Raw genomic sequence first — 144,179 nt, forward strand, 5'->3', positions numbered from 1 at the left:
GTGAAACCTGCTTTGCTAAGAATGCCCTCAATTTAAATGATACGGGTCCAAGCATACAATGAGTTTGTTTCCCCAAAGTTTTATGGCCCTTTGGCTATCTGACCCTGACTCAGAATAAGCCCTCATAGTTCTTTGAATGTTATCTATTATTTGATCATTACTGCTTGATAATGATTGATGGGCTTTATGTATATGCCCTGTATTCCAATGCAAACTACACCCTGTAAGAGCCCATTGAGGAACAGGCTCGAGGCCCTTCTCCTTTAGAGATCTGCCATCTTTCCTCCCCAAGCAGATCGTATCTTGCTAGACTTATTCTCATCTGTGGCAAATGGTGGGAAGGTTCTGTGGGCAGCTCCCCCTCACAGCCTCTATGGTCGTGAACTTCCTCTGGCACCACTTTGACTTCTCCTGCAGATGTGTTTACCTCCCCTTGCTCCCCACAACAATCTGGTACCAGAGGGCTGGCAGTGCTCCTGGAGAGAGTTCCTGTCCACTCCAGAGGTTATGTCCTCTCTGCGGCAGTGCCCTGGAGTGTGTGAGTGGGTCTATGAATGCTACAGCTTCCTGGGGAAGCAAGCAGGCTTATGTTCCCTGATTGATTATGCCTGTTAATGTATGATTCCCTTTGCTTCCTTCCTTTTTAAATAACTAGCTAACTACCTATGGTAACAATGCCACCAAACCACACTGTCTCTTGGTTGATAGAATTCTCATCTCCTTGGGTTTTGAAGCTGGAAATCGATAGGCTGTTCTTGATTGATTGCTCTCTCTTCTTCACCCACATGGAAAGATGGTTTATTGATACCACCTCCCAAATGACACTGGAATTTTCACCTTTCTCTCTCCCCACTGCCATAATCTTTTTGGCCTTTCCTGATATCTTATATGAACTACTGCAATAGCCTCCTAACAGGCTTTTAATCTGCCCCCCAACTGACCCCACTGAAGAGCAGTTTTAGTTTAAAATCCAAACCTGAAAAGGTACAACCCATCCAGAGGAGGAGATTTAGGCCATATGTATCAAGAGCCTTAATAATGTCTGTATCCTTTCGATCAGTAATTTTTCTTCAATGACTCTACCTTCAAAAAAATCGCTTATAGAGTATAGAAAAGACTAAGTGCACAAAGATGGTCAGGACAGTGTTATTGATGTTGCATATTCCTACCCTACAACTTTTTTAAAAAAACTCCACTGTGGAATAAATTATTTAATTCAAGTTAATTTTGTCCCAGCTGGTGTGGCTCAGTGGATTGAGAGCCAGCCTGTAAACCGAAAGGTTGCCAGTTCAATTCCCTGTCAGGGCACATGCCCAGGTTGCAGGCTTGGTCCCCTGTTGGGGGAGTGCAAGAGGCAACCAATTGATTGATATTTCTTTTTACATATCAATGTTCCCTCCCTTCCCCTATCTCTAAAAATAAATACATAAAAATCTTTTAAATCAAGTTAATTTCAACTCCAAACGAACAGGAAATTCTACTTCAGGCTGTCCATGGAGGGCCTTGGAAGACCCTGCAGTTTTGGGTCATCCCTGGTCACTGCCAAGGCCTCCAGTGTCTCAGTTTATGATTCCCTCAGTTCCAATAGCCCACTAGCTTACATGTCACCCTCCGGACATATGTCTCTTCGGTGAGGCTGGGAACCCCTCACCATTTCTTTCTGAGGTCTGGCCACTTCCCAGGGTGGGAGTGGGGCTGTCAGGTGGCAGAGCACAGGTCCCAGGTCCAGGGGTTGAAGGAGCCCGGAGCCCTCCCCCAGCCTGAGGACATCTTCCAGCCTTCGGACAACCACCTCTGCCTGTTCAGCTTTCCCTAAGGCCACTTACATTCTCCTCTGCACTGAATCGCCTCAGGGAGGTAGACTTTTGAAAACAAAGCCAGGAAGGAAAAGTGTTTTGCAGGCATCTTCCTTCTTTAGCTTGCCACACACCTCCTTCCACGAAAGTAAACAAGAGCCTGCTATCTGCCTGAGGAGGAGGAGAGAGGAAATATGGGGGAAATCTTACATTAGTATGACAAAAGATTATCCTACACTGAGAAGCTCAATGATCAAGCAATGTCATAAAAACTGAATGTTAGACATGAAATCTGTGGGCAGCACACAGATGCAGACAGGGTCTGGACATCATACCGTCTGCAAAACCTATTTATTCCACCTGTTGATGCTAGATGCAAATTTCTGAAGTTCTGGGAAAAATGGCTGAAAGAGTGAATATTATTATAGCCACTGCCCTTGTTTTTTTTTTTCAGCCTTACAATCCCTTCCATGTCTATAGAAATCTCCTTCCTTTCTGTAGAGAAACTGAGGGTCCTTGTGACTTCGATCAAATTTAGCTTCCAATCCTAGTTCTACAAATCGTACCTCTCTGTGTACAGAGTGGGCAAAAATAGGTTTACATTTGTTCATATGGAAAAGTATAATAATCCAATAATTAATAAGTAATAATACAGGAATAAACCCTGTTTCATGCTCTCATGACAGTAAACCTATTGTGGCCCACCCTGTATATATACCCCTTAGAAACCTAGCCTCCTGAGAGTCAGCAACCCCCAAGGCAGCAGAAGACATTAGCCTGCACCTGACTAATAGTCACATGCCCTTGACCTCTGACAGACAAATAATAACATCTTGACCTAAGTTATGTTTTAGCTCCTGAGCCCTAAGGTGAAATGACCCTCGGGGATACTTTACCATGACACCAGATAGACCTAAACAGAGGGACAGAGGAACAGACCTCAGAGCTGTCCTCAAGACCTGACTTATTACCCTTACCTTACCTCTGACCAGTCAGCTCCCAGCATGACCCCAAACTCCTAACCCAAGGCGTTTTGTGATTTTTGCCCTGTATGATCTGTAATGTACACACCATTGGGGAACTTGGGCTTTTGAGCAATAGCTTCCCCTTTCTCCTGGATGGCACCTTCCATCAATAAAATAGCCAATATTTCTCCACTGCAATTCTCCATTTTTAGTTTCACTTTGCTAGCACCAGGCAGACAAACCCTTTTCATTCAATAACAGTAGCTTTAGATATCTGGTCTATGTGACCAACTATCTTGTCTTCATCTCCAGCCCTGACTTCTGAATGTCAGCTCCAGGCCTCCAGGTGACCACAAATCAGCACCACCTGGACATCTCGCTCTCATTCTGTGTCCCAAATCAACTTCATTGTCTTTACCCCAGCCAGCTTCCTCTGTGCGTGTCTTGTTTTCTTATTTCTCCCTCTACACCAGCAACCTTCAACCAGTATGCTGCAAGAATTTTTAAAACATACAACACCTATTTCAATAGTCAGGGGCACTGACCTCTTTTCCATGTCAAATTTAAAAATGACAACAGCTAAGACAATAATAGCCATCTGGTGTGAATGAATCAAAATTTTACTTACTTTCTGTCAGACAGGCAAAAAATATACTTTCTGGTGTGCCACAGAAGTTTAGTAATTAGTTTATGTGTGCCATAAGATGAAAAAGGTTGAAAATTGCTGTTCTACACTGTCCCCTTCTACAAGCCTAGAATGCCTGTGGAAGTCCCCAGGCTAGAAGCTTTTTCTTTTCTTTTTTCTTTTTTTGCACAAGTTGTTCTGTTTGCTACCACGTCAGCGGCAAATAAATGGACTGGAGTTCATCTGAAGGCATCCAAGCTCGTGGCCAATCTAGACCTTCTGAAGTAGCTTGGAGAGAAAGCACTGGCCAGCAAGAACACCCTCTTTTAAATAGTGACCATCTCTCTGGGGGCTTTAAAGAGACACACAGAGAGCGGGTTGATCCAGGCAGGAGTAAAAGTAGAGCTGGAGATCAGTAGTAATAACTGCCATAATGAGCACTGAAGAATTTTAATTAGTCACCGGAAACTCTCTGTGGATGTTATTCTCTCCTACAGCAGGTGAGCTTCCCTGACGGGGCCGGGGTGCGAGTAGAGTAGAAAGTACTCTAGGAGGTGTTTTCTCTCTTCTCTCTCCTTCTTCTCTTCCTACATTCTTTTTTTCCCTCCCATTCTCTTTCTTATCTTTTCCCTCCTCTTCCTCCTCCTCTTCCTTTCTCTTCTCTCTCTCTTCTTATTTTTTGTTGGGGGGGTGCCTCCCCAGCACCTAAATAACCTCCCTATTTGAGAGGGATTCTCTGCTGAATGAGCCCCGGCAGAAGCCAGGGCCACAGTTTCCACTACAGAAGCTCAGTCAGGTACTTCCTGTCCCTGCATCCTGGAAGCTGGAACATGGGCATATGATGATCCCGCCACTGAATCAGACACTCAGGGTCAGTGGAGAAATAATTTACTGCAGCGTCAAATATCAGCAGTGGCAGCTTTTAGTATGCAGCAGCCATGGTACCAACAGCAGTGTGCAGGCCCAACTATCCCTATGGAGAGAAAAACAGCAAGTCTACAGAAACAGGGAAAGACTACAAGGATACACCCTTTCCTTAGTGAACTAGTTATCTATTGCTGTGAAACAGATTACTCCATGCCATAGTAGCTTAAAGGAACAAATATTTACCATGCCACAGTTTCTGTGGTTCAGGATGCCACGCACCGGTCAGTGGGTGCCTGTGGCTCAGGGTCTCTCACCAGGCCACAATCAAGGTATCGAAGGGGTTGCACATGAAGGTTGGTCTTGGGAAAGCTCTCCTTCTCAGCTCACTCCAGTGGTTGTTCGCAGGACTCAGCCCCTTACAGGCTGTAGGACTGAAGGTCTCAATTCCATACTGGCTATTAGCCTGAGGCCTAACTCAGCTCCTTGTCAATGGGCATCTTCTCCACAGGCCAGTTCACAAAATTGCAACCACCTTCCATCTGAGCCCGTGAGGGAGAATGCCCGAGATGAAAGTCACAGTCTTTTGGTCATTTAATCACAGAAGTGACATTTCATCATCTCTGCTATGTCCTATTTGCTAGAATTCAGTCACTAAATCTAGCTCACACTCAAGGAAAGGGACTACACAGCGTGTAAATTCCGGGAAGGAAGGGCAGGATTCAATAAGGACCATCTCAGACTGTGCCAACCATAGATCCATTGATTGATAACATTTTACCTTATTTAATTTGCTCTAATCCCCTTTACATAGATATGGATATATATATATAGAGAGAGAGAGAGAGAGAGAGATCTGTATACAGTACCTATCTATTTGTATACATACTTTTTTTTGGTTAAACCACCAAAAACAAGTTACAGACATCAAGAAATTTCAACTCTAATTACCTCCTAAGAATATTCATCTCTTAAGAATAATGACATTTTCCTACACAACCACAATGTTATTGCACTATTTAACAATAGTGCTGTGATATTATCTAGTATCAGCCCAAACTCAACTTTCCCCAGTTATTCCAAAAATATCTTTTGTAGCTCTTTTTCATTTTTTGCTCCAGTATCCCACATTATTTTTGGTTGTTTTATCTATTTAGTCTCTTTTAATCTAGAGCAATTCTTCCCAATACTATCTTTTTCTGTTTGTTTTTTTTTTTTAATACCACGAACTTTTTTGGAGAGTCCAGGCCAATTGCTTTGTAGAATGCCTCATATTCTGGAGATGATTATTTCCTTATGGTTTTACCTTGTCTCCATATCCACTGTATTTCCCATACACAGGAATTTAGGTTAAATATTTTCGGAAAGAATATTGCAATGGGGGCACTAATCCCATTACTAGCGACATTTGATCACTTGGTTATTGTGGTAACTGTTCAATTTTTCCTTTATAAATGCATAACCTTCCTCTCATAGTTAGTATGCAATCCATGGGGCAATCCTTGGAGTCTGTGTGAAATCCTGCTCCCCAGCGACCCCTCTCTCAGCACTTTTAGCATCCATTAATAATCCATGACTCAGTTCATTGTTACACTGGGGGCTGCAAGTGGTGCCTGTCTCATCTGTCATTCCTTCTATATTTATTACTCTGTGAAGATCAACTTTTCCTTGTCCCCCCCCTTTTTCTTATGTTTTGTTTGTTTGACAATGATGATGATGCCCTTTTTAAAAAAATTATTACATTAAAATCAATTAATATTATTCACTGGACATGCAAATTGTCCCAAATTTGGCTAGTGAGAAACTTGCAAGCTGACTTCTGTATCCATTAAGAAAAAAAAAAGCTTTATTAAGAAATAATTCATCTACTATACAATTCACCTATTTACAGTATACAATTCCTGGTTTTTAGTTTATTCAGAGTTGTGCAACTTTAGGACATTTTATCACCCCAAAAAGAAAGCTGTTGTCCATTCCTCAATGGTCACTTCCCATTAGCCCCAGATGCCTCAGCCCTAAACAATTATTCTACTCCCTTTCTACACTTGCCTATTGTGGACATGTCATGTTAATTGACTCATATAATGTGGTCTTTTGCAAATGACTTCTTACCCTTACTTAGCATTATGTTTTCAAGGTTCATCCATGTTATGAAGTATGCATCAGTTCATTTTTACTTTTATTGCCAGGTAACATTCTATCTTATGACTATACCACATTTTATTTATCCATTCATCAGTTGATAAAATTTGTTTCTAATCTTTTGCTATTATGAATAATGCTGCTATAAACACTTATGTACAAGTGTTTGCATGAATATTTGAAATTGCTGCGCCATATGGCACTCTACATTTAACCTTTTATACAGACAACTAAACTGTTTTTCAAAGTGACTGCACCATATATTCTGCACCACAGCTGCTAGACTGTTTTTCAAAGTGACTGCACCACACATTCCTACAGCAAAGTATGAGGATTCCAATTTCTCCACATCGTCACCAACACTTGTTATTACCTGTCTTTTTTTATTAAAAATAGCTTAACAGAGGTGAACTAATATCTCATTGTTGTCTTGATTTGCATTTCCATTAGGCTAATGATATTGAGTGCATTTCTTTCCCCAGATACCTTTGGTACTTTCAAAATTTCATGTCTTATTTTCTTGTGTTATAGCTTTGTTTTGTTGTTTTTCTGCTTTGGTGACTCTGATGATGCATATGTTGGCTGTTCTTTATCTTCTGTATCTCTCACTTTCTGATATTTTCTTTCCTATTTGTTTCGTGATTGTTTAAAATTTTTTTTCCAATGTCTCTTATTGAATTCTTAGCCTAACCCATTTTCCCGTGAATACCACGTAATTTAGTTTTCATATCTTAAGATTATTTTTTTCTTCTATTTCCTTACTAAATTCAGTGAATCCTCATTTTACAGCTTTCGGTTTTGTGTCCATTTCTATTTTGAGCTTTTAAATATCTGATTTTTTAGATTCTTTACAGCTGCCATTGCTTGCTAAGGGATGTTTAATTCATGTTAAGAGTGCTGTGTTACAGTTTTTCTCTGCTTTTTGGTTGTATTTCATTAGCAAAAAATGGTTTAATTATTTTGTTATCACAGTTGCTTTATATGGATGTCAGTTGCTGTTTTCTGTTTATTTCAAAAAGTCTTGAATCTTCCTGAATCAAAAATAACAAATGTTTCTACTGAGGGTAGGTGTCCTTAGTAGGATGCCTAATAGGGCAGGTCAAGGCTGGAGTAAGATGTTGGGAGGAAGGGAGGGAGGGAGGGAGGAAGATTTCTTAGGAAGGAAATCTCTGAGGGGGGAAATGGAAATAGTAGAAGATATTAGTGTGAGCATTTTAAAACAAATTACTGGGAGAAACATGACACATTTAATGGAAAAAATAAGCATAAATACAATGAAATCTGTGAAAACATCATTAGCTTCAGAAAAACAAAAAGTTGTAAGAGAAAGGAAACAACCATATTATAGAACTTGGTTCAGCTGTAAACAGTATTCACAAAGTCATAATGACTTTTATTTAAATTATGAAAATTGTGATATAGCAAACATAAGGTAGAGAGAAAATGGGAATGGGGCTATAACAGTGCTAAATCCTTATCTAACATAATACAAGTCAACAGATCAGGTCTCTGATTCATAAATCAATAAATATTATTTTTAAATATAAAATAACAGAAAAAAGCTAAAACATTGAAAGAAAAACCCTCCAATAAAGGACACTAAGAGGATTAAATGGACAGGAGAATCCTTTGAGTTGTGAGTCTTTTAGTACTACATGATTTTTTATAAAAGGATATGTTGATATATCAGTTGAACAACATTTAAAAATGTAATTTTTGAAAAACTAGTTCAAATGCCATCAGGGAAACAGTACTCTGAGAGTCTGTAGTATTGTCCTGGTGTTCACTCTAAACCAAGGACCAATTTCTTGCACAGCAGAATGCAGATGTCAGTGAACCAGCTGGCGAAAGTGGGTGTGGCACCTCTCAAAGTATACCTGATGATTCTTCTTCAGAATGCATGCTTCCCTTTTCCTCGCATCGGCTGGTTAGGCACTTTAGTGCAGCACTTTCACCAGAGCCTGTAATAGTGGTTCCCACTGACTGACAACTGAGATGGACCGGGTCTTCTAATGCCACTGGAGGTTACGGTGTTGGCTGGTGACTGGTCCTGACTATTAAGTGAATAGTGGAGTATGACTAAAACCCAGGAGGTCTCCTAGGGCACCTTCCCATTCCTGTGACACATACACAAATTAATGAAAAGGTACTAAGCTACATACTGACAGGCCCAAGACAGACACCTCAAGAATGAAGGTTTTGTTTAACCCCACCAGGTAAAGAATCCTGGCCAGCTTAAAGGTAAGTGGAACCCGGAATGGGTAGTGGAGAAAGGAAATCATAAATGCCAATGCAGATTCATTACTAGTTGCAAAAATGAGAATTGTAGCTTCTACTGGTATTTCCTTTCTTGCTGTGTCAATACAGTTTTTAGTGATTGCCCTTTTCTTTAATTTCCCTTCCTTTTATGACTCTAAAGTCTATCAGCGAGGGCTAACTTTAAAATTTAGTCCACACTTTATAACTTTGAGATAGAATGATGATGAAACTTAGAGGTACAATGCATCATCACCTACAGATTTGGACTTGGGACCAGATAAAAAATAACGGATGGAACTTTGAGCTGTCCTCTTTTGCGGGGCGAGGGCATGAGAGCATTTTTATTTAAAAATGAGAGCATGACCCTTTTCCCACCTCAGCCAGATGGTAGTTTTCCTGTGCTCCAGGATTCCGCTGAGCAGTAAGAGCTAGAGTTGTGTCATTAGGCTCCTAAACACTGCTGGAAAAAGCGGAGAGGAAGAGGATGTTGTAGGCCGGGATGTGCATCATGGCCTCCCACAGGCTGATTCCCACTTCCCCTTGGGCGCCATACCTCCATCACTGACTTTTCCATCAGACCCGGCAGCTCAGAAAGTGACTACGTAGCTCCCGGCTCACTTACCCACACACCTCCTATCCTTTCCGAGCCTGCCTAAGTCCCACCTTCTCTCAGAAACTGACCCCAACCCCCAGGCCGGAGACCTCGCCCTCGTCCACAGCGCAGGCCTCGAGGCACCTGTTCAGATATCCATCACACTCCGGGTTGTTTTGAAGAGAATGTAAACAAACGCATTAAGACTGCGGGACCGCCTTCCTGGCAGTGTCGCAAAACGAATGAATGAAGGCACAACTCACGGCGCAACCTACACGCTGGGAAAGAGGTCCCGAGATAGCTACCCGCTGCGCCAGACAACGCGCCCTCGCACGACCCCGCGGCACAAGAAAAAAACGGACTGGTGTCGCGACCGCGGAAGGCGAGGGAGCGGGGAGATTCCGAAAAAAGGTCCTTCTCTCATACGCCCAGACGGCACAAAAGGTGGGCCTTTCTTGCAGGAGCGGGTCGTGCATTGGTCAATCCTCTAGACTAAGGGCTGGGATTGGCTGCGGATCTCAAAAGACGCCCTCCGCGCGGAGGCGAGACCCGTACGAAGGGCGTGGCCGGCGCTCGGTCCCGCCCCGAAGTTTTGGGCTCCGACTGGAGGGTCGCGGTTTGCACCTGTACCCGTGCTTCGGGGCCGGTGTTTGCGGCTGTTGGGGCCGCGGGCCCGGTTTGGGCGTCCGAAACGTTCGAGGCGCGGTAGGTAGTGGCCGTGTGGGGGGTCGGAAGTTTCGCGTCTCTGGAGGCGGTGGCCCAGACATTCCCCGCCCGCGCAACCCTGCCCCCTGAGCTCTGCAGTCTCTCTGGGTCTGTGAGGCCGGGCCGGGCAGGGCGGGAGGCCCGCCGAGCTTTGCGTCCCCTACCTGAGTGTTGGGGCGCCCCATGCCTTCGCCTCCATTTTGCAGATGGATCGGCGGGTGAGGAACGCGGCCGGGCGGTGGGACGCGGAGGCGAAAGGCCGGGATTACGGCGAGGCGTGGCCACGCATCCTCGCGGCCGCGCCTCTGGTGGGCTTCTGTGTCGGGGGAACTCACTTTTAGGCCCTCGCCTATTTACCGTGCTCTCACGCCGGGACCCAGATGCCCCTGGAATAAGGGAGTCCGACCCCAGCTAACGCACAGATCCTCTCTCACTACTTCGGGGGCATTCCCAGTGGAAAGGTGGACCCGAAGGATGCTTTCTTTTTGCCTTGAATGCAAGCTGTTCAGGGCTGCCAAGGGGAAAACGCAAGATACCCCACTCATGCCCAGAAAGGTCACCCTTTCCAATTGTCATCACTAGAAGAGCTCTAAGCAGCCCAGGAGGCACATGTCCAAAACCTATTTCAGGTCCTTAATAATTACTAGGTTGAGTTCGGTGTATTGTTTGTAATAAAAAGGAGCGGAATCCTGCCAGAGCACGTTGGCCCTCACTGGGAATTCATTGGACAATGGGGGGAGGTGGGCCGGAGGTAGCTAGCTTTCATAAATATCCTAGCAGTTCCAAGATTTAAGATATAAAGAATGTTGTTCAAATGCATGACAAAGTGTGTCCAGTCAAGAAATGAAGGTTCTAAGGCTTGGTTAAAAAAAGTAGAGGCCACCAGTTGAATCAACCAGTCCTGGGCCACTCACTGCAGAAAGGAGTGAAGAACTCAGTTTCACCTCTTTGGAGAAGCTTTTTAAAGGTCTTCCCCCTCCCCACAAATAATAATCACTTCTTTCTTTAGGCTGCCTTCTGTTGCTGTATTGTGGTTTCCCCAGCCCCTAGCACAATGCTGGGAAGTCAGTGACTGAAGGAAGGCTAAAGAAAACAAAACAGTAGCAGCATAGCCAAAAAGTTCACAGAACAAAATGTTGATTCTTTTTTTTTTTTTAAGATTTATTTACTTTTAGACAGAGGGGAAGGGAGGGAGAGAGAGAGAAACATAATCAATGTGTGACAGCAGGCCCCCAGCTGAAGACCCAGCTGGCAATTCCCAGGCATGTGCTCTACTGGGAATTGAACCACTGACCCTTTGGTTCACAGGCCAGCGCTCAATCCACTGAGCCACACCAGCCAAGGCAAACTTAATTCTTTTAACTTGTTGGGCCAATTATTCTTACAGGGTAGGGAGTCCGTTGAGCTCTGATTTCAAGTCAAATCAGATTTCTGTTCTTCCATGTTGCTAACTCTAGACAAGTAATTAAACTTCCCTATGCCTCCGTTTCCTCATCTGTAAAACAGGAGTTACAATAGTACATACTACTCCGTGGGTTTTGAGGATTGAATAAAATATTGACATAAAGTGCCTAGCATAGCTGTTAGCCGTTGTTAGGATAAAAGTAAACAGATACTCGAACAGATTCACTAATACTAAATATCTGTATGTGCTTGACCCTTCAGGATCTGTCTGTACTTGGTCCTATGTGTTTTCTTGATTTTTAAAAAATCCCTTAACCAGAGATGTCTAATCTGCAGCCCACAGGCCCAGGATGGCTAAGAATGTGGCCCAACACAAAACCATAAATTTACTTAAAACCTTTTTTTTTTTTTTTTGCTCATCAGTTTTTGTTAGTGTTTGTGTATTTAATGTGTGGCCCAAAGCAACTCTTCTTCCACTATGGCCCAGTGACACCAAAAGGTTAGACACCCTGGCTTAAACCTTTTCAGAGCCCACCCCATCCCCCCTCAGTAAAAGTACATGCAGGCATACCTCGTTTTATTGTGCTTTACAGATGTTGTGTTTTGTACAAATTGAAGGCAGGACCCTTCAAGCAAAAAGATTACAACTCGCTTTATTGACATCCTCATTTTTTTGCTATCACCTGAAACTGAACCTGCAGTATCTCCAAGGTATGCCTCTATTCCATAGAAAATAAGCTCTTCACGCTTTTAGTCTCACTACCCACTAGAGACTGATGAAGCACCAAATAACATTTAGCAAATATAGTAGTATTGGATACACTCAAAATGTGGTCTCTTAAAATGAGCAGAGGAGTAAATCAAATGGGACCTGGTGTGGCTGACAAAGATTTTAGGATAGTTGGCTCAGCCAGAAAGAGGCAGAACTTGAGGAGGTGGGCCTGGAGTGGCTTCTTTCCTTACAACAAATCTGGTCTCCTGAAGAAAACCGGTTCCTGTCTTTGAAGTTGTTCATGAACATTGTGAAAAGTGGAAGAAGTCTTCCAGTTGGTTTCAGACCTATTTGCCAGACCTAGAGGTGGCAGATATAACCCCTAGGCCTAGGGGATATTGCCTCACTTCCAGGTTTTCCTGTACCACTTTCTGGTTGCAGGAAACAGGCTGTTATACTTCCTTCCAGGTGTAGGTCCCCTTTGCACATCAATTCCTCTTAAATATAGAGTTTCGAAAACAAAACTCCTCTTCACTTGTAACTGTTACAGGAGAATTCTAATCTGTGATTCTGCTTTTACCGTAGTCACAAAGAATCTTGAATTCTTTCTAGGGAATGCTGTTGTTTCTAGGGACTCCCATCCAGCCTGGTGGTATTCTGTAATGAGCCATTAAAATCCTGCCACAAGATGTGAGCTTTTTCTAGTGCCCTGTTGGAAAGGTTTTAAGGACAGGATACATTTCCTCCTGTCTGGTGGATGTAAGTCAGATAGGCACTCAGTGAATGCATGTAAAGCCATTATAGTTCTGCTTCACAGGGCTTATGAATCTGGTAGTTCTAGAACATTGTGCTTACCAGTCATCTGGAGATCTTGCTGAAGTGCAGGCTCTGATTCCAAGGCTATGGGGTAGGGCCTGATAATCTGTATTTCCAGCAAGCTCTACAGTGATGTAGAAGCTGCTGGTCTGTGGACCACACTTTGAGTAGAAAGGGACTAACATAAGTATCTGCATTTGCTTTTTTAAGTTTTTTTTTATTTTATTGATTTGAGAGATAGAGAGAGACGTTGATTTGTTTCACCCACTTGTGCATTGGTTGATTTTTGTATGTGCCCTGACGGGGGACTAAACCCTTAACCTGAGTGCATCAGAACCAGTGCTCTAAGCAATTGAGGTATATGGCCAGCTTTTTAGAAGTACTAACAAACAGGTATTATTTCCTTGTGGTATTGGGATAAAGTCTTGAATTTAGTAGCTTTTTTTCCTCTGTTATTCTGTTTTTAACATGTCTTCTGTTTTGTTCCAAAAAATAATTTGAGGAATCTTTCCAGGATCCTTTCTGTGTAACAAGATTTTTAATAAGAGCAACTGAGGCAGATAGGGTGAATGAAAAGAGGTTCGGGCTAAGGTCAGTACAAAGAAAGAGTGCCTTTTTGCCCCATAGATTTTGCTTGGGTGGTACTGCATATCTGGCCCTGAGCTTCCTAGCAACCAAAGCAAAGAGGAAAAAAATTTTTTTATCAGTTTTACCAATAACTATAAAGTAAAAACCAACTGGCTGCTCAGTGAAACGGCTCTTTCTCTTACTGAAACTAGAGAATTCTTGTCCCGTGAGTTCTCTAAGAGGTTTTGGTACCTGAGTGACATTCTTCGTGGCATTTCTTTAGAGAATCAGTAAGTTTCTTATTCTTCGTATGTATAGCCTGAAGGGCTCACAGCGAACTATCAGTACAGTAAAGCAGTGGCCTGTGGAACTGGTCCAGGGCCAGCTTCCTGAGACAGGAGGAACAGTTTTTGTTCCAGGGGAGCTGTTTTTCTGCTTTGCTCTTTGGTGGGAATGGAGGGTACAGTTAACTGACATGTTCATTCCTCATCATCCTTGTTCTTTAACTGCTGAGGAGGCTTCAAGAGCTTAGGGTTGAAGAGAGGGGTGGCTAGGAGCTCAGTCCTAAATTCCTTGTAGATGTGGCCGTTGCATTTCTTTAAATGCCACCCAAAGACCTCGGGACAAGTTGGAAGGATGGCCCTGCCCTGAGGCTGTCTGGTGGTCCCAGTCAGTCAGCCAGCTGGTGAGAGAGGGAGGGAGGGGGAAGGAAGGGAACGGCAGCCTGGCAACAGCCTTCCCACCGCATCTGTCTGGAGGGGCCCAGTGGCTCCTCCTAGGGCCTTGGAGGACCCTTCCTTTGACTCTGAGCAAAAGATAGAGAAGCAGCGATAGGGGAAACAAAAGGGGAGGTGGTGCTGGAGGATCCAAACCTCCAGCCACAGCATGGCTGGCATCCACCCGCCTCTGAGGCGGGCCTGGGCCTCTTGTGACTGCCCCTTTTGTTGGCTTCCGCCACATGTGTCTGTACCCCCTTTCATGCTGCCTCCCACATGAAGATGGGTTTCCACCTTTAAGCTCCATTCTCCCGTCAGTCTAGTTCCCTCAGAGCCTTCCAGCAACCTACAGTGCTGGTTTCTACCCCATCCCCTCCCACTTTCCTTGTGGGCAGTTTCATGTTCTTAGAGAAAGAGCAACACTGAGAGCCTCTTTGTCTGGTTGTCTGGTCACATTCTGCCACTGTGTGTGCATGGCATTTGCCACTTATACCTGTGGCCTTCTATAAAAACAACAAGGAGTGTCAGGGCTTTGGCCCCTGAACTGGTAGGGCTTGCTGTGTTGAGCACAGCTCCCTCTGGCTGTACAGGCGGCTGAAAGTGTACATGGGTGCAGAGACGGACCCTTCCCAGACAAAGTTGGTATAAATCAGATTGTTCAAAGTGAGCTCATGATTTCAGGAATCCTGGGCAAGTCCTGTTTTGATATGAGGATTACTTTCTAGCTGATAATTTGTATATTTGAATGGTTTAGTGAAGAGAGGAACATCACCCTTCCCCCATCAATTCCCAGCCCTCCTCTCCATCTGGGACAGGAGCAAGTGGGAGGAAGCCCTGGCAGCTGTGACAGGACGGCAAGAGGGTGGTGCAGCAGATACCAGGGAGGGTCAGGTGTCCAGGCTTATGGAGTTAGTGTTACCACAGGCGTGATGTGTGAGCATATTTTTTTCTGTAGGGCAGGAGTAAGCCAAGCAAGTATGCATCACTCCTAATTATATCTGGTAGGTCATTCGGCTTCTGCAAGTCCTGGAAACTAGTGGAGAATTTTAAGTGCAGTGGTCCCTAGAATATCCTGAAGCTTATGTGGCTTGTCTCTTTGTTTGACCAAGGAGAGGGCACATACGGTGTGTGCAGACCTTTCTCAGGTGGGAAGGTCAATTCATTGTTCATTGTGCTGTGAGGCCTCCAGTCATTCAGTCAGACTTACTGGTGCTTCCCTAGTAGGAGGCCAGCTGAGGCCTCTGCCTACCATGGAGCTGCTAGCCCCTGGGAACACTGTAAGATGCGTGATCTGAGAGCAGGGAAGCTCCGTGCAGCATAGTAGGTTGTTTGAAGCTACTAACCTGGGACAGTGTTGGTCCAGCCCAGCAAGTCATTTTCATCATTCTGAGCGGACCATTTGGTGATTTGAAAAGGAGTAAATGGTCTCTCATTGGAAAGGTGCAGGCAGAATCTCACACCTCTTCCGTCATTCCCAGGTGGTCAGAAAGAATGATGTATAAAATCTAGAATCTGGAAATGAGGGCTGGATCTCATGTTGTATTAAGATGTCTACCTGGCAAGTGAAGACAGGGTTGAGCCCTGGAAATCTAAAACCTGCACATTTTCTAGGCTACCGTTTTCTTCAACCATGAACATGATTGATGGTTTAAAAAAAAATTTTTAAAGATTTCATTTATTTTTAGAGAGGGAAGGGAGGGAGATAGAAAGAGAGAGAGAAACATCAATGTGCGGTTGCTGGGGGTCATGGCCTGCAACCCAGGCATGTACCCTGACTAGGAATCGAACCTGGGACACTTTGGTTCGCAGCCCGTGCTCAATCCACTGAGCTATGCCAGCCAGGGCTAAAAATATTTTTTTAAACATGTTTATTGATTTTGCCCTGGCTGGTGTGGCTGAGTGGATTGAGTGCCAGCCCATGAACCCAAGGGTCACTGGTTCGATTCCCAGTCAGGGCACATGCCTAAGTTGTAGGCCAGGTCCCAGAGTGGGGGCAACCAAGAGGCAACCACACATTGATGTTTCTTTCCTACTTGCTCCCTCCTTTTCCCTCTCTCTAAAAATATATAAATAAAATCTTAAAAAAAAACATGTTTATTGATTTGGAGAGAGAGAAGGAGAGAAAAACATTGATGTGAGAGAGAAACATCAATGGGTTGCTTTTCATACATGCTCCTGCTGGGGATTGAACCCGAAACCTAGGTATGTGCTCCAACTGGGAATTGAACCCCCAACCTTTTGATGAATGGGATTATGCTCCAACCAACTGAGCCACACCAGCCAGGGCCAACGTGATTGATGTTTTAAAAATGGTCTGTCTTCAGCAGTCATTACTTTAAGGAGTTCTCTCTGATTGTCTCTACCCTAGTTGACTTCTCCCTTTTCTTTATATTCTGTAGCATCTTGTACACAATTTACAATGAACTCTCATGGACTTCTTTTCTATTTTATTATTATTTTTTCACATATATCTGTCTTAGTTCTCATAATACACTTGTATAGCACAGCCCTGACTGGTGTGGCTCAGTGGGTTGGGTGTCAGAGGTCACCAGTTAGATTCCCAGTTAGGGCACATGCCCGGGTTACAGGCCAGGTTCCTGGTTGGGGACTTGTGAGAGGCAACTGATGGATGTTTCTCTCCCTCTCCGCCTGCATTCCCTTCTCCCTGAAAATAAAATTGTTTTTTAAAAAAATCTTGTATAGCGCAGACTAAAAAATAGGATTTGTTAGGCAGATAAGCAAGATTATGAGGGACTGCTTGTCCAGACAGAGAAAATAACCAGATATAGCCTGTCTTTTCAGGAGTACTATTTTCATCAAAGTCACTGGATTTCATACCTTCTCACCCTAGTTGCTAAAGGGCCTTTGGCAAAGCTGTTAACCTAGTTCAGGTATACTTGAAAGTTACGCAGTGGTGTCTCCTAAATAGCTTATAATTCTACTTCACTACCCCTCCAGGGATAAATGGATACCTTCTATTTTGAATAATGAAATCTAAAAAAGACATTAAAAATACCTTATCAAAACAAAGACAGAGATCATTTGTCGTACCATCTCTTGCCCCAACTTCATCTTCATCCAGCCCCATCTCAGGACCGCAGCCTTCAGTGGGAAGAGGAGTGGAGGAATGAACAGGGGACTGGCTGCCACCCTCAGGGCCCAGGGCCAGCCAGTGAGAGAGTTTAGGAACGGAGGAAGGAGTAGAAACTAGGGGCTACAGACTAAGTTCAGCCGTCACCCTGATTTTTCCCGTTTGTGGGGTCAGCTTATCCCCAAAGTCATGAAAACACAATTTGCCTGTGAGTGTTTTCATATGCAGTATCTTAAGTAGCCACAAGGTGAGGACGTAGCTCCATGAAAGTCTCTACAGGACTTGGTCACCCATCTCTGTCCCTGTGCTAGTCTCTTCCCTCTTCTCCTTTGTGTACCTCTGTTTTGTAACTTGTTCCCTAATTGGTTCATAAAGAGCTTAGATTCTGGAGTCACACTGTTCTAGATTGGAATCTCTCTGAGCCTTTGTTTCTCCCTCTGTGGAATGAGGATAAAGCCTGTTTCCCTTGGGAAACCGGCAGCATCTACCAGAAGTACGTGTGCAGGTACCCTTCCTGGCTGTTTGCACTGTGGGTGTGCTAGCATGCATGCAAATGGTCTGTGCGCGTGGTGATTCATCACAGCGTTGTATATAATAGCAAAAGATTGGAAATAACCCAAATATCTCCTGGTAAGGGACAGGTAAAATAAACAAGAGAGCAGTATTACAGTGGAGTACAGTACTGGGCTGTAATACAAAGAAAGGAAGCTCTTTTTGTATTGTTAAGGAACGATCACCAAGATATTTTGTTTAAAAAGAAAAAGCAAAGGTTCTAAACAGCATGTCCTATAAAGTTTGCTTTTTTTTAAAAAAAATCCTTACCTGAGGACACACTTACTGATTTTAGAGAGAGAGGGAGGAGGAGGGAAACATTTCATCATTTGCCTCTTGTGTGTGCCCCAACCAGGGACTGAACCTGCAACCTAGGCACGTGCCCTGACTGGGAATCAAACCTGTGACCTTTCAGTTTATGGGACAATGCTCCAACCAACCAGGCCACACTGGCCAGGGCTAGTTTGCTATTTTTATGTAAAAAGGGAGAAAGATGAAATAGATTTTTGTGTTCGTCTGCATATGTACCCGGAGATGAGTGACACAAAATTAATGAGACTGTTTACTTGTTTTTGTGGAATTATCTAGTAGTCAATATTTTGCTCGGTTTATGTAAAAAAAAAAAGGGCTACTTTTCCTCCCTCTGTTAGACTTCGTTTCTTGAAACTTGTTACACTGATTCTGACACACGCACGGCCCCCGTGATAGCGATGGCAGTAGCTGACGCTGTGCCAGGCACTGTCATGGTGCCTTGCGTGCACTAGTTCGTTTTAGGGAACAACAGGGACAAGGGCGGGGGGATACTTGATCTGCAGTACATTTCATATTTGAGTCCTAAATTGAAATTGTCCCCAAAAAGTATGTTTTTCCCGTTAGTTTCTGCCACATAGGGTGGTTGTGAGAAGTGAGAGTACATGTAAAGTGTGTGCTCTTCTGCAGGGTGGCCTCTGACTTGGTCTGGAGCCAGCCAGGCAGGGCAGGGCCCTCCTGTGTGGGTGGTCTTGGGATAGCTGTCCTCACCCAGTTGTGTTTCCTCGTGTGCCAGCCGAGCAGGGAGCGCCCACATCCACAGCCTCCTCCACTTTCTCACTTCCCTGCTGCTTCCTGCTTGCCATGGCTTTACCTCCTGGTCTCTGAGGAGACAAGGCTACTTGTGTCCAGGCTTTAGCCTTGAAGTTGGCCCATTGCACTTCAGGCAGCCAGTGAAAATCCTGGGTGCTTGAGGGTCCCTTGCCTCCCAAATCCTCCTGGACTTGTGCTCCCAGGAGCAGCCCTCATCTGCACACTTAGGCCAAGGAGGTCTCCCTCTGTTCCTGAAGCTCTTCATGCAACGGTCCTGTTTTCAGATCACCCTCCTAAATTGTTCCTTCTTTCTTCCCTGCCCACTGACTGCCCCTATCTCTCCCCCTACACCAACCTGCTCCACAACCTGGAGCATGGCTCCTGTGCTTTGAGAGGATCCTCCCTTCTCCACAGGAGGTGTGGGGAGCACCCTGGGTTCAGGCGAGGCCTGGACATGCCCTGACTTGCTCTTCAGAGCAGAGTGGTCAGAGCCAGGCCAGAGCTGCCTGCTGACGGGGGCATTTTGACAACAGAGCCACAGCTGGGCTGGGCTGGCACAGGCCAGGCCTCTTACCCAGTGGGGCTGGGCTGAAGGGACAGGGACGCAAAGATGACTTTAGTGAGGACCAGGCCTTGACTCTGATTTGGACCTGCACCGACCCTCCCGGGCACCTGGTGCTCGGGCTGGTACAGGCCACATAAAAGTGGAGGACAGAATACTGTGCTCCCGCCTCCCTTTTGGGAGGGTTTGATGCCGAGGAGAAGCTGGATCTGGACCTTTGTTCTTCCCTGAGGAAGTAGCCATAGTTTATTTGGTTGTTTCTCTTTGCCCCCCACCCCCAAATGTTTAATGATTTTCTTAATCATTAAAGAGCAAAGTTGCCTGGACACAGGTGGACATTTGATATTTTTGTCTCTCTTTCCCACTTTGTAGGGAGCTGAAGGCTTCAGGGAGTCCTGACCTAGAGGTGTGCCAATGGCACTGGGAGAAGAAAAGGCAGAGGTGGAGGCATCCACGGACACCAAGGCCCTGACTCGTGAGAGGTGGAGCTGCAGGGAACAGGAGGTGGACATCCCCGTGCCTGTGAATGGGGAGCAGCTGCCACGCCTAGAAGCTGAGGGAGAGCCCGCCTCCCCTGTGTGGGGGGCAGAGGACCTATCTGCCCCCACCTATTGCCCTTCTGGAGGCTGCCAGTCACAGGCCACCAATACCAGCAAGGAGCCAGTGGCCCGTGCATCTCAGTGTGCCCCCAGCTGCCTGCATCCTTCTCCCCATGCGGGGACTGGAGATCTGCATTCTGTGGGAAGTCAAGTAGCTACTAAGGTAAATGGGACTGCAAGTTTACCTAATGCTATCTTTTGGGAGTGCATTCCAGCATTTTGTTGTCATCTTAAATGCTTTCCCAATCCCTGTTCAAGGTGGGGCATTGGGAGAGCCTGGGTATGGTGATTTCTGTTTTGCAGGTTTACCTGGAGAATTGGGCCTTGGGGCCAGTGGGGCGGGGGGGCTGTGTTCATAGTATCTCCTTTTCCTTAAGAGATTGATCCTTGGAGAACCAGGGATGCTATGGCCAAGACCTACTGTCCAGAGGGCTAGGCCAGGAGAGTTCTGAAAGGGGGAGCTTTTTCTGTTTCTGACTTGGTGGTCTGAAGGCCTCAGAGGGATCCTGAGAGGAAACTTGGGGGAGGAGGGCCCAGGGCTGTGGTCTCCTGAGGGCTTTGAGACTGTATCCCCTGGAAACCCAGGAAGCCTGGCAAAGCCTGGAGCCCCTGTAGGGGGCAGCACTGTTGCAGGGCGAGGAGAATTTCTTGGGCGGCCCTAACTACAGTGCAGCCTCGCCTAGTGGGAGTCACACGTGAGCAGCAGGGCGTGCTGCCTGGGTCTGTGACCTCAGGCAAATCACTGAGTCTTCTAGACCCTCAGTGTAATTGGGAAGGTGACTTGCATGACCTGCCCCTCCCAGCTCTGACATCCTATTCTGTTCTGCTTGCCCAGACCTTTCATGGGAGTGGCTTTGATCTCTTCAGGGTCATTGTGGCCTTGGCTGCTGCATGCCGCTCCTGTGGATCCCGCTCCTTCCAAGAGCCTCTGACTGGGAGAAAACAGAAGCTGGGCTCACCTGCCTGGGGGCCAGGGTGGTGGGAGCTCAGGGAACCTGTGAGTCAGAGCTTCAGAGAAGCAAGAAGCAAATAAGCCTACTGGCTTTTTTCATGGTATGAGTCCAGTGCTTAGTGTAACTCCTGTTATGTGTAGAGCTCTCACCCTGTGCCCTTCACACACGAGCTCATTTATTCCTCGTCGTCCTGAGGAAGCGGTGCTACTATCCCCATTTTATAGGCATGGGGAGTGAAATGGGCGAGTAATAGTATCACTTTCCTGGAAGGTGGCAGTTAGGGGTCGGCACCAGGTCTGTCTGGTGCGGGAGCCCATGGCCTTTAACCACTGTGCCGCTGGCCTCCCTCAAGCACATTAAAAGTTCAACGTGAAGAGGCTGAGGTGAGTGACTCATTTTGCTGGTGTTTAGTTACCACTGGCATGCGAGCCGAGCGAATGGGTTTGGGTGTGTCCCCCATCAGTGACAGGGTGGCTAAGGTTTCGTCTGCACAGGACATGCTTCCAAAAAGTTAGGCAGTGTGTTCAGTCTGACAGCTCTGAGTTCTGCTCACAGGCAGGGTATCTGTGGAGGAAGGCCTTTTGAAAGGACTGGGGGGCGGGATTAGTTTGGGGAAGATAGGCTGCTTCCAGAGCAGGCTCTCCGTGTCAGGGCCTCTCCTGAACATCATCTGGCTCCCCAAAGAAAACTCCGGATTGTCATCTAAGAAAGAAGTTTAGTTCACTTGTTTACACTTGAGTGCTTTTTCTTCCCTCTTATCATTTCAGATGGAGGATGCCAGTCTTTCTGCCTCAGGGGAGCTACCTCAGACTGGAACCATTCCCAAAGCCACAGGTCTTTGCTCAGGACACGATGCAGATACCGAAGATGATCCATCCCCAGCTGAGTCACCTCCGGTGCTGGACCTCAGTCAACAGCCTCACATCTCAGGTTTCCCTTTCTCGTCAAAGTTGAGGTCCATGGTGAGCCCAGGTGTCGCTCCTCCTCAGTTTTCCAGCTGCAGTATCTCTGCTTCATCCCCTGGTGGCAGTTTCCAGGGTTGCCAAGAGAAGGCAGAGCCTCAGAGTTGCTCCCTTGCCAAGGTCTCTTCCCTGGAGCTGGTCGGCCCACAGTCAGTACCCCCTGTGGTGGGGCTACGGCCTCAGCTCCAATGGTCTCCACAGCCTATGTCCTCTGGGGAGGATGCTTCTGGGCTAAGCAGGAGGCACCTGTCCTTCCAAGCTGAGTACTGGGCCTGCGTGCTGCCAGATTCCCTGCCCCCTTCCCCTGACCGCCACTCCCCACACTGGAACCCAAATAAAGAATATGAAGACCTGCTGGACTATACTTACCCACTTAGGCCCAGGCCGAGGCTCCCAAAGCACGTTGACAGCCATGTGCTGGCTGACCCTGTCCTGCAGGACTCGGGTGTAGACCTGGATAGCTTTTCTGTCTCCCCAGCAAGCACTCTAAAGTCACCCACTGATGTCTCCCACAGTTGCCCACCAGTGGAAGCTACTGCCCTGCCATTCTCTGGGCCCCAAGAGCCAAGCCTCAAACGGTGGCACTCTGGAGGACCCCAGGAGCAGGGCAGCATTGGGCTGGCATCTTGTAGCCAGCTTGCATCTACACCCAGGGCCACAGGCAGTAGGGGCAGTCCTTGGAAGAGTAGAGAGCCAGCCCTGAGGGGCATGAAGAACTGGCGGCCTATGGGCAAGTCCTTCAAGGTGAGCCCTCCCCAGCTGAGGACATGGAACAGAGGGTGGCCCTCATCCAGGCCAGAGAGAGAGAAGGGAGCTAGCCATGGTATCCAGCGCCCTGCCTGCATGGAGCCAGGATGGACACCAGAAGAAGACCTGGAAAGCGATGATGAATATCTTGCCTTGCCCACTCGGCTGACACAGGTTTCTAGCTTGGTTTCATATCTAGGTTCTGTTCCCACTTTGGTGACCCTGCCAGCTGGGGCTGCCGAAGGGCAGAGCTCCCTGGATGTGTCGGACAGTGATGGGCCTACTTCCTTCCCATCGGACTCCAGCCAAAGCCAGCTTCCCTCTGGGACTACCCTCAGAGGGTCTGGGGAGCTTGAGGGGCAGAACCGCTGTTTGCTGCGCTCCTTCATCCACGCAAGGGACTCTGCAGGGGATGGCAGTCTGGTGAGCAGCCAGGCGCTGGAGGTCTCTGGACCTCTGAGAACACGCTCCTCCTTGCCAGTTGTTTTGGACCCAGATTCTAAAGGGCAGCCTCCCAGGAGAGGAAGAGAGGCGGAAAAAGACTCACTCATGCAGTGTGTGAAGGTAAATTCAACATTTAAGAAGTTTTGCAGAGAGGTGTCTCATTTCTTCCCCCAGAAGGAAGAAATGCACTATGCATTTCCAGAAGGAAATTATGCACTAATATAACAAAACTTAGCAAGTTTGAGTTCATTTGTGTGCCAGGCACTGGACTGCTGTACCTTATCCTATTTAAGCCTCACAACTCTCTACTCGATGAGAACTGTTGTTCTCATTTCACAGAGAAAATGGCAGACAAGAGGTTAGGCAACCTGCCCACTGAAAATTAGCAAGGGCTGGAGCCTGAGCTCGTAACCAGTACCCCAGGCAGCTTCCCAAGGCTCTTGACCTTGAAGGTTAAGAGGTACTCTGCACAAGAAAGGTTTGTGCTCAGACGCCTTTAGGAAACACTGAACTAAACAAAAGTAAGTACTTTCTTGACTGGGAGGCTTCTCGGAGCTTCAGTTCTAATGAAGTGGTGTAACGGTAGAGGTTTATGGACCGCCCAAGAATATCTGGAAATACATACTACTACAGGGAGCAGGGTGTCAGCATCAGGCAGGTGTGAATTTGAATCAGGGCACTGCTCTCTGGAATTCAGCTGTCTCTCAGGTTCGCTGCTTTGCTAAAATATGGAGATGCGCCACTTCAAGGTGTTGTGTGGATTAAATGAAATAATTCACGTTGAGGGCTTCACGCAGTCCCTGACACAGGTACATACATTCAGAAATGTGGCTCATCACACACACAGGGAGAGTCCCCCAGGTGAGAGAGGGAATACTGCATCTCACCACAGCTGGGCGGCCAGCTGCGGGTCCATGTATGGGTCCATGAGCTAGTGCCACAGGCGGTTCCTAGAACTCAAGGAGGGCTTTAACCTGCTCTTGGTGTCCCGGGGATGGTTTTATTTGTACTGTGAAGCCGGTGGGACATGTGTTAGCATGTACTCTCCTTTGTGATACAAGATTGAGAAAGGGTGAGGGAAAGTGCATGGCTTGCAGCTTCCCAGGGAGTGTTGGGGCCCTGCTCCCTGAGCAGTGGGGGCACAGAAGACGGAGTGCAGCTTTGAGTCAGTTGTCAGCTGGGTGTACATTCTGGTTAGTCTTGACCAGTCATTTATTTTATATCCATGTTTTTCCCCAAAACAGTCTGATAGTTAGCAGTGGTGCTGACCCAAGAACTGGTTCCTGGGGCTGGGCTATTCCCCATGCAGGGCCGGCCTTTCTCAGACTGTCATTTTTGGTGTCACATTGGGCTGAGGGTAGGCAGAACCAAGGTGGGGCTGTTGCTGTTGCCCAGGCAGAGGTCTGGAATCATGGGGTGGGGACAGGCAGGGGAGGGGAAGGGAGACTAAAGCCTCAAGTGAAGGAATGCCCTAGAAATGTGCACAATCCATCTTGGAATCCCTGGATATTTTTAGCCTTTTGAAAATGTAAACAGCATGTTTCTTTTATTTGTCTACACAGACCTTTTGCTGTCAGCTAGAAGAGCTGATCCACTGGCTATATAACGTCGCAGATGTTACTGACCACTTGACTCCACCCAGGTCCAGTCTTGCAGGTCTCAAGTCGTCTCTGCAGCTTTACCGGGTAATGCATGGTCCTGGCTTTAGCTGTTCACTCACGAGAGGGATGGCTACATTACTTGATTACAAGGTAATCAGGTAATTTAGCTGAAATAATTGATGCTCAGCACATCATGGCTCAGTTGACTATGTTACCTAAAATCTAATCATAGGTCCTTTTCATATTCTTAATGCTGAAAAACAGATGTATCAGTTATTTCACAGGCCAAATAGAGTTTGGATAAAACACATTGATTGTATTTATCTTGAATCAAAAATATGTACAGGTGATTTCCAGTGTAATTTTCCAAATGTCTTAGGGATTGATTAAACATAGATCTGCACTAATATGGAGTCGCTGGACACATGTGGCTATTTAAATACAGTTGAAGATTCGGATTTCTCAGTTGCACCAGTCACATTCCAAGTGCTCAGCCATCACATTCTTCTAGCGTCTGCCACATTGAACAGTGCAGATAGAAGAACATTTCCATCATCACCGAGTTCTGTTGGACAGCACTGACTGGTATTTAAGTATCTGGACTGAAATTGTACTGATTCCAAAATACACACTGGGCGTTTTGATGGTATTTAAATAAAATACAACTCAATTTGCTTCTCATGTGTTTAGTTTTGGAGGGGCATGTCTCTTTTTTAAAAAAAATGAGGGTATTCTCTAAAATCTCTTCAGTTGTGGCACTGATTACAACTTTAGGGCAAGTATATTTAGGGTGACAGTTTGTGCTGGCTCTTCTGGCATAATTATCAGTAGGTCCCCCTTCATTTCCAAAAGTGTTCTGAATTGGATGATAAATTATTCAGTTGCCCTAAACGTAACATTAACCCTGACTGAACTACCCATGGCTTCTAGCAGTCTGGTCGGCCAAACCTTTATAACCTCTGATGAAGGAGCAGGGGTATTTGTAGTGTGAGCCTGGTACTAGTCTAGAAAGGGTTCTCTGGGACAGTTCTGTGAATTGCTCGCACATTACAACCTAAACCGGCCTCTTTAACAGAACAGGGTGTGATTTACAACTGACTGAGCCAGGGGCCACACTAGGTTGGGCTGAGCCTGGAGCTCTCACCACACCCAGGCAGGATGGAGGGCCTTTGTTTTCCAGTTTAGAGACAAGTAAAACTGAAGGGACCAGGCTCGCCTGGTCAGGCCAGCTGCCCTGTATCAGTGAGATTGCTGTTTCCTGCTGTGTGGAAAGTTCCTTGCCCAGAGTACACTGGGAAAGGCTGGCTATGAGGGTCCTCCGTGTGCAGGGGTCCACTCCCAGGAGGCCCAAGGGCAGCACCATTATTGGGAAAGGAAATTGCCCTTGTAAGATTTACCTGGGTAGCCCTTCCAGAGTGCCTCAGCCCTGCCCCCATCAGAGCAGACCAAGTAAAACAACTCCATTCCCTCTGCTGTGCCCCTCATTCCATCCAGTGCCTCAACTTCCAGACTAACCAGAAGCAACTCTCTCGCATTGTGTGTAGAGCTGAGATCTGAGCTGTGATTACCCCTGCAGGTCAGTGAAGCATAGCCCTCTGTGTCACCCATACAACAGTGGAACCACACTGTCAATCCCTTACCCACACAGAATGGTGCTTGGCTTATGCATATGTACAAGCTACCTTGACCCATACTGAGATACTTAATATAAGCCTGAGTGTGGGTATGTACCCATACACTTTAACTGTGACTTTGTCTCATTATTTTGTCTTATCACAGTCGGTTTGTGCCAGCATATAAGCACAGGTATTAAGGCTGAACACAGGAATATAATAAATCCAAGAGTAAAATTATAACTTAAAAATGTGAACTAAGTTCTGCACCTGTGTTAAAAGTGGTCACGAATTTGACTTTATATTTCCTAGCTAAAGGGACATCAAAAATAGTCAACTACAAGGCTTGGTACCTATGAGAGAAAAACAGATGAGCTGCTAAGGAGAATGACATCTTCCCTGATGCCTTCCCAAGGCCTAAGGGCCACACCGAACAGGACAGTGCAAGAGTGCCCAGATAGAGGCAGCAATCCTTGTGGTCAAGTTAACAGCATGTCTTATGGCTCTTACTCGCTAGTTCCACTAGAACAGAAAACTGTTCTGAGAATCCCATTGCCCTGTGACTTGAAAGAGAACCCACCCTGTGAGGTGAGACAGGAAGGAAGCCCTGGCTCCAGCTGTTGCTAAGGCAGGCTCCACCAAGACAAAGAAAACTATTTTTTTTTAAACTGTAAACGGAAAAAAAAAGGATTGACCCTATTTACCTTGGGCTCAAAAGAGGTGAAGTTAAGCTTTTACACTGTTTACTTGGAGTAGCCTGAAAACCAGTGGGTTCACCTTCCAGGTTAGAGGGGAATCAAGCTACCCTACAAGGGATCATTTTGAATAACTTATAAAACAATAATGACAAAGCTTTTTTCTTTTTCTGATATGCTTTAAGCAATTTAAGAAAGATATAGATGAACACCAGTCCCTAACAGAGAATGTCTTGAAGAAAGGGGAGATTCTTCTTCAGTGCCTGCTGGATAACACCCCAGGTGAGATGCGTGAGGCTTTGAATGCCGCCGGCCTGTCCGCAGCAGGCCCAGGGACCCACATTGACTGGTAAGGAGCCAGCGGTGCCAGAGCCCCTCCCACAGGCACGCCTGTCAGCAGCCCCTCACACCATCACTGCCCCCAGACCATACCATGAGGCAGTTACAGTCCTAAAGGTAAGCCGGGAAGAAGTTAGGTGTCGAGCTTGTAAGAACAACACTTGAGCTTTTCTTATCTTTTCCTGGTGGTGTGCTGGGTGGGAATGCTGGTTTTAATCCAGCTGTGCTTGGTTTTCAGCTAGGGCGTTCACGGTGGGGAACCCTCAGGGCCTCCCCTCCTTTCCCAGCACAGGCGAACCCCTCTGGTCATCTGCTCTGGGGAAGAAGTCGTGTCACAGTTTAAGAGTAGTCACTCTGTGCTGAGGGAATAGACTGAGGGAAGAAGTGAAATGACAGGAGGGGACAGGGCAGGCAGTGGTGCACACGCTGAGCTCAAGCCTGTTTTGTAAGGTGGGTTTCCACTGTGGGAAAAGGAGAACCACAAGCCTTTAAGAGTGCACTAAAGCATGAATGGTGCAAGGATTTATGGTCATGCTGCCCTTGCTGGGGGGAGATAGGATATGGAGGATGAGCTACGAGAATGCTAGATTAAAGCAGTGAAGTGATGGACCCCTGAAAGCAGCCCCTGATTTCTTCTAAGATTGAACATCAAAGTGCTAAAAAAAAGCCTATCTTTATTGTGCCTCAAATTTGGAGTGAAACGGGGTTTATGCTAGAAGCATAGCGTAAGTAAAACTGGATGGGACCTGCAGTCTTGAGGGGCGATGAGGTTGCACTTGCCTGACCAGAAGTAGTAGTAGGCAGGTGCACACTAGGCAGATGCATGGAACAGTCTCAGCCCCAGCACTGACATTTTGAACCACATAATTTTTGTTGTGAGGGCAGTTGTCTTGTGTGTGTAGGATGTTCAGTAGCATCCCTGGTTTCTACCCATTGGATGCCAGTAGCACCTCATACCCCCCAGACATTGCCAAATGTCCCCTGGGAAGAAAAATCACCATGGTTGGGACCTGAATGAGCCATGGAGCCACTGCAGGGATTTCCAAGGGGCAGCACTTATCCAGGGCATATATGAGACTTCTGCAACCCCCTGCCCTTGGGAGGCTTTTGATTGGGCTCTTATCCCGTTCTCTTGCACTAGTGTTTTTGGTTTTGATTGGGGCAGAAATTCAGTATGCCAGGCTCCTTGCTCACTGTTCATTACACTGGTATTTTACTGAACACTGTGTGCCAGACACTGTTGAAGCAGTTGACATCAGACTTTTTTTTCTTTTCATCACAGCCCTGTGAGGTGGATACTATTGTTACTACCACCTCAGCAGAGTGGTGAATTTGCTTTGGGTCACATAAGGTAGGGCAGCCTGGCTCCAGCCCCATATGCTGGCTCCCTCGCTGTTGTCATTGTCTGGAGGTGCAGGGGCCTGGGCAGGAAGGAAAGGAGCTCAGTACCAGGAAACTTCCCAGAGGCCACAAGTAACAATGGACCTCTTAAAAACTATGGGTTCTTTGACCTTCATTTAAAAATCAATTCCATAAATTTCAGTGCTTAATTTGTACATATGTATTTATGAATGAGAGGGGAAGGGAAGGAGAGAAACTTCAATGCGAGAAATATTGATCAGTTGCTTCTCACACCCCCAACTGGGGACCAAACCCACATCCCAGATATGTGCCCTGACCAGGAATTGAACTGGTGACCTTTCACTTTGCTCGGTGACACCCAGCCAAGTGAGCCACACCAGTCAGGGCAGCACTTAATTCGTAATAAAAACATCTCACTTTGCCTTTCTCTCAAAGGAGTCTAGAGGTATTTTACTGCCAAAATAAGAGGCTTTGGGGGTTTCTGTGGTGTTCAGACATGTATTCAGGCTCTTTCAGATTGACACACTGCCCCTCCACACCCTTAGTTTGGCATAACCAAAATCTACTGTTTGGTGAAACCGCAAGTTCCCCTTGATACTTACAGGGTCTTCGTGGCTAGGTGCGTGCCTCTTGTCCCCAGAGCATGCTGTCAGTGTCCAGAGCCCTAACACAGACGCTTCTCCCTGAGCCTGCTTTCTTCCTCTGCCACAGTATAACCTCAGGGACAGAAGCTAAATTAATTCCCCCCCAAAACATGCTGATCTCAGACTGCTACCAAAGGCCTCCCGTGGAAATCTGGCAGGTTTTCACTGCATTTTAGTGTGTGAGTTGACAATCCTGTCTCATACCCAAACTCATTATCAAATGGCTGGCATGTATATACATCCAGCTGAACCAGGTCCCTGCAAAATTAAAACATAAAAAATCACTGGGAAAAATGATTTTCATGTACATTCCCAGCTTTCCGTTTACTTCCTTTCAGCCAAACACCTAACACTGTAAAATAAAAGTTCAAAAATAAAGATCCCCTGGATTCCACTGACAGCAGACAGGATGGATAAAGGTCAGGTGAGCATGGAAGAGGGCCTATCCCAGGTGCCCTTCAAGGCACACTAGACTGTGCACCCTGGCCTTGCCCTGGTGAGTTGTCAGGACCGCACTTTGCTCCTATGACTGACGCAGCTCCCCTCAGTGCTGATCTCAATACAGCCAGCTGGCGCTACTGCCTGCCCGTCAGCATCCTCTGCAGATACACAGCTTCCGCTTTCCCTTCCGCTGCTGGCAGATGTTGCAGCTGTAGCAGGAAACTAGGGAGAGTGTTAACACAGCTGATAAAGGCACAGGAAACCAAAGCAGCCTTTGTGTTTAACAAAGGACATAAAGTTTTTAAGAGAAAAAAAAAACAATCCTGCTGTGTGGGATGCACTCTGAACTTAGCCTATCCTGTAGGAGGGAATCTTGTCTTTGCCAGCTTTTAGATAATTTTCTTTTGAAGTCTGTTCATTTAGGACACCCACAAAAGGGTTCACAAGCATTCCCAAATGTTACCCGACTACCTGTACACATGCTAAATGACAGCCCCCAGTTGATAGGACCTGGTAACAGGACCCTGGTCTGGGTGTGTTTTGTTTCATTTAAGCCTTCTGCCCCACAAGATCTGGGCGTGCTCAGAATCTTATCTCTAAAAGTCAGACCATGTTTCTGCCCTTCTGTGAATTATGTAATTCCAAAGTGGAGCCAGTGAAATTCTCAGCTTCAATCAGAAATTATCATATATCTACTAGTGCAATAGCATTTCCTGGAGAGTCACTGTTAAGAGTAGACATTACGAAACTTGCTGTGTCCCTATTTTGTGTGAAATGCTACACCCTTGTATTTTCTTTTGAAAATAACTTGCATGTTTTTTGGGGGGGGCCTAATTGTTTTAAACCTCGTTTGTTAGTGTTACAGGATGTTCTCGGGAGGATCGCAAAGCAGCCCAGCGAGCTGGAGACCCACGCAGATAACTTGTATGACACCATATTAGCCTCTGTGGACATGCTGGCTGGTTGTGCCCTCATCTCAGACAACACACCGATGGCACACAGGAGTGCCGATGTGACTGGGATTAGCCTGGTAAGTAGAATAACCTAAGAGAACGTCTGTCCTCAGACCCCAGTGCTGGATTAGAGGTCAGAGTTCTTGTTCTAACACTTGGCTGTTTCTTAGAGGCTGGAGCCAAGAGCTATTAAGTAACATGCTAGGAGAAAACCTATACTGAACAAGGGAGATGCTGTCATTGCCAGGCAGAAGCTTGGCTTGGGGGTCTTCCTGTGGTGATCAAGGCTCACTGTGGTGCGTTCCATTCTGCCTGCCTGAGGACTAGGATGCCCCATGCCCCCGGTAAAACTTAACCTAAACCTACTTTGTGTGTGTACATCTATCACCCAACTCATTTGGTACTCCATCTCCAAGCAACTATTGACAGCACCCAGTGCTTAGAGACACAAAGTTGCTGATAACTCCCCAGACCTTCCTTTCTCACAAAGAGCTAGGGGGCATTGCTGCAGGGTGACACTCCTGGAGACCTAGGAGTACAGCTTTCTTCTGATCTCTGGAAAACTCGTACAGGACACAATAAGAAAGAGGAAGTAAGAGAGTATAGGGGGTTGGTACCCACTTTGGGGGATAACTGGACCACGCTATCTCTGAAATTGCCTCTCCAACCAAAATGGACTTAACTAAGATCTTCCAGATTAGAATTCACTATAGACAAAAGAAGGTAGAGGGTAAAACCTCAGGTATGTCAAGAGCAGGGAGCCCATGTATTTCTATCAAAGAAATTTGAGCGAGTCATTTTAATTCTAAAATGGATGCAGGTTGATGTCTGTTGTCATGGCTTCCTCTGCAGTTTTCTGCCTGTAACAAACCCTTCTCTTCTCTTTCAGGCACCTTCTCAGGCAGAGATGTAATCTGCCCCCCCAAAACTTGGCTGGTGGGAAACTTCCAGGAAGTTCTAGTAAGAGCCATTTAATGTTGATATTAAAGAGGAAACTTAACTTTAATATACTAGTTTATATAAAATGCCTTTCTCTTCCCTGAAGCAAGAGGCAACTGAGTTACCGTTTTTTACTTAAATGAATCCTTCCAAACTAAGGTATTCCTTTGGTGCTGCTTTTCTACAAAGAGCATGTGGCTTTGCCAGTGTAGATAAAGTAATGCTCATAGGCTTATTCATCTTTCCTCCCCTCTCTATCCAGCTCAAAAGAGCAGACAGAGCTCTTAAACTAGTCCATGTGCTGAGATTATTTAAAGAAGGTACCAAATGATCAGTACTCTCAGGCATACAAGAGGACCTAAGAGACTGAAAAAAAGTGAGTGGCTGGCCAGGAGCTTGGTTCTTTCAGTAAAACTGAAGCTTAACGTTTATAAATCCCTCTTTGAAGATTTTTAGAAGAAACTTTAACTCACCAAATTCTTAGAAGGTTCTGAATGACTAGAACATCTACAAATCAGTCTGGGCTTCAGTACCTTCTGTCATCTTCAGGGCTTGGGGGTCCATCCCCCTGCCTAACTGTCTTAAGGGAAAATGAGCAGGGACTTCTCGAGCTACTATTGAGCTTCAGCTAGGCTGTAGACTAATGACCCACTGTAAGAGGTACCTCTAGGAGGATGCACCCCTTCATTCCTACTTTGGTATGGAAGAGTAAGTCCAAGGGAAGGGAAGGGCATGGACTCTCTAAGGCTGTCAGTAATGAAGGAAAACAAGGAAATTTTTTGTTGCTTGGGAGTTGATGTAGTACTTTCATAGAAATAAATCTACAGATCAGGCATTGAAAGCATCAATTCTATGGCTTTTTAAAGCAAAATGATCACCTATTGCTGGTGTAACCAGATTCTGCAAAAACAAATAATCATTTAGTTTCTATTGAGCCATGAGTGAACATGGAAGAAGGAAAGCATATTTCACCCCATATACTTCTACTATAATAGTAAGTTAAAATTAATAAGACTTAAAGGTTCTTCATACTTAAATATGAGGTAAGCATTTAAAGGCCTTTTTTCAAACTCCTTCCAGATTCTCATTTGAGGAAGCTGCTTAAAAAAAGAGTATCTTCTAAGTTTATAAGGAGATGAGCAAGTCATCTTGAACCAAAAGAAGGTGATGTTGAAACACTCTCATAAGCAGACTTCTGATTTCCCCTCAGAACAAAACACTTAAGACCAAATTACTGCCGTTAAAATAAGCTTAAGACTTTAGTTTTGGAGGCTGAGCCACATAATTTTTCTTGTTTTTAATCCTTACTGGGCTATTCCCCCCTGCCCCCTGCTTTGAGAGAGGGGAAAATACCATTAATGTGAAAAAGAAACGTCAATTGGTTGCTTTTTGATACCTGCCCCAACCGGGGATCAAACTCACCACCATTCAGTCTCTGGAACACAGCTCCAACCAAGCCACACCAGTCAGGGCTGAGCCACATAATCTTACCATTTCACTCTCCTTCATACGAACTAAAGTCCTATTAAATCTTTCTGCTTTAGAATTTCTTAGACTTCATAGTCACTGGAAAATTATATAAATAAAAACTCAGTATTTCAAGCACCTGCTGCTATGGTATCATTTACCATAATGCTTAAGGGCATGATCAGAAATGAACTGTATATTCAGATTTTGCCCATATTACGATTCTCCATCTTAAACCTTGGTTCCATACATGGACTTTAGTAGACAAAGTACCTCCTTGACAAATAGCTGTAAATGTAAAATATTCTTAATAACGTAGAATTGGTTAAAAAGGCAGTTACGTCTAATAGCCTGTTTTAAAATTGATATACTTCACCTTCTCTTTGATGTGGCTATAAAGTGGTACATGCCTTTCTACTGAGTATGTTACAGGATAGCAGTTAGGAGTTAAGCCCAGTTACTTACTAGTATTTGATAGGCATGAAAATAAGTATCTATCTGTTAGCAAAGAAAGACTGAAGATGACAACTCTACAGAAACTGGCCAATGTTATAATTGAATTCTGCATATGCCATTTTATTCCCATTCAACCTAGTAACTGTAATGACAGAAATTTTCAGAGTGTTTCATTTCAGAGTACCCCATTTCCCAAGAAAGTACTACTTTTACATAGAGATGAACTCAAGGTTTTTGTTCATCTTGAAATAAGGTGTGACTGAAGGGTGCTTATTCTGGACTTAGTTGTGAATGCCACCAAAGAATATCAACACAGCTGCTAATTTCATCTTCAGCAGTGCTATATATAGAAAGTTGAAGACCTCCCTTAAAACTGAAGCTGAAACTGTTTCAGCCTAGTAAGATGCCAGCAGCATTTCCATGAGCAAACACAGCCACACTGATTCAAATAGTTTGGCTGGCCAGTACACAGTGGTACACACTAGTCTTCAGGATACTAGTGGTCTACAGTGACATAAGTGTGGTAATGAAATTCCATCTTGACCTGCAGTAAAATTTCCTGGTAGTCCCTTTAAATAAGGAGAATTTAAGTCCACAGGGAAGTTGCAGTACTAAGAGCCATATAGGCAGTTTCAAGATCTGGGTTCTTGTCGCAGCTCCATGGCTAAAGTGCAAATTGGAGACATTGTCAACATGGCTGTTTTGAGGCTGAGAAGGGTTGATATAAAACATGCTGCAATGGCAACATGCATGTATGCTGAAGGAAAATTTAGTCAAAGAATAGAAAGTCACTGCTGAGACCAGAATGGCCATCATTCTGCAAGGATTTCCCAGAGACTGAATTGCTTAAGCTTAACTTACTCTTATGTGAGCTAAATTTATGGCAGCCACTTACATTTACAATATGGCAAGTGATAGTTTTCCTTTATTAAGTGAACATATTAAAGCCCATAGTAGCTTGAAATGGGGGTAGGAATAGGAATATATATTTTTTCAAGGCTGCATTTATTGGCATATTCATAAAAGCAAGGCAATGCAGTGAGCCCCAGTCTTGACTGTCATGGGGGAAAGATGCTAGAATTTTCAAAACTAAGTATAAAAATATGCTTCTATCTTACAATAAATCCATGTAATATTTTTTGCTAACTCGCCAAGAAGAAGCTGACAATTTGAACAACGTGCTGTTTGAAGTGCATGCCATCACACTGTTTAACATTTGTATCATTTACTTAGTTTAGAACATAGTTTCTGGATTCTTTCCCCCTTTATATTGTGTGGTAAAGCAAAAAAACCTTTTGAAGCATTTTAAAAAACTTCACCCAGATAATTACTATTTGGTAACTTGAGTTCAGTTGCCTTATTTGAGGATGAATAGATCCAACAAGCACATCTATAATACAAAGTAAACGATGATTTTTATTGTGAAATTCTCATAGATGGAAAATTAAATTGAATATTTATTCTGTCAATTTCATTTTACAATAATCTTATCACTTATTTTTGTACCATGTATTTTCAATTGCCTGTTTAGTGAAAATTAAAAAAAAAGTTTTAATTTTTGGCTTGTTTGTAATTTAAATTTTATCATTGAATTCAAGACCCCACCATAAAATGTGTTGCCAACAACCACATCCCAAGCCCCTAAGTAAGTATTTTGGCGGCTGCTACAACCACAAGGAAACAGTTTTTGATTTCTATCACCTTAAAATGACAGTGTTAGCAAAAGATTTGCTTCCCCACAATAAAAACAAACTCTAGAATCTTTAAGGTCCTATTTAACAAAATTTTCATATGTGCAAAATTCCACGGAAATAAATACATTTTTCTCATTTATTATTCCCATCCAGCATTTGTGTTTTCGGTTAATTTTTAGGGATATAATTTCTAAAATTAGGGCAATCATACAGTAAATTTTTCCTGCTTTCAACTTTAATGCTTTAATTCTCCTCCAACCTAAGTTATACAATTGTGGAGGATAAAATATCAACATCTGACTCAAAGCATGAAGAAACATTAGCACATGCGTTAGTCTGATCACTTGCCAATTAGGAAAGGTGATGCTTTCTACCTTTACCACAGGAAAGAATTAACAAAAGTATTAATTTATTAAGCCATTTCAGATGGTTTCAGAGAAGGAACACAGACAACAGGCTAGATAGCATACATCCTAAACTTGTTTTCCAAAGAGTTTAATCTTCCTGAACCACTAAGCTTGGTTAAATGCCTGCCTGGCACAGAAGCCTCCCTAGGTCATTTATTGGATATTATCTTTGGAGAGCACACTGACCGCTGCTGTAAGGTAGGTCTACAACGCCCTGGTTGCACACATGAATGGATGTTTTAAGAATGCAAGGTTCTATTTCCCTTTAACCGTAAGAATTAAAACAATACTTATCACCATAAGGTTGGATATTACTTCCAATAAGTACAATATTTATTAAACATATCTTCAGTTGTTCTGTTACATAGTGTGCAACAAATTACAATATTCTGCAGCCACAAATTATATGCAGAGTATGAAGAAACTATTAATCAGATAGTGTAATCTTTCTGTTTATAACTCTACAAGAAAGAACTAGCAAATCAGATCTTACATATAACATCTCACTAAACTTTATGCATGGAAAGTGACAGACACTGGTTGTGCTGTTTGATACAAAATGGCTGAACTTCATCTTCAGAAGACTAAACCTGACATCTAAACATGCCAATATAAACATCAAAACAAAATATATTCTAACCAACCACGGGAAACAGTCTGATATCAGGAAAGCAACAAGGATTACACACATTATTTTATAAACCAGCACACAAAGGTTTAAAACAGTTCTGAAAATGAAGTTAGCTGTCTTGAGTCAAGGGAATAAAAAAAAAGTCAGTATTGACCATTTACAATCTCTGACCTTTGTGGAGACGGTAAGAATCTGTTGTAGTGCAGCTACATACAGTACAATTCAGGCAATTTTGTTTTTTCACTTGGGTTCAGATTGCAAATTCATTGCTGTGAGAAAAGGACGGAGGCAAATTTTAGCAGCAACCTCCACCTGACTGCTTGACCGGAGTGCTTTGAATTTTAACATGGGACTTCTCTGCACCACCAGCTGTTGCTCCAGGACCCATTCGCTTTTTAATCTCAGCTGCCATTGTCATGAAAGACTGTTCTACATTTGTTGCATTCTTAGCACTGGTTTCCAAAAACGGAATTCCAAGGGAATCAGCAAATTCCTAAGAGAATAATAAGGCACAATTAACATTGAAAAATATTTTTCACTTAGTGCATTTCTATCTAAAATGGGCGGTTAAGGAAAGGCTAAGTTTACTGAATCCAAACAGGCACTGTAAAAAAATTCTCATTTCAAAGCATTCTAGTGCACGTTTTAAAAGCCAAGGTGGTGGTTCACCTTCACATTCAGTTTGAAAATCAAACTTTAAACATACCTTTGCTGTTGTGTAGTCTACTACTTTCTTTGTGGTCAGATCACATTTGTTCCCTACCAACAACTTGTTGACATTTTCACTGGCATAACGATCTATTTCCTGCAGCCACTGTTTAACATTATTGAAGGACTCCTAAGAAGACAGACATTTTTTAGAATGATTAATATAGTTCTCCGTAACCTAACAACTGTTCTAAAGAAGCAAGTGATAAACAAAAGTGTCTTTCTTGACCTAAGAAGAGACAGTGAAACAACTCTACCTACAAAATAACTATAGTGCTGGCTAAGAAGTGAACTGATAACATTAAAATGACTACCCATACCTAAATAAGAAACTGGAATTTGAAGGCTTGAGGATAAAAACACCTTATTTGAGAGAGACATACAGCTCAGCATCAAGCAGTAGCTCAAGCAAATTTGATAAATTTGAATCAAAATCTGATTATTTTGGTGTATGGATAGCTTAAGTGTTTACTACTAGAGACTCAAAAAATGTTACTAAATAAATGGGTCCAAAATAAAGATGCTTGTTTTCCAGTCATATTAAGGGGAAGAAATTTTTCATTTTTAAATAATTCATGGTATTGACATGAGTGTTGAAATTAACAACTTTCCCTCCTGTTGTATCATTCACCCAATATTTCTCATAGTATTGAATCTAAAGTCGTGATTCTGGGTATCTCCTAATTAGATATGATATCATAGTTGTGGTAACAATTAACATTTGCTACAAGAAAAAATAAGTTCTAAGTTTATTTTAATTTTTGATAGCAAAAAAACCAACCCTGAAATTTTCTAATTTTCTAATCAAAACAATAGTTATGGTCCTTAAACCACATTCTTTCCACTATATCTGCAACCCTCACCTTCTCTCAAAAGCAATCTTTTGTTTCTCTTTATCCTAAAATCTTCCTCTACCTCATCCTATTTCCAAACTACATGCTGAAGGAAGAGACCCATAACCTTGCTTTTTGCCATTCTAACAAGTCGAATTACCAGGCAAATTCCTGTTAATATTTAACACCAAGAACATGGTATAAACCAAATAACCCAACACTCCCAAATAAACTCGTGCCAAAATGATTATTTATTTAGTTGATAATAAATATAACCAGAGTCCCTTGAAAGCAAGTGTAAAACCAATTACTAGATTTTCTATTTATTTAAGGAAAATAGGAAATTTTGGTTGGCCACCACTAGGTACCCAAAATAATGTTTATGTGATTAACTTATTTGGAGTGGACAGAGTTTTTCACCACATAAATAATATGGATGGCTATCAAATAGTAACTTCCCACTTTGTCACTGTAACACAATTTCTTCCTGGAACTTACCTGATCTGTCACATCATACACAACTATGATGCCATGGGCTCCTCTGTAATAACTGGAGGTGATTGTTCGAAATCTTTCTTGGCCTGCTGTGTCCCACTATTATAAAACAATCGAGACATCCAAACAGTTCCATTAAGATAGAGTCGGGGAATAGGGCAGGAGGAGGGAGAACAGTTCATTTACAGTTATGGAAACGACCAGGATGTGATATTAGCCCTCAGTGTTCACACTAGTAAATTGCATGGTAACTGCCAAATACCTGAAGGTCCAGAAAAGAAGGTAGTGCCTCTAGTTTAGTTTGCAGTAATGCTACCAGTATCACAAGGTCTTTGGAATCAGGAACTATGTTCAAACTATGTTCAACTATGATCAAACTCTTCATATTCCCTACAGCCCTTAGCACTGTGTAAGACATTCAGTATGACTGCAGAAACAGGCTGACTTGAATAGGAAGGCTACTGGCCTAACACCCCTTTAACATAGTACATTCGGATGACTGCCAATTAAGAAAAACACTTTAACCATCTCTGGAAGGTATTATCTTAATCCTAGAGTCAATGTAAGGAAGATGATTCAAAATACTTTGATAAAATTCACTTTAAAAGTTGCCATACTTGAGCCATTTAGGCTAAAACACCAAAAACATGCTTAAATTACTACATTCAAGTTCTGGGTTTAAAAAAACTGAGGGGGGAACTCAACTGTTAGATTTTAAAGTCTTGTTTTAATTAACAAGGACAATGAGAATTTTGTTTAGGTAGCTCTTAGACAGCTTCTTTACAAAGATGGCTTCTTTACAAAAAACTTATACTGAGAATAGCTACCTACTCTACTAGTGAAAGGTAACACCCTGATTGATAGAGAAATAACATACTGGTTACTGTAAAAAAAAAAAAAAAAGAAGAAAAAGGACTTGAAGCCTAAGACAAATGAAGATTAAGATGCAATACCCTTTAAGGGGAGGGAATTACAAAGTTTGGAAGTATATCTGAACTCGACATTAATCCCCTCTAATGTTTTAAATGGCAAAATTAAGAAAACAACATCCAGTTCAAGAGCACTCAGTGAAATACTTCCTTTTCTAGAACCCAGCTGACACAGACCTGTGAAAAACGAGTACAATTTTGGGGAAATACAAATATAGACTGGTATTAGATAATATCGAGGCACTAGTGTCAATTTACTTAAATGTGATTAATGGTTACATAGTAAAATACAGGTGCATACCAACCTATGTTGGAGTAAATATGCCTATAATTTAACATACTCCAAGGGAAAAAAAAATAAATGAAGCAAATAAAGTTAACATCATTAATCTAAAATAAACAGGCAAGTCAGAACAACTTCATTACCTTTTTTGTTAAAAGTACTAGCCTGAGAGCCAGAAGACTTTAGATCTGTTATCTTTCAGGATATCCTTGGAGAAGCGTGAGCTTTGGAGTCAAGCCAACCTGACTTGGAAACATCAAATCTAGGTTCCTGGTTATTTAATGGTAGGGATAGTTTCCTCATCTAATCCTAGGTGTCTCTCACCTTACAGAATTGCTAAATGGGTTTGAATGAACTAATGTTTGTAAAATGCCTAGCAGAGTGTTTGACTGTAGAAGCTGTTCAACAGAATACTACGGAAATGCTTACACTACACCAGGCACCCAGAATCAGGACTACAGAGATGAATGAAACATAGCCCTCATAGGAGATCCCATTAAGGTGGGGAAAACAAACAGAAAAATCAGTTGCACTATGATTATGAGGGGTAATGATTAAATACAGAAAAAAGTCCTCCCTTCTCCACCTACCAACCCCTTGCACAAAGATAGCACAAGGAAGAAATAGTTTATGAATAAATGTTAACAAAGAATTGTAGCTGACTGAGCAATGGCATCTGAAGAGTAAAATTTCTGATGTCTCCTCACCACTCTAAAAACTCTTCCTGAGTCTATATCCTAATAGTACATTATCACAGGGTAACTGATTTTCCCATGTTTGTCTCTCCGGCTGAAATGGGATCTCCTCCTATGAGGCTATGTTAATCGTTTATCTCTGTAACCTTAAATCTATCTGAGTGCCTGGCATTAATGTAAGCATTTCCATAAATGCCTCATCAATGAACTATCACAGAAGTATGCCTTCTTGCTGTGGGTCTGGACTCCATACCTGCCCTGCCCAGCTGAATGTTTTTGTAATCACTAACTCCCATACAAAGTCCCAGATGGCACACTTGAAAAGCTGAAAGGATATTTAAAATATAGATCAACAATAATTTTGAAAGACCTAGAAAACTTGGAAGGATAACTGAAGCCAAGCAGTTTGAAGTATAATGGGGTTAAAAGTAAAATCTAACGTTCAGATTTAAAAAGAGTAGTCACAAAGTATGTCTTAAAAAAAATTACAAACTCAAAGCCCTAAGATCCAAAGTGAGGAGCTTTTTAAGTCCTTGAGTGGATTAACGATGAGAAAAGGCCCTGAGTCTCTGAAGTCCAAAGGGCCGGGGGGGGGGGGGGGGGGGGGGCTTCAGAGTCCAAATAAAAAAAGGATTTTCCTCACATAGTCCACACTGTCTGGGCTGTATCTCCTATTTGATTTCAGGAATCACATTTTAATAAGAGGTACTTATAAAACACAAGAGTAACTCAAACTATAAAAGGTTCAGAAAACATACTTCCAGAAAGGAATAACTAACTCCAGAAGTAGAGGTTGCAGTAAGATCTAAAGCACAGGCTGGGCAGTACTCCCATCCTCCAACAGCATCAAAACTACAGCTAAACTATAGAACAACCATCATTCAGAACTGCTGAAGCAAGTCCTACAACGAAGGATATAAAGCAGAAGCCACATTGAGACCGCTAGGAAGGGCAGAGATGCAGCTACTCCCACACCCATATATGGCAGATAAAATATCAGGAGGGGTATCTTGGCTGCCAAGGATTCCCCTTGAGAAGTGAAGATCTCAGCCCTACACTAGGTCCCTAGCCCAGGGTTCCAGTGCTAGAAGAGAACTCCCATTATAATTTCCAGCTGTACAAGCCAACAGCTATTGTGACTGAGTGAGACAAAGGGCTTCTGGAGTCCCTAGCACAAACTTACTCAAACTCACTCCCTCTCAGCTCCACCATGGGGCAGCAGTTTGAAAGGTGCCAGGGACATACAGGGAAGAACTGAATTTGTCTGGTATCCAGGCAAAAGCTGCAGGGGCAGCTTTAGAAGTGCTAGCAGGCCATTGTTTCTTTTCTGTGCTCTCCCCCTAGAGCTGGCAGGCAGGCACCATATCTGAGTCTCCATCAACCTGGCTATCACTGTTCCCCACCACCATCCTGGTTATTCCCTGAGACCCCACCCCAACCAACTTGCCAGCTGACCCAAGATATTTCCGTGGCTTTTCCATAGGAATGGCCTGTTTTGGCTCATGCTTCAGGTCTTCCTAAAATCTCTCAAAACAAGCAGCATCTGACCTCTGCAAGCCTCAGAACTCTAAGTGGCCCCAGGCCCAGCACTAGCAGCAGGGGCCTTGGTTTGCAGCCAGGCCCCTCGGCACCTCCAAGCCTAGTAAGAAGTAGCAGCCATCTGCAGAAGGCTTTATATGCAGAAGGCCAGGTGGCCCGTGGCAGAATACAGGTGGCAGCTGACCTCTGACAGCACCTCCCAGGAAACCCCAGAGCCAGACACCTTGAGACCACAATGAAGCACCACCCACCACCTCCACAAGCAACACAAAATGCAAACTAAGCAGGCACCAGAGCCCTAAACAAGTCCTGCTCCATGGGGTGGGCCCTGCATAGCTGATCCCCCAAAGTCCTCAGTGGTCACAGCCAGTCCTTGCAGCTGATCAGCCTAGGGGTAAACCCCTCCCACTGACATGCCAATAGCAATGAAGGCTCAACTACAAGAAGAGAGTGTACACAGCCCACAGGGGAGGTATACCAGTAGTGCCCAGTTTGGTGAATAAAAACACCATTCCACTGGACTCTACAGGACACCTACTGCATTAGGCCACTCTAACAAACTCTGGAGACATAGCAAGCAGCTCTACCTAATACATAGAAACAAACGCAGTGAGGCTGCCAAAATGAAGAGACAGAGGTGTCCTAAATGAAAGAACATAACTCCAGAAAAAGAACTAAACAAAACTGAGACAGGCAAACTACTAGATGCAGAGTTCAAAACTATAAGGATGCTCAATGAACTTGGAGGAAAAGTAGATAAACAGTGAGAATTTTATTTTTTTTAAGATTTTATTTATTTTTAGAGAGGGGGAAGGGAGGAAGAGAGGGAGAGAAACATCATGTGTGGTTGCCTCTCACATGCCCCTGACGGGGGACCTGGCCCACAACCCAGGCATGTGCCCTGACTGGGAATCAAATTGTTTGCAGGCTGGTAATCAGTTCATTGAGCCACACCAGCCACGGCAGTGAGAACTTTAAACACATAAAAAAGGACATGGAAACCATAAAAAAGAACCAGTCAGAAATGAAGGATACCCTAATTGAAATGAAGAATAATTTGCAGGGAAACCCACCTAATTAGAACAGCAAAAAGAAAAAAGAATTCAGCTCTGACTGGTGTGACTCAGTTGACTGGACCTCATTCTGCAAAGTGAAAGGTCACCAGTTCAATTCCTGGTCACGGCACACATCTGGGTTGTGGGTTTGGTCCCCAATCCCAGCACATACAAGAGGCAACCAAATCAATGTTTCTCTTTCATGTTGATGTTTCTCTCTCCTTCTCCCTCCCTTCCCCTCTCTCTAAAAAAATACAGAAAACCTTTAAAAAAGAAAGAATCCAAAAAACTGAGGACAGTGTAAGGAGCCTTTGTGACAACTTCAAGTGTACCAACATTCATAATCATAGGGTGCAAGAAGAAGAAAGCAAGAAATTGAAAACTTATTTGAAAAAATAATGACAAAAAACTTCCCTAGCCCAGTGAAGGAAATAGATATACAAATCCAGGAAGCACCGAGTCCCAAAGAAGATGAACCCAAAAAGTCCCACACCAGACACATCATAGTTAAAATGCAAAAAGTTAAAGACAGAGAGCATTGTAAAAGCAGCAAGAGGAAAGCATTACCTACAAGGGAGCTCCCATGAAACTGTCAGCTAATTTCTCAACAGAAACTTTGCAGGCCAGAAGACACTGGCAAGAGATATTCAAACTCATAGGTGGCAAAAGCAAAGGCCTGCCTGCAGGCTGAATTCAGCCCTCTACCTTGTCTTATCCAGCCTGGTACCTTGTTTCTACCCAGCAGCAGCGCCAAGCTCTCGATTAACTGTTAAGCAGTAGTTACATCTATACAATCCTAAAATTACATTCGGCCCTTTGAAGGCAACCTCGAGGCTGATGTGGCCCCCAGTGAAAATGCGTTTGACATCCCTATTCTAAGTGATAAAAAGCAAGAAACTATAACCAAGATTACTCTACCCAGCGAAGCTATCGTTTAGCATCAAAGAACAGATAAAGAGCTTCCCAGACAAGAAAAAGCTAAAGGAGTCCATCACCACTATGACATATACTTTAAGAAAAAAAGATAAAAAATATGAATAAGATGGCAATAAATACATGTCTATCAACAATTCAATCTAAAACAAATAAGGCAAAACAGAAACAGACTTACAGAGAAAATTTTAATGGTTGCCAGATGGGAGGGAGGTTGGGGGGTGGGTGAAAAAGGTGAAAGAATTAAAAAGTACAAATTGGTAGTTACAGACTAGTCATGGGGATGTAGAGTACAGCATAGGAAATAATAGTCAATAATATTCTAATAACTATGTATGGTGTCAGATGGGTACGAGATTTATCAGGATAAATACTAAGTTATATAATGTCTGATCATTGAGTTGTACACCAGAAACTAATATAATAGTGTATGTCAACTCTAATTAAAAAACAGTAATAATTTTTTAAAAGATTATAAAAATTAAAAATAAAGGGCAAACTGCCAACAGAAAAGGAATTAATTTCATTCAGGCAGCTCTAAATGGCAGAGAAGAGCTAGAAGTTAAAGGAAACTGGCTTCAGTTCAATATAATGAATTAACAATTAGAGGTTATTTATAAATGGAGCTAGTTTCTTTCATAAGCTGGTGAACTTCCCAAAAATGTTCAAAAAAGGCACCTGATAGGGAAAGGAAATTGCGAACAAAGATGAAAGGAAGACTGAGTGACCTATTAAGTAAGATCTGTTCCAGCCATAGGAAAGTAGCAGTATGTGACTGTTTTCACAAATACACACTCAAATCTTATGGAGACCAATGATCACACATAATCATAATCACTTCACATCAGTAGTTAAGAGGCCTGGGTGCATCTTTCTGAAACATGCCTCTAACTTTATACTTGACACCTGAAATACTGTGCCAAGTATAAAGTCCTACATATAATGGGAGGAAATTACTATGGAAGGTAATCTCATTCCCTGGTTTAAAGTATTTCAAACTCTCTCATAAGTACATCTTTGCAAGTCCTTATTTGGAGTACCAAGTATGTTAATTTACATCAAAACCCACAATTCTTTCATAATGCACCTTTCTCCCACCTCATCAGAGTCTTACATGAAAAATGAGCAACTGAAAAAAATTACCTCTCTGAGGTATGTCATATCATCAGTAACATTTGTATACAGTAGCCTCTGCCCCCTTATCCACGATTTCACTGTGGTTTCAGTTATCCACAGACAGCCATTGACCAAAACTTTAAATGGAAATTCTAGAATTAATTCATAAGTTTTAAACTGTATGTCACCCTGAGAGGTGCAATGAAATGTCACATCATCACACTCCATCCCACCCTTGACCTGAATCATCCCCTTTGCCCAGCATATCTACCTCACTTCATCTCATCATGAAGGCATTGTATTATCTCACATTATCACAAGAAGGGTGAGTACAATATATTTTGAGAGAGATGACATTCATATCTTTTATCACAGTATATAGTTAGCCTCTTACTGTGCCTCATTTATAAATTAAACTTTATCATAGGTATGTATATACATGTAAGAAAAAACACAGTATATGTAGGGTTCTGTACTGTCTGTGGTTTCAGGCATCTCCTCAAGGTCTTGGGAGGGGCCTATCATACTGCCCAAAAGTTTACAAAGGGCTTTCATATACATTATCATACACACATACACAGAGCTACTACTAGATTTGGTTCTTACAACTACCTTATGAGTGAGCAAATCAAGTATCCTCATATTCATTTCAGAGATAATAAACTGAGTCTCAGGAAAAAGGTTGAAGTAAGTTAATCCATGACTTTCTAAATAGTAAATATCAGAAAGATAACAAATCCAAGTCTTCTGACTCCCAATCCAGAACTCCCAGTTCAATGTATTATCAATTCCATCAAAAGTACAGTCACTGGTTTTCTGCTACCTCATACTAATAGCCAGTTCCAAAAGATACCCAGAAATTAATATTTTTAAAGACCACAGACATGTCCACACTGGTAGTCCCAGACCCATGCAACTGTCTATTTTTAATGTGGGGTTAGGGTTGTAAGGATAGACAAGGGGGCTAGGCACAAGGACATAAAATGTTGAAGACAAAGCTATGGGTCATTTGGTTCTGCTAGAAACTGTAGATTATTAAATCAGCATCCATTTTCCTGAGCTGTAAAACAAGTTAGAAAAGCTAAGCTTTTCAGTATAATTCCAAGACTTGGTACATACTATCTAATACAGACAAAAGAACTAAATAAATACAGTTGACCCTTGAATAACACAGAAGCTCAGGGTGCCAACCATCAGTAGTCAAAAACTCACAAATAAATCATGTCTGCCCCCAGCACACGAGGATTCCCAACTGTAAGAAGACCCTTGAACAATGCAAGTTTGAACTGCATGGGTCAATGAACTGCATGCATCAACTGAAAAAACCCATGTATAAGTGGACGTGCACAGTTAAAATTCATGATGTTCGAGGGTCAACTATTCAATTTAGCCACACATAAAGAAGCTTTCCCTAGGTTTCTTCTCATGTTCCACAATATTTAGCACAGTAAAAGGCATAAAGAAAATGCTCATTTACTTTTGATAGAAGGCAAGGTAAATTTTAACTTAGACTCCACTGATAAAAGCACAAGAAAAATAACTAGGACCATGAGGTGGGTGGAGGTGGTAGAGGGTATAGCAGGGTAAAAAACACAATAAAATACAATAAGAAATAAACTTAAAAGCAAAAAAGCAGTAACTAGGACCAAGTTTGACTTTAAAAATGTACTTTTCTGCTTTATAAATGGAAAATTCAATGAGGAAGGGTAGTCTTAGAGAAATCATTTTTAATCTGAACAATTCTTATTCTACACACTATCACAGATACATGGTTAAGCTACTAGAAATTTAATTTTGTTACTATATTAAAAAACACATTTTAAATTTACCAAAAATAATTTCAAAAATACTTCTAGTCCAAAAATTACTTACTATTTGAAGCTTGATTGTTTTCCCATCTAACTCTATAGTTCTTATTTTGAAATCCACACCAATAGTGCTAATGTAGCTTTCTGTATACGTATCATCCTGAAGGGATAAAAAGTTAATGATTAAAGTTAATGTTCAATACAGTAAATAAAATAATGTTAACTTGTATATACAAAGCTGATATGGTTAAAAGGCACAGCATGTTGAGGATAATCACTTCATCCTGCTCCAGTACTCAGTTCATATTTTGAAATCAAAGTACTATTTAACAGTAGTCTCTTCTTAAGACTTTTTCAACAGTTATCCTTAATTTTTCTACATATTTCTTGGCAAATTCTTATATAGAAAAAGGATTTATATTTATAATGATTATGAATGATTTTCCTAATTACTAATTAGTAAAACTCTAGCTCCCCTCACCCCCCAAATCCAATTTATTCACCACAAAGTAATGTCACTCTCTTCTGGATTTTTTTAGAAGTCAATTTTATTTCCTAGTTATGACTTTTTCAAATTCTCACAATATAAAATGCACCCTTTTAAAGTGTGCAATTCAGTGGTTTTTAAGTATACTCATACAGTTGTGCAACCACCACCATCATTTAACCCCAGCACATTTCCACCACCCTGTGATGAAACCCTGTACTCAGCAGTCCCTCTCCATTTCCTTCTCTTCCCCTAGACCCTGGAAACCACTCGTCTACTTTATGTCTCTATAGATTTGCCTATTCTGGACATGTCATATGAATGGAATCATACAACATGTGGCCTTTGGTGTCTGGCTTCTTTAACTCAGCATAAAGTTTTGCTTTCTTTTTATGGCTGAATAATATACATTGTATGGATACACCACACTTTATTTACCCATTAATGAGTTGGTGGACATCAGGGTTGTTTCTAATTTTTGGCTAATATGAATAATGCTGTTATGAACATTTGTGTACAAGCTTGTATGTGAACAGTGTGTAACCCAATGTTAAACTTTTAAAATTATACTTGTTTTTTTAAAATGTCCAGAATCTGAACATCAAGAATCTGTTATGACATTTTACTCCAAATGGAAACAAAACTTTTAATGTTTGCGAAAAAATGTATGAATGGAGAGATCAGGCTATCACCACCTAAACCCAATGAACAATCTTAGCGAGCAGAAAGCATCACCTACTAAGTAGTCTGCCAACAAAGATGGCCCTAAATCTAATCAAAACTAAATCCACTAAGAGAAGCAATATCGACAGAACTTTCTTTGATGATGGAAACGTCCTACAAGCTGAGCTAGTCAATACAGTAGCCACTAATCCCAAGTGGCAAGTGAGAACAAGGAAATGAATGTTTAAATTTAATTCAATTTTAATTAGTTTACATTTAAATAGCTGCATGGGGCTAGTAGCTACCATAAAGATAGCACAGCTCTGGGGGTTTACTTCCAATTACAGAAACATGAGGAATCTGAACTGAAAGACACCACAAGGAAGCAAAGTGGCAAATATAAAATGCTGGACAATCTATAGGAAAACTGCCCTGGTTTCTGCAAAAAAATAATGGGCAGGAAAACATAAATAGAAAGACAAGGTTGGAAAAACCCTAGATTAAGAGACTAAGCAGTGAAACAACCAGAATATGTGGACCATGTTTGAATCCTGATTCAAACCAACCATAGTATCAACACTTCTGAGACAATCAAGGAAAATTATTCTTCTAATTAATAATGACAATGTTATTTTATATAAAAACGTCGAGTTTTTGGAAATTCATACTGAAGTATGTAGGGGGGAAAACAATACTTGCACAATTTGCAATACAACACTACAACAGAGAAGAGGAAGAAAGGATTAAATGAAGCCAGTGTGGACAAGTCTTGATGATGCTGAATCTGATACATACATGGGATTGAAAAAAAAAATCTCTAAGTAAATTGTAAAATGTGTCTGTGGGAGGGAGTTTTGTTAGAAACATTTATAAATGCTTTGCTAGAATACTTATAAATCCCTAAATGACCTGCACTGCATGGCTCTGAGCCACTGCACATGCTCTTCCTTCTGTCCAAATTCTCGGTTATCTCTTTCTGCACAACCCCTATTCCCCAGCCCCTGGGTCACATGGCAATTTTTATTCACTACTCAATTCTGAGCCCAGGCAACAGTAATTGTCCAAACATTCTCCAACTCCTCAGACAACAGTTAAGAGATCATTCCCTCTTGTGCTCCAATAGCTTGTCATACATTTCGTTATAATACTTTTTGTACCTTTGTCTATTTGGGGGATCCACAAATTAGTATTTTTATAAATACTTCCAGGTGATTTTATTGTGTGGGTACTAGTGAAAACCTGTAACTTAGATCAACAGGCATCTCAGAGAGGATTTTCTTTGAAACACAAACATATAGCCATTTTTATCAAGAGATGCCAGATCCTTCCCACCTACCCAGAACTGCTGTTTTAATACTAGGAGTTATTCTTAATTTTAATATTTGCCAATTTAATAAATATTAAGTAAAATCCACTTTTAAACCTTTACTCACAAATAAAATTGAACATTTTTTCATATTCACTGGCAATTTGTATTTCTTTTTTTGTGACCTACCTCTCATGTATTCATACATATTTCTATTAGGACAAAATCCTTTTCTTATTAATGTATAAGTGTGCTTTATAAATTGAGAATATCATCACTTCCTCATATATATATTTTTTGCTAGTACCATCTGTCTTCTAACGTTTTTATTTGCTTGCCATTAATTTTTATGCAACCAAATTTAACAATCTTTTCTTTCATAATTTTTTGTTAGAAAAAACATTCACACATATTAAAGAATTTAGTACTTCCATTTCACTTTTAACTATGATATATAATGAAATTATTTTTTAATGACATTCATTAATATCACTGTTCATCTAATCAGGAAAGTCATATTTAGTATTTGAAATGCTGTCAAGCTTGCAGTGGTGAATTACAAGTTCTCTAAAATTCTAATTTTTCTTTGAAAGCTTGAATTTTATTACTGGTGGCAAATGCTGTCAGATATTTTCCTTGAAGTGACAATCTTCAGTTCATTTGAGAAAATGTCTTCCAATATCCAATTCTACACAACTGTAGTCTATCAGTTGTTCTTTCAAGTAAAAAAATAGTGTTCCTCAAGACAGCTACACCAAATCACTCTAGTAAGCAGCAAAAGCACTTTATGCATATTCCTCATTTCTTCACAACGTGATATTTAAAAAAAGGGACTAGATTTTTAAAACTTAATCATTTTTACTTTTTCATCAAAGACACTCTGAAGTGAAAATGGTGTTTTCCCCCCAGTGAGTGAAGAGAGGTAAATAACACAACTATGAGCACAGTCTGGGGCTTAGCACAGCCTTGACAAGGTGTGTTAAGGTGCCAGTAGTTTCACCCCACCATTACTTTTCCATTATCAGAACAAATGTCAACACAGTGAAAAAAGCAAATGTCTTTATTTTTACTACTAAGTAATTATTTACTAAGCAAATACTAAGAGCTTAGTATTATTAGAATAATAGTTTTGATCTCATGAACAACCCCCCAAGAGGGTCCCAATAATCCCTAGGGATATTTACTCCATACTCTAAGAACCATGATCCACACAGTGAGATGGAAAACATGTTAAATTCGAAGGCAGTCAATATGTTTATTACAGAACACAATACCATTGTCAAAAAACAGTCTGTACTAGACCCTGCATTTCCTTTTTGTTCTGCTGAACTTTTACTTGAAAATTCGTTGTCCATCAAGTCATTTTCAACACAGGCCAACTATTTTCCATTTACCTCACTATATATGTTGGAGTGAAACACTGTTTGACCTCTATCAAGAATATCACTTTGACTTTACAACCACACTTCGTTGAATTTCTTTTAAGAACAACAGCATTTTTTTTTACTTAAGGCTCCAAGGTATCACTACGGATGTATACTTGAAGACTTTAATCTATATATTCTGGAAGAATTAATTTATTGTGAGCAAAACTTTAATCTTTTGTCTACCTAGAAAACATATACAGTATTAATTTCTTTAAAAGTATTTCACCCTGGCTGAAAGCTCAGTGGATTGAGCGCGGGCTGCAAACCAAAGTGTTGCAGGTTCGATTCCCAGTCAGGGCACATGCTTGGGTTGCAGGCCACAGACCCCAGCAACCGCACATTGATGTTTCTCTCTCTCTTCCTCCCTCCCTTCCCTCTCTAAAAATAAATAAATAAAATCTTTAAAAAAAAGTTTTTCAATTTCAACTTACTGCAAACCTAAGGAGGAGGCAAGACTTTCCAACTCCCGAGTCTCCAATCAGAAGCAACTTGAATAAATAATCACTGCAAAAAGAAAAAAAACACATTGATAAAAAGGATATTCCTGCAACAACAAAAACATAGCAAGAATAATAAGCAGGTCACTAAGGAAGACTACGGCTCTTGGAAAGTCCATGAATAGCTTAGCAGAAGCCAAAATTGTAATGAAGTCCTTTTGCAACCAAGTCCTTAGCAGAAGTCCTTTTGATGAATCACTGAACATGACAAAATTGCATAAAAGTAAGATAGGCAATGTGTCCCCAATGATCTCTGAGATCAGTGAACTACTTCCAAGGAAAGAATGAAAGGAAACATAAGTGATAAGCATTCTTGGAGAACCCAAGAAACTGTTGGATAAATCCCTTTACAGTATTAGAATACAGGGAGTATTCTTGCCAATGAAACAAATCTCTCCTCCTAATTCCAAGATCAAAACATTATTTCATAGCAATCTTCCAAGGGGCTTTTATGATCCTTTCCTAGCATCCACCTGGAAATTCTTCCTTAAAAAGAAAAAAAGGATCATTTAACTTCTGTAAGCCTGTATTATAAATATTTTAAACTGAAGATGTGGTAAACTCAAAGGTGGTTTATGCAAAGGCACAAATTGACAAACATTCTAAGCCTGTATTAAAGCATTCTTCAGAGCCCTAGCAGGGCAGTTTAGTTGGTTAGAGCATCATTCCCACCAAGGTTCACTCTCTGGTCAAGTCACATACAAGAATCAACCAATGAATGCACAGGTAAGTGGAACAACAAATCAATGTTTCTCTCTCTCCCTTCCTCTCTTTCTCTAACAAGTCAAAGTCAGTAAAGCATTCTTCAGAAAATACTGACAGCTAAGCTTTGTTTATGTACATTGACGCTGCCAGGCCTGACTCAAAGACCATCTGTGGGTTTTCCTTCATGGACCTAAAGACAAAAGACTACCTACCTGCCCATGGTCTCCAAAGGAATCCTTCATAGAGCCTTTCTAATTCTGACCAGTTCTAACTGTTCTTCCATGCAATTTCAAAAAGATTTTTTTAAATCCAGAATTTACAGTTTATTATTTTAGAAGATAAGCATGAGTTTCAATTTTGCTGCTTGTGATTCTGTTTTTAAAAATGCTACCTACTTAATGTGAAACCCAAAGATCATTCACAATTTAAATTAGATTACAATTAATTAATCATAATTACAAGCAAGATATAAAACTTTTAACAGTGATTATCTTTGTGGATATTCATCAATTATTACCCAAGTTTACAGTAATATGTATTACATAAATTTATCTTTTTGGTTATATTAAGTTACTATAGTATACTTATTGTCCCTAATTATATCTCAAGGAAAGGGGGAAAAATCCAAAGTGCTCTAGTCAACAGCAAAATAAAAGTCATAGAAGGAAACAAGAAGCTTTTAAGCAGGCATTAAGAAGGGGATCAAAGCCTTAGCTGGTGTGGCTCAGTTGGTTGGGCATCATACAGCAAGGCGAGGGGTCGCCAGTTGGGTTCCCAGTGGGGCCCTATGCCTGGACTGCAGATTCAGTCCCCAGTCGGGGTGTATACGAGAGGCAACAGATCAATGTTTCTCTCATACATGGACACATGGATGTTTCCCTCCCTCTCTTTCTTCCTCCCTTGCCCTCTCTCTAAAGGTAAATAAAATCTTTTTTAAAAAGAGAGGGAGATTAAAGCACAGAATGGACTAAAAAAATAGCCTTTCCAGTTTGACATACTAAAGAAAAAAGGGGCAAAGGTAATGACTGGGAAATTTTACCCTTAATAATTCATACATAATACCATACAACTTTTATTAGGCAATACAGTTTCTGATGGACTTTATTAGCACTATTGATTGCTTCCTCCTTAGACTCAATTCTTAAGAATGCTGAACACTGACACTAGCAATGAGTATGTTGAGAATTTACATTTCATTGAGCAAGAATAACTGCACTATTAATACTACTATAGTTAGTTTTTCTGTTTAAGTATAGTTTATGGCTATTACAGTTTTCTCAATATTTTTCTCCCCTTTATCCCTGCTCTGCCCTGCATTACCCCTGCCCTCCAGTATTCTCACCTTCCTCAGTTCATGTCCATGGGTTGTACACATTTAAGTTCTTTGGCTTCTCTGTTTCCTATACTATTCTTAATTACCACCCCTTCTATTTTATGACTATCAATTATGCTTCTTATTCCCTATACCTTCCCCCCATTCTGCCCCTCCCCCTCCCACTGATAACCCTCCATATGATCTCCATTTCTCTGGTTCTGTTCCTGTTCTGGCTGTTTGCTTAATTTTTGTTTTCTAGGATCATTTGTTGATAGTTGTGAGTTTGTTCTCATTTTACTTTTCATTATTTTTTTATCTCTTCTATTTCTTAGATAAGTCCCTTTAACATTTCATATAATAAGGGCTTGGGGATGATGAACTCCTTCACCTTTACATTATCTGGAAAGCACTTTATCTGCCCTTTCATATTAAATGATAGCTTTGCTAGATAGAGTAATCTTGGATGTAGGTTCTTGACTTTCATGACTTCAAATACTTCTTTCCAGCCCATTCTTGCCTGTAAGGATTATTTTGGACAATCAGCTGATAGTCTTATGGGAATTCCTTTGTAGGTAACTGTCTCCTTTTCTCTTGCTGCTTACAAGATTCTCTCTTTGTCTTTAATCTTGGGTAACTTAATTATGATGTGCCTTGGTGTGTTCCTCCTTGGGTCCAATTTCTTTGGGACTCTCTGGGCTTCCTGGAAGTCTATTTCCTTCGCCAGCCAAACTGGGGACGTTTTTCCTTCATTATGTTTTCAAGTAAGTTTTCAATTTCTTGTTCTTCCTCTTCTTCTTCTGGCACCCCCATGATTTGGATGTTGGAGTGCTTAAGGTTGTCCCAGAGGCTCCTAAGCTTCTCCTCATCTTTTTGAATTCTTGTTTCTTCATTCTGTTCCAGTGAATGTTTATTTCTTTTGTTCCAAATTGTTGATTTGAATCCTGGTTTCCTTCCCATCACTGTTGGTTCCCTGTACATTTTGCTTTATTTCACTTTGAGCAGACTTCATTTGTTCCTTCATTATGCCACCAAGGTCAATCAGTTCTGTGAGCATCCTGATTACCAGTGTTTTGAACTCTGCATCAGATAGGTTGTCCAGCTCCTTGTCACTTAGCTCTTTTTCTGAGTTTTGACCTGTTCTTTCATTTGGGCCATATTTCTTTTGCCTTGGTGCACTTGTTATGTTGTAAGGGGACGGAGCCTTAGGTATTCACCAGGGTGGGGAAACCCTGTTTGCTATGTTGTGGCACGGTCTGTGGGGGAGGGGCCAGAGAGGGAACAATGCCACTGGCAGGCACTGCTCTAGCCCCACTTTCCAATGAACTCTCCTGTGAGACTAGGAGTTTCTCCTACCGTTGCAGCCCCTGCAGTTTTTATGGCTAGGGGTTTTGAGTCTTTAGTTTCCCCATTCAGTCAGTCCCACATCACCTGCGTGGTATGCCACCTTGCCCCGGTCACCATACTTTCAGCTCAGCTGCCTGTCTCCCATCTCACCCCTCCTACCTGTCTGGATGAATGTTTCTTTAACTCTTTGGCTGTCAGAGTTCCATGCAGTTTGATTTTCTGAGTTACTTAATTTTTAACATAAATTTCGACACAACAGATACCCTGAATTTACCAATCTCCCTGAGCACAATGCCAAGCTTCCTATAGACATTCAATAAACATCACCTGAATCAGTTGTACTGGACCCTGTTACAATAAAGGACAGCACTGAGTCACACATGTTGCCTGAGGTAGCATTCATTACCTTAAAAATCAATTTCTCTACTTCAGAGTATTCTTAAGGTTGTAAAAAACATGAATGCTTCCTAATAATTGTTACAAATTACATTATGGTTTCAAGAAATTAATAGTCAGAGCATTTGAGATCTTGCTGCAGCATATGATGTCAGCTTGGCTCAAATAAACTCATGAAAATTCCCAACAGGTTTGGGAGGGAAGAAGAAATTAATACTCAATTTTTTAAATCACCTTTCTCAATTAAAAATAATATGAAGAGTTCAGTACTCTTCTCTACAGTGGGATAATCACTGCTAAACAAGAGCACAGTTAACATGAGTTTGAATTGCATGGGTGCATCTATATATGGATTTTTAAAGTCCACACTGTCACATGGGTCATGTTTTTAATCAGATGGGAATCTGCATATTAAGTTATATGCAGATTTTATATTGTGCCCAGGTAGGTGCCCCTAACCTCCCCAGTGGTTCAAGGATCAACTGTATTTTGTTCTCACCCAACATAACAAAAGACATAGGGAATGGCAAACAAAGTGAAACTCACAAACTTCTGTTTATTGAATACACACACCTAGAGAATGTTACATGCATGTTAACTGTATTGGGACATTTTAAATAACCTACTATTATACCACCTTATTTCTAAACTATCAATATACTGAATGTTCAAGATAATTCGGAGACTTGAACATATTTCTGCCCTGATAAGTGTGTGCTTCAGTGGGTTGGGCACCATGCTGCAAAATGAAAGGCTGTGGGTTCGATTCCCAATTGGGGGCATGGGAGAGGTAAATGATCGATGTTTCTCTCACACATCATTGTTTCTCTTTCTTCCTTCTCCTCTCTATAAAGAAATAAATAAATTTCTATGACTATAATTTGCAGAACAGAACACAGAAAAATGTTGACAATATGCAAATCTAAAATTAGAAAGCACAAGGTCAGAATTTTGGTACAAAGATTCAAGAATACTATATAGCAAATGGTAAGACAATATACAGTCAGTCATATCTCAGTACTAGTCAGCCTCAGAACTCATCAAACCCTGTACTCATCTCATTTTTATGAGAAAAAAATGTTTCAGCACTCAGAGCCTGAGCTTGCTCAGGACTTGTCACACTTGCCAGAACCTGTATGAGTCACAGTACTGCCCTGCAAGAGATAATGCTTCATCACTCATCGCTTGCTTGGTACTTGTCACAAGTTCTGGAACAAATTAACGACAAGTACCAAGGTACCACTGTATTTTTCCTTTATTCCCCAAGAATTTGGATTAGGTTTTCAGTCTACAATATAATTGTGACTTAAGGGACAAAACTGGATTACTCTTATCAGAAATCTATAGTTACAAATATAATCATCATTCTTGTATATTAGATTATTCTAGCAAATCCTATCCACTGCTCCCAAATCAGAACTTCCTCTGGTCTTTTTCATGTCTAATTTGCTATAACCTTCATACTCTCTCCCCCAAGTCATCTGAAATCTACTTCTCCACAATCTTATGTTTGACATCTCTGTGAGTGTGAAAGTCAACTGACTTATTAGCGTCTCCAAAATCTAGCACAGTGCCTTTTACAAAGCATGTGCTAAGAAATCAGAGGACATTTGAATCTTGCATTTTTAATCAGCCTCTTTCATGGTGAGATACAGTTAATGAATATCTATGGCCATCCTTAATTAACATTTTGGGCTAAATACCAGAGGGGAAAAAAATGGATGGGGACATATTCAAAGGACAGAAGACCTGCCCTAGCCAGGCTGCTAAGTTGGTTAGAGCGTGGTCCCCATACACCAAGGTTGCAGGTTCCATCTCAGTCAGGGCGCATACTAGAAGCACCAACAAATGCATTAAGTAAATGGAACAAACTGATGTGTCTCTCTTTCAAATCAATTTTTAAAAAGACACAAGCCAACCTGAAATTTCCCTCAGTGGCCAAAGCAAAACAATTTGAGCCACAAAGTAAACAACCACATACTGGATTATAACAATAAAAGAAATACCCATGAGTCCATACCGGTATAAATGTTAAATAAATGAGAAAGAAGATAAATCTTCCTTCTAGGAGGATTCCAAATAATACATGTAGAAGGAACAAGAGAAACAGAAAATCACCAACAGATCATCACAATAACTGTTACAGCCAAGATCCACCAGTGAGTGCTAAAATTAGCGGGTGATGCTTTAAGCAGAAACAAGTCAGTTGCATAGCCTCAAAGTATGTCCCCAAATATTTATTACTGTGGTGGTTTTAACATATACTCACAAATCCTTCAAACACTCCTCCCTCTAGAGATGGAGCTCATTAATTCTCTTCCCTTTAGTGTGGGCTCTTAATGATTGCTTTCTAACAGAGTATGTAAAGAAAAAAAATATCAATTATATAATGAAAGTAATCTGACAGATGCTACTGTAACTAAGTGATCAAAGTGAACAACACGAGTAATAAGTCATACTGGTATCAAGTACCCTCTAGTATGTGATTAGTAAAGCACTTCACCTCTACGGTATCTTCCCCCATATAAATCCATAACCCACCCCTGCCTAATCATAAGAAATGCAAACTGAGGGGAATTTTACAAAGTACCTAATATTACTCTTCAAAGGTGTCAAGATCATAAAAAACTAGGCAAGACAGAGAAACTTACAAGATCATAAAAAACTAGGCAAGACAGAGAAACTTACAAATTGAAGGAAGCTACTAACCAGACATAACAACTAAATACAACATGGCAGCCTAGATTAGACCCTGGAACAGAAAAAGAACTTAGTGAAAACACTGGAGAAACCGGATGGAAATCTATAGTTTAGCTAGCAATGTATCAGTGTTAATTTCTTAATTTTGACAAATGTACCATGAGATATAAGATGTTAACGTTAGGGGAAATTGGGGAAGGGTATACAGGAATTCTCTGTACAATTTTTAGAACTCTTCTGTAAATCTACATTTATTTTACAAATTTTAAAAAGAACTACGAGGACATTAGTAAAATGGGTAGATACAACCATCTCTTTGAAAAGCCAGTTCCTAATATTTTTAAATATAAGAGACAGATTTTATATTTTTTCCAGTTAAACAAAAAATCGTAAATCATGCTTCAATCTATAAAATATACAAACATAGCTGCTTTTGAGGTGCAAGTATTTTTATCACAGAAAACTCTTTTGAACTGCTTGAATTTATAACAGCATGAATAAGTATTATGTTTTGATTTAAAAAGGCAATTCAGTGAGAAAACGAAATACTTAAAAAGAGCCCTGGCTGCTGTAGCTCAGTGGATTGAGCGCCGGATATGAACCAAAGGGTCACCAATTCGGTTCCCAGACAGGGCACATGCCTGAGTTGCAGGCCAGGTCCCCAGTACGGGGCACATGAGAGGCAACCACACATTGATATTTCTCTCCTCTTCCTCTCTCTCTAAAAATGAGTAAATAAAACCTTTTAAAAATAAATAAATAAATAGTTAAAAGACTGACACAGATGAAAGCTGGATGGAAAGAGGAAGATTCAGAGAAATTAACAGACTTTAAAAATTGGGTGGTGGGACATCAGAGACAATAAAAAGTAAAAAATTATTTCTGCTACCAGTTCCTCCTGTAAGTCAATTCATGGTCTACTTTAGCAACACTGGAGCCTCCATTTTCATTGTTTACGATCACAATATAATCTTAATGCCTATGCCCTTTTTATATGTAAGCACTAACATTTTCTGTACCTTTAACAGTCACGATTATTTAAGTAAAATGCATTCCTTTTCATGAAGTTACCTAACTGCCTACATAAAATATGAAGCAGAACATAAATCTGCTGATTTCTGAATCTAAAATGCCACTGGAAATTCTAAAATCTCAAGAGACAGTTATGTGAAACACTGTTATGTGAAAAGATTATAGAACATTTTGTTTAGTATGACCCATTTTTGTTTTTTTTTTAAATTTTGCACACACATAAAAGATTTGGAGAAAATGGACACTTATAAATTATAGTATCACGATTGACACTTTTCTTTATACTTTTTTTAAACAGTCTGCAGTAAGCCTGTATTACTTTTACAACCAGAAAAAGATGTTGAGGGATAGAAAAAATGTTTTAATCAGAGGGTTTGTTCAATGACTTAATAGCCCTGGAAGTTCACTCAGCTTACTTGCCATCACACAAATGATTTCTACACTAAGTAGGTAGAGTAGGTCAAGGCTGGGAAGCAGACAGCACTGGCACATTTCCAATATAGTCACAAGTATAACTTTTTAGATTACATGAGAATAAACGTTTTTTCTTTTATGCAATAAAATGTGGATTATTAGACATAGTTCCCAGGTCAGTAAAAATTTTACAAGAGAAAGTTGACTAACTTTAACACAACTTTCAACATTCCACCTTCTGTATATGTATACAAAAAAGGAAAGACAAAACAGAAGAAGACTATCATGACTAGTAGTTTTCAATCAAACAGAAGACCCAAAATACAAATTTTGCAATGTCAGCTATAAGTCTACCTTTAAAACACTTGCTGTTTTAAAAAGTTCAATGGAAACTAAATTTGTTCTCTTTAATCTAGAACTAATTCACCTGTATGATAGGAATCATGTTATTTTACCTTTAATTCACTATTAAACTACACAATATTTTATTAACCTTTGGGGTATGGGATGACTAACAAAAACTTGGGCTGCAATATTTGTATTTAACATCAACTTTTTACTCACTTTAAAGTGAGTATGCTCCACAGAACACCCTTCAAAATTGACCATTAGGCTGGAGAAAAAAGGTAAGAACTTTAAGTTACTTCCTATGCTTCTACATTGTTTGAATTTTATAGAGCACATCTTAGTGATTAAATTAAATGAAGATTAAATAAACCTTCAGCTATGGACAAAAGCGGCCTGTCAGTCAAAATAATCAATTACCAAATTTAAGGAAAGTCATGCAATTTAAAAAAAAACCAACGATCCCTTCCCTGACTGGCGTAGCTCAGTGGATTGAGAGCGGGCTGGGAACCAAAGTGTCCCAGGTTCGATTCCCAGCCAGGGTACATGCCTGGGTTGCAGGCCATAACCCCCAGCAACCGCACATCGATGTTTCTCTCTCTCTATCTCCCTTCCTTCCCTCTCTAAAAATAAAAATAAATAAAATATTAAAAAAAAGAAATATCTCACATTCTTATTAAAACAAAGCAAAACAAAACAAAAAAACGATCCCCATACCCCTAAAACCACGTTTTTCTTTGATATTTGGAGACAATAACTTTCCAGGTTCTATTCTAGCTGTTTAGAACAGTGTTCTTAAACATTGAAAACTGGAATTCTGAAATTTTTGGTAGTGCTGAAGAACTGGCATATCAGCCAAGAAGATAAACGAGTAGATGGTCTTGCAACCTACATTAATAAACACTGCTGAAAAACATGCCAAGGAGGAGGTGTATATGTCCTCTACCTCATTACCTTTCAAGGACTGCATGGGTTTTAGATCTGGAAAGATCGGTGTTTGAACACAGGTACCGTCATATACTAGCTATAATTGAAACAAGGTACTCACTAATTTCCTCATCTGTAAAAAGATTCTATTAGCACCCTCTACCATCCAATTAGGCTTCTTGTCAGGATTAGAAATAAAGCCTCTAAAACCACTAGCACAGTGCCTGGCACATTATAGAAGCATAAGTGGCACTTACTATTAATTTTCCTTTCTCCATCCAAACTACAAGGTAACTTGATTAAAAATTTTAAGAGCTATAAACAAAAACTATGAAGCTATTTATCCAAAGCTTCTGTTCAGATGATGGATGAAAAAAGCATCACAATTAACCAGTATAAGCTAACTTTAAAAATTAACAATAGTTATTTATAAGTACTATGATCACACTGGTCACAGTTGCAAAACCTAGCAACATGTATACAATAGTATGTCTGCAGCAAGTGGGCCTGCTCCAGTGAGCGAAAGGCAGTCCTCTGCTTCACTTGCCTTACTCACAGAAAGATAAGCATGACTTCCAGTGCCCCTCGTATATATACTTAAGGATAGACAGTCATGAGGGTAGAAAAACTGAGAATGGATACAATAACTTCAAGCCTAAAGAAGCTTTAAATATCAACCCAAAATGAGATATGAAGGAGAAAGTCAATAATCCATTCATAACATGTAACTCACAAACCCTTTTTAATAACATTTTAAAAAGACCTCTCTGATCATGAATTTTAAAAGCAACTGACCACAAAAATGTTAGTTGTCTAATTAATTGGCTTAAATTTTAAATTCATAGAAGTTAACCACATATAGTAAACCGGAAATAGCGTATCTGGGCTATGAATTCACAGGTCCTTGAGTTAAAATTCCAATTTCGCTGTTTACTCTGAATGCTCTTGCACAAGCCATTTAACTCTTCTCTGCCTCTTTTTCCTCACCTGTAAAACTAGAGCACTATTTCTTCACACAATTAAGGGAAATAATGTACATACATAATTTTCTAGCTGGTGGTAGACACTCAAATTGTTAGTTGGTGACTTCATCCCAGGACTGACTAGCTAGAATCAAGGGTTCTGGAGAGTACTCAGTGCTCTATTCCTTTCCAGCTAAATAAAATATAACTAAAACTTTCTGTTAAAAAATGGAAATCACAGGCCCCTTCTCCAAATCTTTTGCACTGTATATCCTGCCATACTAATTCTTTAAAAGTATAACAAGATTTAACTTATACTAATGCTGTTATATTGAAATGTCTGTCCGAGCAGGAGTCAACTTAACTAATGGGTAAGTACCTACGAGCAGAGTTCACATTTCATAATTAAAAAACAAAAACAGAAAAACCCCTCAACTCCTAGACTAGCATACTCTAATGATGACAGAGTATGGTGTCATCATACTCTGATGACAGAGAAAATTAAAGCTGGCTGTTTTCTTTATCAAGCTCTCTTTCAAGGTGAAATTAGCCACATATGTACAAAATTGTATATATGTATACACATACATTCACTGGAAGATTTTAAAAGCCTGTATTAAACAACTGTTAAAGCAGACTAAAAGGACAGGGATAAATATATAATGATTAAATGTGTAAGAAACTCTTTAAAGTTGAAACTACCTGCCATTTACCCATATTCTAATAGCCCTTACTAGAATACACATGTCAAATAATGTCTATATAGCACTGTATAGTTTACTGTTGAAAATCAGAACTAAAGTGGAACTAACCACATTTTGTAAATAAAAAGGCTCAAAAGGCATAAATGATGTATATGAGGCAAGTGGCAGTCTGAACTTAAACCTAGGATTTACAACTCCAAATGGTATGTTCTTTTCATCACACCACATTCCCTCAATGACATATTTTATATACTCAGATGGTAAAAATGTCAGTAAATAAATATGCTAAGTCCTATGTACAAAACCTAAGAGAATGAAACAAAGCATCTATGAACCAGCACATAGGACCTGACCAAATATAAAGAAAATGTGATTCACAGCTTGAATTAATTTAGAGCACCTGTACTAGTAAATAAGTTAGCTCAGCTCAGAAGAGCATGGTAAATTTTAGAGCTCAGACTTCATTAGCTTTAGTAAGTGAGGAACACAAAAGCTACTGATGAGGATAGGTGCCAGCCACCATCTACATGATATACATTTCACAAAGTTGCTTCAAATGTCCTTTTCTAAATCTAGCTACTTAACTTCTTCTAATAAATTCCATCTAATCTACTTCAGACTATATTACACTTGGCTAGGCATTTATCCTAATTACATCCATATGGACTGTAAACTAGTAAAGGACACTATAGAGATGACCTATAGTGATGGTTCTTAATGTGAATGCTAAATGTTCTGTGAACTCAGTGTGTCTTTGTTTCAAGACTCTTAGAAGCACTTATATTAACAACTTAATGAGAAACAGCAATGTAAGCATTAAAAAAAAAGGAAAGAAAATCATAGACTAGGTCCTCAAAATAAAGCCATGTCCCAACAAATCTCACATTTTAACACTAATTACTTCAAGATACCATATTTAAAATTAAACTCTTCACTCTCAGATTTCCACATTTCAAAAGAGTGGTAGTAAACATTCTCTTTTCTACTTTCAATCTCCTATATCAGGCATTCTTAACTTGAGGTTCATGAACAGGCTCAGGTAGTGTGACAAGTTGCAACTTCATACAAAATATCATGAGTATGTATTTATATAGGCAGCAGCTCCACCGGGCTCATCAGATGCTCCTAAGGGTACATGAACATAAATGGGTTCAGAATAACCCAAATCAAGTTACTAGAAAACATCTAAAGGCAAAGTAAAAAGGACAAAGAATAATTCCACTTAAGTACTATTGTTACTCAAAGGAAATACATTCAGACAAGTTAAAACCATCACTGTTCTTGGAAAACATCAACTATAGAATCCACTAAATTTATTTGTAAAGTTCACAATCTGAGGTACAGGTTGAATAAAATGCCTCTTGTAAATCAAGTGGTTAGCACACAGAGTAAGCACTAATTAAATAGTAGCTATTGTTATCTTTAAATGTTTCCAAAGACTGACTGGTTTCCCTTATGAGCAAAGGCACTCACACTGAACACTGCCTGTCAGAATTAGGAATCTACACCCATGGAATAGAGTAAAAGTAACTGGAACCTACCACAACCTTGGATTTAATAAAGCAATGTGTGCTGACCAACTGAGTCAACCAGTCACAAAAGTACCAAGGAAAACTTCCACTTTCTACTTCTTTGTACCTTCCTTCTCCACATGTTTAAGTCAGTCAACAAACCAACAAACACTTGTTCTCAAGCTTCTTACAGCCTCGGGACTATTTATTTTCCCAGATATTCCACCATTACCCTTTTGTAATCTGAAACACCCACAGGGTGGTTCCACAGGAAAGCCAGCCCCTAGATTTTCTTCCCTAAATTCTATTTCAGACATCAAAAGAGCAATCTCAGCCCCACCCTCTACAGGAAAACAGTGGAATAATCTTGACTTCTCCTTCCTCTTAAGATTAAAAAAAAAAAGTGTGGGCACTTTGCCTAAATCTCAAAACTCCAAAATGTAGTTCAAAGAGTGAAAACTGATGAGCTACACATCTAAAATTTCTCATGCACTGGCATACTACGCCCATTTTTGGTTTCTCTTCATCTTAAAACACTCCAAGTATTTTTTTTTTTAGCAAAGCTTTAAAAATCTCAAAACCCTAAAAAGCATTTTATTTAACCCTCAACATTTTTCATGTTAGGAAAGAGACAAGAGTAGGTAACATTAGCAAAAGGAAGCTATTCTTAACAATCAAAAATGAAACTTGACTATTACAACTGCTAATAGTAAAATCATGTATGTATAGACAAACCTTGCCAAGGAGAGCACACATAACACAAATGACTGCTAATAGGATGTGACTATAACAAGATGTTAGCACATAGGTAAATTACTAAGATTGCTTCCAGAACTTCAAAAAAGAAGAAGAAGAAGAAAAATAAAACTACTCGGAATGCAAAATTCTCTTTAAAAGCCAACTAAAGAGTTGGCAAGAGAACACTTGTTTCTTTTTTTTTTTTTTAAGATTTTATTTATTTATATTTAGAGAGAGAGGAAGGGAAGGAGAAAGAGAGGGAGAAAAACATGGATCTTTGCCTCTCACATGCCCCCAACTAGGAACCTGGCCCACAACACAGGCATGTGCCCTGAGTGGGAATGGAACCAATGACCTTTTGGTTCACAGGCCCACACTCAGTCCACTGAGCTACACCAGCCAGGGCAAGAACACTTGTTTCTTAAGTTCATCCATCTTCATACAACATCATTTAAAGAGCTTTAAATGATTTATTGCTGGAATATGTAAGAAACTGTCAACATGTCTCGCTTTAACTTAATTATGATGAACAGGAATAGGAAATTTTTAGATGCAAAATTTCAATTATCTTTCAATAATTCTACAAGATCATCCACTGACACAAAACTCTTAGGGTGCATTTTGTGGAGATTCTATACAGCTACTGGAAACTTACATTACTCAAAGAATTATATACATTGATTCTCTATAAGAAATTATAGATAATGTCTGTAAGACATTAAGAAATCATATTTTTGATAGTGAAAATAGTGGTTATTTTTCTTCTTTAAACTTTTCTAAACTTTTCAAACTATCACCAACACCACCAAAAAGTCATCAAGACAACCAACAAAGACAACTTAGTTTTAGCTGATTTTCACCTTCTGTTCTAATAAAATAAAAAGAATCCTAACTAAACTAAAAATTATATGAAGACCAGTAATGATGCAGTCATTAATGAAATATACTTGGACAGATAGAAACAGATCAAAAAGTTAACCTGTTTTTACTTTCAAATCCTTAAGTTAAAAGACAGATTTATTCAGAGCACAGTGCTAGCAAAGAAAAAAAAAAAGTCAAATGTTTCTTGAGTCTACCATGACAGAAAGCCAAGTTTGAAAGACTGATTAAATCTTAAGCCATGATGTCAGTATAATCTGGAGCCATGATTTTTAAAAGCAAACAAACAAAAAACTAAAAACAAGGTCATTACTATAAAATTGTCCTGCATTATAGAACCACAGTTGGCCTGGCTGGTATGGCTCAGTGGACTGAGCGCCTGCTAACCTAAAGGTCAGTGGTTCAATTCCCAATCACAGCACATGGCTGGGTTGCAGGCCAGGTCCCCATTGGAGGGCATGCGAGAGGCAACCACACATTGATGTTTCTCTCCCTCTCTTTCTCCCTCCCTTCCTCTCTCTCTAAAAATAAATAAATGAAATCTTAAAAAAAAAAGAACCACAGTTGATCCAAGTAGACTATACAGTTCTACTGCAGTTAACTGGTATGTTCATGATAGATACATGTACTTTTTCTTGACACTAAAAAAGCCCACTAGAAGCTAATGGATTAGGAAAAATGTTTCTGGTATGAGAATAATGTGAAGTATTTCTTAACCAGTGTGCTGAAATAATCACTGCCTGCTTTACCACCTAGTTCAGTAAATTAAAAATCTTTCTTCAGATCTCCAAAACACACACACACACACACACACACACAGAAAAAGAAAAAGAGCCTTGGCTGGTATGGCTCAGTGGATTGAGCACCTGCTTGTGAACCAAAAGGTCGCTGGTTCAATTCTCAGCCAGGGCACAAGCCTGGGGGTTGGGAGACAGGTCCCAAGTTGGGAGTGTGCAATAGGCAACCGATGGATGTTTCTTTCATACATCAATGTTTCTCTCCCTCCCTTCCCTTCTCTCTAAAAAGAAAAAGAAAGGTCTGGCACTTTCCATCTATTTTTCCACTGTTCAGATTCCATTTCCAGTGGCTTTTTGTTTTTGTTTGTACTTGAAATTCAAATGAGTCAGTTATTACCCTTAATTACTACCATAAAGATTAGTCCAGGGTTGTCAATTCTCCCAAATCAGAAAAATAACATTGAAAGCATTCAAAGGGATAGCTTAAAATTTAATCAGTGATTGATATACATATAGTTAAGAATTTACTTATTTATTTTTAGAGAGAGGGGAAGAAGGGAGAAAGAAAGGGAGAGAAACATCAACGTGTGGTTGCTTCTCACATGCCCCCTACTAGGGACCTGGCCCACACAACCCAGGCATCTGCTCTGACTGGGAATTGAACCAGCAACCCCTCCATTCACAGGCTGGTGCTCAATCCACTGAGGCATACCAGCCAGGGCAGTGATTGGTATATTTTTTATTCTCCTCACTCTAAAACCAAAAGCTTACAAGTTGGAAGATCATAAAGTAAAAGCATTCAGTAATAAAGCTACCAACAGGCAATCTTGTGCCAACAAATACAAATCTAAAATGCTGTTCTCTGAGAGAACCAAACATTTTCTCTTGTCAAAAACTTATCATGGAATCATGAAAGGTACCCACCCATTAAAAGTTTTAATTTAAGAAAAAACATAAGACTTTAAAGTTTAGAATAAGGTGTTAAAGTAAATGGATCCATGTGGGGGTGACAAAAATAAGAATTTATTTCCTTCTTTTCTATATTTGCCATCTTTTCTCTAACTGCTTTTATGATAACAAATTTCATTAAAGACAAAAGAAACTAAAGTCAGGCTGCTAAAAATTCACATGCTGGTTGCCCTAGTGACCTTGCATAATAAAATATCCATCACCTCCTCTCACCTCAAGTAATTTTCACTAATGCTTTTCCAAAAGTTTTCCCAAAACTCCTAGATTATTTTACTAGGCACGATATAGAGTATAAATACAGCAGGCCAGGTACTGGTATACTTGATGCCAAAAAATATATAAACATGATTTCTGGGTTTAGTTCTGTTGAGGTCATTCATCAGAGAACTCCAAGGATGGATGATTCGCCACTATATTTACTTAAGAATTACTACTCCTTGCCATTTATTCTTCCTACTCACCCCTGGAAAAGTCCTCCTCATTCCCTCTGCTTCTCCAAAACTACTGCTAATAATTCCCTAACAGGTCTCTTTTCTATAAAGTCTTCCTTAACCCAACTAGCCAACCACAACCCTCTACCCTCTTTTGAAATTTTATTGCTCCAAACAAAATTATATGTGCGGATATCTGGAATTTGCTATATCTGCTAATATTTGACATACCTACAACCTATTTTCTATACTCCATGATCAGCTCCTTGAGAATAGGGATTACGGTACATTCCTAAACGTTACCACTACTAGAATGTCTCACAAAATAATGATGTACACCATTTAGTGTGCTTCCAGTTTTCCAAATTCCTTTACATACATTTTAACTTCACAACTACCCTGATAGGAATGACTCCTCTTATCCTATTTTTATTTATCTTTTAAATGCCTTGAAATTTTATGTTTTGCCAGATATAATCACTTTTCAAAAAATATTTATTGTATTTTTTCCATTACCATTTAGTCCCCTTTTACTTCTCCCATTATCCTATTTTTAAAAAGCATAAACAAACTCAGAGGCTAAATAATCTATCATTGTTCTGTTAAATTAATCTTCAAAATCTACTTACAGCACTAAATATGTGTAGCAAATATAAGAAACTTCCTGAACAAAAGAGGTTTACAAACCTCCAGAAAGTGGCCAATCCATGTACTTTATTGTTGCCAGGAAAATGAAGGACATCAAGTTCAACTCTGCCCAACTATGCAAAACAAACTTTGTCCTTGGAGCCCTTCATAAAGAAATTTTAAAACTGCCAACATAGCAAATACAGCACTCCGGGAACATTACTCTCAATTTCTTAGTTTGTAAAATTTTAATTAAATACTATGGCTTCTGTTTAATACAAAAAGGGGGCATTTTGCATAAAACCACAATATTACAAAACTTGAAGTCAGAATGCATTTTGCAAGAGCCATGTGACACACACATGACTGTCAGCTAAACTGAAGGGTGGACCTTGTAGGGGAAACGTTTAGTTGACCAAAGCCGCCAATAAGCTCAACTTTGTTTTCTTTCTTTTTTTAAATCTTCACCAGAAGATATGCTTATTGATATTTAGAGAGAGAGGAAGGGAGGGGGGAGAGGGACAGAAATATACATGTGAGAGAGAAACATAGATCAGTTTAGTTGCTTCTCATAGGCGTCCCAAACCGGGACGGATCTGCAACTCAGCAAAGCATCCTGACCAGGAATCGAACCCTAGACCTTCCGGTTTACGGGATGGTCCAACAGAGTCACGCTGGCCAGGGCTAAACTCAACTTTTATAACAAATACTGATCTGCTTTAAAAAACAAACAAAAACCACCCTGTCCCCCACAGCCAGGTAAATTTAATACTTAAAAGGAACACCAGGTAAATTTCCTCCAATTTATTCATTAATTTATATATGCAAACTGCAGAAGGATTTTTTTAAAGGGCCATTAAGAGAGCCCAATAAAGTCTTCCCAAGGAAAGTGAACACCAGTTCCCCGGAAAAGTGCCAGATATGTCACATCTGCTGTGGTGACTTCTTGAGTGAGCAAGAAAAAGAAATGCATTAACTTTTCATGACACGTCATGGAACCTCATTCCCTATCTGCAAACATTCAAGAAGGTAATACAAAACCTCAGATCTATCATAGGGCCCATTCGTTTCTCTTTCAACTTGACAGGAAAGTCTTCTTTTAATTTGGTAACACCAAAAAGATGTTCTTAAGATTTAGTTTTTTTTTCTTTCTTGACCTACACAACACAAAATGACTTTAGTGTCCTCTAAAAGAAATTCTCACAAATGCCTAGGTTTTTAGGAAGGCAATGGGTCTGGCGAGTTCTTAAAAAAACTCCAAGAAATAACTTTAAAAAGAACTAAAAATTTTAAATCTACTCACTCCCCTCAATCCCACGCAGTCCTGAAAAACAACTGTATTACCTGCATCCTGGCGGGGAGGGTGGAAGCAGAGCCAACAAGCTCAAGATTTACAAGTAAACTGGTCTCCACCCAAACGATTCTGACAGCTCCGCAGAGTGCGGGGGCAGGGTCTGACATTGCCCTCCAGAAGAGCTCTCCCACCCTATCCTCTCCTCTTAAAAACAAGTCCTCCTTCAAAAGTCACTGCCTCCAAGAGAAATTATCCCTTCCCACCGCCCTACCACCAACTCCCAAACGCCCCCATCCTTCTGAGCAGACAGTTCCTCCGCACTGGCCCGGCACTCAGGCCTCCACCCCGACCGGGTCCAGGCCCGGTGGCTCACCACTCCGACCCAACCCCTCCCCGAGGCCGCCCCTCCACCGTCAGACAATGGGGCCCGACTCCCGGCCGCCAGCCTCTCCTGCCCCATCATCCTTACACCTCACCCCGGCCGAGGCCCCCACCCCAGCCTCAGCCCTCCTAGCCCCCTTTAAGCTTTCCTAAGCTGGCCCACGGACCCAGCCGACCGGTGCGCTCTTGCACTCACTATTCGGGATTCATGCTGGACATGTCACTGCAGCTGCCGCCGCCGCCACCGCCGCCCTTGCTGCTGCAGCCGCCGCCCTGACTCTCGGCGCCACGGGTAATCGGAGAGGAATGAGATAGGCTGTTCCGGGAGAGCAAACGTCTTCCCCACTCCGGCCCCTTAGAACACAATCAGGAGCAGCCACCACTCAGCTACCGCTTCCACCCAAAATGGCCGCCGGCGAACCAGGAAATAGGAAAGCCTTAGACCGAGGGGCCTTTACATAGCCCAGGGGGCGGCCGCACCGCGTGGCACGACGGGAAAGAGTGTTGCTAGCAAGTATGTGGGAGCTGAGACTGACGGTGTGGCGCGGGGACCAGGACTCAACTTCCCGCCAAGCCCCGCGCTTCTGGTGCATGCGTACTGGAGGGGTTGTCGCCCTCCCCATTCCACACTCTCTCACCGCCCCCTCCGCCTCTCCCTGCTCCCCTCCCCGCTGACTCGCTGGCTAGGACTTCGCTCGGACTCCCCCTAGCGGATTGGCTAAGGCCGAGCGGCCCTGGTGATGTCATCAGTGAGACGTGGCAGCCTGGCGAGTCAGCGCCTCAAGGGGGAGGTGGAGCGGGGAAGGGGGAAGGGAGGAGAGGGGAGGGGTAGGAGGCGGTCGGTGCTGGCCGCGGATAGAGGGTGGGGGTTGGGGGACATCAGGAGACTCGGGTGAACGGAGAGGGGTCGGAACCCGAGGGAGTGGTCGAGTGCGGGAAGAGGGAAGTGGGCCAGAGGACACTCCTAGCTGCTCCTGCCTCCCAGTGCGCTTTTTACTGGCCAGGCCGTGTTGAGACTTAAGCTTTCAGGCTGATCTCAGGACGTCCGCTCTAAGGACGGAAGAGGAGTTAAGGGGTCCCTGCTAAAAACTTCGCGTCTGCGGAAAACGTGAAGCCGCTCTTTCAGTTTTCTTCCTCGCTCACGTAACCCGACAGGCACTACCATTTTCTTTTTTCTTTTCTTACCATTCCCTTTCAGCCCTGCTGTGATCTCCGCAGACTGGATATCACAGAAGCCTCCCAGTGCACTAAACTGCCTCTACCTCTTCTTTGTTCCAGGCCATTTGCACACACAGCCAGATTTATCTTCCTGGAACACCACTTCCACCACAACCCCACAACTTTCAGAGGCTTCACATCCCGTGACTGGGACACAGCCCAGGGTGCTGTCCTGGTCTCAGCCTTCAAGTTGAACTGTACTTATTTTTAGTTGTTTAATGCTGAGCTGTTCTGCAAGACTGGAAAGTAATAAGCGATAGAAACATGCAATTCACCACTGTATGACGTTGAGAAACTCCAGGAGTAGTGTTAACACATTTTTTGGTCTTAACAGCTCTCTAGAATCAGCTTGGGAATTTAAATCTCCACTGAACTTTAACACATTATCTTGAGTTACTTAATTACAAAGGGCATAGTATAATACATTGTCCAAAGTTTATCTTCCAACTTTAAGAGCCAAGAAAATTATCTGTCGAATGACTGCAAAGTCACTTTAAATTCCAAAATATAGAAAGAAGGCAGTTGTTCTACCCATTTACTAACTACACACCTTAACTCCTCAATTCCACCATGTGTCTCAGTTAACAACCTCATTAAAGGGTACACTAGAGTTCCTTCACCACACCAGAAGCACCCTGAATGGATCAATGATAGACATTAGTGTTTATTACCCCAGACTCCTGTCCTTTCTTGTTTATTGTGATTTCACAGAAAACAGAAATCTCTTAAGAACTCACCTAGATCCAAAAATACAATTTCTAGCCTGCCCCTCCCATTGAAGGCATACCCCTAAATTTCCTTGAATTGCCTATTTATTTTCCCAGCAAACAAATACCTCCCCTGGTTGGTGTGGCTTAGTGGATTGAGCACTAGCCTGTAAACCAAGGGGTTACAGGTTTGATTCCCAGTCAGGGCACATGCCTGGCCTGGGGCCAGGTCCCCAGTGGGGGACACGTGAGAGGCAGCCACACATTGATGTTTCTCTCCCTCTTTTTCTCCCTCTCTTCCCCTCTCTAAAGTAAATAAAAATTTAAAATAAAAGAAATAGCTCTAATAACTTTTAACTGAAGTGAGAGAGTAGTTGTAAGAATTAAAACAGATTATAAAGCATACTGCACAATGGCTGTGGAGGCACTTGGTAAATGTTAATTATCTTTCTCCTTCTCTTAACTTCCCTGGAACTTTTAAGTGTACTTGCAGTGTGTTGTAATATGCACAGAGATCAGAGGTGGCTTAGCTTGGGAGTGGTGGCCGGTTGTTTCCTACAACCTACCACAACTTATATGTCATTTTGTGTTAAGACTTCCTTCCCAACTTAAAGTGTCAGTTTTGCTGATTCAAACAATATATTTTATATGTAGATGTTTCAGAGTGGCTACTTTTATATACTCACATTAATAGCTCAGAATAATTCATTAAACTACCATGAGCCCTGTTGGTTGCCCTATTATTAAGTCAGAACTCTTCTAGAGTGGTTTGGCCATTTGTTCTTTGGATCATTCTTTTCTTTCTCCCTTTCTTTCTTCCTTTCTTTCCTTTTCTTCTTTCCTTTTCCTTTTCTTCCCTTTCTCTTTTATCAAATACTTATGACCTGGCCCATAATAAATGTGTTTGGAACTTGTGCTTGGAACCATGAGAAATAGAAAGGTGAATAATCACCACTCTCTGTCTGCAAGATTACAACCCTGTGAGAGAAATATGTGTATACAGAACAAGGCCTACAGGGGAAAATGCAAAAGTAAGATTACATTCTCTAAGATGCACAGAGACAGAAATCAGATCAGTGATTACCAGGAACTAGGAGGAAGAAAATCTGCAAACGGACAGAGGGGAACTTGGTTTGATAGAAATACAGTAGTTATACAAAAATGTTTGACTGCATGGGAGGTCAACACCTCTAACCTCCATGTTGTTCAAGAATCAACTGTACTCTCTGTCTTCATTATGGTGATGGTTAGTTATACCTCAGTTATGAACCTGATATTCAGAAATTATATGAGGTGGAAATATAGAGGAGGGAAACAACTCCTACTGAAATTATTGGGAATGCTTTTATGAAGGAAATGAAATTCAAATGATACTTGAATTGGGCCCTGAAATGGATTAAAATTTTGATCATTGGTAAAAATGGGGAAAGAGAGCCATTTATTCTAGAATGACAAAAGAATATGAGCATACCCTAGAAGTGCAAAGATATGCATGTGTTTAAAGAACAGTTCCATGGAAGATGAGGTGGGAGACAGTGAAGTTAAAATGAGATCATGGGAGCCCCAAATGCCTCCTGAAGAGTTTTAACTTTATTCAATAGCCAATAAAGTCAAAAGTTCTGAGAAGGGAGTGAGGTGATCAATTCAGAGTTTTGGAAGTACTTTGGAGGTAGGGAGATTAGTTAAAAGGTAACTAGATTTATTTAGGCAAGAGTTGGTGTGTCCTGACCTAGAGCAATTGCATCAAGAATGAAAAGGAGAGGAGATTCCAGAGAAGAGGAGGTAAAATCTGAAGAGGGGACAGGGAGGAGCTAAAACTGACTCAGAAATATCCAGTTTACTTGTCAGCATGGGAACCAAGGCCCAGCCAAGTCAGAGAACAGGGGAGAAGGGGAGAGAAGTAGGGTAAAAAAAAGAGGAATGCAGGCAGTGCTATGCAGTTCTTGGTCGGAGTTAAAGCTGTCCTGGTATAGAAGTACTAGACTATAGTCATGTGCCGCTCAGTGAAGGGATATGTTCTGAGAAATGTGTCTTTCAGTAATTCTGTCATTTTGCAAACATTGTAGAATGCACTTACACAAACGCTAGATCCTTCTACACACTTGGTTATATGATTTAGCCTATTACTCCTAGGCTACAAGCCTGCACAGCTTGTTGCTGTACAAAGCAATACAAGACTAAATTAAGCACAAGAGAAAATGATGGAATCTAGAGACTTCATAAACACAAGATTTATGAGGCTGCTGCCAGCATAACAAGGCATACTGTTTTACAATACCTTTTTTATAAGTAGAAAGACTACACTCTAAAATAACAAAAGCATGGCATAGTAAATACATAAACCAGCAGCAGTCATTGATTATAATTGTCAAGTTTTCGGTACTGTATGTAACTGTATGCGCTATACTTTTATAAGGCTGGCAACTCAGGAGGTTTGTTTACACCAGCATCACCACAAAGTGAGTAAGGTGTTGCACTATGACTTCAGATGGCTATGACATCACTAGACCGTAGGAATTTTTCAGTTCCATTATAATCTTATGGAACCATATGTGGTCCATCGTTGACTAAAACGTTAAATGGCACATTACTGTACCAGAAATTGCCCCGCTTCCGAATTACCACAAAACACAGAAGACTGGCAAAGACAGAGAAAACCAGATACTAGTTGAAGTAGACTTTATTCAGTAATAACTATTGCAATAGGGAAAAGGGCCTAGGGTGCATTGAATTTAACGTGGTCGCTGAAACAAAAGGAAGACTTTTTAAAAGCTGGTGTGTGCCAAGGAAAAGGCACTGAAAAAGGTGTTAAGGGGATTGGTCCATGTGATTAGGCCACCTGGGTTTAAAATTAACATTTAATTGGAAGACAAACTTTTTTCATGTTATAAAACAATTCATCACAGGCTCTTTTTGTATCTTTTAGACAGGAGGTAGTGATACCAGCAAGAGCCCTGGGCTGGGAGTGAGTTATCTTTTGCATGTTTGCATTTTAAAAAGAAAGGAAGCAGCAACGGACTTATAATTGCAAGCTTTGAAAAGTAACTGCTTAAAGAAGGGGTTCTGGGGCCAATCTGACTATCACTAAATTTTGGCTGGAACAAACAGTAAATTCTCCAGGCATTTTAGGGGAGGGAGGCTGGGATTATCCTAAAGATGTGGCCTTGAGCTGCAGAAACTATCCTGGTGTTTGTTTGTTCAGACCTCTTAGTGTGTGTGTGTGGGGCGGGGGGAGGCACAGGGGGCAGGAGGATGGGAAAGATGGACAAAATCATTTGAGCTGAGAGCTCTAATAGTTTTTATAGGCCAAGGTTGAGATGTAGCTGAGAACAGAACACGAAGGAGGCAGACTAAATTTTGGTAAAGGAGAGGGTTTGTCAAAATCTGGATTTAAGATGTTCAATGACTGTGAGCAAGATACCTTTATTGCAGCCCTGGCTGGCGTAGCTCAGTGGATTGAGCGCGGGCTGTGAACCAAAGTGTCGCAGGTTCAATTCCCAGTCAGGGTACATGGATGGGTTGCAGGCAATGACCCCCAACAACCGCACATTGATGTTTCTCTCTCTCTCTCTCTCTGTGTCTCCCTCCCTTCCCTCTCTAAAAATAAATAAATAAAATCTTTAAAAAAAAAAGATACCTTTATTGCAGTGGCCCTAAAACACCAACATATTTGACCTACAGATAGTAAGCAGCCATGGTGAAAAATCTTAAGGGAAATTGTCCAGTTGGAAATGTTTTCAGAACTTGAACTTCCCAATCACCACCACCTTCTTCCTCCAGAAACCTCCTCCCTATACCCAACCTTACCCCAAATACTCTCAACACACCTTAAACTCATCCCCACTTCACTTTAAGGTGATTTCCACTGCTGCTTTACCTATCCCCACCCTTCCCAATGTACAGAAGATCCCCTATTGACTTAGGGGTGAGAGATACTTTAGAAGTGAGCTTACTATTCCTTTACCTCTGCTTTCTCCCTTCAAGACAGGAAGGTAGGGAGGGTGTAGACTCTTATATTCCTATCCCCCACCCCCACCCTGCCCCACTGAGTTTCCTTCTTCACCTTAAGCAAGACTTTAAGCTGGATGACATGGGCTACACCATCCTATTCCATCAAAATGTAATGGGAATCAGAGAACACAGCACAGAACAGAACCGTTGATTCTCTTCCGACAGGGAAACTACGCCCTGTGGGTAAGTTAATAACACAGCAGTAGTAGAGCCCACATCCGCTGACTCCCATCTTAGTGCTCTTCCAATTGCCTTTAAGATTAATCACTCAGTCCCCTGGAAAGTGTCAGAGATCACAAAAGAGGGATAATTGCTTCATCAAACCCTACCATCTTCTCCACACAATAGATAAAATGAAAACCAGAAGAGGACTGTATACGCTATTTAATATTTGCTCTCTGGTATCACCCAACAGTCCTCTGAAAATTCTCCAAAGCCAGTATTAGCTTTTTCTTATTCCCTTATCATCAGCCTATATATTCCTGAGGGCCCAACTGTAATCACATGCCTTTCTGGGAGCCCTCCCAGTCCATAGCAACCTGAAATAGATGATCTTTGTCCTTTTTTTTTTAACCTCAATTCTTTTTTTAGTGCTCATTAATGCTTCTTACAAAGCTGTTTAGTTCAGAAGCCATGATCCACATATAGCTATTTAAATTAATTAAGTTAAAAGTTCAGTCCCTCAGTTGCACTATCCACATTTCAAGTGTTCAACAGCCACATGAGGCTAGTGACTACTGTATTAGACCTGAACATTATAGAATAAAATGTTGACACTCAATGGTGTCACTTCTGCCGGACCCTGTACACACATGGGAGCACTCAGAGGTGAGTTACTCAACACGGTGGTTAGAGTTGGGCTTGTACTTGTGTGGCACTTTTTAAAAAGAATAACACATTTGGTGAGAAGTGACAAAACAAAAGGACTTTGAGTTTCCAGTGATGGCAAATTGTGAGAGGTATACACACAGAGGAACTAATGGAAGACAGGACTAGTTAGTAAAGTTTGCTCTGTAGATTCCTCTCGTGCTACCTCTGGGCTGGTAAGGGCCCTAGAGTTGTCTCTGAGGATTAACTTCTTTCCTTCTAGGTAGAGAGGAGAGAGGGGTACATCTTCACAAATTTATGTCCTGCTTTTAGGCAAGTGGGGGAGGGCAGAGAATTTTACTTATATCTGCTTCTTCTTAACTGCCTTTAGCTCAGAATAATACTAATGCTAAAGTGGCATGTATTGGCTTGTCATATTCGGCCACTCTTCATTCTTCAGTCAGTCAAGCCACACTAACAACTCTGCACAAGGAACTCTTTTGCTCACCTGTCAATGGCAGCCCTTGTGGACAACTTCTGTTTCACCAATGGTGATATTACATAGCTAGGCTGGGTCAATCAAAATCACAAATGAGCAGAGAAGCATCTGTGCAACAATATGAAGTCACAATCAGAGCTCCATGTAAAATCCTGTATGGTGGCATGATGTTCTCTGGCATTAGAATAGAGCAGACAGGGGAGAAAGTGGAGTTATGTTTTCCAATTTACTCTGCCACAAGAGTCTCAGCCAGGAAGTTTCATCAGTAAGTGCTGCCCTTGCAGTCCACGAAATCTCATTCATTCAACAGTTATGTAGTAAGCACCTATTCTGCTCTGACATGAAGATTAAACCAATGAACAGAACTGACCAGGTCCACGCTCTGATAGAGAATGCAAATTCTCGTGAGAGATCTATCAGTCACCTACTATATTTCTTCAAATCTAAGGATTCATTGAGTTCCATTGTAGGCGTTCAGACAGGCCTTCCCCAAATGTGCCATTTTGGCATATGAATTATTTTAAGCTGAAGGTAGTTGAGACTTGCAAGCTCATGAGAAACTTTTACTTCTCCTTTAAAGAATTTAATGTAGAGACCTTGCCTAAAATAAAAGTTGTCACCAGAAATCATTTTTAATGACCTACCTGTAAGGCAAGGCAAACTTCCCACTTCTAAGCATCTGCTCTTACTGTCCTGCAATGGCCCCCTGAAGTCCCGGGGGCACCTTCCCTTATCCTCAGCTCAGTCTGCCACATCCAGCTCCTGTTAACTCTTTGTGCTGGAACCTCTCGTGTACGTGAGGTCTCCGCCTCTCTCATGTGTGGGGGGTTTCCACGCACATGTAGTATCAAATTTGGTTATTTTCTCTTGTTAATCGGTTTCATGTCTATTTGATTATTAGACCAGCCGAAAGAACCTTGAGAATAGAGGAAAGTTTCTTTCTTTTCTCTACACCATCATGGATTTAATAACAGCTTTTCAGGAAAATAAAAAAATAAGTGCTACCACATTAAATATGCATGTTGATTGGATGTTAAAATAAAAAATGCTTCCCTCAAAATATCATTAAAAATTCCATTTATTGCTTACCCAGATAAGGGAGAGCACTATCTAGACAGGCTTTGTGTCACCTCAAAGGAGGGTAAGGGCAAAATTGGGCTATTTATTGAACTTTAAAAAGTCTGCTTTAAAGTGGGTCTTTCCCTGGGGGAGAGATAAGTCTTAGTTAGAATTGGGTAAGGATCATAATATAATAGTTCAGGATTAGCAGACACAGTAATTGAGGCGAGGCGTCAAAGAGTCCTGGTGTATAAATTGTCGTTTGATACTGTATTTAGAAGAGCTGATGGGTGGGCCCTGGCCAGCTAACTCAGTTGGTTAGAACGTCATCCCCACAACCAAGGTGCAGGTTCAGTCTCATGTCAGGGCACATACAGGAAACACCAATAAATGCATAAGTGGGTGGTACAACAAATTGATGTGTCTGTCTATCTGTCTGTCGGTCTCTCCCCCCTTCCTCTCTCTCTCTAAAATCAAAAATAAATACATAAAAATTTTAAAAGAGTTGAGTGTCTTTCAAGAAGATCCTAGAATCAACAATAGAGTTGTTTATAACTTTTATCTTCCTGGTCAAGAGTTACCTGGAATAGTAAAGTTATGTGAATGGCAGCAGTAGAATAGTAAAGTCATGTACACAGCAAGCTATGTAGATTGTTCCATAAACATGTAAAGTTACATGTACCTGAAGAGAAATAAAGTAATTACACAATGAAGGATATGTCATTATAATTGCAAAATATGCTGTGATATAATTGGGGCATGTAACTGGAACAGCTCACCTACTCTGCTGAGGCCAGAAAAAGCATTTTTGAAGAATTTGTGTTTGAACTGAGGTAAAGTGACAGTCTGACTTGATGAAGAAATGGGGAGCGGGGGGTGGGACAATGAGATAGCAGGTGCAAAGGTCCCATGGCCAGAAGGAACACAGTATGATTGAGGACTTGAAAGATCAGCAAGGCTGGAGCACAAGGAGTGACAGGAAAGAAGCACATTTAAGCTAATTGGCTGGGTGCTGGGTGCTTAACTGCTATACATCAGAGTAATTATTTTCTTTTAGACAAAAAATACTTTATGAGCTAAGATGTAAAGATTGTATTCCCAGGATCATCATCTAACATTCTCAAAGCTTTAAAAGGGTGACAATGAGCCTCAATGCTAGGTTAACATAACGACATCAGCATCAAACTGTTGCCCAACAATAGCAAAACCAGTTGTTGAGCATCCTCCTGCCTGAGCTCAAACTTGTGATCGAACAGGTCATCTTGATTCTGTATACCTGTCCATGCCCAACAAGCCAGGTACATTTAAATTAAAAAAGAAGAGTTATTTCCAAGTGTTTGATGTATAGGTGACCAAATCAACATTTTTTAAAGTCTAGGATTAACACCTCTACTTTATAGTGATTTTTATTTTATATACAATCATTGATTAATTCATAACACTACTTCAATAATGCCTACTAGGTACAAGCAGCTATGCTAGATCTTGAGTAAAACTTACTTCCTGTTTTAAAGATTCTAAGCAGTTGAGGGTGGGTTTAGAACTATACCATTAACTGAAATTCTATATTCATGGACCTTTTTATTTTGGTTCTTTATGCTTATGTGACAAGCCACCCCCAAACAACAATTTATTATTATCTCTCATGGTTTTGCATGTTGACTGGGTTCAGTTCAGCAGTTCTTACTTGGGGTCTCGTGCAGTTGACTGGACCGCAGTCATCCTAAGGCTCAGCTAGGTTAGACATCCAAGATGACTCACTTAGCAGGCTGGCAGTTGATGCTGAATGCTGGTCAGGAACACAGCTGAGGCTGTCACCCAGAGCACCCACATGTGGCTCTCCACATGACCTGGGCTTCTCACAACATGGAGGCTGGCTTGTGAGAGAAAGCAGCTCAAGAGCAAGTGTTCCGAGGGGCAGGATCAGAAGCTGCTGGGCCAGTAAAGGGCAATGCCTTATAAAAAGGGGAACAGGGATGCAAAGGAAGAGTATGCATGGATCTTGCCTTTGAGGCAATTGTTGGCAATGATAAGCTTACACTTGAGAGAATGAGTTGAGGTACTGGACAAAGGCACATATACCTCCTACTCAATATCAGAAAAGCTCTTCTGAAAAGTAGGAATTCTGTGTGAAAGAGAATTTGCAATATACATTTTCCGTCACCAACATACTCAAAACTGAGGCCACGGAAGGGGATGATGAGATCACCATCTCACCATCTGTTTATTTCTTCATTCATGCACTCACTCATTCATTTATCCAACAAATAATTATTTATACTCTGAGGATTGTAGAAGTGAAAAAGAAGTCATGCTCCCTGCTGTCATAAAGCTGATGGTCTAGTGGAAGAGACAGACATTAAACAACTAATTACATAATGAACTGTTTATTAGAATTATGCTGAGTGCTTTGTAAGGGGAAAGCATCTCTTACCTGAGGACTCAGGGAAGGCTTATTTGAGCAAGGCAGGGGGAGGGACAAGTAGTACAGTAGTAAAAATTACAACCAACCTAAAATTTCTTCTCTAAGGGTTTCAAGATTATGTTCCATTTAAATGATGGATGAATACAGCAATGCAGCCACTAAAATTTTGTGTTGGGAGAGTATTTGGTGATACGGGAAAGTGCTGACCATTTACTGTAGTTTCTTAAAGGATATCACAAAGTAATAGGTACTACATCATTTCAATTAACAATAAAGATATATGCACATGGGAATGAATAAACTGTGGTATGTTCCTACAATGCAATGGAAAGTAGCAATGAAAAGAAATCAATTAATCCTCACATATGAGCTAGGTAGAGCTCAAAACTATAAAACTGAGTGAAAAATGTTACAAAATAGTACATACTACATGATATCATTTATAAAAAGATTAAAAACATACAAAATAGTACCACATCTTGATTATGGATACGTGCTATCAATATTTGTAAAACACAGAATAGTGCCTGGCAGGCAGTAAGTGCTTATGACAGGTTGTATTTTCTCAGACGGTCACAAGATTTCCCATTCTACTTGATCTTCACCCAATATGACATTTACATTTCTCCCACCAAGAAATGTGAGGGGGGAGGCATTGGGGGGAGGGGAACGGTGGATCTGTTTCCTTTTCTTTAGTCTGGGTGAGCCTCTGACATGGCAGGAATAATATCACGTGACTTCTGAAGACAGATCATAAAGGGCAATGCAACTTGTGCCTGGTCCTCTTACAACATTGCCTCCTGAAATCCAGCCACATGCTGTGAGAGAGCTCAGGCCACATGAGGAAGCCACCCATAGGTGTTCCAGCTAATGGCCCTAGATGAGTTCTTAGCCAATAGCCAGCATGAGTCACTAGATCTGCCAGTGAGGAAGTCTTTAAGAGGACTCCAGCCCCAGCCGCCACCTAACTACAATCTGACCAAAGAACCACCTCGCTGAGCCCATCAACCCACAGGACAGTAAAAGATAATCATATAATTATCAATATTACCTTGGGCCAATAAATTTTGGAGTGGTTTGTGATGCGGCAATAAATAACTGATATGCTGTTTTATAGGTGTTTATTAAATAAATAAAATAGTACAAGTATTAAAAACAGAGACAGAAAGCATACCTGCCAACTTCAAGATAGTAAATGCATCTGGGAAGGGGAGAAAGAAAATTGAGACTGGAGAGGGCTTAATGTGAGTTCTTTAAATACAAACAAAATATATCTGGAAAAAAGAAAATTAGCATAAATTCTGGATTTGAAAGTTTTTAATTAAAAAAAATTGTCTAGCTCTGGCCAGCATGGCTTAGTTGGTTGGGCAATATCCTATTAAATGAAGGGTCACAGGTTCAAGTCCCAGTCAGGGCACATGCCTAGGTTGTGGGTTTGTTGTCTGGACAGCGTGTGTACAAGAGGCAACCAATTGATGTTTCTCTCTCACATAGATGTTTCTCTCCCTCTCTTTATCCATCCCTTCCCCTCTCTCAAAAATCAATAAGCAAATTCTCGGGTGAGGATAAAAAAATTGTCTGTCCAGTCCTTCCATCCCCCAATACACACATATTTCTCCAAAGAAGTAGATATAAGTATACAAAAGGAATTCTAAACCTTTCAGGTATAATCAGATGCCAGAGAAGCCCTGAAGCCTTAACGGGCTCTCGTATGTGCTTGTCAGGGTGGAGAAGGGCACCAGGGCCAGGAGAATAAACAAAGAGGCCAGGAGGGTGCCTCAGTTCAGTCACAGTCTAGGGCTTACTAAGAAGAAGGAAGGTCACCTCATATCCCATTACAGGTTACCTCACATCTCAGCTAACCTAATTTTTCTCTGATGCAAGAATAATACACAGCAGGTCCTCCTAGAATGGGAGGGAGGAACATGGAGACACCAGAGAGGAAAGCTATTTCTTAGCACTCATCTATATACAGAGGACCAGCCCAAGCACCTTGGACATGTCGCAAAGGCCATATTTTGATACTGCATAACATCTGGGAAGAAATGAGTCCTATTTGAAAAAAAGTAAGGAGACTAGAAGGTAGAAGGAATGGAAACTGGTTCTCCATCAAGGAGCTGATACTTGCAGGTGAAAACGCCAGTTATGTGTCTTCTCACTTGGACACAAAGCAGCTAAGAAGAATAGAACAATATTATGCTCTTGCCTAAGAAACTTGTATGAGAACAGCCATCATTGGGAAAGAGTATAGTGCTGGAAGAATCCCCTACAGTAGCATTTGTCAAACTATTTCAGGACCAGATTTTTTTCATTTCCAATACAACATGAACTGACACTTTTGCCAAATGAAATGAAAATCAAATCCAGCACTAGAAAAATAATCACATACTTAGATAGCTATAAAACTTCCTAGATGCTTGCTCTCAATTTCTGTGCCTTTGTTGTATGAACAAGTAGGTTTGCTGACTGGTACTAGCCAGTGAGTCCCATCTTGAGTAGCACTGCTCTTTGAGGAAGGCAAACCTCATACCATCCAATTCTGCAATAAATAGGCCTCTTGTAAACATACCACTATAAAATGTGGGAAATCCTTATTCTATTCTTTATTATTAAAAAAAAAATCTATCCAGTTTCTATGGTTTATTTTTCATTGCTGCATCAAATGAAGTTGGCTCATTCTAGGAGATATATTTCAAATGGTTTTGGTGGAAGAAATTAAGACAGGCATGTATTTCGCAAAACTTCTCAAGCCTAAAAGACGAATAGAATAAAATAGATTGCCTGGAGTCTCAGGAGCTATGCTACTTTTCCTATCTGGCAATTTTTGTGAATTGATGCACCATTTAAAAAAAATGAGGAAAACCCTAACAGTTAATCTAGAGCATGGTTGTCAAAATTGAGGAGCATAGCATTCCACTGCTCTTGAGACATCTCACAGCTGCCTAACCCTGAGCCACCCGCGTCTGTTTCCCAAGACAGCTTCGAAGACAGTGCATCCATTTAGGCCGGCAAGCAAAGGAATGAGCTTTAAGCAAGGGCATGTATTTGGGGCTTAATGAGGCACACAGGATTATTATAACACAATCAACATATGCAATTTATGGAGTGATGAAATCCTGTCCCAGAAGGCTCCTGTGGATCTGTGCTGTGATGACCCAATTATTTAAAAGATCTTTTTCTTTTCTGTCATATTTGCTCTCCTGTGACCAAAAAAGGATGAACTGCTCTTAGATAAAATTCAAGGTCATAACACCCTTTATTTCCCCAGATTAAGTGGTAGCAGAAACAAAGACTTAGCTTTAAAAAGCAAAACAAATTAAAACTAACCTCACCCTGAACCCCCAGATGGGGCCATGAACATTTTGATCTTGAAGTTGTCCTCCTTGGTGTTTTTCTATCCTTTCTTTCTTTAGGACCTTACGTTTATATGGTTGTTATTCTTTGAATGTGTTTTCAGTTGCTTTACAAGACCCTTCCAAACCCTTTGGGGTGGGCAATATAATTACTATAGCCACTGTCTGTGGTGATAGTAAAAATATTTGGCTCAGGCACCAACCAGCCCAAATGACATATGAACCAGCTACGAGAGATGCTGGCAGACAACTCCCAGTATAGCCAGAGCAGAGCCCATGAGGAGAATTGGTTCCACCCATTGGTGAGAGAAGGAAGTGGATGGTTAGGAAAGCTATGCCTTGCAGTCACATAGTCAACATTCCCTACTTCAGGGTAGTAGGACCGGTACCAGGCTGCCTGACTTCCAGTCTGAAACCCCTTCCCCCAATATATTTCTTACCACTTTAAAATAATACTGAACTTCAAAATGAGTAGAAGAGATGGTAGATAAGTTTCTATCATGTCTCATGAAAAGGAAGGAAGGAAGAAGGGAGGGAGAAAAAGAGGGGGGAATGGAAGGAAGCAGAAGGAAAGGTGAAGAGGGGAGAGAGAGAGGAGCAAACATTGGAACCCCATTTTTAGCATTCTTAATGAGAACTGGAAATAAAGCCTCATTGTAATGAGGTATTTTCAAATATAAATTCTGTTTGGGATGACTGTAGTTTAGTGCACATTTCTCAGCAGTGGCACAATTGACATTTGACATCTGGGGCCACCTAATTCTTCCTTGCAGGGGCTGTCCTGTGCATGGCAGAGTGTATACCCACCCTGGCCTCTGCCTACTAGATGCTAGGAGCAACCCCGCTGAGTAGGCACAACCAAAACTGTCTTCAGACATTGCCAAATGTCTCAGACAGTTCTCCAGTTGAGAACCACTGGTTTAGTGTGTTTGTTCTAAATGTATTTCAGACCCAATCCAATTTATGCTGGAAAATCAAAAGTCGTAGCTAGGAACTGTAATTTACATAGAACAAAATACAAGATTCATTTATTAGTGGAACTCTGTGCTTTGGTCAAAAATTTCCCCCATACTCATCTTCTGATTGAATTCTGAATACTAATGGAGTTATGAAAACAGACAGGTAGCTAAGAGCAGATACCTATCTTTGAACTGTATGGTTCACAGACCTAACAGGTTGGCATTCTTCTACCCATTCTGACACAGTGAATGCCATTTCTTGACATTTTTCTAACATTTCCAATGATTTATTGTATTTGAATTAGATTTATAACAAAATTTCTTTCATTGTTTTCTTAAGTACAATAACTCTACATTATGGAATTTACTTAAATTCTTTTTAATTTTCTCATGCAAAAGTTATTTTCAAGCTGCTTTGAAATACGTGAAAAGTGCTTCATGAGTAAGAAATACAGCTTTCAGCTGGTCCTACATCAATGTTCACATCAGCATTATTCACAGTAGCCAGAAGGTGGAATCAACCTAACTGCCCACCAACAGAAGGGCAGAATGGATCAACAAAATGTGGTATATACATACAATGAAATATTGTTCAACATTAAAAAGTAAAGAAATTCTGACACATGCTACAACATGGGTGCACTTAAGGACATTTTGCTAAGTGAAATATGCCAATTATAAAAGGACAAATATTGTACACTTCTACCTCGGGTAAATTAGGTACCTAGAGTAGTCAAGTTCATAGAGATATAAAGTAGAATGGTGGTAAGTGGGGCTGGAGAAAGGAGGGAATCGGAGCTTGTTTAGTGGGTACAGAGGTTCTGTTTGGGGTGATAAAAAACTTCTGGAGCCCTGGCTGGTGTGGCTCAGTGGATCAAGCACTGGCCTGTGAACTGAAAGGTCACTCGCTGGTTTAATTCCCACTCAGGGCACATGCCTGGGTTGTGGGCCAGGTCTCCAGTTGGGGGTGCGTGATAGGCAACCACACATGGATGTTTCTCTCCCTCTCTTTCTTTCTCCCTTCCCCTCTGAAAATAAATAAATAAACTCTTTAAAAAAAGTTCTGGAGATGGATAGTGGTGATGGTTTGCAAAACAATATGAATGTACTTAATGCCACGAAACTGCAAACTTGAAATGATAAAAAATAGTAAATTTTACTTTATGTGTATTCTGCCACAATAAAAAAATCAAACCAGAACATTTAGCAATATAAAAATACTCTATGTACATTTAAAAAATGCAACCATAATACCTCATTCACAAAAAGCCCTCTTCTCTGGGGTAAAGGGTGTGACACCAATGTGATATCCAGGGACACACCCACCGTTCCTTGGAATTTGGTCAAATGTGTTTCTGGATGTCCTGCTGGACTGCACGGCAGCCAAAGCCAACCACCGGCCATCCCTGAAATCCAATTTCTGCGGCAAGTCAATCCCACAGGGACTCCCTGAGTTCATTCAGGCCATTCCAAAGAAGAAACTGGTCTTCTCTGTTTTTGTTGCTCAGAGTCCCAACCTTGGGGTCAGTTCATTAGCCTCAAAAAATCATTGAGATCATTAAGAGTTGCGACATTAATATTGTTTCTCTCATTCACTAGGAAAGCAAGGTGGAAGCAGCACCCCATTTCGTTTCATTATACAAAATCCTATTAAAAACATTTGACACTGTGGAATCGATTTCTCTGCCTATACTAAAAGGTTGAGTATCTCTAGTAGAATACATCTATACCAAATGAAAAGTTGAAAAGGCAGTTATCATATGTGAGGTGAAGTGCAATCAGCAAACACTTATGTATAAAACAGGACATTTGTTGTCTGATTACTGACAGTATAGACTGCACTGATCCTACCACATTCACATCAACATCATTTAGCACATGTGCATTCATCTGTAAGGAGCTTTTCTTTCATAACAGAATGTGGAGGGGGGAGAAGCTGTGAGATGGGAACCAGGAGTATCACTGTGAAGCTGCAGATGGAAGCAGTGGACAAGCGGGGCCAAATCTGGGGAAGAGGTGAGGAGTGCCATGATGGACACTAGTGATGCACCTGTTTGTTGCTGCCGGTAGTAATACAGGGTCATTACTATAGAGGGGAGAGGGGTGGGAGTCTTTCTTACAACAATCCATAAAAATTAGTAGATATTGAATATGCATAGATTTTTTTTTAGTCCCTATAATAATCTTGTGAGGGTGGTATAATTACTATTCCTGTGTTACAGATGTGAGTCTGAGAGATAAAGCAACTTTCTTGAGGCCACATGGCTCTCAAGAGGCAGAGTTGGGATTAGAACCCAAGTATATTTGACTCTAAAATCTGCGTTCCTGACCAGTGTGCTTTATTGCTTTCTTATACAGAAAACAGACGGGGTGGAACATCAGAATTGCAAATGTTGCTAGTTGCTCCCTTTTATGCATTAACTACTATTTTATAAAACTGCTAAGAATGCTACAGGTTTTATATATTCATGGTTTTGTTACTAAACACAAAAAGGCTCAGAGTTTACACAATCAACATAAATGTTTTTCTTTTGTATCTTACTAGAGTACTTAAAAATGCTTAGCATAAAACTGGCAGAAAATAGCCTGTTTTAAACCATTTTCAGATGAGACAAAAACCTTCTAAAGTATAATTCTCACTGACTAAACAGCAAGCACCTCCATACACCTTCCACTTTCTTTGTCACCTGCAAGCATACATAATTCACATATTAATGGCAATTCTGACTCCACCACACATTACTTTGTGTGATTCTTTGAAATGTTTTTATACCCTTGTCGACAAAATCTCTTTTGAAATAAGCTCCCTTAACTTAGTTGAATACATTCCAACTGTTTAGCAGACTTAGAGGCCTGCCAGAAGGATGCCTTTTGCATCTAGTTCACCTGTTGGGTTATAAGAAGTCTTCCACTACAGAGCAAACTCGGAAAACAGGGGCCTTACTTGTTCTCTGCTCTACCTCTGGAGTGCAGAACTGTGCCTGGAGTGGAGCAGGTGTTCAATACATATTTGTTGAGTAAAAGAATGAGTGAGGCATGCATCAGGTGTCTGCAATGAACATAGGAATGCATATATTCTTTCAAACTAGTGTTTTGTGTTTCTTTAGATGTATACCCAGGAGTGGAATTACCAAGTCATAAGGCAGTTCTATTTTTAATTTTTGTAGGAATCTCCATACTGTTTTCCACAGTGGCTGCATCAGTCTGCATTCCCACCAACAGTGCACAACATATGGAGAAAAGGGTTTCCTTTACTCCATATTCTCACCAACACATATTGTTTCTTGATTTATTGATGATAGCCATTCTTCCAGATGTGAGGTGACATCTCATTGTAGTTTTAATTTGCATCTCTCTGATGATTAGTGGCATTGAGCTTGTTTTCATGTCTAGTGGCTGGCCATCTGTATGTCCTCTTTGGAGAAGTGTGGGAGTGTTGTTTTGGATACACATGTGATGGAACTCTAGAACCTATCTCACCCCACTGGAAGCTACAGGTACTGCCTTTGGAACCTGGACTGTAGATTCCTAGTCTGGGTGGCCCAGCTAATGGCCCCCTTAAGCTGCACCATCTCGGATTTTGAAGCCCAGCCTATGGACGAACTCTCCTTGGGTCAGAGACCCACTGTGGGTCCAATCATAGCTTCCTCTCCCCACTCTTTGCAAAAGTCCTGAAAGGAGGACTAAGAAGGAAGATGGTTAGTTTCAACAGACACCATCACAAACACTGTGGCTGACATGTCCTCTACTTTGCTCTTTAAAGTGTGGTTCCTGGACCAGCAGCATCAGCATAACCTTGTTAGAGACTCTTGTCAGTCCTGGCTGGCTATCTCAGTTGGTTAGAGCGTGGTCCCCATAAAGAATCAACCATTAAATGCATGAATAAGTAGGACAATAAATTGATGTTTCTTTCTCTCTCCCCCCCCCCTTTCTCTCTAAAAATCAGAAGGAAGAAAGAAAAAAGGAAGGAAGGAAGGAAGGAAGGAAGGAAGGAAGGAAGGAAGGAAGGAAGGAAGGAAGGAGAGAAGGAATAAATGCAGACCCTCAGCCCTCCTCAAGACCCATCCTGGAGGATGGGTCCAGTGATCTCGAGGAACACTGAAGTTTGCCAAAGCACTATTATCCAACGCTAATCCTGCAACATTCCCAGATATAGTGCTAACCAGACACATTTTGCCTAGAGCAACTTTCCAGTAGCACTTTTATCTTGGTAGTACCATTTTAAAGTTCTTCTTTTGCCTTTTATATTATTTTTATTATTTAAACAATAAAAGAGTTATTTTTACTGAGCACTATGAGATTTTTATCCTTATTTTTATATATATTGGGAAACTGAAGCTAAGAGATGTTATAACACTTGCTCAGGAATGCAAGCACGGAACCAGGAATGCCGTATAATTCCTCAGCATTCTTTGACTCACCCAAGGGATAAGTCCCTTAAAAAAGCATGCACACCTCATGGACATGCACAATGGTGTGGGAATTGACTGTGGGAATGGAGGGCAGGCTGGATGGAGGGAGACAAAGTGGAAAATTGGGACAACTGTAATAGTATAAACAATAAAATGTTTAAAAGAAAAAAAGCACATATATGTCAAACAACTTCCTCAGAATGAAGAATATCAAAACATTGTTGCTTCATTTCCAGGCTCTCAGACTTGAAGTGAGGAGGCTTGGGTTCCTCTGGGCTGGCCCTACCTACTTGCCTGAAGGCACTTTAGTAGCTTAATGTTGGCACAGCTTTCTGATGATCTAGAGTACTAAAAGGGCTCTTTCTTGATGTGATACAAGGCCAATTCACAAGTAGTTTTTGTAACTAGAGTTTATTTTTTTGGTGTAGATCAGCAAAAAGGGCACAAAAACAGTGAGTGAGAATGGAAGCCTCACTGGAGCCTCCCTTTAGCTGGTGACAAACTCCTTTCACACTGCTGGCTGACTCGGTACTCCAAAAGGACAGCCCACCACAACATCTGTCAGGGCCAGGAGGTCGTGCCAGTGGTGTCTCTGGCTTACTGAGAAATCTAAAGGGAAAGTCAAACCACTCCAAGCTCTGAAAGTCTACTGAGAAGCGAAACTCACACTTTATCCACGGAGCTGAATTAGGCCCGAGTGCTTGAGTTAGAAATGACAAAATATACATGGCACAAAGCCGATTAATTTCAGTCCTAGAGTTTCAGAGAAAGATGGCAAATACTTTTCCCCTTCAAAACAATATGAGAGATTTTTTTTAAAGGTATAAACCCACAAGAACAGGAAGAATGGGAGAAGAGACAACAGTAACACAATTTTGGAAGCTGCAGAGTAGGAGGCAAAGAATTTAGCAGAACAGAAAAACCTAAAGGTAATGACATTGAAGGTCTTCCAGCTAACTAGCAAAACCAGATCAGCTACAGAGAATTTCAGTCAGGAAGGTCCATGCATGCACCCAAAGTTTCAAATCAGATTTTTAGTCTCCATTCTCTTTCAAATAAGGGCATTGTGAGATTAGAAACAAAACAAAATGCCCACTTTTACCACTTCTATTCACTATTGTACTGGAAGTTCTAGCCAGAGTAATTAGGCAAGAAAAAGAAATATATAGCATTCAAATTAGAAAGGAAGAGGTAAAATTATCTCTATTTGCAGATGACATGACCTTATATATAAAAAATCGTAAAGACTTCACCAAAAAAACAATTAGAGGTAGTAAGTGAGTATAGCAAAATTATAGGCTACCAGCTCAACACACAAAAATTAGTTGTATTGTTACATGCTAGCAATGAACAATCCAAAAATGAAATTAAGAAAACAATTCCACTTGCAATAGGATCAGAAAGAAATTAAAATACTTAGGAATAAATTTAACCTAGCAAGTGCAAAGCTTATAAACTGAAAACTAAAAAATACTGCTGAAAGAAATTTTAAAAATACCTAAACAAATAGAAAGACATCCTACAATTGTGGATTAGGAAATTTAATGTTGTCAGGCAGGCAGTTCTGCCCAGAGTGATCAACAGGTTCCAAGCAATCCCTATAAAATCTCAACAACCTTTTTTTTTCTAGGAATGGAAAAGCTTACTTTAAAATTCCCATAGAATTGCAAGGGACCCCAAGTAGCCAAAACAAACTCTCAATAGAAAAGAAAAAGTTGGAGGAGTCAGCACTTTTGGGTTCCAAAACTTTCTACAAAGTTACAGTAATCAAGACTATGGTATTGGCATACAGGTAGACATACAGAACAATGGCACAGATTTGAAGTTCAATAATAAAGTCATACATCTATGGTCAATTGATTTTCAATTAGGGTGCCAAAACCATTCAATGAGAAGAAGAATAATCACTTCAACAAATGGTATTTGGAAAAATAGATATCCACATGTAAAAGAAAAAAGTTAGACCCCTACTTCACACCATATACAAAATTAACTCAAAATGGATTGTAGACCTAAATATAACTTCTATAAGTATAAAACTCTTAGAAGAAAACAGGAAAATCTGCATGACCTTGGATTGGGCAATGATTTCTTAGATATAACACCAAAAAAAAGAAAGAAAGTCAAAGGCAACCTATGGAATGGGAGAAAATATTTGCAAATCATATACCTGATAAAGATCTAGGATCCAGAATATTTTTTATTTTTATTTATTTTTAGAGAGGGAAGGGAGGAAGATAGAGAGAGAGAGAGAAACATCAATGTGCAGTTGCTGGGGGTCATGGCCTGCAACCCAAGCATGTACCCTGACTGGGAATCGAACCTGCGACACTTCGGTTCGCAGCCCATGCTCAATCCACTGAGCTACGCCAGCCAGGGCTCCAGAATATTTTTTAAATTCTTACAACTCAAAACAAAAAGACACACAACCCAATCAAATAGGAGCAGACACCTGAAGGTTAACAGACATCAGAAGGAAGCTTCTTATACCAAAGATATGAGTCAGGACAAGCAAATATAAAAAACCAAACTTATTGGAAATAGAGATAATGCAGGGAGAAGGCAATCAGTAACTGTGAAACCAGAACAGAACCCTATTAGAAAAAAAGGAAATGAAGAGAAAACAGAATTCAGAGAATGGTCTTGGAAATTAAAAGTGAAAGCGAATAGAAGTTTTGGAAAATGTAACAGAAAGTATCAAAACAGTCGTTTTTACCCAAGTTAACCTGACCCCAAATCCTATGAAAATAAAAGAAAGATATCTTACAGTTGTTGACAGTATCTAAACTGAATTATACTTGTATTTTCTTGTGATAGAAATAGGGCATCTTATATTGCCAAATATATTAGATTCAGCATGCATATGTAGTGGTCTTGGAATCTGCTGGATCATCAGTAGAACCAGAGGCAACCTACTGCTTTTATTTATTCTGAAATAAGAAATAATAATAATTTCTTATTTCTATCTCCTTATTTATGAAGTCATCATGCTCCAACTATGGGATGCAACCCATACAAATTGCTACAGGCTAAACCCCCACTATGTATGGTGTTTGGTTGCTGTTTATTTGGGCTCAAAGAATTGTATTTCTGGAAAAAAATTGAAGAAAACAATGTTTTAGGGTTATGGAATTTTGGAGCTAGGTGTAACCCTCGATATCATTTAGCCTTGTGTTTTCATCTCAAACAGGTAAAAAAGTAAGTTAGTTGGTGATTGCACTGGCATTAGAATTCAAGTAGGCTAACTCCAAGTCTACTGCTATTTCTGAGTCATAGAACTATTAGAAGTAGAAATAGCAATAGCATCCATGTCCACCTATAATTACTTTAAAATCAGGAAACAGTAACTGGGTCATCTGCTTCAACCACAGAATAAAATAAAAATGAGGACAGAAACATTTGATTCTTGTCTCCATACAGCAGTGCTGATGGAAAAAAAAATCAAGCCTTTTTTGCTTTGTTTTGTTTTGTTTTTGTTTTAATATTTTATATATTTTTTTAAATTATTTATTTATTTTACACAGAGGGGAAAGAGAGAGAGAGGAACATCAACATGTGGTCACCTCTCCCACACCCCTTAATGGGGACCTGGCCTACAACCCAGCATATGCCCTGACTGGGAATTGAATCCGTAACTCTTTGGTTTGTAGGCTGGCACTCAATCCACTGAGCCACAGCATCCAGGGCTATTTTTAAATTATATTTTAGTGATTATGCTATTACAGTTGTCCTGATTTTCCCCTTTTGCATCCTTCCACCCAGCACCCGCCATTCCTTCAGGCAATCCCCACACCGTTGTTTAAGTTCATAGGTTGTGCATCTAAATTCTTGGGCTACTCCATTTCCTATGCTGTACTTTACAACCCCATGGCTATTCTGTAACTACTTATTAGTATCCCTCACCTCTTTACCCATTCCCCCACGACCCCTTCTTTCTGGCAACCACCAAAACACTCTCCATATCCATGATTCTGTCTCTGTTCTTCTAGTTTGCTTAGTTTGTTTTTAATATTCAATTGTTGATAGGTATGTTTTTATGCCACTTTTATTTTTCATAGTTTTACTCTTCTTTTCTTAAATAAGTCCCTTTAACTGTTCATATAATAATAATTTGGTGATGATGAACTCTTTAGTTTTTTCTTGTCTGGGAAGCTCTTTATCTGCCTTTGATTCTAAATGACAGCTTTGCTGGGTAGAGCAATCTTGGCTGTAGGTCCTTGCCTTTCATGACTTTGAATATTTCTTGCCAATCCCTTCTAGCCTGCAAAGTTTCTTTTGAGAAATCAGCTGACAGTCTTATGGGAACTCCCCTACTGGTAACTAACTTCTTTTCTCTTGCTGCTTTTAAGATTCTCTCTTTATCTTTAACCTTTGACATTTTAATTATGATGTGTCTAGGAGTGGGCCTCTTTGCATCCATCTTGTTTGGGACACTCTGTGTTTCCTGGATTTGCATGTCTGTTTCCTTCACCAAATTAGGGAATTCTTCTTCCACTATTTTTTTCAGATAGATTTCCAAATTCTTGCTCTTTCTCTCCTCCTTCTAGCACCCCTATGATACAAATGTTAGACCTCTTGAAGTTGACCCAGAGGCTACTTATGTTTTCTTCATTTTTTTTTTGGAGTCTTTTTTCTTCTTGTTGTTCTGCATGGTTGTTTTTTGCTTCGTTATGTTCCAAATCATTGATTAGATTCCTATCTTCATCCATTCTACTATTGTTGCACTGTAAAAGGTTCTTTATTTCAATTAGTGTATTCTTCTTTTCTGACTAGATCTTTTTTATGCTGTTGAGGTCTTCACTAAATTCCTTGAGCATCCTTATAACCAGTGATTTGAACTCTGCATCTTATACATGGCTTATCTCCATTTTATTTAATTTTTTGTCTGGAGTTTTGATCTGTTCTTTCACCTGGGTCATGTTTCTTTGTCTCCTCATTTTGGCAGCCTCCCTGTGTTGCTTTCTATGTACTAGGTATAGCTACTTTGACTCTGTGTCTTGGTAGTGTGGCCTACAGGTGCCCTGTAGGATCCAGTGGCACAGCCTCCCATATCATCCAAGTTGGGTCCTCAAGGTGCACCCTTTGTGTGGGCTGAGTACACCCTCCTCTTGTAGTTGAGCCTTGGTTGCTGATGGCAGGTCAATGGGAGGTATTTACCCAGGCCAATCTGGTGCAAGGACTGGTTGTAACCACTTACCTCAACCTCTGTCATCTGTGGAAGATCGGCTGTGCAGAGGGGCAGGGTGGTGACACTCTGACATGGTCTGTAGCTGTCTGATGGGTGTGCTGGCCCTGGGGTTTATTGAGTGGTGCAGGCCAAGGTCAGTTTTGACCTGTGTTTTGCCCAGGGCTACCTGTCTGAGCTATAAAGCAATCTGCGATGGCTGCTACTTGTGCTGGGCTTGGAGATTCCCAGGCAAAGCCAAGTTGTGAATCTAGGCTAGCTGCTACTAGTGCCTGGCCTGGAGCTCACAAAGCCAACTGTTGCTTATTTGAGAGGGTTTAGGGAGTTATGAAGCATGAGTCAAAACCAGCCATTCATATGGAAAAGCAACTTGGGTGGGCCAGTAAGTTGAGTGGGGCAGAGTCTCTGGGGATCTCCAAGGTGTGTCAAACAACATTAGCCAGATTGGTTGAGTCGCAGATATGGCACCAACTTGCCAGTTCTGTCAGGGGAGTGTTTAGAAAATGTACAATGGCCTCCACTCGCCTTGATGCCAGACACTGCAGTTTCTCTCAGTATGCCACCAATGCCTTTCAAGCTGCTACCCTGGTTCTGGACATCAGAGGGAATGAATCTGAGTAGGTGAGTCCATGTGTGGGTTCTTTAAAAGAAACTCCTTGGAGCTCTAGCAGTTTCTTCCACTGACTCAATCCCCACTGTTTTTTGCAGCCAGAATGTATACACCCTTATTTTCTTGGCATTGGAACTTTGGGCTGAGGGACCTGGTGTGGGGCTGGGACTTTTCACTCCCAAGATATCCCTCCCAAATTTTTTATCCACCACACGTAGGTGAGGGACCAGTCTGTTCCGCATCTGTGCCCCTCCTACTAGTTTGGATGGATGTGGTTTCTTTAATTCCATAGTTCTCTGACTTCCGTTCATCTTAATTTCTGACATTTCTGAGTGATGGTTGCTCTATACTTTTAGTTGTAATTTTGATGCAGGTGTGTGAAGAGGCAATCCATGTTTACTTGTGCCACCATCTTGACCAGAAGTCTCAGATCAGATCTTCTAATTTAAGGTTTTCTACATATAATCATCAAGTATTTATTGAATAGTCACAAAATACATAACAATGAATGAAACTATTGGAAAATATGAAAACTAAAAATGACTCTACCTTTTGACCCAGCAATTCCACTGCTAGGATTATATCCTAAGAACCCTGAAACACCAATCCAAAAGAACTCACGCACCCCAATGTTCAAAGCAGCACAATTTACAATAGCCAAGTGCTGGAAGCAACCCACGTGCCCATTAGTAAATGAATGGATCAAAAAACTGTGGTACATTTACACAATGGAATTCTATGCAGCAGAAAGAAAGAAGGAGCTCCTACCCTTTGCAACAGCATGGATGGAACTGGAAAGCATTATGCTAAGCGAAATAGGCCAGGTGGTGAAAGACAAATACCATATGATCTCACCTTTAACAGAAATCTAATCAACAGAACAAACAAACAAGCAAAATATAACCAAAGTCACTGAAATAGAGAACAGGCTGACAATGACCAGAGGGAAGAGGGAAGGGAATTTCAGAGGAAAAGGGAAAAGGTTTACAGGAATAAGTATAAAGGACACATGGACAAAAACTAGGGGGTGAGTTTGGAAACAGGAGGGAGGTGGGAAGAGCTGGAAGGTTGGGCTGGGGTTGGGGGAAAAGGCAGAAAACTGTACTTGAACAACAGTTAAAAAAATGAATAAATAAAACTATTGGAATACAGAGTGAAGCACAAACAGAATGCTATGCATAAGCTGACTCATGTGACGTCGTACATTATTAAATATCGTTTTGTGCAACAGTCATTCATTTCAATGAGTAACTAACTTAGAACTGTTATAAATGAAGTTGAATTCCTCCCACCATTAAACCAAGTAAACAATGGCTTTTTTGTGCAGCAGTGTTCTTTTTGGGGTGAGTAAACTGTGGAGAGTCACAGGGAGATGAAATGGAACTGAGTCCAACCTAGTGAAGTAAAAAATTATTTTCTACCTTTTGTAAAACAACTCATTATACTACAGATGCACTATATATGCAGCAAAAAATAGTAGCATGCAGATGAACAAAAATAAAAACCAGAGATTATCACATTAGTGATATTTATAACCAAAAGTAGATTATATTGTACATAATGCTTCATCATCACCTGCTTTTTTTCCCAGTGTTCTCTGTTTCCATTTTAGTAAATTTTATCTCAATTAAAATATAAAGACACTACACTGTCATTGTCATTCGGTTTGTTCAGGAAGACTCAGTCCAGGACTCCTATCACATCTAGCAATTCTGTCCTGTAAATCTCTTTTAATCCAGCCAGTCTGTTGCAGCTCAGGCAGTCGCCCCACCTTCTGGTTTTGTCTGATTGCTGCTGTATCTATTAGCCCAATCCGCTGTCCCCCATATTTCCTACAAAGTGTCAGAAAACAAAATTCGCTGGAGTAAATTTGAAGATAATTGGCTTTATTAAGCGATTCATGAATCAGGTGGGCAGTTTTACAAAATGGAAGGTTTTTATAGGAAGAATGATGGGAAAAGTGAGTGAATAACAAAAGAAAGGATTATTTTCAGGTGGGGAATCTTTGGTGGGGAAGAAAACAGGGAAGGGTTGTCGTTTGCAGAGTTGAGGGGAGTTTTCTAGTGAGGAGTGGTTGGGAACTTTGTGAAAGTCGGGAAGAGAGAGTAATTATTTAGAAGGCAAGATTAAATAATGCCACAGGCTCTGGTAAAATTGGGTTTGGCTCCCTCGTCATCTTTCCTGTGTGCACTGCATTGCAGTAATAGCTTTCCTGTTAATCTCCCTGCCACCAGCCTTGACCACCCAGTGGACATTTTTTGTTCTTTCTGTTACTAGAGCTTTATATAATCTAATTGAATCGCATTTGACCATCTCTTTAATCTGTTACAGGATACTATGCAAACTCTCCGGGATGGTATACAAAACTTTTCAAAAGTCTGCCCCACCCTACCGTTAATTCATTCCCTACCCTGCACCCCATGCCCTTCACTCTGGCCCAGGTAGGCTTGCCACTGTTAAAAAAAAATTCTTCTGAGTAAATTTGAAGGTCTCATTGGTTTCACCAAGCGATTCATGAATTGGGCAGCAATCAATCCAGCAACTAGAAGGACACTCTGAGTCGTTGTAACAAACAGGTGGTTTTTATAGGAAGAAGGGTGGGACAAAGAGGCTACTAGCAAAAGAAAAGAAAGGATTATTTTTTATGCTGGACACCTTTTCTTTGGGTAGGGAGGAAGGGTTTGTATTGTGTAGATTGCCTTTTTTCTGTGGGGGCCAATGTGACAGGTTACCTTGTGGTGCTTTACCAGAAAATTCCATACTGGTTGATTATGTTTCTGGGAGAGGTTGAAAGTGCTGTTAGATCAGGTATTAAATTTGGTATCAGCCCTGGCTGGTGTAGCTCAGTGGATTGAGCACGGGCTGCAAACCAAAGCATCGCAGGTTCGATTCCCAGTCAGGGCACATGCCTAGGTTGCAGGCCATAGCCCCCAGGAACCGCACATTGCTGTTTCTCTCTCTCTCTCTTTCTCCCTTCCCTCTCTAAAAATAAATAAATAAATAAATACCTTAAAAATACATATTCTTTTAAAAAATTTGGTATCATGGCTATCAGAGAGATGCAAATTAAAACCACAATGAGATACCGCTTCACACCTGTCAGAATGGCCATCGTAAACAAAGCAATAAACAACAAGTGCTGGAGAGGTTGTGGAGAAAAGGAAACCCTAATGCACTGTTGGAATTGCAGACTGGCATGACCACTGTGGAAAACAGATGGAATTTTCTCAGAAAACTAAAAATGAACCCAGCAATTCCACTGCTAGGATCATATCCTAAGAACCCTGAAACACCAATACAAGAGAACCTTTGCACCCCAATTTTCAATTTACAATAGCCAAGTGCTGGAAGCAACCCAGGTGCCCATCAGTAAATGAATGGATCAAAAAAATGTGGTATATTTACACAATGGAATTCTATGGAGCAGAAAGAAAGAAGAAGCTCCTACCCTTTGCAACAGCATGAATGGAACTGGAAAACATTATGCTAAGTGAAATAGGGCAGGCAGTGAAAGACGAATACCATATGATCTCACCTTTAACAGAAACCTAATCAACAAAACAAACAAACAAGCAAAATATAACCAAAGTCACTGAAATAGAGAACAGGCTGACAGTGACCAGAGGGGAGAGGGAAGGAAATTTCAGGGAAAGTGGGGAAGGGTTTACAGGAACAAGTATAAAGGACACATGGACAAAAACTGGGGGGGCTGGAAATGGGAAGCAGATGGGGAGGGCTGGGGAGGTGGGCTGGGGTGGGGGGGAAGACAGAAAACTGTACTTGAACAACAACTAAAATTAAATTAAATTAAATTTTTAAAAATTTGGTATCATGGGCTTTTAGCATGAGTGACACCATTTTGGGCCTGTAGTGTCACCACCATCCCTTAAACATGTCATGTCCCTTTGCAATCCTGTCTCAGAACATGATGCTTCCTTCCACCTGCAATGTCATCCCCCGCTTTTGGTCTCTCACTCCTAGTTAACTTTCTAGACCCAAAACAAACAGCCCTCTTTTGTAAAGCATTCTTGACTCTCCTGCACTAGGTGTTCTTTATTTGGGCCTGACATCCCTCTTCGCTGCTATTTTATAGCCCCTAGCATCACATCTTTAACTTACCTGGAACCAGTAGGCTGAGCAAACATCATGCATAGATTATGATTGAAATCCAACTTTCTTCCACTTTTCTTTTTCTTTAACATTATCTAATGGGAAATTTCAACATATGTAAAAGTAGAGCTGTGGCTGGTGTGGCTCAGTGGATTGAGTGCTGGCCTGTGAACCAAAGGGTCCCCAGTTCAATTTCCAGTCAGCAGGTGCCTGGGTTGCAGGCCAGATCCCCAGCTGGGGGTGTGTGAGAAGCAACCGATCTATGTATCTCCTGCCAATCAATGTTGCTCTCCCTCCCTTGCCTTCTCTCTAAAAATAAACAATATTTTAAAAAATAGAGAAAATATTATAATAATCTTTGTGTTTTCATCACCCAGCTTCAGTAATCATTAACTCAATGGCCAAAATTGTTCATCTCTGCCTGCACTCATTTCCTCCCATCAATAGGAGCCAATACCAGACTTCATACCCTTTGTTCTATAGACACCTTAGGATGTATCTCTAAATGATAAATCCTTTTTAAAAACATGATAATGATACAGAGAGATCAGATCAGATCACTAGGGAGGAGTAGGAAGGGGTTGTAGGAGGAGGTTGCCAGAGACAAAGGTAAACAAACAGTCTAGGACCAGATTGGCTGAGAAGCTGAATGTCTCCAGAGCACATGGAATTATGGGCCAGAAGTCTTAAAATAAAGAAGGACAGAGATGGGCTCTAGGGCTCTCTTCCTGAAGGATGCCTGGATGGTTGCGCTGCAGCTGCCTGGATTTCCCAACGGACCATATTTTTGGATGGGAAGGGACTCTGAGCACAGCCTACAATCAGACTGGCCTGGCAGAGGGTGGCAGGCCACCCTCTCTCAGTTATTCTCTGGGTTTTCTAGAGGGGATGAGCTCTGAGGCAGAAGTCAGTCTTCCAAAATTGTGTAACTTTTGAATCTTTTTTTATTTATTGTTGTTCAAACACAGTTGTCTCCATTTTCTCGCCACTGCTTTCCCCCTCCTCACCCACCCCTACCTCCCACCCTCAATCCTCCCTCTCTTAGTTTTTTTCCATGGGTCCTTTATACATGTTCCTTGACAACCCTTCTTTCCCCCATTATGCCCCTGGCCCCTCCCCTCTGGTTACTGTCAGTTTTTTCTTTATTTCAATGTCTCTGGTTCTATTTTGCCTGTTTGTTTTGTTGATTAGGTTCCACTTACAGGTGAGATCATTTGGTATTTGTCTTTCACCACCTGGCTTATTTCACTTAGCATAACACTATCAGTAAATGAATGGATCAAAAAACTATGGTACATTTACACAATGCAATACTATGCAGCAGAGCTCCACCCTGCACAACAGCATGGATGGAACTGGAGAACATTAAGCTTTTGTATCTTATGTTGTTTTAGTTTGTAAATTAACCCTATAGAAATACAGTAACTAAAACTAAGGGGGCACTGGCTGGTGTGGCTCAGTAGACTGAGAACCAGACTATGAATCTACATGTCACCAGTTCTATTCCCAGTCAGGGCACATGCCTGGGTTGGGGGCCAAGTTCCCACTCGGGAGCGTACAACAGTCAACTGATTGATGTATCTCTTGCACATTGACGTTTCTGTCCCTCTCTTTCTCCTTCCCTTCTCCTCTCTTTAAAAGTAAATAAATAAAATCCCCTGGCTGGCATAGCTCAGTGGATTGAGTGCGGGCTGGGAACCAAAGTGTCCCAGGTTCAATTCCCAGCCAGGGTACATGCCTGGGTTGCAGGCCATAACCCCCAGCAACCGCACATTGATGTCTCTCTCTCTCTCTCTATCTCCCTCTCTAAAAATAAATAAATAAAATTTTTAAAAAGTAAATAAATAAAATCTTTTCAAAAACAAAAAAAACCTAACTAGGGAATGATAGAACTCAGGTATTAAGGAGTTTAGCCTTAACTGAAAGGCTTAAGTGAGTTGTAACTAAAAAGTTAAAGATTTTAGCCTTAATTGATAGGTTTAAGTGACTAACACTTGTAGAAAGCTGTCATTACAAAATTATGTAGCCTTTGAATAAAGACTCCTTTCCTAATCACCAAAACTTTGCCTTCAGAATTTTGGCCTAGAGGGTGGTGACCAGCAGCAGAACCGCACTTGCTATTCAGGAATGGCAATAGCTCTGGTTGGCGTGGCTCAGTGGATTGAGCATTGGTCTGCAAACTGAAGGATCACTGGTTCAATTCCTAGTCAGGGCACATGCCTGGGTTGTGGGCCAGGTGCCTAGTAGGGGGCATGTGGGAGGCAACCTATTGGTGTATCTCTCCATCTCCCTTCCTCTCTCTCCAAAAAGTAAATAAAATCTTTTAAAAATAACAATAGATATTGTTGTCACTTTAAAAATTAACCATAATTTCTTGATAGCTCAATACCTATAAAATGCTGTCATTTTTCATTCAGTGGAGTTTCTCTTCTCCTCGCACTAGTTGAAAGCCCAGTTGGCCGGTGATGCCTCTGCTCAGCCTCACAATATGGTCTTGTGCTTAAGACAGACTAGTCAGCCAGGACAAATGAAATAGGGAAACTGAGACAGATAGTTGAAAGGCCAAGCAGTTTATAGCCATCTAATAAATCCCAAAATCCTTCCTTCCCTAACCAAGGACACTTGAGAGTTTACACCCCTCCTCCCCAACCAGAGGGTAAATAGTTTAAATCACCCTACTCAGGGAGGTGGATGAAAAGGCAGAGACAGTGCTGTTAGCTATTGTGGCACCATTTGCCCAGCAGGCCTATGACCTTATGAAACATGGCTGCCATTTTACACTTCTGAGCTTATGTCCTCAGGACTAGAAATTACTGGAAAACAAGAACAGAAGGTGACTAACTGCCCCCCACAGCCAGAGGCAGAATATAACATTGGAATGAACTGTGGCTTATGCAAAACCACCCAAAACCTCCTGGGTTACAACAGCCCAGGGGCCACACAGCAATAACCCCTGCAACCCTTTTATAATCCAATAAAGGCTCAGCCCCTACCCCTCAATGCTGGTGTATTTCTCTCCACACCATGCCCCTCTCCACTTCTGGAAGGTGAATGAAAGCTTTACTCTCTGCACTGTCCTCTCTTTATGAATTCTTTCACAGCCTGTGTCACAATAGATAGCAGAAATCCAGTTAGTGCCATTTGTGCCAACCACACCCAAGAACAGATGAAGTTAAGGGAATAAATCTCATTTTGGTACATCTGCACAAAGATGAATATTCTATCGTGATCCTTCCCTAAGACCCCCTAAAGTCCTGGACTTTAAAACCCTCAAGATGAAGGACCTAGGGCCTGCTCTCCCTCCTAGGAGCACACCCACACCTTTCTTCCCTCACAGCCGTGCTTCTCCTGAACTCTAAGGGTTTCCACGGGACTTGCAACCAGAGGAGCAGTGGGCAGCAGTTGCTCATCCTGGGATGACCCCCTGAACCTGTCTCCAAGGCCTCCTTTTCTCTGACTTTCCCCAGAGCCAAAGCAGCCCTGCCTAGGCTCTCTCCTGTTGCTTCTATCCTAAGCCCTTCCTTGTTTCACTGCCCCCACCTTTGATATATTTTTTATTGATTTATTTATTTTAGATAAAGGAAGGGAGAGAGAGAGAGAGAAATGTCAATTTTTGTTGTTTCACTTAATTACATACTTATTGATTCCTGTATGTGCCCTGATTAGGAATAGAACTCACAACCTTGGCACATCAAGATGATGCTCCAACCAACTGAGCTACATGGCCAAAGCGTCCCCAGTTTTAATAAGTATACTCTCCAAATCACCTGGACTCGTGTTGGGAAATCTTTTCTGCACAAATTGAAGAACAGACACACTACTGGCTGGCCCAAAGCAGACTGACTCTGGGCCAGTTTTTTTCTGGTGACATGCTCACTTTTCCTACAGTAAATATAAGTAGCAAATATAATCTCAATTAAGAAATCAGAATGTCCACCCTGGCTGTGTGGCTCAGTGGATTGAGTTCTGGTCTGCTAACCAAAGGCTCACCAGTTTGATACCCAGTCTGGCCACATGCCTGAGTTGCAGGCCAGGTCCCCTGTAGGGGGTGCATAAGAGGCAACCACACATTGATGTGTCTCTTCTGCTCTTTCTCACTCCTTTCCCCTCTCTAAAAATAAATAAAATCTTTTTAAAAACCTACAAGATTTCTTTTGAGAAACTAAGAAAGGCATTTAACATGTCTATGAATATGGTCAAGCTAGAACAAAATTGGGACCACCTAGAAGAGACTATTTTTGGTAGAATTACTATAGAAAAGAATGGTGTTGCATTTCATAAATTGCTTTTCCTGGGAGCAAATGATAACTCTGTTCTGCTATTTAAGCAATTGGCAGAGAAAGGTTGAGAGAAACCTATTGTTATTTAAAAATTTTTTCATTCTGGTCCAAGGGGTGAGTTTTGGGGAGAATGGATATCAATAGTGCATTGTCATACCCCATGGACACTTCATTTCAATTCTGCCAGTTCAAATGAAAGTTATTCCTACTCTGACTTAACACGCACAGATTCTCACATATTGAGTAATGCCATTTCGTTTTAAGGAAGTAAGTGAAATCAATAAAACAGCTGAATTGATAAGAGTTCCAAGAATTATAACGTACAAAATAAGAAGAACAATGAAATCACTCATAGAAGAGGTTACTGACAGAAAGCTTAGTATAGTACCACCATAATAAGAAAATAAAGAACAAACTGGAATAAAAAGAAAGTGTAGCTTGCGAGTCTGGATTTAAAAGAGTTTTTTTGACTTAAGTTTAATTTATGGCCTATTAAAGTTCACACTATAGGTTCTTTGATCAAGTCATTCAATCCGTTCATCCCAGACATTTACTGCACATTAGGGCCCCATGTTGGGTCAGCACTGTTCTAGACACAGCATAAAACAGCAAGCAGATCGTCCCTTTCCTCTTTGAGCTGACATTCAAGTGGGAGAGAGAGATGGCAAACAGAATAGGTAAGTGAATTAGTGTATTAGAAGGTGGTGTGGGTTACAGGGAAACAACAGCAAGGTTAGAGGGAGCTAGCAGTGAGGAGGAGCAGGATGCTACCCTCAGGGTAGACTTTGTTGAGAGGTGACTTTAAATAGACTTGGAAAAGGTGCAAATGTTTGGGGGAGGAGCCTTCCAAGAAAAGGCAACAGCTAGTATAGCATTCCAAGAAGGCAGTGTGAGCATCTTGGCTTATTTCAGAAGCAGCAGGATGGCCAGAGTGGCTGGAGTACAGGGGCCAGGAGGGAAGTGGAAAGAAGTCACGCAGGATCTGGGGTAACTGAAGAACTGCAGCTTCCACTCTTTCTTTGTTTACTCGGGATGAGACTGCTTTTGAGCAAAGAAGGAACACAACCTGACTTCATTTTAAAAGGGTCTCATTGGCCTCTCTGTTTAGAATAGACTGAGGGGAACAAGCAGGAACAAGGGGACCAATTGGGAGACTGCTCCAGTGATCCAGGATAGGGCTGGGAGTGGTGAAAACCGGGGTCACAGCAGCAGTAGTGCAAAGTGCTCGAATTCGATGCTCTGCAGACAGAACCAGTAGGTTTTCCTGAGGGATTGAATGTGGTCTGGGGGAGAGAGAGAAGACTCAGAAGTGCTTCCAGGGGTTTTGTCCTGGACAACGAAAAAGGGACTTATCAACTGCATAGGGGCAGCTGCTGGTGGAGCAGGCTTGTGGGGAGAGGGCAGATCAGGAGTATGATTTGGGTAAATGAACATCCAAATGGGGAACTTGCTAAGTAGTCGGATATGTATGTGAGTCTGGAGTTGAGGAGAGAGGTCTGGGCGGGACACATAGTTTGGGAGTTGTCGGTATACAGATAATACTTTTTTTTTTTTTACTTATTTCCATTATTTTAACATGTACATTTTTACAAAGAACTGTACATATATTTAGTACATGTATCTTCTACCTCCATATTTGCCCTACATTCCTCTATTTATAAATGTTTAACTTTGTTTAAGAGACCCATTTGAAAGTTGGAGATGTAGGAGACAAATAAACTTTTCTCTGCCCTCAAGGTTCTTCTGGCTGGTCTAATAATCCAACAGACATGAGACAGATAAACAAGAGAAAACAACCAAATTTAGTACATATATATATATATGGGAACCCTGAATCCTAAGGTAGGGGTGAGGTAATGTACCTTGGGGGTTTCAAAGGGTCACTGCAGGATTATAAGAAAAGTAGTTGCTTAGTAAATAGAAGTTTGTCCTGCCCTACAGATAGGTCAAAAGAACTTATCTCTGATAATCCCTTATTATGGGTAAGGACCTTAATTCAACCTCTTCTATGTAGTTAAGGGAGAGGTTGAGCCTGTAGCAAAGGGATTGTTTTGAGCTAAAGTTGTGTTTAGCTCAAAACAATCTGCACACCATGGAAGAACCTCTTAGAATGACTCCTAAACCTCCACAGCGACACGTTGTTGCTTCACTCCTGAACACTCCTGCATTCCTGAATGGAACAAAGTCAAAAGGCTAAATGATATAACAAGGGAAAGAACACAGATAGCGGCCAGGGCCAAGGAAGGAGTCTTTGGGTTAAGAGGTCTGCTCCAGGGGGCAGAATCTAGAAGGAGCACCCATTGCAGGGAGGAGAAGCAAAGTGGATACAGTGTTGAGCTGGTGGACATTCTCTTCTGACTGCTTAATTTTACCAAAAGGTAAAGAGATGAGGAAGTCATTCACGGGGAATAGGAATTGTTCTTCTAATTTCAGAGTTTCTCCTTCATACTTACAGAATCACAAATTCCTTTTTCCTTTATCTAATTAAGACTGGGGAGCTGGCTGGGTAGCTCAGTTGGTTAGAGCATCATCCCATACACCAAGGTTTCAGGTTCAATCTCTGGTCAGGGTACATGGAATTAGCAACCAATGTTCTCACTCTCTCTCCCTTCCTCTCTTTCTCTCTCTCTCTCTCTCTCTCTCTCTCTCTCTCTCTCTCAGCCAATCACTTTAAAAAAGACTAGAGTAATCATGAAAGAAACCTAATAACTCCTTTGGGTTGTTTTAAATGAGCAACCTAGTAAACTCCTGGTCATTGACTCTTTAAAGGATTGAGGGTAGTAGAATATGCCACCCCATATATGCTGCTTTGGTATATTATTTTGAGCTAAAGGCACTTAAAAATAGGAAATATGGAAATATAATGGGGTATTGGGCAAGGGGTGCCAAAATAGAGGAGAAAGACCCCCACAAACCTGGTTGGGGGAATAGGGAAAGCAAAGGACAGCCATCAAGAGGTACTTTGCATATATGTACGGCAACTTGGCTAGTTTAATAGTCATGCTAACAGCTGTGCTGCAGCTTGGGGCCAGGGAGATGGGCATGACTGTGATGTGGGGGAGGAGGGGGTAGCTTACAGCCCCTGTGTGAGAAGCGTGGAGGCAGTTCCCTGGATCACAGAGGTACACCTGCCCTTAAAAAGGTGGGCAGCCTAGAGAATGTAAGTACAGAGAACTGGCAAATTATAGCCCATTGTGGAAGAGGTCAGAAATGGGGTCACATAGAAGGCTCTGGGTCAGGATTTAAAAGGTAAAAGAGGGCAGCCATAGGGGACTCCGCAATCCCCTATGGGAGTAACAATAAGAATAAATCATATGTGGATCCAAGCTCAGGCAGGAACTTTACAATAAATAAGAAAGACAATTGATACATAAAAGACAGTGGATTGAAGACCAGGGGAAGCCTTGGGTCCATCATCATGCATTTTACACGGGGTCTAAGAAAAACAAAAGTCTGGCCACCATGGGAAAGCTGGAGAGTGATTGCTCCAGAAGGAACTAATGAATTCAGGGAATGTCTCTTCCCTGGAGTTGGCTGCTTCTCTCACAACCTCTAGTTCTTCACCCAAGAACTCTCTCCTTTTTCACTCAATCACCAAGTTAAGAAAAGATACTATTTCCTTGACCTGTGTCTGTCTGGTTCAGAACTCTATCAAGTCCAGAACAACTGAGCCATAAGGGGGTATTCAAGGAAACAAAGAGTAGCAAAAATAAAAGGCAGATGCCCTGGCCAGGTAGCTCAGTTTGTTAGAACATCGCCCCAATGTGCCAAGGTTGTGGGTACAATCCCCAGTCAGGGCACGTACAAGAATGAACCAATAAGTGCATAAATAAGTAGATGACACATCAATGTCTCTCTGTCTCTCCCTTCCTCTCTTTTTCTCTAAAATCAATAAATTAAAAAATTTTAAAAAAGAAAAGGCAGAGGAAAAGGATCTAGAAGAGAAGAAGAGGAACAGAAAATGAGAGGAAGGGCTACAACAACTCTACTTTTCCATGTAGTAGACTATATACTTACTAGATGCAGAAGGACCAAAGAGAAAAATAATTCTATTTTAAAATGAGCTGCTTGCACATTCTAGGAGGATTGCCAGGGCATGTATCTTACTGGAAATGCACTGAAATGGGCTTTGTGAGGCAGAGGTGGGCCCCTGAGCCAAGTCTAGAAGCCGGAAGTTGAAAAAAGAGGAAAGAAACCACTCTGCACAATAACTTCAGAGGCTGTCCACAATGGGGCCATGGAAACTTCTGCGGATTTGTCCCTTTGAAGCAAACTTCCTTTTTCATCTTAATGTGAATTTAAACTGTTGTCCCCAGGAGTTGTTGTTGGCCTTGGGACATTGAATGGGCAGGTAGCGTGACTGTTAGGGAAGCGGGGCCGTGGAGGGGTGGGAAGCGGGACTGGAGCCAGCACAGCCTTCTCAGCCCCCACCTATTCTCTGAGTGGCAGTGCCCAACCAGGGGAGGGCCTGGCCAGGAAGGACGCCTTCATTAGGGGTTCTGTGCCTCCTTCAGAGCCGTGTGCTTGACCCCTAGCACACTGTCTGGAGTTTATGTTGGTTGAATGACTGAATAAATGACTGAACTAACTCTGTAACACATACTCTTCTACAGGTGGTTGTTTTTTTTTGCCTTGTTTCGGTCGCATATTGAGTTTGCCTGGTTGCTATTGCATGGATACATTTCCCCTTTTCTCAGGCTCTTCCCCAGTAACAAAACATGTAGTGTGAATGTGAAAACATGTGTTTCTCGTAAGAACCACAGGCCCATTTTGTGATCCTCCCTGAAAGGACTGGCAATCAAACACTGACTGTGTTCTACCCTATTTGCTCCTTTCCCACCAACCTCGCCAGCATCTCCCGCCTGGGCATTACAGTCCTGGTCATCGAAAGGCTTTTGACTTTACTCGATTATTAAGCTTTGTAGTGCCATCTCTTTATAAGTATTCAGCCACACTTAAATTTTTAAAGTTATCTAAAAATTTAAAATTTCAGAGATCTTGAACTCCAAACCTAACAAGCTGGTTGAGTCTAAAATGCCTTTAGTGAAGCGGCGTAAGGTTGTGTGTCACATTTCCTGAGTGCTCAATGGGTATTTCCTGAATGAAAAGCGAGGCAAGTGGATCACCACACAGGAAATTAAAACACCCGAGTCTTCTCCCCAATCCTATCACTTATTTGCTGTATGATCTTAAAGCAACTCTTTTAACCAACATTAATATAAACTTTTAAAAAACCTTTGTGCCCTGACCAGCATGGCTCAGTGGGTTGGACGTCATCCACCAAGCAAAAGGTCTCTGCTTGGATTCCTGTCAGGGAAAGCACACGGCATTGGTGCAGGCCAGGTCCCCAGGGGGGGACATGCAAGAGGCAACTGATCGTTGTTGCCCTTTCTTTCTCGTCCTTTCCCCTCTCTCTAAAAAATAAATAAAATCTGTATAGTAAAGCCTAAAAAAATTATATTCTAATTCACAGTTTGTGATGGCGAATACCATAGGCAGAATAATGCCTTGCCCTTCTCTCTGAGAAAAGATGTCCAAATCCTAATCCCCAGAACCATGAATATATTAGCTTAGATAGTGATGGGGAATTAAGGTTGCTATCCAGATAACTTTCAGACTGTTTTGATGCAGCGGCACACTGGCAGACCACCTCCTCGTGGGTGTGTGGTCCAGGAAGGACCCCTCTGCCTCTGGCTACTTCTCCCCTTCCCTGCCTCTTGAAAAATAATAAAAACTTTTTAAAAATAAGATTATTCTGGAGTATCCATGTAGGCCCAATGTAACTACAAGGCCCCTTAAATGGGGAAAAGGGATTCAGAAAGAGTCAGAGGGAGATGTACCTACAGAATGGTCAAAGAGATGCAAAATTCTGGCTCTGACGAAGGACGCAGCCATGAGCCAAGGAACGTGGACAGCATCTAAAAGCTGTCCAAAGCAACAGATTCTCCTCTAGAACTTACAGCAAAGAATTCAGCCCTGATGACCCTTTGATTTAAGCCTAGTGAGACCCATGTCAAATTTATAACCTACAGATACATAAGATAATATCATTTGTGTTAAGTCACTAAATTTGTAGTAATTTATTTAGCAGCAATAGAAAAAAACTACAAGGATTAATAAAAGTTAAAACAGAATAAGATAGAGAGAGCTTTAATAAATCCTTTGATGGTATATGACTAAATATAGAGATAAGCAAAAGTAGGTTTACAGTTGGTTTTCTAAAGATTTTATTTTATTTACTTTTAGAGACAAGAAAAGGGAGGAAGAAAGAGAGAAAGAAACATCAATGTGCAAGAGATACATCGATCAGTTGCCTCACCCCCAACTGGGGACCTGGCCCATAACCCAGACACGTGCCCTGACCAGGGCAAAACTGGTGATCTTTCTGTTCTCAGGCCGGTGCTCGATCCCCTGAGCCACACCAGCCAGGGCTACACTTATTCAAAAAGACATGCAGGTTATGATTTTATGACAATAGCTTTATTAACTCTGTTTTACGTGGTAACAACTGTAAACCTACTTTTACAACTATAAGCCCACCTCTGTATGATCAAATGTATCTTTAAATTGGTTTATTTTTTTACCTACATATTAGTCAAGATATGTGGCTCCAGCATAAGGCTAGTTATATAGATCCATAGAATAGAATTGAGAGCCCAGAGAAAAACCTATAACTTTATGATAAATGAATTTTCAACAAAAGTGCCAAGACAATTCAATGAGGGAAAGAATAGACTTCCAATAAGTGAAGCTGGGGAAACTGGATATCCACATGTAAAAGAATGAAGACAATCTCCTACTTCACACCATATACAAAAATTAACTCAAAATGTATCAGGGGCCTATATATTCTTAGTGATTTTATTTGTTTATTTTTCAACAGAGGGGAAGGGAGGGAGAAAGGAAGGAAGAGAAACATCAATGTGTGGTTGCCTCTTGCATGCCCCTCAATGGGGACCTGGCCTGCAACCCAGGTATGTGCCCTGACTGGGAATTGAACCAGTGACTCTTTGGTTCACAGGACAGTGCTTAATCCACTGAGCCAGGGTGTGAATGGGTAAAAATTTTAAAAAGACAGATACAGTGGCTCTTCCCCTTATCTGAAGGAAATTCATGAATACATTTCAAGACCCGCAATGGATGCCTGAAACCTCAGACAGAACCAAATTCTATGCATAACTATGCTTTTTTCTACACATACGCACTATGATAAAGTTTAACTTATAAATTAGGCACAGTAAGAAATTAACAACAATAACTAATAATAAAATGGAACACTTATAACAGTATTTTAAGTTTATAACTTTATTTATAACTTTATAACTTTTATTACGTAAAAGTTATTTATAACTTTTACGTAATAAAAGTTATGTAAATGTGGTCTCTCTCTTAAAATATCTTGCTGCACTGTACTCACCCTTGTTGTGATGATATGAGATGGTACAGTGCTGTGTGATGAGATGAAGTGGGGCGAATGGCACAGGCATTGTGATGCAGCATTAGGCTGCTGTTCACCTTCTGAGCATAAGGGTTACTGGAACACAAGTGCTACAATGCCGCAAGAGTCCATCTGGTAACCAAGACAGCTACTGAGTGGCTAATGGACAGATAGTGTGTACGGTGTACATACACTGGACGAAGGGGTGATTCAGGCTCCAGGCAGGATGAGCAGAAGGGCATGAAATTTCATTACACTAGTCAAAATGGCACATGATTGAAAACTTACGAATTATTTATTTCTAGAATTTCCCATTTAGTAGTTCAGCCTTCGGTTGACCTTGAATAACTAAAACTGCAGAAGGGGAAACCGTGGATCACTGGGGACTAGTATAACAACAAGTGAACAAAGAATGTGAAGGAACTGGAACCCTCAAACAATGCTGGTGGCAAAGTCAGATGATGCAGGTACTTTAAAAAGTAGCGTGGCAGTTCCTCAAAAGGTTAAACAGAGAGTTATTACCTGACCTAGCAGCTTCACTCCTAAGTATATACCTAAGAAAATGGAAAACATATGTCCACATAAAAACTTGTACATGAATGTTCATAGCAGCATTTTCCATAATAGCCAAAAAGTGAAAATAAAAGAAATGATAATCACCTGGTGAACAGATAAATAAAATGTGCTGTATTCATACAATAAAATATTATTCAGCCACAAAAAGGAATGAACTTTTGATACATGATACAATGTGGTTGAACCTCAGAAAAATTATGCTAAGTGAAAGATGCAAAACAAAAAGTCACATAGATGCCAAGGGCTGGTAGGCAGAGGAACAGGAAGTAACTGCTAATGTTTTATTTGTTGTTGATATTGTTTATTCTTTGGGTGGGGGGTCAAAGGCATGATTTAAATGTTCTGGAATTAGTGTTAATGCTTGCACAACTTTGTGAATATACTGTACTAAAAATTACTGAAGATGGATTTGAAGAACCTCTAAGAAAAAAATGGCTGAATTGTATACCTTAAAATGGTGAATTTTATTGTATGTGAAGTATATCTCAATAAAAATAATTTCCTATTAACAATTTTGGTTTTAGCAAGTCAGACAGTACAGAGCTAAGGAAAAAGCTAATCATCTCACCCCTCATTTCCCATTTAATGTTACTGCCCACGTTGTGATCTGTTTATCTGCACGGGGTTTTTTCTCACTCTCGCATACATAGATGCCCATCACAGGGGGTTCGTCTTCATTGTTTAGTCTTACAAAATGAGATCAGTCTATACACAACTTCACTTTTCAGGGACATCCCACCAAATCTATACCTACACAGATTTAATTTGTACAAAGTTCCTATCTTTGCTCTACCATAGTTTGTTTCCCCCCCAATCTGATGGTTTAACAATGGGATCACATATATCAAAACGTACTGCTTAAATACATGCAATTTTTATACGTCAAAGATATCTCAATAAAATTGTTAAAAGATATATTGAAAAATGGTTTCACATAAATCTTATACGTGTCTTTTGGTAACAATATAGATAAATTTCTTTCAGGTATGTCTACTGAAGGGTGGGATTATCAGATCATAGGACACATTATTTTCACTGTTAATGGATGATGCTAGTTTTCCAAAGGGATTGTATCAAGGTAAATCACCACTAGCAATATAGGAGCAACCCAGTTGCTATACAACCTCATGGACACTTGGTGTTTTCTGGTGTTTTATTTTAACCGTTATGTTGGCTGTGAAGTGGTAGTGCCTGAATTAGAAATAATAATTATTTCTAATAATTAAAAACTAAAAATAATTTTTATTTTGTTTTTTTACTTTTTATTGAAATGCATATAAGTGTGTGTCACATTGAACTTTTATAAACTGAAAACACCCCTAAAACCAACACCCAGATTAAGAAACACATCATTACTAGAGCATATGCGTAGCCTGATCAGCAATTCTACTCCTAGGCATATACTGAACAGACGTAAGTATATGTTCACCAAAAGACACAACTCAGGTTTGATAACTGTTAACCATTTAGTCACATTCCCCTTAAGTCTTAATATATTTTAAAGAATTTTTTAAAGATTGTATTTATTTATTTTTAGGAAGAGAAGAAGGGAGGGAGAGAAACATTGACATATTCCTGGTTGCCTCCCACATGCCCCCAACTGGAGACCTGACCTGCAACTCATGCATGTGCCCTGACTGGGAATCGAACCAGTGACCCCTTGGTTCGCAGGCCAGTGCTCAATTCACCGAGACACACAAGCCAGGGCTTAATGTATTTTAATGAAAAAACAAAAGCAATTCAGTTAAAGTCTCATTTGACTTCTGTTCTGAGGCCCATTACCCTCTGCTAGACCCATGGGCCCTAAGGCAACTACTTATATTATTCATGAATTCATGGCATTTTCTGGACTCCCAGTGAGAGTGAGCACCTTCTCCTAATATCCTCTTCTATGAATTGCCTTTTTTAAAAAATTGATTATATTATTACAATTGTCCCAATTTTTCCCTCTTGACTCTCCTCCACCCAGTACCACCTACTCCCTCCTCCGATCCCCCCTCCTTTGTTCATGTCCATGGGCCATACATATAAGTTCTCTGGCTACTCCATTTCCTATACTCTTAACATAACCCTGCCTATTCCGTAACTACCAATTTGTACTTCTTAATCCCTTCACATTTTCCTTCATTCTCCCAGAACCCCCTCCCCAATGGCCACCATCCTACTGTTCTTCATATCTATGATTCTGTTTCTGTTCTGCTTGTTTGCTTAGTTTTTTAGATTCAATTGTTGATAGATATGTATTTATTGCCATTTTAATGTTCATAGTTTTGATCTTCTTTTTCTTAAATAAGTCCCTTTAACATTTCATATAATAATGGTGTGGAGATGATGAATTCCTTTAGATTTCTCTTGTCTGGGAAGCTCTTTATCTGCCCTTTGATTCTAAATGATAGCTTTGCTGGGTAGAGCAATCTAGATTATAGGCCCTTGCTTTTCATCACTTTGTATACTTCAGGCCTGCAAAGTTTCTTTGGAAAAATCAGCTGACAGCCTTAACAGAACTCCTTTGTGGGTAATTATCTTCTTTTCTCTTGCTGCTTTTCAGGTTATCTCTTTACTTTTAACCTTTGGCATTTTAATTATGATGTGTCTTGGTGTGGTCCTCTTTACATCTATCTTTGTTTGGGACTTTCTTTGCTTCCTGCGCTTTGCATATCTATTTCCTTCACCAAATTAGAGAAGTATGCTTTCTTTATTTTTTCAAATAGGTTTCCAATTTCTTGCTCCTTCTCTTCTCCTTCTGGTACCCCTATGATGTGAATGTCGGACCATTTGAAGTTGTCCCAGAGTCTCCTTACATTATCCTTATTTTTTGGATTCTTTTTTCTTCTCGTTCTACTAATTGAATATCCTTTTTTTCATTATGTTCCAAATCATTGATCTGATTCTTGGCTTCATCCACTCTACTGTTGATTCCCTGTAAATTGTTCTTTAATTCAATTAGTGTATCCTTGATTTCTGCCTGGGTGTTTTTTATGCTGTTGAAATACTCACTGAGTTCCTTGAGCATCATTATAACCAGTGTTTTGAATCTGCATCTGATGGATTGCTTATCTCCATTTTGTTAGTTCTTTTTCTGGAGTTTTGTTCTGATCTTTCATTTGCTCCATGTTCCTTTGTTTCCTCATTTTGGCAGACTCCTGTGTTTCCTTCTATGTATTAGGTAGAGCTGCTTTGACTCCGTGTCCTGGTAATGTGACCTAATGTAATAGGTGTCCTGTAGGGTCCACTGATACAGCCTCCCCTATCTCCCATACTGTGTACTCAAGGTGCTCTCTCCATGTGGCCTGAGTACTCCCTACTCTTGTAGTTGAGCCTTGACTGCTGTCAGCAGGTCAATGACAGGGATTTACCCAGTCCAGACAGCTGGTAGGACTGGTTGTGACCCCTGGTCAGCAGCCATCTCCCTCAATGGTTTGTGGAAGTGGTTAGATGGTGCTCTGACATGGTCTGTAACTGTCCACTGGGTGTGCAGGCTCTGGAATTTCCCAGGTGGTGCAGGCCAAAGTCAACCTCCACCTGTGTTCTGTCTGGGACCCCCCCCTTGGTGTAAGCTGTAAAGCGATCTGTAGATGGTTGTAGCTAATGCCAGGCCTGGGGCCACTTAGCAAGAAGTAAGGGGCTGGGCTCAGCTGTCACTCCTTTGATTAGATTTAGGAAGGTCTGAGGCCTGTGCCTAGCCCAGCCCTTTATGGAAAAGCCACTTTTACTAGCTTAAGTGGGCCATAGGTAGTATGGGGCAAACCCTTGGGTAATTGTCAGGGCAGGCCTTACCATGTGAGTCAGGTTGATGGAGATTTGGATAATGGTGCCAGCTGCCCAGTGGCTCTGTGTGGGGGAAGGCTCAGAAAAGTTACAATGGCCACTGCCTGCAGTTCTGTTTGGCAGGTAGCTGTCCCCCAGTTCTTGCCCTGATACCAGACACTTCAGTTCCTCCCCATATGCCACTGGTGCCCTCCAAATGCTGCCCCAGTGCTGGAGCTCAGAGGGAGTGAGTCTGAGTAAGTCCATGTGTGGTGTGAGGCCCTTTAAGAGGAAAGGCCTGAGAATCCCACAGTTTCTTTGGCTGACCCACCCCCCACTGGTTTTTACAGCCAGAAGTTATGGACTCTTATCTTCCTGGCACTGGAACCCTGGGCTGGGTGGTCTGGTGTGGGGCTGGGATCAGTTGCTCCTGAGATAGCCCTCCATTTTATATCCACCACACATGGGTTTGAGGCCAGCCAGTTCCATGTCTCTGCCCCTCCATCCCTCCTTCCTGTCTGGATGAATGTAGTCTCTTTAATTCCGCAGTTGTCATGCTCCTATACCACTCGATTTTCTGACAGTTTTGAGTGATATTCTGTAGTTTAGCTGCAGTTTTGCTGCAGCTGTGCAAGGAGGAGAGCCACGTTTACCTACACCTCCCTCTTGACCCGCCCGAACCGCCTTTTTATAACACCGGCTCACTTTACTATTGTGTTGTCTTTTGTCTATTAATTTGTAGGGGTCTCAGTTTATTAACATGTTTACTATTTTCTGTCACTTTTATTGCAAACAATTTCCCTCAGTTTTCCTTTTCATTATGTTCATGGTGTCTTTTGTCTTGCAGAAGATTATTAATTTTGTGTAGTCAAACATGTCTATTTTTCTCTTTGATTTCTCTGGGTTTCCTGCCATGCTCAAGAAGACTTCCCATCTCCAAAGTTATACAAATATTTTTTCATATTTTTTCTAATGTTTTATTATTTTATTTTTTATATTTAGATTTTATTTGCAAAACACTGTATTCCAGACACTGTATGGGGCACATATGGATACTCTGGTTTGGACCAGGAAAGAGTTTTCTACCAAGGCTGGAAAACTTAGTTGGAGCCACTTTTGTCTTCAAATTTTCCTATGTAGTTGATGAAAAAGAAGTGTATATACCACTAAAAATAATTAGTCCAGCAGCTAGTCTAGCATTTGACCTTTTGTTACAGGAAGCAGAAAAATATTAACCATCTGATAAAATGAAATCAGATGAGGATTTTTAATGTGACTTTTTTTCCAGTGGTACTTGAAAATGTGGTAGTGCTGAAACTATGCTGATTTCTGTCCAGGTAATGACAAGGCTTAGGGATGAGTACTGGGAATAGCTGATAATAACTGCTTCAGTTTGAATACCAGAGAAAGCCATTTTTAGCATTTGGTATTTCTTCGCCAATGCTGGTTGGCTTTGCTGTGTTCCCATGGGACCCTTCCTTGAGAGCAAGGACTTTTTTTTAACAGCAAGGAGCATGGAGTAAGTGAGGTCACCAAACAAAATTGTCACCGCTCCCACTACCCAGACTCCTACATAAAGTATGCTTTATCTGATTTCAGACTGTCCCAACAGGACCAAAACACACCGCCCTAATCTGAAGCAGTCATTTTGAGCTAACCGGGAAGAATACAGTTTGTGCTTGATTTGTTAAGTGGTAGAGAGTTGCTAAACGTGCCTTTTTTTTTCCTTTCTGCTCAATGTTTTTGCGGCAGTTTAACCATAGATTTTACTTCAGGTGGTCCAATCTGGCAGCTGCAAATTGGGATACCATAAACAGAAAGTAAGCATCTAACTTTATCCAAACCTTCGGTAACTGTTTCTGCTCGCCCCCTTCTGGCTGAGTAAGCTCAGAGCACTAAGTGATCCATTTCATTTATTGTAGCTGCTCACAAATGCAGGCATCACTGTAGGTCAAGAGAGGGGAAGGCTCATTTTGGAAAAAGACAAAATATTAAAATTTTTCTTAACTCAATTTTGAACATTTGGTAGTAGGTAAGCCACAGCCCATTCAGATCCCTTAAAAGTTTCTCATAGGATTTCCAGCCAAGATGGAGGCGTAAGTAGATACACTGTGTTTACTCCCACAACCAAAATAAGAACAAAAACTTAGAAACAAAAAAAAACAGAACTGACAGAAAATTGAACTGTACAGAAGTCCAACAACCAAGGAGTTAAAATAGACACATTCATCCAGATCGGTAGAAAGGGCGGAGTTGGGCAGCTGGGTGGAGAGGGGTCATGGCAAAAAAAAAGTGGCGGCTGGCAGACCCCAGGTACGGGATAGCAGCGGGCAGACCCAGCAAGGTGCACAAGGCTGCTGGCAGACTGGGCAGTCACACATTTGTACACAGATAAACCGGGTGAAACTGGAGAACAAGACAGACTATGCAACCCAGGGCCCCAGCTCAGGGAAATAAAGCCTCAAAACACCAATTGAAAACACCTGTGGGGGTTGAGGCAGCGGGAGAGACTCCTGGTTTCACAGGGGAGTTCATTGGAGAGACCCACAGGTTCCTAGAATGTGCACATGCCCACCCACATAGGAATTAGCACCAGAAGGACCCAATTTGCTTGGGGGAAGCGGTGGAAGGGACTGAAATCTGACAGAGTGGAGCAAGCGCCATTGTTCCCTCTCTGACCCCTCTCCAACATATAACGTCACAACCCAGCAGTTTGGTTGCTCCACCCTGGTGAACACCTAAGGCTCCACCCCTCAATGGAACAGGCACTACAAGACAGGATAAAACTGGCTCAAACGGAAGAACAGATCAAAGCCCCAGAGCAAATACAATTAAGCAACAAAGAGATAGCCAACTTATCAGATGCACAGTTCAAAGCACTGGTGATCAGGATGTTCACAGAATTGGTTGAATTTGGTTGCAAATTAGATGAAAAAATGAAGGCAATGCTAAGTGAAATAAAGAAAAATGAACAGGGAACCAATAGTGATGGGAAGAAAACTGGGACTCACATCAATAGAGTGGACCAGAAGGAAGAAAGAAACAATCAAACAGAAAAGAATTTTAAAAAAATGAGGAGAGGCTCAGGAACCTCCAGGGCATCTTTAAATGTTCCAACATCCGAAGTATAGGGGTACCAGAAGGGGAAGAGGAAGAGCAACAAGTGGAAAAGTTATATGAACAAATAATGAAGGAGAACTTCCCCATTCTGGCAAAGGAAATAGACTTCCAGGAAGTTCAGGAAGCCCAGAGAGTCCCAAAGAAGTTGGACCCAAGGAGGAACACACCAAGGCACATCATAATTACATTACCCAAGATTAAAATGAAGGAGAGAATCCTAGAAGCAGCAAGAGATAAGGGGACAGTAACCTACAAAGGAGTTCCCATCAGACTGTCAGTTGATTTCTCAAAAGAGACTTTGCAGGCAAGAAGGGGCTGGAAAGAAATATTCTAAGTCATGAAAGGCAAGGACCTACATCCCAGATTGCTCTATCCAGCAAAGCTTTCATTTAGAATGGAAGGGCAGATAAAGCACTTCTCAGATAAGGTCAAGTTAAAGGAGTTCATCATCACCAAGCCCTTATTATATGAAATGTTAAAGGGACTTATTTAAGAAAAAGAAGATAAAAAACATGAACAGCAAAATGACAGCAAACTCACAGTTATTAACAAACATGCCTAAAACAAAAGCAAAAGCAAACGAAGCAAACACTTAGAACAGGAACAGAATCACAGAAATGGAGATCACATGGAGGGTTATCAGCAGGGGAGTTGGAGAGGGAGAGAGGGGAAAAGGTACAGAGAATAAGCAGCATAGATGGTAGGTAGAAAATAGACAGGGGGAGGGCAAGAATAGTATGGGAAATGTAGAAACTAAAGAACTTATGACACATGGACATGAGCTAAAGGGGGGAATGTGGGTGGGAGAGGGGGTGCAGGGTAGAGGGGAATGAAGGGGGGAAATGGGACAACTGCATAGCATAATAATAAGCTATATATTTTTTAAAAAGTTTCTTATAGGTTAATTACGTGGGAGGGTGGGAGGGGTGTGTATTTTGGTTGGGCTTTTTAAATTTTTTTTTCATTTTTTAGAGAGAGAGAAGTCGAGGGAGGGGGAAACAGAAGGAGAGAAACATTGTTGTGTGAGAGAAACACCAACCGGTTGCCTGTTTCGCTCCCCAAATTGGGGACTTGGCCCGTAACCCAGGCAGGTGCCCCCATGGGAATCCAGCCCTGATCTTTCTGTTCCCAATCCACTGAGCCACACTAGCCAGGGTGGGCTTTTCTTTACAGCCATTTAAAAATCCTTTCTTGAAGGTGCTTTTTCCCCTTAGAGATCAGAGGGAGGACGTGTCTAACGAGAAAACCAACAGCTGGACTTGGAACTCCTCACCAAATTATTTATTTTTCGTTGTCCCTTCAGAGAAGAGGCAGCCACAGCTCCCTACTTTTGCTCTTTGGCTTGGTTTACAAGGTTAGTCAAATACCCTGCACCACAGAGCACCTGGGTTAATGATTTACCTAACTGGGGCAAAAGCCATATGCCACTGCAAGGCTGCCTTTTATTCTATTTTCCAACCTAGTCAGCTATAGTAAACAGCAATATAGTCAGCTATAGTAAATGGCAGTCTAATGCTGTGTCAGTAGACTGTTCTAGAACACACGTGTATATTATGTTCACAGTGCTGCAAGGAGAACAAAGACCTTCCCTTTTTGACAGTACTGTGATTTTTCTGATAAACCTGAAAAAAATTTAAAAAGTGACCTACAAGGTAGCATTTAGGGAATGTTTAAATCAGATTGGCTTTCAGATCTGAGGCCTTCTTAAAGGAAACTTTGATTGAAGCATAATGTATGTGCAGAAAAGTGCACAGCACCGATCATTGGTGTTCAGTGTGATGAATTTCCACACAGTTCTCACTGCTGTGTAATGCTCACAGGTCATTAGTGGCACCGTATCGCAACCCCAGAAGTGTTCTTGTCGCTGGTACCCAGTCACAAAGCCCCTTAAGGTTAGTGATATCCTCCCTTCTGACAACATAGATTAGTTTTGCCTGTTTTTGAACTTTCAATAAATGAAATCATGTGTTTTGATATCTGGGTTTCCAAATTTAAATTGAAGTTCATCTATATTGCATGCAGCTGAGGTTTGTTCATTCTCATTGATACACAACATTCCATCAGGTATATATATATGCCACGATTCATTTATCTTTCTACCATTGATGGGTATTTGGACAGTTTCCAGCTCTTGGTTGTATGAATACTGCTGTTATGAGCATTCTTTTTTATTATTTTGAACATTCTTAAACCATATATATACATTTCTATTGATTGTATACACCTAGGAATGAAATTGCCAGATAATATACATAAAATTATATATATAACTATGTATACATATTTTAGCACTAGTAGTTTTCCAAGGGGACTGTATATATAAGCATTCTTGTTGCTGTATGTCTTTGTCACCACTTAGTGTTTTCTGGCTTTTCTATTTTAGCCATTTTGGTGGGTATGTAGTACTACTGCATTGTATTCTGGGTCAGTTTTTAGTCTTTTCTTTTTTACTTTCTGTTGGACTGTATTTACATACAGGAATATGCAGGTATCCTAAGTGTGGAGTTCAGTGAATTTCCATGAACTGAACACAACTGTGTCATCAGCACCCAGATCCAGGAACATTACGTTACCACTATTCTGAAAGCGTTCTCGTGTTCCCTTTTAATTGCCACCCCCTCTCCCAAAGAGATAACTTCTGTCCTGACTTCAAACTCATAAATTAATTTTGCCTGGTCTTTGTACTTTATGTAAAAAAAATCATAAAGAAACTAAGTTTATGTCTGAATACTACAGCTTAATACTTAGTAGTGTATTAGAATTCTTCCTAATTGCTCCATCTCCTCCTCATACTGCACTTTGTATTTTCCATCTTTTTAACGTAGTCTCTCTGGTGAGTGTGTAACATATTGCACTGTAATTTTGTAGAGTGTCACATTGTAATTTTAAATTGTTTTCTCTTGATAGCTGATGAAGTTGAACATCTTTTCAATAATTTACAGGCTACTTAGATCTCTTCTTTTGTAAAGTCTGTTCAAGTCTTTCCCTTATCCTTCCATGTGATTGTCTGTTTTTCTCTTATTGATGTGTCAGAGTTTGAGTTTCTCATAAAGTTAAACCCACTCTATGACCCAACTCTTTTCCTTCTAGAAATTAACTCAAAAGAAATAAAAACATGTTTATAAAATGAGTCCTACATGAATTTCATAGCAGCTTTACTCATAATAATCGAACATTGGAAAAAACCTGTTTAATAATAGGAGAATGGATAAACAAGGTATATTCATAAAGCACAATACTATTTAGTAATAAAAAGGAATGGACTACTGATAACATACAACAATATAAATGAATTTCTAAAACATGCTAGCATGATTCTATTTATATGAACTTCTAGAACAGATAAAGCCAATTCACTATGACAGACATCATAAAAGTTGTTTCTGGTCCTGGGTGGTAGGGCTCAATGAGTTGAGTGCCAGCTTGCAAACCAATTCAATCCCCAGTCAGGGCACATGCCTGGGTTGCAGGCCAGATCCCCAGTACGGAGTGTGTGAGAGGCAACCACACACTGATGTTTTTCTCCCTCTTTTTCTCCCTCCCTGCCCCTCTCTCTAAAAATAAATAAATAAAATAAAATCTTTAAAAAGATTTTTTAAAAAGAAGTTTCTGGGGAGGAAAGGGTTGATTAGAAGGTAGCTTTATGGGGTTTCTGGGTGTGGTTTGTGTTTGTCAAAACTAATCAAAATATATACTTCATATTTGTGAATTTTATTGTGTGATAATTATATCTCAGAAAGTAGTATAAAACATTTCTTATGTATTTTATGAACCTTATTTACATAACCCCAAAAGTTGAAATATGAATTAAATCAATTAGGATACAAAAGTGGGTTTTTTTAAAGATTTTATTTATTTTTATAGAGGTGGGCAGGGAGGGAGAAAAAGATGGAGAAAAACATTAGTGTGTGGTTGCCTCTCATGCGCCCCCTTATGGGAACCTGGCCTGCAACCCAGGCATGTGCCCTGACTGGGAATCGAACCAGCAACTCTTTGGTTTGCAGGCCCACATCGTGCTCAATCCATTGAGCTACACCAGCCAGGGCCAAAAGTGGGTTTTTAGAGAGAAGAAATTCTAACATTTTAACAGCATGTAGCTAGCTCAGAAGCCTAAGGATGAGCTGTTAAAATAAGTCATTTGGTTAGTGGTTTAACTTCTTCCCCAAATTCATGCTTTTATTTCTAAAGAAAAGATACATTTTATAAAATTGGGACAATATTCATTTTGTAAATTATTCTATCCTTCGTGCTGCCTTTATACTGTCAGTGATTATTTTTTTTCTAGTAAGGTGCTCAAAGGGAAAAAGAAAATTTATAATTAATACATTTTAAAGTTATTTTTTAACTCTTTAGGTAAATGAGATTCCTGTTGATTGTTACTGTTATATTCTGCTTTTCAGGGTTGATGTTTAGATACATAAATATGCACTGTGTTTTTAAAGGAGTTTAGATATTCTGAAATAGGCTGGGAATTGTTACCTAATTTATGTCACATCAAGGATGTGCATGATGATACAACCCTTTTGTGAACAGTAAGACTATGTTAGCAAAAATAGAAGTTCATACTATTATGTTGTTATTTCACTTCTAAAAGTTTATCCCAAGAAAATATTTAAGCAAAGCAAAAACAAACATTAATACAGCTTTTGCTAGTAGCACTCACTGTGATATATTTTAAAAAGTAAAAAATAGCCTAAGTGTCCAGTATCAGACTAACTTAATAAATTATGGTACATCAACAGAGTAAAATATAAGGTATTAAAATGAGAATTAAGAAGACTTAGAAACATGAAAAAGCAGAACATAAAATAGAAAATATTATGATAAATTTTTTGAGAATTTTTATATGTTTGTTTGAGCCAAACTGATGACAGTGTCAGGAAGCAAGATCTGAAATTCTCCTATGATAATTCTTTAGAAATTATCTATGTAAGTAAAAAGCAACACACAAAATTATAAAGTGATTGTATTAGGATGGTACTTTATATATTTTAAAATTATATCTTTCAAATTCTTATAAATAAAAAGTTTTAAGTTTTTCTTATTCCCAAATTTGCACATCACACACATAATCAGAGTTTTCACACTTTAAATTTTCTACTAATAATCTCATTAACCTGAAATACCTTGCCTGAATACATTGGGATTTTCAGGAAAAATAAGCAATGTTTATTTATTTATTTTTATTTTAAAGATTTTTTTTTATTTTTAGAGAGTGGGAAGGGAGGAAGAAAGAGGGAGAGAAACACCAATGTGTGGTTGCTTCTCACACGCCCCCACTGAGGACCTGGCCTGCAACCCAGGCATGTGCCCTGACTGGGAATGGAACCAGCAACTCGTTGGTTTACAGGCTGGCACTCAATCCACTGAGCCATACCAGCCAGGGCTATTTTTTAAATGTATTGAGGTAACATTGGTTAATTATATTATGTAAGTTTCAGGTGTGCAACATTTATAATTTGATATCTGTATACTCTGTTGTATGCCCTCTACCAAAAGTCCACTTTTCTTCTGTTACCATATATTTGACCCCCTTTACCCCATTTACCCTGCCCCCACCCTTTCCCTTCTGGCAACAACTACATTGTTGTCTGTATCTATGTTTGTTTTTGTTTTGTTAGTTTGTTTGTTGCTTTTTGGTTTCATATTCCACGTGGGAATGAAATAACACGGTTTTTATCTTTTTCTGTCTGACTTATTTCACTTGCATTTTCTCTATCCATTCATCCATCAATGGACACACAGGTTGCTTCCATAATTTGGCTATTGCAAATAATGCTGTAATGAGTATAGGGGTACATATGTGTATATCTTTATAAATTAGTATTTTCACATTCTTTGGATAAAAATCCAGAAGAGGAATTGCTGGATCATATGGCCATTTAATTCTTAATTTTTAAAGAAAACTGCATACTATTTTCCATAGTGGGTAAAGCACTGCTTATTAAAAGCAATGCTTTGGGTTTCTTTAACTTTTTATTTCTTGATTTGAGAGAGAGGAAGGGACAGGGAGAAGAAGAAGGAAGTGTGGGGGTAGGGAAAGAAACCTCAACCTTGTTGTTCCACTTATTTATGCATTCATTTGTAGATTCTTGTATGTGCCCTGCCTGGGGATTGAACCCACCGCAACCTTGGTGTATCAGGATGATGCTCTAACCAACTGAGCTACCAGGCCAGGGAAAAAACAATACTTTGTTTTTAAATTGGATAGACCTTATCAATAATCATAATTATAGATTTAATAAGCTTGTCCTCAGTGCCATAAACTTGTCCTGCAATTAAGAATTTAATAAAACTGGTACAACCCTGACTTTTCAATACATATTTGTCCATAAGACCATTGAGTCATTGTGGTAGTGAATGTGGTGGTGTCTCCCACAACCCTGTGCCCCTAAGTCCCACTCCCTGTCTCCCCCAGGCCCCCTCAGCCCCAGGGAGCCCTGGGAGAATCCTGAGAAGCCCAGCTCTGAAGAGCACACTCTGTACACCACCTTCTGAATCACTAGAGTGGATACAGAACCAAAAAGTAGAAATATAAGGCAACTGCTCTACTAACCCCAAGTGATAAAATAGTACCGTCACCCATTCCTGCTTTGTTTCAAATACATATATCTTAAAATTTTTTCTAAACATATTCTCAATATCTTTGTCATGGCTGACATCCATCACAGTCTGGCTCCACGTGTGCCCAGTCCAAGAGTTGCAGATAAAATCCACAGCTGCTCAGCAGGCTAATTGGCAAGCTACAGCTTTTGGGCAGAAGTGCTTGTTCCTGCTTTTCTCCAAAAAAGTAAGAGTATGTTTGCTTCAGGCACCTTCCTGCTAAGCACTCATCTTCCGTCTTTGTAATCACACCATCAGCAGGGACTGATGTGGCAGAAAAAGAGAGAGAACACCCAAACATTGCCTAGCATGGATTCAGGTAGTGTGGTCCTCCACCCAGCTTGGACCTATTCTTAAATGTCTCAACCTCCCCCATCTCTTATCCCTTGTTTCTAGCTGTACATGAGGTGATTCAACAAACTGTGGGATTTGAGCTTCTTTGTTTGATCTGTGAGCCTTTCTGCACCATGACCTCCTCTAGGATAGCTTGTGTGATGGGATGTTTGAAAGCCACCATTGCATCAGGTTAATGTCCCACATTATGGATTTAAATCCAAGCAACCTGATTCCAAAGGCTGCCCCTTTAAGAATTGTGCCATGTAGGCTCCTTGAACAAGACATACACACTCAAAATCTACTGATTTTCAGCAATTAAAACATTTTCTTCAGAGGAAAAAAGGCTACATTTTTAAAAACCAGGTTGGAAGGTAGTGAGTGTTCAAGTCCACAAAAGGCGTCACAGGGAATTTGGGGAAACAAGACCTTCTAAAGTGAGGTAACAGGATGAGATAGAATGTGCATTAAATGGATCAATTAGAATTTTTGGTAAAAGTAGCTTTCTGAAGAAACCTATAAATAATGACTAACTCAATAACAAGGGATATCTTTAGGAATTAGATTATAGTTCCCAAATAGTTTTCTACTGGAAAGAACCAAGTCCCATGAAGAAATGGCTAAGGCCAGGTCTGAAGGAGAAAATATGCACAAGGAGCACTGGACCGTCTTATCCCACTGGAAAGCAAAGGCGTTATCAATGATCCATGGAGTCACATCAAAATGAGGAGCAAACTTGAAGATGTTCCCGCTGACCAAAGATGGGACAACTTAGTAATCAATATGAATAACATCTGTAATGAATTAAAACACCTTAAGTATTTCTAAATTATAAGTTTAAAATTATACATTAAGAAAATCTCATTGATCAGCTTTGGAAAATGCTAGAGAAACCAATTCATTATTTTGAAAACTTGTAAATAAAAGGAAAGAATCAAACATCTCTAAAAATGCACTATAGATGTAAGCAAACTTATTGAAGCTAATTAATATGTAGTTTTTACACTAAAACTCAAAGGCTAGACCTCACTACTTTGGATTTTGAACACTAAGATGGAGATGGTCTGTTCTATACTGTTAATGGTTTACTGAATTCTATGAAAACAACAGAATAGGGAAGGATGCTTTAACTGTACTGTTAACAAATTGCTACTGCAGATCCACAACTTCAGGTAACCATGCAATAAATGTTAATGAGTGATGACAAAGACAGAGAAAAAGGCGGCATCATATATAGTTACACAGAAGTACTTTAGTCTGTTCTAACAAGTTACAACTCATTGGTCATTTGTGTTCTTTTTTCCAAGAAACCCTCCATTAAATTTGCACTCATGTTTTACAAGTGTCATTATAAGCCATTCTTTCTATATGTTTGTAGTAACCTTCAGGAAACAAATATATTATAGCATAACATGTTTTTAAAAGGGCCAAGCAAATTAAATAAAAGGTCATCACCTTTACTTATCTCTTGTAGGGTTATTTTAAATGATAACTTTATCCTGCATAAAGAGATTTTTCAAATGGCGTGCAATTTTTCCATCCTAATAAACTTCTTTAGAAAACATCGTAAAGAGAACTGACTTGCTTACTTTGCATCCCACTCTGTAATTATCTATTCTGTCCTATGGGGATGGGGATTAACCCATCAGCTTAATGCCCTATTAAGTCAGTTTACAGTAACTGCCATGACAATATTATATAACCCATTCCAGAATAAAGGAGGGGGCTGAAAATACAAGTTATGTTAATTATATTCTTTCAAAGAAGGGCAGGAAAAGGAACTCTAAAATGAGAGAACTAGTAGAGAACAGGTACCTGGAAGTCTGCTCCTATCAGGTCTTAAAGGGTATGCACATGGGAATGGTCACACCGAGGGGATGTATTACACCTTTTCCCCAACCTTTAAAGTCACCAGAATTCCCAGAAAAGGATAAGTTCAAGAAAACAGAACGCCAAGGTCAGGTCAAACATTTGTGTTACGTATTACTGGGAGAGGCACTGTGCTCATTGTTAGTTATGGAGGAGTATGAAATATAATTCTTATTCTCAAGGGACTTCCACAAATAACAACTGATTTGGATTGAGTACTCCTCATTTCCCATGTTCAGCACTGTGTGTGTATCAGTGTGTATCACATGTGAAAATATATCGTACTAAAGTTTTGTGAATATGTGAAGGAACTGAAGGTCCGGGAAATTCAGTAACTTGCTCAAGGTCACACAGTGAGTTAAGTATCGGATGTGGACTTGGAAACTTGACAGTCTGTCCATAGAGCCTGAGCATTTAACTACTAACCAAACATTTAAAAAAGAAGCAAAGAAAAGAGAGAGACCGCCCTGGCTGGCATAGCTCAGTGGATTGAGCGCAGGCTGCAAACCAAAGTGTCGCAGGTTCGATTCCAGTCAGGATACATGCCTGGGTTGCAGGCCACAGCCCCCAGCAACCACACATTGATGTTTCTCTCTCTCCCTACCTCCTTCCCTTCCCTCTCTAAAAATAGATAAAATCTTAAAAAAAAAAAAAAAGAAAAGAGAGAGACCAAACATTTCCATATACTAGTTAAGATGCACAGATGGGTAGGTTAGAAATTTTGGCTTTTGTCCTCACTCTGACAGTTTAGTCAGCTCTCTTTGTGCCTCTTTCTCTTTTATCAAGTGGGAATTATAACACGTATCTATCTTATGTAATCTATTTTATGCAATTATTATAATAATGAATATGAAAATGCTGTGAAAGGACAAATATAAAGTGCTATTTTTTTCTAAAGCAACAGAGGACCCATACCTTTCCCCGTCTTTGAGGGGTCAAGGTTTAGACCGATATTCTAATTCAACAAATACTTATTGAGTCCCTGGCTGGGTAGCTCATACATAAAGGAACCAATCAATGCCTAAGTAAGTGGAACAACAAATCAATGTTTCTCTCTCTAAAAATCAATAAACAAATTCTAAAAACACTTACTGAGCACCTACTGTGGCTCCAGCAAGTCCTTGTCACTGCTTGTACAAAGGATGAGCAAACCAGAATGGTTGCTGCTTCTGGGAGAGCATAGTCTCAAGTCCAAGACAAACATTAAAGAAGCAAGTACACAAATATGGGTATAATTTTAAACTATGTCTTGAAGTAAGTAAACACCTTGCAGGAGAGAGAACAGGAGTGGACTTGGAGGAAATGCCTTTCGTGTTGGTGGAGGGAAGAGCTGAAAGTGTGGGGTTGGGGGTGTAATGTGTGGGCCCAGGTAGGAGAGGAGCCAGCCCAGGGCAGGGTCCTGCAGGGCTGTGGGGGCCATCTGGTAGGTTAGTACTCTGTGCTAAGTGTGATGGGAAATCATTAATGGGGTAAAAGCTGGGTCTGGCATGGTCGAAGAGTCGAAGGTGTTTGCCAAACTGATGCCACTGCTGACCCACGATGACAGGGATTAGTGAAGAGAGAAGGGGACTGCAGGATGGAGAGGAGCATCATCAGGTCACAGGACTGCAGGGTTTGATAAGTGGAGGGAGTGTTTGTGGGGGTCACCTGAGAAGGTGGAAGGACAGGGGAGTGTGTTGGAGTGGGAGAGGAAGGCAGGGAAGTGTCTGGTTCATGTTATGAACATGGCTTTGGGTGGCGGTGACAGGAGAAAATGACTAAGACCAGGACAACTTGACCAAACCGGGAAGAGAGTGCCAACTCCCGGAGGCTCAGGCTGTGGGTTTTGTACAGGGCTGACCCCTGCTGGTAGATGCTGGAAGCTGAGCTGCTGGTTAAGTGAAAGGAACCCTGAGAAACTCAGCAAAAACTGTCACCACTGGCGGTAGAGAAGGGGGCAGTTTTCACTTACAGCTACCATTTTCACTTAGAGTTACCTTTTGTAAATGACCCTAAGCCAAAGAATACAAGGATATTCTTTGGTTTAGAATGTCCTCATAACTAGAGCACCCTTTGTAAGTAATCCTGGGCTCATGTTATTAAATAATAAAAATGCAATGAATGAATAGTTGAGAGAACACTAATTTCTCCATAAATTTTGTTTTTACTTTCTTAGTGAAGTATAAGATACAGGGGTGGGCAAAAGTAGGTTTACAGTTGTGAGTACATGAAACACAGTTTACTCTTGTATTATTTATTTATTTAGTATTATATAATTTATTTGTATTATTTGTCTTCTTATTGTTATTATTCTGTATCTTTACTTATGATTTATCTTTTAGGTAATGATGGCTGGTAATTAAACCTACTTTTACCCACCCTGTATGTGTTTAAAAATGCATAAATCTTAACTGGACATCTAGATGAAATTTTAGAAATGTATAGACCCATCACCTTACAAAATTTAACAATCACCCAGATTAATATATACAATATTCCATAACCCAGAAACCTCCCTCTTGCCCACTTCCCAGTCACTACTTACTCTATTCTTCTGCCTTCTGACCATTGTTCTGACTTGTAACAGCAGATCATTTTTGTCTGTTCTGGAACATCACGTAAATGGAGTCAGACAGTACTCTCTTGAGTACTGTTTGAACCTACTCTTTTGCATTTTGCTTCTTTGACTTAACATGTCTGTGAAATTTACCCTTACTGCATGTAGCAATAGTTCATCCCCTTTTTTAAATTCCATTTTAAAATATATAACCATTATTTATCTATTCCCCTGCTAATGGGCACTTGGGTTGTTTTGAGTTTATGAGTTTTATACTGTTACTACCACCTTCTGCATGTCCTCTGTTGTATGTATGTATGTATGTATGTATGTTTGTATGTAGTGGATATCTAACTAGATATGGCATTGACAGGTTTCTTTAAGTACATAGTGTCAGAGGTTTTCCCAGGAGGCACTCCCACCAGCAATATGTGATAATTCCCATTGTTCTACATTTTTTGCTAACACTTGGTATGTTAGGTTTTTATTTTGTGTTCTGATGTATATGTCTTCTCATGTTAGTCAAATAACAGAGGGGACTCCAAGAGAACCCTTGGAGAGTGTGACCTGTGCCCCTTGGAGTTTGTGGGGCACAGAGGCGGGTGCCAAGCCCAGTCCTGGAAAACTTCTCCAGACCACCGTGGCAGGTGGCAGCAGAGTGGAGCAGGCTGCGCTGAATGGGGACTGTGCTCGCTCTGAGGACAAAGCATGCTGGCTCTTACCCACCAAATTCTAGCCCCGAGAGGCCACGCAATCCCCACAGAGAAGGGGCTGGAAAGACGAAAGGGAGCAGTTACAGTGGCAGCCAGAGGAGTGGTATTTCCAGGGTCCAGGGAGCTGTCGTCAGAGCCCAGCACAAGGATCTCTGAGGAACCTAAGAAGGGCAGTGATAGGAAAGACTTGTCCTCCACCAGAGGGCACCTCCAGGAGGTGCCTGTCAGCGAGATCTTTCTGTCCTTTCCTGTCCCAGAAGAAGAGCAGAGAAGAGGAGAACCGAAGAGGGAAAAGAGATCCAGAAGCTGATCATGCCCTTCCCCACACTGCTGCCTTCCCAGACTGAAGAAGGCCAGAGCTGAGAAAAGGGGAGAAGGCTCAAATTAGGTAAGAGTGCGGAGTGGTGATGAAGACACTAGCCTGAACATTTTAATTACTAATATAATCCTGGTAAGCCTTCCCTACCCCAAAACTTGCTTCCCCTGCAGATCTGCCCACTTCATGTCCTGACAGCTCCACCCCTCCAGCTGCTCAGGCCCAAAGTCGCCAAGGCAGCCTTCCATCTTCCCTCACACCCCCCACCTACCCGTCCTGTCCGTGCAGCCTACCGTCTGCACTCCCGTGTGCTCTCTGTTCTCGATAGGGGGATGGTCGAGTGTGTTTTGGTGTTTTCTGCATTTAATGTCCTGAATTAGTGTTGGGAAACTGTCACAAAAATAAGAATTAGTACAGTTTGTATGTAGATTTTCTAACTTTACAAAGAAATGCCCTGTCCCTTGTTCCTATGCTTTGTCAAAATAAAGACAAATACCTAAGAAAAGAACTATTAATTCTTTAAAGTGAAATGAATATGTTTATGCCTAATTCATATTTTTAAGTTGCCCAGTTTTTTAAAAATTTTATTTTAATTGTTCAAGTACACTTTTCTGTCTTTTACCCCACCCCAGCCCATACCCCACCCCACCCCCACTAATTCATATTTTAAAAAATTCTCACCTGAGGATATGCTTATTGATTTTAGAGAGAAAGGAAGGGAAAGACTCAGGGACAGAGAAATATCGATGTGAAAAATATTGATTGGTAGCCTCTCCAACCGGGTATCAAACCTACAACCGAGGTACGTGCCCTGACTGGGAACCAAACCTGCAAACTTTTGGTGTATGGAACAATGCTCCAACCAACTGAGCCACTTGGCCATGGCCTGTGGTGGACCCCAGCCAGCAGAGTCCACCTGTTGTGACTGAAGACAGGAATAAATGTACAGAGACAGCAATCCTGTGGAGAAAAGGGGGACAGCCTATGAATGCCTTGGCCACTCTCTCAAGAGGAGAGCGCCTCGACCCTTGCCTAGACAGGCTTTTATTGTTTTTCTCGGGTCTTACATCAAAGAAAGATTTATTATCTATTACATAGAATATTATTGTCTACATTTTAGGTACAACTGAGGAAATGAAAATAGCATGCAGAGGGGAATGGCGGTGAGCTGATTAGCTCTGTCCTTGGAGAATTCACACAGGCTTTGGAAATTACCTTAAAGATAGACAAAACACATTTGTTATTTTAGACCAGGGTGATGGAATTTTAACAAGAGCAAGTTATAACAGGCTGTATGCATTTTCTAGGCCTGATTCCCATGGGAAAACTGGATTTGAAGGTCTGGCTCCTGCCCACCACTTTGCTTCTGTAGGTTTTCCATACAGAGCTGAGTCACATTTGCCAAACTAAAACAAACCAGTCCCCTACAATGGCCTAATTCATATTTGATACAATCTAATATTGAAGGAATTGTTGGTACAGGATAAATAATACATATCCTGGGGAGATAAACTCAACCTAAAAGACGAAAGTTTGATTTGGACACAATTACCTATGAATATGGGTTTTAAAACAAACATGAAGCCTTAACTTACAGGTTTTGTGTTTTATACTCACCACTGCCTTTATGTTTAAATATCTGTTCAAGTCCACCTAATAAAGAAGGAATATGTGTTTGTGTATGGGGTTTGTAAATATAAATGCAGTAAACTATGGTTTTTAGATTTTATTTATTAGAGAGGGGAAGGGAGAGAGAGAAGCATCAATGTGCGGGAGAAACACTGATCAGCCACTACCCAGGCATGCGCCCTGACCCGGGATCAAACCATCAACCTTTTGGTTCGCAGGCCAGCACTCGGTCCACTGAGCCACACAAGCCAGGGCTAAATGCAGTAAACTATGGCTTTTAAAAGGACAGTGCTTGTTAATCTAGCCAATAGAATTATTTGCAGAATAGTTGAAAGTATAATATAGAGTGATTTATTTACAAAAGAACTGTTTCCCTGCAGAACTTCAGTTACTTTAATTATTATTTTTTTAAATTGAAGGGGTTCTGTTTCCAGAATGGCAATACAAGGTGATTCATGGATCTGTTCTGCAGCAAAATAATTGTAAGTGGTGAAAATTACAAAAAAAAAACACCCATTTAAAATCTCTACATACTGTCCAAAGGTCAAAAAGAAATATTAATTCAGGAAATCTACTAAATTTCAGTATGAACAGCAAGAATCTGCGGCAATTGAGCCACAACCTGCTCCCTCTCTTCTCTCTTCCAGCTCAGACTGATTGAAGCTCCACTCCAGGCAGATGTGGCCAAAAAGAGGCCTTTCTTTCCCCTTAATTCATAGCCGGGGGGTACAGTGGGTCACCAGGAAGTGCCACCAGCATTTTCATCTCCCCGTCTCTTAGTTGCAGAGGCTAAATTCTTGGTGAGTGTGGCCAGGAAGTTGAAGACTCTTCCTCGACCCAGAAGAAATCAAAGAACATTTAATAAATGAAAAGACATCTCATAGCTATGGATCAGAAAACTTTAACAGGCCAATCCTCTTCAAATTGGTGTACAGATTTAACACAATTCCTATGAAAAGCCTGGCTTGATTCTTTGCAGAAATTGACTTACTGATTCTAATATTCATATGAAAGTTCAAAGGACCCAGAATAGCCAAAACAGTCTTGAAAAAGAATAACAAAGTTGGAGGACCTACACTTTACAATTTCAAAATCAACTGCAAAGCTACTATGTGGTACTAGAATAAAAACAGACATGTGGATCACTGGAATATAATTAAGAATTCAGAAATAAACCCTCACATTTATGGACAATGCATTTTCAACACTGGTTCTAAGACAATTCAATGGGGAAAATGGTCTTTTTAGCAAATGGTGCTAGGACAAGTGGATATCCACAAACAAAAGAACAAAGTTCATTTCCTACTATATACCATGTACAAAAACTAACTCAGATTTGATCAGAGACCTAAGCATAAGAGATGTAATTACAAAACTCACAGAAGAAAACAGACAAAATTTTGAGAGCTTGCATTAGGCAATGGTTTCTTAGATATGACATCAAAAGCAAAAAAAAACCACAAAAGACAGAATAGATAAAGTGACTTGTATCTAGAATATACAAAGAATTATCACAAATTCCAAAAGAAAATAATTATTACAACCAAATGGCAAGGACCCCAATTAAAAGTGAGCAAAGTCTCTGAAGAGACAGTTCTCCAAAGGAAATACACAAATGGCTAATAAACTCATGAGAAGATGCTCAACATCATTAGCCATCAGGTAAAAGCAAATGAAAACCACAATGAGATACCACTTCACAATCATAGAATGGCTGTAATAAAAAAGACAGATGATAGCAAGTGTTGACAAGGGTGTGGAGAACCTGGAACCCTCATGCAATGCTTGTGGGCACATTAAAGGGTGCAGCCACTTTGAAAAACAGCCTGGCAGTTCCATATACACAGAGGTGCTCTGTGCTCCAGCAGGTCTACTAGCAGGTATTTATCTAAGAGAAATGAAAAATAAAAACATATGTTTGCACAGCTTGTACATATGTATAAAAACTTGTACATTAATGTTCATAGCAACATTATTTATGATAGTTTAAAATTCTAAATAATCCAAATGTCCATCAACTGATAGATGGATAGAGTTATACCCATAAATACAATATTATTCAGTGATACAAATAAATGAATTAGTTATACATACTACAGCATGGGTGAACTTTGAAAATATGCTAAGTCAAAAAAGTCACAAAAGGCTGTCAAATGTATAATTCCATTTATTTATTTATTTATTATTATTATTTTTTATCCTCACCTGAGAACATTTTTTTTTCATTGCTTTGGAGAGAGAGGAAGGGGGAAAGGAAGGAGAAGAAAGAAACGTCACTATGAGAGAGAAGCATTGATTGGTTGCCTCCTGAATGCGCACAGCCTGGGGACCAGAGCCCAGACCAGGGATCAAAACCACAACCTAAGTATGTGCCCTGACCAGAAACCAAACCCACAACCTTTCAGCTACAGATAATGCTCTAACCAACTGAGCTGCACCTGCCAGGACATGTGATTCCATTCATATGACATGTCCAGAGAAGGCAAACTGTAGAAGAGAAAGTGCACTAGTGGTCACCTAGGTCTGGGGGGAATTGGGGATGATAGCTAAGAGGTAAATTGTTTCTTTGGGAGGGGGCGATAAAATATCCTAAACCTAATTGTGATGGTGGTTGCACAATTCTATGAATATACTAAAAAACCATTGAATTGTACATTTTCTTTTATTTTATTAAATACTTTATTTATTTATTTTTAGAAAGAAGAGAAGGGAGGGAGAGAAACATTGATGTGTGAAAGAAACACTGATAGGCTGACTCTTGTATTCCTCCAACTGGGGGACCAAATTGTACACTGGAGCCCTGGCTGGTGTGGCTGAGTGGACTGAGCACCAGCCTGCAAACCAAAAGGTTTCCAGTTTGATTCCCAGTCAGGGCAGATGCCTAGGTTGCAGCCAGGTCCCAATCAGGGGCATGTGAGAGGCAACTGGTCAATAAAATGTACAAAAGACTTATACATTTTAAATGAGTAAATTGTACATATGAAATTATATATCAATAAAGTTTAAAAAAATCATTGAAGCCCTGGCTGGCGTAGCTCAGTGGATTGAGCACGGGCTGTGAACCAAAGTGTCGCAGGTTCGATTCCCAGTCAGGGTACATGCCTGGGTTGCAGGCCATGACCCCCAACAACCGCACATTGATGTTTCTCTCTCTCTCTCTATCTCCCTCCCTTCCCTCTCTAAAAATAAATAAATAAAATTTAAAAAAATAATAATTGAGTTGCAAATTTCTAAAAACATTGATGAAATTATAATTAAAAATGATGAAGAATATAGTGATTGCAGCTAAACTTACCTAATAGACTAAGAGATTTGAAAAATAATTTAATCTTTTAAGATTAAATGAGAATATTAAAAATATTGATTATGGCCCTGACTGGTATGGCTCAGTGGGTTGAGCATCGTCCTGCAGAGCGAAGGTTAGGGGATCAATACTCAGCTGTGGCACATGCCTGGGTGTGGGTCAGGTCTCTGGTTGGGGGTGTGTGCAAGAGGCAATGGATGGATGTTTCTCTCCCTCTCTTTCTCCCTCCCTTCCCCTCTCTCTAACAATAAATAAATAAGATCTTTAAAAATATATATTGGTTATGATATTTTTCTACTTGATTATTTTTCTCTCTTCCCTTTTTCTTTCTCTCCCCAAATCATGTTTTTGTCTTTCTTATATTTGATACTTATATTATTTTACATTGATTTCAAAATCCTTTTTTAATACTTCAAATAGAACTCCATGAACAAAGAACATAGAAACAAATGAAAAGAGAATTATTTTGACAGTGTCCAGGTGGGAGAGGGGAGGGAATTTCAGGGGAAAAGGGGGAGGGTTTACAGGAACAAGTATAAAGGACACATGTACAAAAACTAGGGGCAGGTGGAAATGGGAGGGAGGTGGGAAGGGCTGGGTGGGTGGGCTTGGGTGGGAGTAAAAGATAGAAAATTGTACTTGAACAACAATTAAAATAGAATTTAAAAAAAAATAAAAGTTCCCCTGGCTGGTGTAGCTCAATGGATTGAGCGCGGGCTGCGAACCAAAGCATCGCAGGTTCGATTCCCAGTCAGGGTACATGCCTGGGTTGCAGGCCATGTCCCCCAGCAACCGCACATTGATGTTTCTCTCTCTCTCTCTCTCTCTCCCCCTTCCTTCCCTCTCTAAAAGATAAATAAATAAAATCTTAAAAAAATAAATAAAAGCTCTGGTTCCAAATCATATAAAGTTTAACAGAATAAAGAGATTATTTTATTATGTATAGAAACTTAAATTATTAAAATTGACATAATATAAAAACTGGTTCTAGTTAAAAGAAACATAATAGATTTTCATCATATGAATTTATCCTCAAAAACTTATCACATGTTTAAAAAGTCTAATTCTTCTCATTTGCTTCATCTTTAAATTGGTTTCTTAATGGAAATAAGGACCCAAGATAGTGAATTGAATTCCAAACAGTTTTCAAAAACCCATTTGTCTGCTGTGCCTGAGAATTTTGTTTTTGTCTCCTTTAATTAGACCTGAAGTCTCTAATCAAATTATATCCTTTATTTCTAAATTCTCCCTTTAACATTAGCAATTGTCACAATTCCAGACTTGGTAACAATTTGGCTGTGCCCTATGTAAGCTTTTTTATTTTAACCTTATTTATATCAGTTCCCCATGGATCTAAAAATAATTTGGGTATGTTTTCTTTTCACGTGTTTTAGAAACCAAAACCAAGACTGAAAAAAACTTTATGAAACAAATAATGTTTTTCTCTCTTGAAACCTTTTGTTTTTATTATGTGTTATCTTCTCAAATCACTCCACTGGATCCACTGGATAACTCTTTCTCTGAGGTAGATAGAGGTCTTTGCTATTTTGAGGCCCGGGCATTGGAGCATCAGGAACAGCTGTAGAATCTATAAGGAAGAAATGGAAAGGAAGGAAAGCAATGATGAAAGAGCCTAGAAGGATGGAAAAGCATGTGTTTCTTGATGGGCTCTGAAAAGACAATGTTTCAAAATGTCAGATAGGCAGGCTCTCAGCCCTGTGAAGTCCCCTTGTCTCTTCACACAAGAACTACGAGGCATTGACCTGAGAGACAGGAAATATAAAAAAGGAAGAAAAGCAGACCAAAAAAAAAAGGGGGGGAGGGGATTGGGGGTAGGTAGAATGATAGACAGCAGAAACAGGTTAGAAACAGCCAGCAGAAAAAAAGTAGAACCCAGGAGGCTACAGATGGAGAACAGAGGAGCAGTGAAGATGGTGGAGATGGAAATGAAGGAGTGAGGGGGCAGTTTTGATGAGCCCAGCCACTGACTGGAGAGAGGAAGAGAGGCAGGAACATCAGGCAGCAGACGGACCAGCCCCCAGCTCTGGGGAGGCTGAGAGGATGGATGGAAAGAGAGGGAAGGTCGGTGCACACACTTGGACGGTTTTAGCACCAAGGCAGGACAACTTCATGGTTGGGGCAGGCGGAGTGGAGAAAAATAGGTGGGGGGAAGTTTATAGAGGATTGTGTCAAACTAAATTGCTTATCCCTCATTCTACCATTTTCTTTATTATGCAATTTTCACCTCGTTTGAAGATAAGGAATTACAAGGCATAACAGGAAATAGGGCATAGATGAATTTGGTTAAAATGGAAGATTCATACAGGGGACCAGTGCAGAAAAGACTAGACCTCTGAGGCAGAGTCAGATTGCGAAAGTCCTCAGCTGTCAGGGTAAGGAACTGGGCCCCAGCAAGGGGAAAGGAAGAGTTTTCAGCTGGGAACTAAAATGATGAGCACAGTGTTTTAGGGAGAGAAATTTACCAAACAAAAGATGGAAAGGAAGGAAATGGAAACCAGAGGTAAGAAGTATAGTTAGAAAGCTAAGAAGTCCAGGGCAAAGACCTTAGAGACGTACATGTAAGGCAATTCTGCTTCTGGAAATTCATATGCTGAGGAAATAATTATGTATACAAAGATTTAACTACTAAAGATGCTTATTGCAACTATGTTTCCAAAACACTTTGAAGAGCATCTTTAGCAGCTAAATCTTTGCACACAATGTTCATTATTTCCTGAAGTTGTGTCTGTAGAGTAAAATCTCTAACCTTGCTAATAAAAAAACCATCATTATGATCTTTCTTAGATCCACAATACCAAAATGACTAGCGAGCTGTTGGTACACACACACACACACACACACACACACACTGCTGTATGAACTCCTGAAGACAGGAATATCAGTGCACAGCTCAAATATACTGGTATTAGAATTCAGAAGAAGTTACAGTGTCCCATAGATATCGGAGGCGTCCTCCACAATCATCACCTAAATTGATGTGGGAACAGGGTGGATAGCTCAATCAAAGGAGAGTAAGAAACCTTCAGAGGGAATGTTAGGGGCAATAACTTAATTTTTCATATTTATATCTTGTCTCTAAACTACCCTGTAAATTCAATGAAAGTAGAGTCGTAATACCACCCAAATAAAAAAATAGGATTTTTAAACTCTTCCAACAAATATATGTTCCCTCACTGGGCCATTTCTGACCCAATTCCAGTGGTCAGTCAAGCCCACGCCGCTGGCTTGTGTTCAGGTTACCTAAACTAAGGACTGCTGCGAGGGGTCTGGAATCACCCTGGCTGGATTAAACCCACCAGAGCCCTGGCTGCTGAGGATGGGGCTCCACAGGTATGCCCCTCGAGTCTTGTAACCACTATGTTATTTGCAAGGAGTGGATGGATGTTGGTAGAATGAATATCTTAAAGATGAAATTGAAGCCTATGAGAGCAGAATTTAAATGTCAAGAGAAATTGTATTGTATTGTAGTAAAAAAATGTTTGCAGGGAGGGAGGTGGGGAGGGCTGGGGGGTTGGCTGGGATGGGAGTAAAAGACAGAAAACTGTACTTGAACAACAATTAAATTAAAAGAAAATCTTTGCAGACATGATCCCAGAACTGCTGACAATGATTTGAAAATCTTGAAGAACAGATGAAATATCAAAAGATAAGACACATGTAGACAGCACTATAAGATGGGGGATGGGGGTGAGGGGGAAGTAGATCACCTCTATTAACGAATACATTAACTATAGGACAGTGGTCTTCAACTTTTGAGTATTAGTGAGACATCTTTAATTTATTTTTAATTTTTTAGTTACAGTCCACATTCAATATTATTCTGTATTGGTTTCGATAAACAGCAAAGTAGTTAGAGAATAATATACTTAACAGAGTGGTCCTCCTAATGCTTCAAGCACCTATCTGGCCCTATACATTTTTTAAAGATTTTATTTTATTTTTTTAGAGAGAGAGGAAGGGAGGGAGAAAGAAAGGGAGAGAAACATCAATGTGTGGTTGCCTCTAGTACATCCCCAAATGGGGACCTGGCTCACAACCCAAGCATGTGCCCTGACTGGGAATCGAACCAGCGACCCTTTGGTTCACAGCCCGCACTCATCCACTGAGCTACACCAGCCAGGTTAATTCACATTTTCATAATGGCTAATGATGTTGGATAGCTTTCTCTGTGAATCTAATGGATATTTTTAAAACGATCTCTAAAAATCCACCAAAACTTAAAACAACATTACTTCGGGGGAAGGTGGGAGGGAACTAATATTAATGATGAGTGTAAAATGGGACTTAAAATGTATCTGCAATATGCGACATTTTAGAAAAATTATTCATGTATTATTAACATAATTAACTGTTAACAAAAGAAAAATACCCACACACAGAATGATAAATAGTTTTTGTCATGGAAAGAACTCAGACTTCAAATCAGACAGACTTGGGTTTAAGTTACTTTAAGTAATTGATTTTAACTTCTCTTAGTCTCACTTCTTTTACCTGTAAAATGGTGATCATAGTACCCACCTCACATGATTGTTGTGAGGATTTAATTAAATTAGGTAATATATTGTAAGGGCTTAGTCTAGTGGCAGAAGAGAGTTACTTAATAAATAGTAAGCTATTGTTCCTACTAAAAATTAGACCTCATTATTTTCTTTTTTTTTAAGTTTTCTTTACTGCTTAGTTTATTTAGACCTTCGGCCCCTCTTCACCTCTAGTAAATAGACTAGTGTTCATTTTACAGGAATAGTTTCATGCTATAACATGCTTAGTGATCCTATTCCATGTTTCCTACATGAGTAATAGATCATTACACTCTCAAGTTGTACAAAGTCAACACTAGCAAGTCCCTAGTAAACTCTTGTTCTTTGAGGTCCCAGAAATGTATGAAAATAACTATAATGCTTAACAAAGCCTTTTTCTATATCACTGTCACTGTCGAGTCAAATCACCAATGGAAAGTATTCCTGGCCTGTAATCTTCACCAAAGAGTAAAGAGCAGTCATTTAACCTTAGGAATGACCAAACAGGTTTGAGCAGGATTATCTGCTTCTCTGAGGCAACGTCACATTCCAAGATAAAATCTCATTCAGATGTTCAAAAGGAAATTTGAGTTCTCTGTGCTCTGTGATAAATGAAGATATCACGTTACCCAAATTATGTCTCCATGTGAGTTAGGTATCCGACATGAGTTAGTCCACTCTAGCACATTTAGGTTTCTTTGCTATTGGAGATAAACCAGACTGTCATCAATGACATTTTTTTATGTGCCAACACATTACATTTACAATGCACAGTGGGAATTTAATTAAACTGTAATGTATCAATTATCTATGTTTATCTGAACAAATATCTGAAAAAAGTGATCACATTTCTAGAAATGTTAATGCAGATCATGAGGATGAACATGGGGAATCTTATTCTGATAATTAAGGAGCAAAGAGGAAACAAGGGAAGGAAAATAAGAAAGAAATAAGAGGTAAGACTATTGGATCATCTTAATGCTCACCCTAGTTAGAACATCACCAATGAGAAAACAAAAGGGAACATGAATTTCAATGTTATAACTGTGATATGTAAAATAATAATTTTAATTTTTTATTTTATTGAATATACTGTTACAGTTGTCACAATTTTTTCCCTTTGTCCCCCTCCACCCAGCACCCGCCCACTCCCTCAGGCAATCCCCACACCATTGTTCAGGTCCATGGGTCATGCATAGGTTCTTTGGCTACTCCATCTCCTATGCTGTACTGTACATCCCCATGGCTATTCTGTAACTACAAATTTGTACTTCTTAATCCCCTCACCTCTTCAGCTATTCCCATACAACCTCCCCCAATCTGACAACCATCAAAACACTCCCTATATCCATGCTTCTGTCTCTGTTCTTCTTGTTTGCTTAGTTTGTTTTTTAGATTCAATTGTTGATAGATATGTATAAGCCATTTTATTCATAGTTTTGCTCTTCTTCTTTTCCTTAAATAAGAAAACATTTATATTTCGTACAATAATGGTTTGGTGATGATGAACTTCTTTAGTTCTTTCTTGTCTGGGAAGCTCTCTATCTGCCCTTCGATTCTAAATGATAGCTTTTCTGGGTAGAGCAATCTTGGCTGTAGGGTCCTGCTCTTCATGACTGAATATTTCTTGCCAATCTCTTCTAGCCTGCAAAGTTTCTTTTGAGAAATCAGCTAACAGTCTTATGGGAACTCCCCTGTAGGTAACTAACTGCTTTTCTCTTGCTGCTTTTAAGATTCTCTCTCGCCCTGGCTGGCATAGCTCAGTGGATTGAGCGCGGGCTGGGAACCAAAGTGTCCCAGGTTCAATTCCCAACCAGGGTACATGCCTGGGTTGCAGGCCATAACCCCCAGCAACCGCACATTGATGTTTCTCTCTCTCTCTCTATCTCCCTCCCTTCCCTCTCTAAAAATAAGTAAATAAAATCTTAAAATAAATAAATAAATAAATAAAATTTAAAAAAAGATTCTCTCTCTATCTTTAACTTTTGGCATTTTAATCATGGTGTATCTTGCAGTGGGCCTCTTTGCATCCTCCTTCTTTGGGACTCTTTGCTCCCTGGATTTGTATATCTATTTCTTTCCAGGATAGGTCTTTCATTTTTTTTTTCAAATAGATTTCGATTTCTTGCTCTTTCTCTTCTCTTTCTGGCACCCCTATAATGTGAATGTTGGATCACTTGAAATTGTCCCAGAGGCTGCTTATGCTTTCCTAATTTTTTTGGATTCTTTTTTTCTTCTTGTTGCTCTGATTGGTTGTTTTTTGCTTCCTTATGTTCCATATCATTGATTTGATTCTCAGCTTCATCCACTCCACTGCCTTTTCCCTGTAAATTTTTCTTTATTTTAATTAGTGTATCTTTCATTTCTGACTGGATCTTTTTTATGATGTTGAGGTCCTCACTGAATTCCTTGAGCATCCTTATAACCAGTGTTTGAACTCTGCATCTCATAGATTGCTTGTCTCATTTTGTTTAGCTCTTTTTCTGGAGTTTTGACCTGTTCTTCCACTTGGGCCATGTTTTTGTCTCCTGGTTTTGGCAGCCTCCCTGTGTTTGTTTCTATGTATAAGGTAGATTCCTATGACCCTCTGTCCTGGTAGTGTGGCCTAATTGAGTAGGTATCTTGTAGGGTCCAGTGGCACAGCCTTCCCTATCACCAAAGCTGGGTACTTGGGGTATGCCCCTTGTGTGGGCTGAGTATACCCTCCCCTTGTAATTGAGACTTGATTGCTGTTGACAGGTCAATGGAGGGCATTTACCCAGGCCAGTCAGCTACAAGGACTGTCTGTGACCACTTACCTTCAACCTCTGCCCTCTGTGGAGGATCAACTGTGCAGGGGCAGGGTGGTGGTGCTCCTACATGGTCTGTAGCTGCCCACTGGGTGCAGAGGCTCTGGGGTTTCGTGGGTAGTGCAGGCCATGGTCAGCCCCCACCTGTGTTTTTTTCTGGGGCCATGCTATCTGAGTTATAAAGCAATCTCAGATGGCTGCTACTTGTGTTGAGCTTGGAGATTCCCAGGCAAAATCAAGCTGTGAATCTGGGATGGCTGCTGCTAGTGATGGGCCTGGGACCCCTTAGCAAGAAGTTTAGAGGCTGGGGGCTCTCTGAGGTAGCTATTGCTTGTGAGAGGATTTAGGAAGTTGTAAAGCATGAGCCAAGACCAGCCATTCATATGGAAAGCAGCTTGGGTGGGCCAGTAAGTTGGACAGGGTGAGTTCTGTGTTCTCTGGGGATCTCCAGGGTAGGGCCAATAGTGTTAGCTGGGTTGATGGATTCTAGACATGGCACCAGCCTGTTGGCTCTGTGGAGGGAGGGTTCAGAAAAGGGACAGTGGCCTCTTCCCACCTTTCTTTCGGGGAAAAAGCTGTCTCCCAGCTTTTGCCTCGATGCCAGACATTTCAGTTTCTCCCTGTTTGCCACTGGTGCCTTTCAAGTTGCTCCCCTGGTGCTGGAGCTCAGAGGGAGTGACTCCGAGTAGGGGAGTCCATGTGTGGATTTTTTAACAGGAACCTCTTGGGACTCCAGAAGTTTCTTCCACTGACTGAGTCACCCCTGCCTTTTGTACCTAGAAGTTTTGGCACTTATCTTCCTGGCACTGGGACCATGGATTGGGGGGCCTGGTGTGGGCCTGGGACTCCTCACTCCTGAGATATCCCTTCCATAATTTTATCCACCACACATGTATGTGGGACCAGCCCATTCTGTGTCTCTGCCCCTCCTACCAGTCTGGATGGGTGTGGTTTCTTTAATTCCATAGATGTCAGACTTCCATTCAGTTTGATTTCTGATGGTTCTGAGTGATGATTGTTTTATATTTTAGTTGTAATTTTGATGTGATTTTGCAAGGAGGCAAGCTGTTTTTACCATCTTGACCAGAAGTCTGAGGAGTAGCTGTTAAATAATAATTATAATAATACAATATCTTTTACAAATCAAAAGAATAATGTATTTGTTGGTGTCAAAACAAACAAACAAATAGAATTGTATAAAGTGAGAAAAGTTTTAAAAGGTGGCCAAGATCACAAAGCTAATTCTTCTTAAAGTGAAACCTGAACCCAGGTCCTCTAATTAATAGTTCAGTATGCTTTCCATTATATTCATTATTCCATGATGTAAGTATATTACTTATCATTTAACTTCTCTGTACCTACTCTATTCATCTTTAAAATAGATTGTTGTAACAAATCAGGAGGTGGTCATGAGCATCTGAGGGCTATTTTTAATATTCGACAAAAGAACAGTGAGACTGCTATTTCATAA

General features: G+C 40.8%; 2 protein-coding genes across 4 annotated transcripts; one reads left to right on the plus strand and one right to left on the minus strand.

The window, feature by feature from the left end:
* Positions 1–9,395: 9,395 nt before the first annotated feature.
* On the plus strand, positions 9,396–35,238 carry CEP68 (centrosomal protein 68). 3 transcript variants are annotated; one of them, XM_028515838.2, is made up of 8 exons: positions 9,795–9,948; positions 11,946–12,063; positions 19,803–20,192; positions 21,750–23,255; positions 24,698–24,820; positions 27,230–27,326; positions 30,688–30,860; positions 31,673–33,992. In XM_028515838.2, the coding sequence occupies exons 3-8, from the start codon at positions 19,845–19,847 to the stop codon at positions 31,694–31,696; spliced, it is 2,271 nt and encodes a 756-aa protein (XP_028371639.1). In that variant the 5' UTR covers positions 9,795–9,948; positions 11,946–12,063; positions 19,803–19,844; the 3' UTR covers positions 31,697–33,992. The 3 variants fall into 3 exon arrangements, with proteins under 3 accessions (XP_035883945.1, XP_028371639.1, XP_028371641.1); XM_028515840.2 differs by lacking the exon at positions 11,946–12,063 and having other exon boundaries at positions 9,797–9,948; positions 31,673–35,238; XM_036028052.1 differs by lacking the exons at positions 11,946–12,063; positions 19,803–20,192 and having other exon boundaries at positions 9,396–9,948; positions 31,673–33,947.
* Positions 35,239–35,407: 169 nt separating this feature from the next.
* RAB1A (RAB1A, member RAS oncogene family) lies at positions 35,408–70,001 on the minus strand. The gene is made up of 6 exons (XM_028515846.2): positions 69,759–70,001; positions 51,086–51,158; positions 46,836–46,931; positions 38,417–38,512; positions 37,084–37,215; positions 35,408–36,870 (listed from the first exon to the last, which is right to left on the minus strand). Exons 1-6 carry the CDS (start codon positions 69,779–69,781, stop codon positions 36,673–36,675), a joined length of 618 nt encoding a protein of 205 aa, XP_028371647.1. The 5' UTR covers positions 69,782–70,001; the 3' UTR covers positions 35,408–36,672.
* Positions 70,002–144,179: the final 74,178 nt, after the last annotated feature.

This window comes from Phyllostomus discolor, chromosome 6 (genome assembly GCF_004126475.2).
Source record: "Phyllostomus discolor isolate MPI-MPIP mPhyDis1 chromosome 6, mPhyDis1.pri.v3, whole genome shotgun sequence".
In the NCBI taxonomy this organism is placed as follows: domain Eukaryota; kingdom Metazoa; phylum Chordata; class Mammalia; order Chiroptera; family Phyllostomidae; genus Phyllostomus; species Phyllostomus discolor.

What these genes read in the sequence shown, in the direction of transcription:
- CEP68 (XM_036028052.1), top strand. Translation starts at nt 9,490, where the DNA reads ATGAAGGCACAACTCACGGCGCAACCTACACGCTGGGAAAGAGGTCCC. An exon ending in CACTCATGCAGTGTGTGAAG is followed by an intron (nt 23,256 to 24,697) that starts GTAAATTCAACA and finishes TTGTCTACACAG; the next exon opens with ACCTTTTGCTGTCAGCTAGA. An exon ending in CGTCTCTGCAGCTTTACCGG is followed by an intron (nt 24,821 to 27,229) that starts GTAATGCATGGT and finishes ATATGCTTTAAG; the next exon opens with CAATTTAAGAAAGATATAGA.
- RAB1A (XM_028515846.2), bottom strand. Translation starts at nt 69,781, where the DNA reads ATGTCCAGCATGAATCCCGAATA. An exon ending in GCCTCCTCCTTAGGTTTGCA is followed by an intron (nt 46,932 to 51,085) that starts GTAAGTTGAAAT and finishes TTATCCCTTCAG; the next exon opens with GATGATACGTATACAGAAAG. An exon ending in TGTATGATGTGACAGATCAG is followed by an intron (nt 37,216 to 38,416) that starts GTAAGTTCCAGG and finishes CTGTCTTCTTAG; the next exon opens with GAGTCCTTCAATAATGTTAA.